We start from the raw sequence: 108576 nt of genomic DNA, 5'->3' as shown, positions 1-108576 counted from the left end.
AGCAATTTTGATTTAAACCTGAGCTGTATGAAGATCAATTAAGTGAAACCAGTAGTTAAACAGTTAAATAAATGCTCCAGTTACTTGTAATCCTCTAAGTATTTTGTGCATGGGCGTAGCCAGACACCCAATCTTGGGTGGGCCTGGGCCCAAGATGGGTGGGCAGAAGAACCTTGCCCCGTCCCACACGTGATTTGGTCTCTCCTTCTCTCGCCTGCATGCCATATTTATTTTTTTTTGTTACATTTGTACCCTGTGCTTTCCCACTCATGGCAGGCTCAATGCGGCTTACATGGGGCAATGGAGGGTTAAGTGACTTGCCCAGAGTCACAAGGAGCTGCCTGTGCCTGAAGTGGGAATCGAACTCAGTTCCTCAGGACCAAAGTCCACCACCCTAACCACTAGGTCTCTCAAACATCCCTCCCTCTCCCATATACCTTTTAAATAGTAGATTTTCACCAGCAGCGAGCAGCAACTAATACACACTGCTTATGTTGGCCCCACACCCTTCCCTCTGATGCAACTTCCTGTTTCCGCCTAGGCAGAAATACATCAGAGGGAAGGCTGTGGGGTTGGTGCAAGCGTTACCACACGCTAAGCCATTCTACCGTGGCTTTGTAAAAAGACCCCAAAATGAGATACAAATTCAAATTTTCTGGTATTGTTTTCTTTGTACAAAGGGAATCACTAATGGGTCCTTTTACTAAGGTGCACTAACGGATTTAGACGCGCTAAATGATAAGACGCTGATCATTAGTGCACCTACTACTACTTATAATTTCTATAGCGCTACAAGGCATACGCAGCTCTGCACACCATACACAAAAAAGACAGTCCCTGCTCAAAGAGCTTACAATCTAGATAAGACATGAGACAGACAGAACAATTAAGGGTAGGGGAATAAAGAGCACTTCTAAATGTGGTGTGTGTTACATTTTGATGTGTTTTTGGTCTCTTAGGTTTGTGTTATTGGTTTTAGTGCAGTGATCTAGCTGCAGAGAGCCACATCATCACCTGATTCAGCAGTGACTGTTGGGTCTGAAGCGCCTGTTTCTCCTCTTTCCCCCAGGAGCATACAGTTTTTCTTTGATTTTCTTAATTATTTTGGGGGTAATGTACATCTCTGACTCCTTGTCTGCTCCCTCCCTTCTGTTTTTGTCTTTCTTTGCTCTGTCTCCAGCCTTTTCCTCCTCTCCAAAGCAGACCAATGTTTGTTTTGAATAAAATAACAGCACTGCATACCCGTAGGACTACATTTCCCAGGATCCCCCCAGAGCTGCAGGCTCTCCCTCCCTGTGACATCACCTCCTTCTGGAAGGGGCGGTGCTTGTACTGTACCAAAGGAGGTTGGACTTGTACTGTACACTGTACAGTGTTGATATATCCGTCTGCAGAGACCCAGCAAACTGTGCAAGGAAGGAGGGAGCCAGGGCTGGAGCTGGTGCTCTGGAGAAGGGCAGGGAAATGGCTGCAGGACTTTCTGCTCAGCAGGTAGGAGGCTGGCAGGAGGTGGGCAGCAGGGGATGCAGTGCCAGGCAATGCCACTCAGCTTCTCAGATACACACATGTTGCATGGGGCAAGCAGAAGACGAAAGTTCTGCTCTTTATTCTCTTCAATCCCTCAGGCTCTTCTTCCTGATTCTCCTCCCGTCACACAGCAGCTGCTGCTCCTCCTCCTGCTTTATGATGCTCTCTGATTGCTTGCCCAGCAATTGTATTGTAGTGGGGATTTCTGGATTTGCTGTAGACAGTCTTCTTAAAAAATGCCAAGCTCAGATCAGGAACCTGAGCCTGAAGAAAGGCACTTTGGGGGACTCTACCAAGGAGGAGAAAGATCTGGAGTCCCACAAAGAGAGATTTTGGTGTCCCATGTTCTGTGTATAACTGGTTTCTAGTTATAATCCTGCTCTGTGACTGTGAATTATATACGCACAGATCTGTCTCTCTGCCATGTTGAACCCCAGCACTAGGAGGTCTCCTGAAATATAACCCTACTCTGAGTCTGGGACTATATGTTATGCAAGGGTGCAGGCAGAAGTCCATTTTTTGGAGGGGGGCTGGGATGGGCCGAGGGGGGGGGTAGACATATATTTCAACTGCTGCAGCACGCCATTGATTTATTTGCTGCGCAGGCATCTCCACCAGCCATTCCACAGATACCACAGTTTTGGAGGGAGCCTGAGCACAAAGTGAGGGGGCCTAGGCCCCCCGAAGACCCCTCGTGGCTACGTCACTGGTGTTATGGAATTATGAAATATGAACTGCAGCAAACCTTCCCCTGCCGCAATGAGCACCAGTGCTGGAAGTTCTCCTGATGGATGTGATGCAAAGATGCTGAGTGTGATTCTGGTTTGTATTTCAGATGCAGGTGAAATTCGAGGACATCGCTGTCTCTTTCTCCCAGGAGGAGTGGGAGTATTTAGATGAAGAGCAGAAGGAGCTCTACAGGGAGGTGATGAAAGAGAATTATCAGATTCTGATCTCACTGGGTAAGAGATCATTTTACATATTTATTGGGGTATCATTATAAAGACAGTTCTGGGTTTGACTTTCTGATTGTATGAATTGGTGAGAAAAGGAATAAGTGCTGCAGTGATCACTTTACATCCTCTCAGCAGTGCAAATGTTGGTGACAGTGAGCGGAGTTGAGAATGGGGTTCAGCTGATTCAGAGGTAATGAACACCAGTGATATGGGACTGAGCGCATAATGGATGGAGTGGAGATTCAGGATTACCCCCTCCTCTCATGACTTTCTAGTCGCTATTTCAACACAGCACTCTCTGTTTTGGTGTCAGAGGTATAACTGTCTCTCTAGAGATAATGCCTGCAGCATAACTCCCTCGTCCCTCATTCTCTCCCCCTCCACTCCTTCCCCTTTACTCCCACACTTCACTGCTTCCCCTGTATCCCCCTCTTTCCTCAGTGCTTTATGCCCTGCATCCTATTTTCTCTCCCCCTCTTTCTCTCCCCCTCCTCCTCCTCTCCCATCCAGTACCTGAAAGTATTGGCTGGTGGTTCTTCCAGGACAGATTTGGGAGCCACTGGTAAACCTTCAACCACGCAACATTCAAACCTTAGACTTTGCCTGCAAGATTTTGATAATTCAACTCAAATGTGTTCCAGGTATGACTCCTAAAGTTTTCCTCAGAAATATTTCCTTAATGATTACTTCGAAAGGAGTGAAGCCTGTGAAAACTGGGATTGCTTTAGTCAGTGGGATTTGAATTAGAGACTTGAGTATATGTATCGTTAAATAATTTCTGATCTTTGAAAGTGAATGCAGTGGCGTAGGAAGGGGGGGGGGGGGCGGTGGGGCGGTCCGCCCGGGTGCATGCCGCTGGGGGGATGTTGGCTCCGCCGGTTCCCTGCTCCCTCTGCTCCGGAACAGGTTACTTCCTGTTCTGGGGCAGAGACAGCAAGGAACCAATGGAGCCGACGCAGCTCCCAGCAACGTGCACTCGGGGACGGATCGGCCCTCTCGCCCGCCCCTTGCTTCCAAATCAAGTAAGAATGCGCTCCGGGGGGGGGGGGAGAGTGCGCTCCGGAGGGGGAAGGGTGCGTGCCGAGGGGGGGCGCCGTGCTGCACCTGGGGGGGTGCGCAGCGGCGACCCGCCCCGGGTGTCAGCCGCCCTCGCTACGGCACTGAGTGAATGTAATCAGATGTATTATTTCTAACTAAAACCTGGACAATAAGTATGTTCTCAATGAAATGAATTGACTATACACCGTATTTGGTCTTGAGGAAGCCAACCAGATGATCAATGTGGAATAATGAATTAGACGAGTAATATCTGGGGATAATCAGGTTAATACCACGTTTTCTTTTTTCTGTTTACTGTTTAATTGATCTCCTTGTCTTATTTCACTCTCCCTATTTTTCTTCACTTTGTGGTCTAAGAAAGAGAAAGATTGTATATAGTCCATATATCTAGTTGGGATTGTTTTCTTCTTATATCGTACTAATGTGCAGTCATCTCGGTATTACTGTTTGCAAGTGACCCTTGTAAAATGAAAAATTATAAATCAATGATTTAAATAAATAAATAAATAAATAAATAAAAAAACTGAAGTGTTCTGACCCCACCACCTCTCCTCCCAGAACAACAGAATTGAACATCATTATTCCACACTTTGATTACTGTAATAATTTACTTGTAGGACTGTCTAAAAGAATACTGAGATCTTTATCAATAGCACAAAATGTCGCAGTGCCTGTATTAAGTGGTTTATCGAGATTTGATCATATTCCTCCTATCATGATTCGATTACACTGGCTACCAGTTGAGTGTAGAATTCACTATAAGATTTTGTTATTAGTTTTTAAAATTTTGACTGACATTGTTTCAACAGTAATTTCCTCGAGCTTTGCGATCTGCTTCAGCAAATTTATTGGACGTCCCCTCTCTCCGTTTACTTCATCTTGAGAATATAGAGATTCTATTTTTTATGTAGTAGGACCAAAGCTGGAATTCATTGCCTTCCTCTTTAAGAGCTATGAAATGTTTAAAAAGGCTTTGAAAACTGTTTCAAGCACTTTTTTGGGGTAACCTTGATAACGTTTAAAGCTGTGTATCAGGTAACTGAATATTACTTGCAGTCTGTTATTGGTTTCTGTGGGAATTGTCATATCTGAATATGTGGCAACGTTATGTTGATATCCACCAAGGGTTATAGATTGCGTGGAATATAAATAAATAATACAATTTTTAGAAACATCTGTATGTGCAAATGGCACTATTTAAAGTCTGGAGCGACCCAACTATGTAAATGTCATTCTAATTAACTTTCGCAAATCTTTGAAGACAAACCTCTTCAACAAAGCCTACAAAGAGAACCCTTAACCACACAAAATCACCACACCAACCCACCCAGGTATCAAAATACACCTCGGACACTACCCTATCTAACACCTTATTCTCTAATTCCTCACCCAATCTCTGCTTATTACTGATTGTATCTAAGATCCTGTCATGACTATGTCATAACAACAATCTGTAAGCCACATTGAGCCTGCAAATAGGTGGGATAATGTGGGGTACAAATGCAATAAATAAATAAATAAAATATGTGAGGAAGGGAGTGTGGTTAGAGCAGGGATAGTGAGTGTCCCTGCCGGTACGGCAAAATAGTCTGCCACAAAATGCCTTTATATCGATGTCTGACCCCCTAGTGGTAATACTGCAGTATTACCCCTAAGATGTCAGCTTGGGGGAAGGGGGCGGAGAAATAAGCAGACAGCCAATCGGCTGGTGAAACATCATATGATGTAGGCGGGGGGACTTTCAGCAAGGAGGAGATTCCCAGGCAGGGGTCATGGGGGGAGCCTGGGGGAAGGTGGGTGGGCTGCGGGGGGGGGGGGGGGGGGGGGGGGGGGGTGGAGCCAGAATCAGAGCACTGCTTCTGAAAAATAAACCATTCGTTATCACAGTATATCCCCAGCCTTCTACTCAGCATCAAGGGATTCATGCTCTAGATAAAAAGGACCTCTGTTAACATATCCATTGGTTGCTATTCTCATTATATATCACACAGGATACCAATCTACCTTCTCTTCCTTAAACTTGTTCATCAAGCTTCTCTCACTGTTGGCAGTACCGTATTGGCAGTATAATTCAATCACTGAATTTCAAATAGTCAGATACATACATTAAATTCCACCCACACAGTAAACCTTAACAGGTTCTCAGTTCTTACCCTAAATCTACACATTAACTACCTGCCCCCTATATCCCATAGAACAGGAGTAGGAGAAATAACAGATAGGTTTTTTTTTGTTGTTACATTTGTACCCCGCGCTTTCCCACTCATGGCAGGCTCAATGCGGCTTACAGGGGGCAATGGAGGGTTAAGTGACTTGCCCAGAGTCACAAGGAGCTGCCTATGCCTGAAGCGGGAATCAAACTCAGTTCCTCAGGACCAAAGTCCACCACCCTAACCACTAGGCCACTCCTCCACTGTTGCAACTATTTGAGATTCTACATGGACTGTTGCTATTCCATGTGGAAGTCGGCCCTTACAGATCACCAATGTGGCCGCGCAGGCTTCTGCTTCTGTGAGTCTGACGTCCTGCACGTACGTCAGACTCACAGAAACAGAAGCCTGCGCAGCCTTCTACATGGAATGTTGCTACTATTTGAGATTCTACATGGAATGTTGCTAGTTGCTATTCCACTAGCAACATTCCATGTAGAAGTCGGCCCTTGCAGATCACCAGTGTGGCCGCGCAGGCTTCTGCTTCTGTGAGTCTGACATCCTGCACATACGTGCAGGACGTCAGACTCACAGAAACAGAAGCCTGTGCAGCCTTCTACATGGAATGTTGCCAGTGGAATAGCAGCATTCCAGGTAGAATCTCCAATAGTAGCAACATTCCATGTAGAAGTCGGCCCTTGCAGATCACCAATGTGGCCGTGCAGGCTTCTGCTTCTGTGAGTCTGATGTCCTGCTCGTACGTGCAGGACGTCAGACTCACAGAAGCCTGCGCAGCCTTGTACATGGAATGTTGCTAGTGGAATAGCAACATTCCATGCAGAATCTCCAATAGTAGCAACGTTCCATGTAGAATCTCCAGTAGTATCTATTTTTTTTTTTGTTACATTTGTACCCTGCGCTTTCCCACTCATGGCAGGCTCAATGCGGCTTACATGGGGCAATGGAGGGTTAAGTGACTTGCCCAGAGTCACAAGGAGCTGCCTGTGCCTGAAACGGGAATCAAACTCAGTTCCTCAGGACCAAAGTCCACCACCCTAATCACTAGGCCACTCCTCCACTGTTGCTACTATCTGAGATTCTACATGGACTGTTGCTATTCCATGTGGAAGTCGGCCCTTACAGATCACCAATGTGGCCGCACAGGCTTCTGCGAGTCTGACGTCCTGGACATCAGACTCACAGAAACAGAAGCCTGCGCAGCCTTCTATATGGAATGTTGCTAGTGGAATAGCAACATTCCATGCAGAATCTCCAATAGTAGCAACATTCCATGTAGAATCTCCAATAGTAGCAACATTCCATGTAGAAGTCGGCCCTTGCAGATCACCAATGTGGCCGCGCAGGCTTCTGCTTCTGTGAGTCTGACGTCCTGCACAGGATGTCAGACTCACAGAAACAGAAGCCTGCGCAGCCTTCTACTTGGAATGTTGCTAGTGGAATAGCAACATTCCATGTAGAATCTCCAATAGTAGCAACATTCCATGTAGAATCTCCAATAGTATCTATTTTATTTTTGTTACATTTGTACCCTGTGCTTTCCCACTCATGGCAGGCTCAATGCGGCTTACATGGGGCAATGGAGGGTTAAGTGACTTGCCCAGAGTCACAAGGAGCTGCCTGTGCCTGAAACGGGAGTCAAACTCAGTTCCTCAGGACCAAAGTCCACCACCCTAATCACTAGGCCACTCCTCCACTGTTGCTACTATCTGAGATTCTACATGGACTGTTTCTATTCCATGTAGAAGTCGGCCCTTGCAGATCACCAATGTGGCTGCGCAGGCTTCTGCTTCTGTGAGTCTGACGTCCTGCAGGACGTCAGACTCACAGAAACAGAAGCTTGCGCAGCCTTCTACATGGAATATTGCTAGTGGAATAGCAACATTCCATGTAGAATCTCCAATAGTAGCAACATTCCATGTAGAAGTCGGCCCTTGCAGATCACCAATGTGGCCGCGCAGGCTTCTACATGGAATGTTGCTAGTGGAATAGCAACATTCCATGTAGAATCTCCAATAGTAGCAACATTCCATGTAGAATCTCCAATAGTATCTATTTTATTTTTGTTACATTTGTACCCTGCGCTTTCCCACTCATGGGAGGCTCAATGCGGCTTACATGGGGCAATGGAGGGTTAAGTGACTTGCCCAGAGTCACAAGGAGCTGCCTGTGCCTGAAGTGGGAATCAAACTCAGTTCCTCAGTTCCAAAGTCCACCACCCTAACCACGTGGCCACTCCTCCTACATATTTTATTATCACAAGTACTACAGCCCCTACATTTGGAACTATGGTAAAGAAACAAAGAAACCCTAAAGCTACTGCTTTCGGTACAGCTTTTACCACTGTCGAGACCAAACCCTTGGACCAAGACAAGATTCTGGTTTCATGCGAAAAATGTACATACATTGAGTCCCTTGTGAAAAAAGTAGAAGAACTAAGAGAAGAAGTGGTAAGGCTAAGAAACATCTGGGACAACCAGAAATTTGACCCAGAGACAAAGGTCAAAATATTGAGGACTTCCAGCAAAGGGAGAGAAGATCTTGGGCAGACAGAGCACAGCTGGAAGCAGGTCACCAAGTCCCACAAGATCAATCCTCCAACTCCACCTTCTATTCAGCTAAAGAATCGGTTCACAGCCCTGGAGGTAGAACAGCTAGAAACATCTAAAAAAACAGGAGGAAACAGTGACCAAAAATGCCATCACAGCCGGACAATTGACCCAAAGAAAGCGAAAGGTAGTGGTAGTTGGAGATTCAGTTCTAAGGGGTACTGAAGCGCCCATCTGCCGGCCGGATATGTTGTCCAGAGAGGTGTGCTGTCTGCCGGGTGCCAAGATTCGCGATATTGTGGAAAGATTGCCTAGACTCATCAAGCCTACAGACCACGCTCCTATGCTACTCATCCATGTTGACACAAATGATACAGCTAAGTATCCTACTGAACGTATCGTACGAGACTTCATGGCTTTGGGTCAGAGGGTGAAGCATCTAGGTGTGCAGGCGGTGTTCTCATCGATCCTCCCTGTCGAAGGTAAAGGTCGAATGAGAGAAGCTCGCATCTTGGAGTGGTGGATGCTTGGAATGCCCTCCCGCGGGAGGTGGTGGAGAGGAAAACGGTAATGGAATTCAAACATGCGTGGGATAAACATAAAGGAATCCTGTTCAGAAGGAAGGGATCCCCAGAAGCTTAGCCGGTGGTGGGAGGCAGGGCTGGTGGTTGGGAGGCAGGGATAGTGCTGGGCAGACTTATACGGTCTGTGCCCTGAAAAACACAGGTACAAATCAAGGTAAGGTATACACAAAAAATGGCACATGTGAGTTTATCTTGTTGGGCAGACTGGGTGGACCGTGCAGGTCTTTTTCTGCTGTCATCTACTATGTTACTATGTTACTATGTAATACATGGCAGTGTGGTTGGTGCTGACGAGAGGGCTTTGTTTTCGTAGACCATGGGATGATTTTCCAAGAGGCACTGAGCAGTGATGGTGTCCATCTGTCAAGGAAGGGAAGGAGTGTCTTCAGCAACAGGCTGGCTAAAGTACTAAAGAGGGCTTTAAACTAAAATTGATGAGATGGGTATAACTACTACTACTACTACTTAACATTTCTAGAGCGCTACTAGGGTTACGCAGTGCTGTACAGTTTAACAAAGAAGGACAGTCCCTGCTCGAGGAGCTTACAATCTAAAGGACGAAATGTCAAGTTGGGCAGTCTAGATTTCCTGAGTAGAGGTATAGTGGTTAGGTGCCGAAGGCGACATTGACGAGGTGGGCTTTGAGCAAGGATTTGAAGATGGGCAGGGAGGGGGCCTGGCGAATGGGCTCAGGGAGTTTATTCCAAGCATGGGGTGAGGCGAGGCAGAAAGGGCGGAGCCTGGAGTTGATGGTGGTGGAGAAGGGTACTGAAAGGAGGGATTTGTCTTGAGAGCGGAGGTTGCGGGTAGGAACGTAAGGGGAGATGAAGGTGGAGAGGTAGGAAGGGGCTGCAGATCGAGTGCATTTGAAGGTCAGTAGGAGAAGCTTGAACTGTATGCGGTACCTGATCGGAAGCCAGTATAAAAGGCCGCGAAGCCATAATTAACTCCAAGGAAGGTAGGACATCTAATGCCTCTATAGAAGTGAATAAAAAGAGTAAAATCTGGAGAGCCTTGTATACCAATGCCCGTAGTATGGGAAACAAACGTCAAGAACTTGAGGCTATAATGATGGAAGCGGACTTGGATTTAGTGGTGGTCACAGAGACGTGGTTCACGGAGAACCATGACTGGGATGTTGCTATACCTGGCTATAATCTATTCAGGAAGGACAGAGTAGGAAAAAAGGGTGGAGGTGTGGCATTTTATGCTAAGAATGATATCCAAGTGACAGAACCGCAGGACATGTGGGGTAGGGAAGAAGCATTGTGGGTTAAACTGGAAAGAGGGAAAGGAAAATATATCTATATCGGAGTGATATACAGACCTCCCTCACAGTCGGAGGAACTGGACAGGGACTTAATTGAAGACATCCGCAAGATAGCTAGGAAAGGGGAAGTACTACTGATAGGTGACTTCAATATGCCGGATGTTGATTGGGGGTCCCGGCTGTGGGGTCATCTAGAAGCAAAGAGATCTTAGATTCCCTACAGGAAGAATTGTTCCGCCAGTGGGTGACGGAACCGACGTGGGATGGAGCTGTTCTGGACCTGGTGCTTACGAATCGAGAGTACGTTTCTGACGTCAAGGTGGCGGACCATTTGGTATCTAGTGATCATTGTATGGTATGGTTCAATATTAAAACAGAAGAGAGGGCTCACTCGAGATTGAAGGTCCTGGATTTCAAAGGAACTAACTTTGCCGAGATGGGGGAATTTCTCAAGGAACAGTTAGCGGGATGGGAACAGCTGAAGGATGTAGAACAGCAATGGACGAGACTGAAAGGAGCTATATTAAAGGCGACTAACCTTTAGGTTAGAAAAGTACATAAAATAAGAGGAAAAGAAGGCCTCTCTGGTACTCGAATGTAGTAGCTGAAAAGATAAGGGAAAGGAGGCTAGCCTTTGCATGTTATAAGAAAGATGAAGACAGGAGCGAATAAATAAGCGAAGAGAAGCTGGAAAAGCTATCAGGAAAGCATAGGCGTAGACTGGGGGGGGCGAGGGGGGGCAATGCCCCCCCAAACGACGATGAGGCGCCGCCGCGCCATTAGTTAAAAAAAAAAAAACACATGCACGCACGCGCTCCTCTCCATCCGCTTGGCTTTCCTGCTCTCTCTGTCTGCGTCCCGCCTTCCTCTGACGTCAGAGGAAGGCGGGACGCAGACAGAGAGGGCAGGGAAGCCAAGCGGACGGAGAGGAGCGTGTCCGTCTACCCCTCTCTCTTCCTCCCTCCCTCCCTCCGCCGCAGGCAGCAGTCTTTTCCAGTGTTCCTGGCAGCGGTAGTGATGTACACACTGCCTTTGGCTCTGCCCCGAAGCCTTCTCTTCAAGTTCCTGTTCCCGCATAGGTGGGAACAGGAACTTGAAGAGAAGGCTTCCGGGGCAGACCGAAGGCAGCGTGTACATCGCTACCGCTGCCAGGAACGCTGAAAAAGCTGAAGACTGTTGCCTGCGGCGGAGGGAGGGAGGGAGGAAGAGAGGGGGTAAACGGAGTTACCATCTTGGACCTCGCGGGGGGAGGGGGAGCAGAGGGAAGATGGATGGGACTGGGAGGGGTGGGGAGCAGAGGGAAGGAGCAGATGAATGGGACTGGGAGGGGTGGGAAGCAGAGGGAAGGAGCAGGAGATGAATGGGACTGGGAGGGGTGGGAAGCAGAGGGAAGGAGCAGGAGATGGATGGGACTGGGAGGGGTGGGAAGGAGCAGGAGATGGATGGGACTGGGTGGGGTGGGAAGCAGAGGGAAGGAGCAGGAGATGGATGGGACTGGGAGGGGTGGGAAGCAGAGGGAAGGAGCAGGAGATGGATGGGGGTGGGGTGGGAAGCAGAGGGAAGGAGCAAGAGATGGATGGGACTGCGAGGGGTGGGGAGCAGAGGGAAGGAGCAAGAGATGGATGGGACTGCGAGGGGTGGGGAGCAGAGGGAAGGAGCAAGAGATGGATGGGACTGCGAGGGGTGGGGAGCAGAGGGAAGGAGCAACAGATGGATGGGACTGGGAGGGGTGGGGAGCAGAAGGAAGGAGCAAGAGATGGATGGGACTGCGAGGGGTGGGGAGCAGAGGGAAGGAGCAACAGATGGATGGGACTGCGAGGGGTGGGGAGCAGAGGGAAGCCTACTGGAAAGAAGACACTGAATAAAACAGAAGACACTGGGACCAAAGCGAATAGAAAAACTAAATGATCAGACAACAAAGGTAGATAAAAGTATTTTATTCATAATTTATTAATTGAAATGTGTCAGCTTTTTGAAATGTGCATCTGTGATATTTTGCCTGTAAATTCAATTCCTTCCTCCACATTAGCATATTCATTTGCATATGTATATATGCAAATGATATGCTAATATGCTCCGCCCATTCTTTGCCCCCCCCAAATGAAACAGTCAAACTACGCCTATGCAGGAAAGCGAAGCGGCAAATGGAGGAAAAGATAGCTAATATGGTAAAATTGGGGGACAAGACCTTTTTCAGATATGTGACAAGAAGAAGTGCCATAATAGCATTGTGAGGCTCAAAACTGAGGAGAGAAATATGTGGAAGATGATAAGGATAAAGCTGAACTGCTTAACGATTATTTTAGCTCTGTGTTCACGAATGAAAGACCGGAGGTAGGGCTGCAGAAAACAAAGGCTAAAGGGGATGGATGGTAGACCAAGACCCGTTTACGGAGGACTGTGTTCGTGAGGAGCTTGCTAAACTAAAAATAGACAGAGCGATGGGGCCTGATGGGATACACCCGAGGGTGCTTAAGGAACTCGGAGAAGTTCTGTCGGCTCTGCTGACGGACCTCTTCAAATGCTTCCTTAGAAACTGGAGTGGTCCCGGTGGACTGGAGAAGGGCGGATGTGGAAGTAAGGAGGAGGTTGGGAATTACAGACCTGTCAGTCTGACCTCGGTGGTGAGTAAGCTAATGGAAACGCTTCTAAAGAAGAGGATTGTGACATTTCTTGAACTACATGGAATGTGGGACCCAAGGCAGCATGGCTTCACTAGTGGCAGTTCGTGTCAGACGAATCTGACTGTCTTCTTCGACTGGGTGGATGTGGGAGGGGTGCTTGATGTGGTATACTTGGATTTCAGCAAAGCCTTTGACACGGTTCCGCACAGGCGACTGATAAATAAATTGAGTGCCCTCGGTGTGGGACCTAGAGTAACTGATTGGGTAAAAAATTGGTTGAATGGTAGGAGACAGAGGGTGGTGGTAAATGGAGCTTGCTCTGAAGAAAAGGATGTCGTCAGTGGAGTACCGCAGGGATCGGTCCTAAGGCCGGCTCTTTTTAACGTCTTTGTGAGCGATATTGCGGAAGGGCTGTCTGGTAAGGTTTGTCTCTATGCGGGTGATACTAAACTCTGCAACAGGGTGGACACCCTGGAGGGAGTGAATGACATGAGGAAGGACCTAGCGAAGCTAGAGGAATGGACCAATATTTGGCAACTAAGGTTTAATCCCCAAAAATGGAGGGTCATGCACTTGGGTCGCAAAAATCCGAGGGAACAGTACAGTATAGGGGGTGTAGTGCTTCATTGTGTGAAGGAAGAGCGGGATTTGGGGGTGATTGTGTCAGACGACCTTAAAGCTTTCAAACAGGTAGAAAAAGCGACGACAAAAGCCAGAAGGATGCTTGGGTGCATAAAGAGAGGCATGACCAGCAGGAAAAAGGAGGTGATAGTGCCGTTGTATAAGTCTCTGGTGAGGCCTCATTTAGAGTACTGCATGCAGTTCTGGAGACCGCACCTACGGAAAGATATAAACAGGATGGAGTCGGTCCAGAGGGCGGCTATGAAATTAGTAAGCGGTCTTGAATGCAAAAGTTATAGGGACAGGCTTATGAACCTCAACATGTATACGCTGGAAGAGAGGAGGGAGAGAGGAGACATGATAGAGACGTTTAAATATCTCAAGGGCATTTATGTACAGGAAGGAGAGCTCTGGCATGAGGGGGCATATGACAAAGTTAAGAGGGAATAGGCTTAGGAGTAACCTAAGGAAGTATTATTTCACAGAATGGGTGGTGGAGGCGGTGGAGTTGAGGACTGTTCCAGAATTTAAAAAGGCATGGGATAAGCATGTGGGATCGCTTAGGAACAGGAAGAATTAGGGGTTACAGAGGATGGGCAGACTGGATGGGTCATATGGCCTTTATCTGCCGTCATGTTTCTATTCCACCAATGCCTAAGAGCCAACCTCATCAGTGATGTCACAATGGCTCAATTGTCCTATTCTTGGCTTACTTTCCCCCCCTTAGTGTGAAGAGTTTCAGTCTCTGGTAACCAGAGCTCATATTGTGATGTCATAATGGGAATAGGCTTAGGAATAACCTAAGGAAGTATTATTTCACAGAAAGACTGTTCCAGAATTTAAAAAGGCATGGGATAAGCATGTGGGATCGCTTAGGAACAGGAAGAATTAGGGATTACAGAGGATGGGCAGACTGGATGGGTCATATGGAGGGGCATAATCGAACGGCGGCGGCCATCTTTATGGCTGGCGCCGCCAAGAGCAGTCCCAAACCATATTATCGAAAAAGATGGACGGCCATCTTTTGCTTCGATAATACGGTTGGGGGCCGGGTTTGAGATGGGCGGCCTCGGTTTTTGCCGATAATGGAAACCGAAGTCAGCCATCTCAAACCCGGCCAAATCCAAGGCATTTGGCCGGGGGGGGAGGGGCCAGCCTAATGGTTAGTGCAGCGGGCTTTGATTCTGGAAACCCGGGTTCGATTCCCACTATAACTCCTTGTGACTTTGGGCAAGTCACTTAACCCTCCATTGCCCCAGGTACCAAAGCTTAGATTGTGAGCCCTCTAGGGACAGAGAAAGTACCTGCATATAATTTGTACAGCACTGTGTACGTCTAGTAGCGCTACAGAAATGATTAGCAGTAGTAGACAGTCTGACATCAGGGTCTCCCAGCTTTGCTGCAGACTCTTTGCAGAACGCAGATACCGCAGGTCACAGGCAGACGGGAACCCAGGACAAAGACACAGTAGAAAGCAGTATCGGTTTCTGTGTGTCTGACAAATGTGGCATCTGCAATATTTGAGGTAGGATCCAAGCTGCAAAAAGTATCAGGAAATAACCTAATTTAGAACTGGAAAGAAGTGTTTACTGCACTGGTTGAAGGAAATCTCTGAAATGCTAATTCTTTATACTTCCCTCTGGAGATGGAGGTGGGGAAAAATGATTTCGGCTTCCTGCCCTTTCTCTGAGCTCACATCAGTCTGAGCATGCTCGGTGTGCTTGTTCCATCTTATTCCAGATGTTCTGGATGTGATGAAGGAGACCTGCATGTTGTACAAGGGATAAAGAAGTTTGCACGTATTAAAATGAGGCTGATAACGTATTGCAGTATTTAGAGTGGAAACTAGACTATAAAGATGTGTAAAGGGGGTTTATGTTACTTTTATGAGATTTGCAGAGCTCCAAAATTGTCCCCCTCTAACTGAGGTTTAAATATTTTTGTTCAATGAAGTTGGTGAAACTGGTAATGCTGGAAATTTGTCTAATTCACAAATTTTGAGAAACCTAATGCAGTTTTCTTACCCCAGGAACAGGTTCTTCAACCTCCACCCCTAAGATTATATCCCAAATTGAACGAGGAGAAGAGCCGTACAGCAGGGATGAGCCAGGATCAGAGGAAAGAGAACCTGGGAAAAGCAGCTGCTCAGGTGAGTGCAGTAATAGGAGGGACTGGGGTACAAATGCATCCTATAGACACCTACTGTAGGGTAAGTGCTGGGTTTGCTGCCCCTTTATAGTCACTTGGTTTGTAAGTAAAGGCTGAACGTATGGGCTACACAATGTTAGCTCTGGAGAGGTGAAGGGGAAGGAAAGATCCAGGTTCCTTTCTGTTTATCTGTAACTTGACATGTCAGAAATCTTGAAGCTCAAAACTGTGTTGTGAGAAGGACGGCATGTTTTGTGGTGCCAGATCCTGGTCTGTGACTGTTGTGAGCTTTGCTGTGTACTGGGTTTGTGTGTAGAATCCTGGGGATACAGCAGGGTCTCTGTATAATGTCCTACTGACGTGCACAAACTTGTTCCAAATATATTTTCACACCCAGGGGGCATTTCTATAACTGGGACCAATGCAGCGTGCTGAGTCCCAATTCTATAACTGCATCTTGGTATCCTGTCTGACCAGGAGGGCAGGGCTCAGGGGGAGATCAGGAAGTCAAAAGCCCTCTGGCAGAACAGGATGGGAAGGCCCTGAGCAAGGATCCTCGCAGGGTGTGTTGGCTGAGCCGCAGTTCCTGTGGAGAGTCCCAGGGAAGAGAGGAGTAGCCCTAGCTCAGAGGTTTGCCAGAAGAATGCCAAGGGAAAAGGTTGTCTTTGTGAGGACCCTGGGCCTGGGTGTCCAAGCTGGATCCAGGCCTGGATTTTCATGTGAGCATTTTGAACTGTGTTGAAGATGCCTGACAAGACAGAACCGTTGTGAGAATTAAGTGTCAATGTGGTTGTTGCCCATGTTTGAGCCTGTGTGTGTTACAGGAACAGATTGTGCTTGATCAACAGTAATTTTTCCTTTTGATTTACACTACACCCTGACTGTGGGCTCTATGCGTGTCCACCACCCGCACTGCCACAATCATGAATGTCATAACATATTTGGCTTCATAGCTCTCGGTAATGAGATTTACACAGGGGCATGCAATGAAGCTACAAAGTAGTAAATTTAAAACGAATCAGAGAAAAATTTTCTTCACTCAACGTGTAATTAAACTCTGGAATTCGTTGCTAGAGAATGTGGTAAAGGTGGTTAGCTTAACAGGGTTTAAAAAAGGTCTGGACAGCTTCCTAAAGGAAAAGTCCATAGACCATTATTAAAATGAACTTGGGGAAAATCCACTGCTTATTTCTGGGATAAGCAGCATAAAATGTATTGAACTTTTGGGGGATCTTGCCAGGTATTTGTGACCTGGAATGGCCACTGTTGGAAACAGGATTCTGGGCTTGATGGACCTTTGGTCTGTCCCGGTGTGGCAATGTGCTTTGTGGCCCTATACGATTTGCAGCCAGGACTAGCTCTATACATATTGCACCTTTCTCCATTTTTGCAGCCGAGGCTAGAGCTATACATCTTATGCCATTATATGTTTTGTAGGCGGGATTATATGTTTTGCAAAGCTGCCACAGACGGCACAAGGTGTTTTGCCTTACATGCACTGATTGGACACCTCAGAAACTCTATCTGTCTGTCCTGTGGGGGCAGGACATGCTACTGTGGGCTCCTGTGGGCTCCTGTGGACCGTTTTCAGCAACCTGGGGTACACTTGTTTGGATGTCTTATAGTCACACATTTTGAGACATCACCATTGATGCACTGTACATGTGGATGGCTTTACTCAGGGGGCAGAGATATGTCAATTTTACAGTGGACTAAAACGTTCAGCCCTGCATTTCTAAAATATGTCACAGGCTCTAAGACATTTTTGATAAAATATCTATATTCTGACTTCCACGATGTTTGTAAAATGGAGCTCTACAGCTTTTCTTGTCCCATGAACTGTGTTTCCATATTAATGCCTCTAAAAGTTGAGTCTCCGAGGAGTAACAATTTGCTTTTCTGTGGCATTTTAATATTACCTGAGGTTTTTTTCCCCCCCTGCACTGGATGCGTTGGGACCCTGGATTGCAAAGCACAGGAATTGCAGGGAGGAAATTCTATGCGCAGACCCAGAATTGTGATACTTCTGTGTTCCATGTTACACACATACATTTTTGTGTGTGTCCTATGGCACTAATAACATGTGTTTTCAGGGGTAGAAATAGGCATATTTTGTAAGTGGATCATTGCTGACTTAGATGCCCATTTCTCAATTTAACTGACTTATACAAAGTTGCCCTTATTATGCCCCATAAGTATTTAAAGGTCAAAATTCAGCTCACAGCAGTGAATTTTTTTTTTAAATGTCTTCCGCCACTGGCATTTTAAAAAATGGATCTTCAGCAGAAGGCTGTATCCAGATATCGATGCTAATAATGCAGCAGCAGGCACTTAACCGAGTACTGGTGGTATTCAGAAGAGCACTCAGATAAAGTTAAGGTAGCCTTTTTGCTGTCCTCCCTTTAGCTACATAATTCACCGGTTAGCAGGCTGAATATTACTGTTAATCGAATATCTCCTGGCTCCACCCGGATTACCCTGGCAATACCTGGATACTACTACTACTACTACTTATCACTTCTATAGCGCTACAAGGCATACGCAGCGCTGTACACCATACATGAAAAGACAGTCCCTGCTCAAAGAGCTCACAATCTAAACAGGACAGGCAAACAGACAGAACAACTAAGAGGTAAGGGAATTAAAGAGGTGGGGATAAAAGGGTACAGGGCAAGTGAGTAGTGGTTAGGAGTCAAAAGCAGCGTTAAAGAGGTGGGCTTTGGCAGGGCAGATCCAAGATGGCGATCGGGTAGGATGCATGGATGGAACGCTCTCCTCTTATACTAACTAAATTACTTATTACCTGTTGAGATGCCTAAGAGAAAAGGTAAACCAAAGGGACCTCCCCTCCCAAGGCTACAACCTGTCTCTGCTGGTCAACCTTCCATCGCAGCGTATATGGTGTTCACACCGACGGGCGAATCCTTAGCCGCGACCGGGAAGAGTCCTGGCTTGGAGGGCGAGACTTCGCTCAGCCCATTAGGCCCAGCTACTCCCCCACCGCCACAACCCGACGGTGTCAGAGTTCCGAGTGCGGAAAGCAATAACTCGAAGGGGCGGCAGACCCCGTCGAGGGAAGTGGCGTCAGCTGCTATCGAAGAGGTGGGGGAAAGATCACCAATCGTGGCGGGAAGAGAAACATCAATGGAGGGGAGCCGGATTGCTGACTCCGGAGAGGAAACTTCATTGCAAGCCATGAAAATACAACCTTTGGTGAAACCCCAAGAGGTAACTCTGGAATCTATATGGTCAGCGCTTGAGGCAATGCATAAGGTTTGTACTGTATTTATTTCTGCCTCTTTGAACACTACAACGCAAGTAAAAGAAATAAAAGATAAATTTGAAATTATTTCCTCTAAACATATAACTTTGGAAGGAGATCTGGCCAAATAAAGGAGCAACAATCACAGATAGCAGGAGATCGAATGTTATATAATAGAAAAATTGAAAACTTGGAGAACTCAGTGAGGAATTTAAATATCCGGATGTTAAATTTTCCTCAGACAAATTATATGTCCGCTAGAGAAATCTTTAATAAATTCCTGAAAGATATATTTAAATATCCAGAACAATCTCTTCCCTGCTTCTCAGCCTGCCATTCTATCCATTAGACTCCTCCTCCCCCTCCATTAATTCCTGAAATGTAGTTTACTGACAGAAAACACCCAGACAGTATCATGCTAAAGAACAATGTCAAGGAGATGCTTACCTGTATGAGTCCTCCTGTGTGCCTTTAGATGGGAGCTTTTAGTGTAAACCTTGTTGCAACCATCATAATCACATCTGTGTATTCGGCGTTTCCTTTGTGTGTCTGGAGATTCCACAGGTAAAGGTCTTCTCCCAGGCTGGACTATGACTGAAGGATGATTCCTGTTTAATTGAAAGGGTATTGTTAAAGTGTTTGCGTCCTATCACAGATGCACTTTATATTCAATTTATATTACCAAGATCTTCCTGCAATCTTTCACAATCCAAATGTGTTTTGACAACTTTGAATAGTTTTGTGTCATCTGCAAATTAAATCACCTCACTCGTTGTTCAGTTTTCTAGATCATGTATAAATGTTAAATAGCACCGGTCCCAGTACAGATCCTTGTAGCACTCCACTATTCACCCTCCTCCATTAAGAAAAATGGCTATTTAGCCCTATCCTCTGTTTTCTGTCCAATAACCAATTTCTAATCCACAGAAGGACATTGCCTCCCATCCCATGACTTTTTAAATATTCTCAGGAGTTTCTCATGAGGAACATTATCAAAAGCTTTCTGAAAATCTAGATACACTACATCAATCGGCTCACTGTTATCCACATGTTTATTTACACCTTCAAAGAAATGAAGCAAATTTTAGTGGACTATTGATGCATTAAGTACTTATTTTCCTACTGTATTTAGTTTCATTATTTGTACTCTAGTTTAATATTGAATTTCTAGAAAAAAAAATTGATTCTACAAGGTTAAACACTGTAGGTCACCGTCTTCTTCTTAGAAGCTGAATTGTGGAGTGCCTCAGGGTTTCCCCTTGTCTTTACCCATTTTAAATGTATTTTTTTTACTTCATTGGGCAGTCTACTTTTGTCTCTAAATCTGCCATATATATGTGGAAGACGTTCAAATCATTCCCCCCCCCCCCCCCCCCGATAAAAAATGCTGTTACCTGAAGAAGTTGTCAATGTTACCTGGGAGATAAAAAGAAGTCACAGTTGACTTCTCCACGAGGAGTACTGGACCAACAGGAGGTTTCTTCTGAGACCTTGGACTTATCAGGTTTTTTAGAGCAAACCACAGAAGAAATTAAAACACGAGCAACTGTAATTGTTACATTTGTGTTTTTGCAAGATAAGGAAGCGATGCTCCATTTATACTTCAAAAATATTAAACCTGAATTTCTGGGAAGTAAAGTCCTAATCTTTCCTGATATTTCTCGTTGGACACAACATAGAAGGAAGAAATTTTTGGAAATGAGACAAAGAACTCTGTTGATTAGTGCTTCCTTTCAGCTGAGATTTCCCTGCAAGTGTTTGATTACCTTTAAAGAAAATAGATATATATTCTATGAGCCAGAACAGTTGTGTGCCTTTCTGGATATGCAAGACACCAAGAAAGACTGACCGATAGAATTAGCTGGACTATAAGATATAGGATAACCACCTACTCATATTTCCTTGTTATAATTTTGTTGTTAAAAATTCAACTTCCAGTGTTGAAACCTTGGATTTCTCATTTTTGTGGACTATAAAGACCCAATATTTTTTCTTGTATAAATATCATTTCTTTGTGTTTTAAAAAACATAGTAGGCTTTATGTAATATTGGTATATCAGTCAAAGATTTATGTCTTTGTAATTATGACAAATTAATAAAGAAATTAAATATAAAAAAAAATAAAGAGGTGGGCTTTTAGCCTGGATTTGAAAACGGCCAAAGACGGGGCTAGACGTACAAGCTCGGGAAGTCTATTCCAGGCGTGAGGTGCAGCGAGATAAAAGGAACGGAGTCTGGAATTAGCAGTAGAGGAGAAGGGGACAGATAGGAGAGATTTATCTACAGAACGGAGTACTCGAGGGGGGATGTAGGGAGAGACAAGAGTGGAGAGGTACTGGGGAGCGGTAGAGTGAACGCACTTATAGGTCAGTAAGAGAAGTTTGAATTGAATCCAGAAACGGATAGGGAGTCAGTGAAGTGACTTAAGGAGAGGGCTAATGTGAGCAAAGCGACTCTGGCGGAAAATGAGTTGCGCAGCAGAGTTTTGGACTGATTGAAGAGGAGAGAGATGGCTAAGTGGGAGGCCGGTGAGAAGCAGGTTGCAGTAGTCTAGGTGAGAGGTGATAAGAGTGTGGATGAGGGTTCTGACAGAGTGTTCAGAGATGAAGGGATGGATTTTGCTGATGTTATAGAGAAAGAAACGACAGGTTTTGGCAATCTGCTGAATGTGAGCAGAGAAGGAGAGAGAGAAGTCGAAGATGACCCCAAGGTTACGAGCTGATGAGACAGGAAGAATGAGGGTGCCATCCACAGAAATAGAGAAAGGGGGGAAAGGAGAGGTGGGTTTAGGGGGAAAGATGAGAAGCTCGGTTTTGGCCATGCTAAGTTTCAGATGACGTTGAGACATCCAGGCAGCGATATCAGATAGGCAGGCTGATACATTGGTCTGGATGCTGATTGAGATTTCAGGGGTAGAAAGGTAGATTTGGGAGTCATCAGTAGTCTGACAAAATTTTCAGTGGCACTATTTGGATAAGTGTTGCTGAAAATCAAGATATTTATTTATTTATTATTTATTGCATTTGTATCCCACATTTTCCCACCTATTTGCAGGCTCAATGTGGCTTACAGAGTTCTGTTATGACATTGTCATTCCAGGGTATCAGATACAATTAGTGATGTGAAAAGTATTAAGTAAGGAAGAGAAGAAAAGGCTTAGGCGAGTAGGTATAGAAAATATTAGGTAAGGGAAAGATGTGTAGGTTTAGGCGGATAGGTATAGAAAGTAGACTTTCATATCTGGCGAGGTGATTTATGACTCCATGAGCAGGACTTAGGGTGGAAGCCACTTCTGCCTGGGTAAGTAATGAATATTGGGTTTATATATACTAGTCCTTTATAAACAGCTCATCTTTAATTATGTTCAGACATCTCGGGGGGGGGGGGGTGCAATAAGGTAAAAAAGGGGGGGGTTCGGGGGGAACAGGTTATATAGTGGGGGTGGAGGGAATGAATAGTATGTAATGGAGGCAGACACAGGGATGTTTATGCTGTACTTAGTGCATTTGACATCACTCGGGTTGTGGATGTTTCTGTTCAATTTGTTTAAATAAATAAAAGGGGAGGATTCGATGGGGAGTTTGGGGGGGGGAAAGGGGGGGGGGATAATGTTTAAAAAGAGAAAATGGTTGACAGCAATTTCGACGTATATTTGTGGTCATGGCTGTCACCAATAAAAACTATTGAAACATAATTATGTTCAGACACATTAAACAGATTGTCTGCAAATGTTTCTGTCATATGTCTCCATGTTCCATTCATAAATTGTTCTTCCTTTTGGAAGTTATGATGGAGGCAAACGTGACCCAACAGTGGCCCTGTTTCAGTAGGAGTCTGGATCTGATGTTATTGTTTCATCACTGTTGAAGAAACTCCCTGATAAGCAGATTTTGCTATATTCTTATTCAGACCATTCTTAAAATCTGTTATGCCAATACATTATCGTTTCCAAGGGGCATCTGATTGTCTCACAAACTTGCAGTGTGTGGAGAGGCGTCAAGAAACAGTGTAAAAATAAGAAACTCATCAATGCTTAAGCTATGCTTAGAAAATCCCATAATATATCCTATCCTCCTCCTTATTATGTACAGGTAATATATTCGAAACCACCACTTTCTAACACATGATTAATACCTTCTGTTTATGTCCAACAGATCATCAGACTACACAAGAAAGGAAGATAGAAAAGAATCAAGGAAAACATCCTTTAAAAATGGAAGAAATTCAAAGACATTTAGAAAATGGGTGTGAGAATATTTCCCAGGGATCTAAGAGGACTAACAGAATTAATTGTGAGCAGGAATCAAAGGAGCAAAGAGATCCTGCAGAAGACTCAATGGACGGAGTCAGTAAGTGTGAGAGAAATGACAACGAGCTCAGTGAAATCCCTGAGCACCAGAGACATCAAGCAGATGACAGAAATGAGAAACTATTTATATGTACTGAGTGTAATAAAAGCTTCACTCGGTTGTCAAATCTAAAAGTTCACCATAAGATTCACATGGGAGAGAAACGATTTACGTGTAGCGAGTGTAATAAAAGCTTCACTCGTCTTTCATATATGAAAAACCACCAAATGATCCACACGGGAGATAAACCATTTGTATGTGTGCAGTGTAAGAAAAGCTTCACATGGCTTTCAAATCTAAAAAGGCACCAAAAGATCCACACGGGAGACAAACCATTTCCTTGTACTGAGTGTAATAAAAGCTTTACTCAGCTTTCAAATCTAAAAGCTCACCAAATGATCCATACGGGAAACAAACCATTTACGTGTACAGAGTGTAACAGAAGGTTCACTCAGCTTTCAAGTCTAAAATACCACCAAATGATTCATACAGGATACAAACCATTTACATGTACTGAGTGTAACAAAAACTTCACTCAGCTTTCACTTCTAAAAGTTCACCAAATGATCCACACGGGAAACAAACCATTTTCATGTATAGAGTGTAACAGAAGCTTCACTCAGCGTTCAAATCTAAAATCTCACCAAATGATCCATATAGGAAACAAACCTTTTCTGTGTACTGAATGTAATAAAAGATTCACTCAGCTTGCAGCTCTAAAAGCGCACCAAGTGATCCACACGAGAAACAAACCATTTCTGTGTACTGAATGTAGTAAAAGCTTCACTCGGCTTTCAACTCTAAGAGCTCACCAAGTAATCCACATGGGAAATAAACGATTTCCGTGTGCTGAGTGTAATAAAAGATTCAACTGGCTTTCAACTCTAAAAAAGCACCAAATAATCCACTTAGACAAACCACTTGCATGTATAAAAGCTTCTCTCACCGTTCAACTGTAAAATAATCACCAAATGATCCACACGGGAGACAAACCATTTCCATGTGCTGAGTGTAATAAAAGCTTCATCTGGCTTTCAAGGCTAAAAATTCACCTGCGGATAGAGGAGATAATATAACCTGCTTCTAAGAAGATGTGGCAGAAAAATATAGAAATATTTCCTATCATATTGTAGGGACACAACCTAATCAACTATTTTGTGTGCATATGAGGCCAGAACCACACCATCATGGATTACTACTACTACTTATAATTTCTAAAGCGCTACTAGACGTACGCAGCGCTGTATACTTGAACATGAAGAGACAGTCCCTGTTCGACAGAGCTTACAATCTAATTAGGACAGACAAACAGGACAAACAAGAAATACGGGAATATTAAAGTGAGGATTCTGCTGCAGAGCACTATGGGCCCCTGTGTACATGCTGCAAACTTTGTGCCAGGGACTTACTATGAAGTCCTTGAAGATGACACAAAATTGTTATTATTTACAGTCCTTGTACCACTGCCTCATCTTCCTTCTGTCTCTCCTCATTGAGGATGTGATTCATGCAGGGCTTTTTTTGAGGGGGTACTTGGGGGTACTGAGTACTGGCACCTTTTCCATTGTCTGCTAAAATTGACCCATGGACCCCAAGTTTGAATGAAAGAGCTCAGGCTCTGCACACCAATTCTGCCTTGTCATAGATTCTGTGACTGGTTGCAAGGGGCCTGGTTATTACGGGGATGGGTCCCTCAGTGATCACCTCACCCTTGAAGGGTGGCCTGGCATTTGAGTACCGGCACCTTTTTAGCTAGAAAAAAAACACACTGGCTTCATGTAAATGTCACCTGATTGCAAATGTCTGATTGGCTGTGCCAGTGTCAGGGGGATCCTACTCCTTCAATCAGAGAGGCAGTTTAAAGTGTGCAGAGATTTGCATACAGCACTGATAACACAGTGGAACTAATAACTGTAAGCATAGACAAAGGACTTGGCAAAAGCAAAAAAAAACAATCTTCACTTTCACATAAAGCCTGACCAAAATCGGAATTTTTGGTTTCTTCGGAAACTGAATCTGCAATTGAAATTGGCTGCTAGGTTTCAGCAGAAACCAAAATTTTAAATAAAAATGCCCCCCCCCTCACACACCCAACCCAAAAAGCCTACCTCACCAGCGATGGTCACCCCCCTCCGCAATTACACCCCGCACCTTGTGATTACCCTAGCCCTGGTGGAATCCTGCTCAGAAGGAAGGGATCCCCAGAAGCTTAGCCGGTGGTGGGAGGCAAGGCTGGTGGTTGGGTGGTTGGGAGGTGGGGATAGTGCTGGGCAGACTTATACAGTCTGTGCCAGAGCCGGTGGTGGGAGGCGGGGCTGGTGGTTGGGAGGCGGGGATAGTGTTGGGCAGACTTATACGGTCTGTGCCCTGAAAAAGCCAGGTACAAATCAAGGTAAGGTATACACAAAAAAAGGCACATGTGAGTTTATCTTGTTGGGCAGACTGGGTGGACCGTGCAGGTCTTTTTCTGCCGTCATCTACTATGTTACTATGTTACTATGTATAGTGATCTCTTACCTTGCGCTCTGCTCCAGTAGAAATGACTGCCGAGACTTCCCACTGCAGTCTCGGCAACACATTGCCACCTGAGCAACGCACAGGGCAGGAATGAGTGGAGTTTGTTCCTGCCCCTGACCACTAGACTGAGAAGGGACTACCGATGTCAGCCATGGGGAGGGGGACCAGGGTTGATCGTGGTGGGGGGGTGGAGAGTTTTGGTTTCAGCTAAACCGAAATTTGGTCGGCCTCTACTTCCACAGGTACTGAGGACCCTGTGGGCATTCTGTCACCATGCCACCCTTGAAGGCAACACCCAGAAGACTTATAAAGAGAAATCCTATAACTGGACATGTACCGTTACCCAGGCCTTGTTTGTATAAGGGCACAGAATAGCGCATTAATGTGCATAATTGCTATGGCTTGTAACTGCTATGGAGTATACACATGGATGGAGGTAAATATAGAGACCAATGAATTAATAAGATTATTCAGTGGATTAAGTGATAGACTGTAATGGCTGCATTTTGGTGCTATTCTTAGAAATAAAAGAAGCAAAATTGAAGGTAGAAAGAAAGGAATCTTTATTTCTTACTACAACAGGGGCTTGTATAACTGGCAGGCACTAAGAATCATACAAAACCGAGCAATTGCAAGAGAAATAGTAATTATATCTTATGTTGCAGAAAGAGGAAGAAGGGGTAGGAGCTTTTAGAGGATACCAATGACAGGAAATATCGTTAGCTGTGAGTTTGCAGAGAAGTTATAAAGGCGAATGAAAGAAAAGAAAAAGGGCGAAAAATATGAAAGAATACAAAGGATATAAAGTTCTCAGCTGCAAAAATATTAATTCTCACCAATACAATAATACAAAGAGAAGAAGGTGTCTTTCCTGGGAATTATTCCTGCTGAGCAAGGATATGAAGCTTCTCTTGCTAGCCAGGCTATTTCAGTCTCAAACCAATCACGGATGGGACGGGCGGCGAGCGGACAAGTCACTGACAAGTCTCTGCTCTCTCAGTCCGGTCGGCGATGGGGGCGTGCGCGCCGCTGACTCGGCATTTAATACAGCTGCTCAACCCGCCTCCGCGGGGCTTCTATTAGTCCATTTAGTCTGGTTACCGTGGTACCGCATGTGAAACTGGCCAATCAACAGCCGCACAAAAACCGCCCAATCGCGCACCACGGCCGCGCGAAAACAGCCCAATAAACCGCACCCCGCATCATTCAAAAATTTCCCGCATCCCTCGCTTTAAAACCACCCAATTGGGCGGGAAAACCGCCCACCTGGCAACACTGATTTCAGAGTCTCTTTGTCTGCTTAGTACTTTTATAGGACTGTAGTTCCCACCCACCTCTCTCTTGTCCTGCACCAATCAGAAGTCCCGCATGCTCACCTAAGGATTGTGATAGGTGTATTGGGGTCCTTGCCACACCTCTGCTCAGTAAATTATATTTCTAACAAAACAGTTGGGATCATGGTTGCCAGATGGGCGGTTTTCCCGCCCAATTGGGCGGTTTTCCATGACCCGCTGCGGGAAATTTCTGACCGCTGCAGGTTGCGTTTTTTTAGGCTATTCTTTTTTTGGCGGGGGTTTTTTTTCCTCCGCCGGCTGCGGTTTTTCGCGCCACGGGGGGCGTGGTTAGTGACGTCGGAGGGGTGGTTAGTGACATTGGGGGAGTGGTTAGTGACATCGGGGGTGGGGCTGGTGATGTCAGGGCGGGGCTGGTGACAGCAGGGGTGGAGCTGATGACGCCAGGGGCGGGGTTGATGGCGGCAGGGGTGGAGCTGATGACGGCGGGGGTGTGGTTGATGATGGCGGGGGCGGGGTTGATGACGGCGGGGGCGTGAACTTTTTGGGCGGGTTTGGGGACTGGGTAGTCGGCAACACTGGTTGGGATGTCATGGCAATGGGGGTCTTGTCAGTTTGTGGTCAGACAGAAATTCCCATCTTGCAACTGTCAGTGAAAACTCACAGGAACACAAACAGAAATAAGCTGACCCCCAAAAAAGGCCAGAACAATAAAAAAAAAAAAAGTCTCCCTGGAGTATTCCTTACTAGGCTGTCAATATGTATAGGTTGGAAGAAAGGGGTAGAGATTTTTGAAATACCTCTGTGGAATTAATGTACTGGAGGTGAGCTTCTTTCAAATGAAGGGAAACTCTGGAATGAGAGGGCATAGGATGAAGTTAAGAGGTTATAGGCGCAGGAGTAATCTAAGGAAATACTTTTTCACAGAAAGGGTGGTGGACACGTGGAATGGCCTCCCGGTGGAGGTGGTGGAGATGAGCACCGTGTCTGAATTTAAGAAAGCGTGGGACAGGCATATGGGATCTCTCAGGGAAAGGAGGACACGGTGGTGGCTGTGGATGTGTCACGGTTGTGCCCATGTTTCATGCTCTCAGTCACCTCGTCCCCCCAGTGGTTAGACCTGGTGGCTGCTATGGACTGACTGCTTGCTGTTTCCCATGTTCCAGAAGATATTCCGGTCCGATCTGGATCTTCCAGCCTTCCAGATTGTTTTGAAACTAAGCAGTACCCGTACCTGGTGAACTCCCTTGTATGTTGCCTTTATTAATCACCTGGGAAGCTTTCTAGTTTGCCTTGCAACAGAGGTCCTCAGAGGAGTTTCCTTTGGTGAGAGTTAGTTGCAGTGCTTCTGTGCTATTTCCGGTTGCGGCTTTGACCCTGCTTGTTTCCTGGCTTATTCTACTGTCTGCTGCCTGCCTAAGACCCGGCTTGTCCCCTGGTTTATTCTACTGTCTGCTGCCTGCCTTTGACCCTGTCTGGTTCCTGGAATATTTCTCTGCTTGCTGCTGTCTGGGACCCCGGTGTGGTTTCTGGAGTGACCTGCTGTTTCCTGGCCGGCTGCTGATCCCTGCAGCTCTGACTTCCTGCCCTGTCCAGTAAGTCCTGCCGGCCGCCTGCACCCAGGGGCTCAACTCCTGAGGAACGGCGGTCAAGTGCATGTGAAGTTTGGCTGATTTCCTGTCTTGCTTGCTCCAGCTTGCATTGCCTCGGCTGCAGTTGCCGTCTGGTAGTTCCAGTCCTGGGTTTGCTGGTACGTCTGTTCTGCCTTGTCTTGTGTTTGGGTGATTCTCCTGCCGCTGCCGCTCCTCGGCAGTGGTCCAAGGGCTCACTAACCCAGTGGTTCCACGAGAAACCTGAGAGGATGGACAGACTGGATGGGCCATTTGGCTCTTATCTGCCATCATATTTCTATGTTTCTAGGTCATTATGTTAGGAATTTTCTACACTTGAAGCCAATTTATTAACCAAGAATGTGGGCTGCTATCAAAGTTATTCAATGCAGTTCTGAGATTTCTTTTCTTTGCACTGGGCATGATGGCTTTATTCAGTACTAGTAAAAAAGGCCCGTTTCTGTCAGAAATGAAACGGGCGCTAGCAAGGTTTTCCTCGGAATGTATGTTTGAGAGAGAGTGTATGTGAGAGACAGAGAGTGAGTGAGTGTGTGCCCCTCCCCCCTCCCTTTATGGTCTGAGGCTCCCTTCCACCCCCACCTTTCTGGTTTCAGGACCCCCCTCACCCCCTCCCTCCAGCCACCCATGTCCAGCAACCCTCCTGCCCCCCTGCAGCCACCCATGTCTAGCGACCCTCCTGTCCTCCTGCCCCCCCCTACAGCCACCCATGTCCAGTGACCCTGCTCTCCCCTGCCCCCCTGCAGCCACCCATGTCCAGCGACCTCCTCTCCCCCTGCCCCCACCTGCAGCCACCCATGTCCAGCGACCCTCCTCTCCCCCTGCCCCCCCCTGTAGCCACCCATGTCCAGTGACCCTCCTCTCCCCCTGCCCCCCCTCCAGCCACCCATGTCCAACGACCCTGCTCTCTCACCTGCCCCACCTTCATCCACCCAGGTTGTGTAGCGAATTCTTTGGGGCAGACAGGAAAGATCCCCTGTCCTGCCTGCCTGCTGCTGGTGCTGGCGCTGATGCTCCCCCATTGCTGGATCGCTGTTCAAAATGGCCGCCAAGACTTTCAATCTGCCCAGCACTATCCCCGCCTCCCAACCACCAGCCTCGCCTCCCAACCACCGGCTCTGGCACAGACCGTATAAGTCTGCCCAGCACTATCTCCGCCTCCCAACCACCAGCCCCGCTTCCCACCACCGGCTCTGGCACAGACCGTATAAGTCTGCCCAGCACTATCCCTGCCTCCCACCACCGGCTCTGGCACAGACTGTATGTCTGCCCAGCACTATCCCTGCCTCCCAACCACAAGTCCCGCCTCCCACCACCGGCTCTGGCATAGACCATATAAGTCTGCCCAGCACTATTCCCGCCTCCCAACCACCAGCCCCGCCTCCCGATCTCGACTAAGCTCCTGAGGATCCATTCCTCCGGCACAGGATTCCTTTATGCTTATCCCATGCATGTTTGAATTCCGTTACCGTTTTCATTTCCACCACCTCCTGCGGGAGGGCATTCCAAGCATCCACTACTCTCTCTGTGAAAAAATACTTCCTGACATTTTTCTTGAGTCTGCCCCCCTTCAATCTTATTTCATGTCCTCTCGTTCTACTGCCTTCACGTAGTAAGAGTGGTTAGCATATCTGGGTTTAAAAAGTGATACAGGGTCAGACCAGTATCCTGTTTCCAACAGTGGCAAATCCAGGTCACAAGTATCTTGGAGAAACCCAAATCGTGGCAACACTCCATACTACAAATCCCAGAGCGAGCAGTTGCTTCCCATGTCTGTCAGACAATGGACTTTTCCTCCAGGAATTTGTCCAAACCTTTTTTAAATCCAGATACACTTAACCGCTGTTACGACATCCTCCGGCAAAGAGTTCCAGAGCTTAACTATTTGTTGAGTGAAAAAATATTTCCTCCTATTTGTTTTAAAAGCATTTCCTTGTAACTTCCTCGAGTAAAAAAAAATGATTTACTTCTACTCATTCTAAAGCACAGAAGAGCAGCTAATGTTGAATAAAGCCATCATGCCCAATGCTCAGTATAGCATTGACTGGCTTTGATAGCAGCCCACATTCTTGGTTTATAAATTGACTCCAAGTGTACAAAATAAACCTGGGTTGATCGATATATCAAGTTGACCATGAAAATCTAGCAGAGCACACTCATTCTGAAGTATGGTCCTCTGCCCCCGCTGACATCAACTTCGAGATCTGGGGGCAGAGGACCAGCAGAACTGACATTCCTAATATAAAGATCTAGTGAGGAATACTCCAGGGTAATGCTGTCTGATTCACTCAAAAATGTTTTGATTGGATTTGCTCATATGAATTGGTTTTTTGATTCGATTCAGCTTTATTTATTGCATTTGTATCCCACATTTCCCCACCTATTTGCAGACTCAATGTGGCTTACCTAGTTTTGTTATGACATTGTCATTACAGGGTATCAGAACAATTAGCGATGGGCAGAGATTAAGTAAGGGAAGAAAGAAGGAAGTGATAGGGTTAAGTATAGAAGATGGACTTCCATAGCTGGGTGTGTTGGTGAAGTGGATTAGTGAGGTTAGAGGTTCTCTTTGTAGGCCTTGTTGAAGAAATATGTCTTCAGAGATTTGCGGAAGTTGGTTATTTCGTCGATTGATTTCAGGTCTGTAGGTAGTGCGTTCCATAACTGCGTGCTCGTGTATGAGAAGGTAGTGGCATGCATCAGCTTGTATTTTAGTCCTTTACTGAAATATAAGGGCCCAAAGCCTCAGATCTATGCTAACATTATAACAGACTCTACTTCTCTGAAATGTCTACACTATCTCCACAATTGTTGTTCAGTATTAAAATTAAGTTCAAAACATACCCTACCACCACCATAAAAAAGGGCCATTAGGAAATGTAAAAGTAGTTCTGTCATGCAGTGCTGAAGCGAGGGCAGCTGACACTCTGGGCGGGTCACCGTGGCGCGTCCCCCCCCCGGGTGCAGCACGGCGCCCCCCCTCGGCGCGCACCCTCCCCCGGAGCGCGATCTTACTTAGTTTAGAGGTGAGGGGTGGGCGGGAGGGCCGATCCGCCCCCGAGTCCACGTCGCTGGGAGCTGCGTCGGCTCCATTGGTTCCTTGCTCTCTGTGCCCCGGAACAGGAAGTAACCTGTTCCGGGGCAGAGGAAGCAAGGAACCAACGGAGACGACACCCCCCCAGCGGCGTGCACCCGGGGCAGACCACCCCACCGCCCCCCTTTCTACACCACTGCTGTCGTGAAGATGCTTCCTTCACCCAAAAAGCAGACAAACAAGAAGAGATCAATGACATTTTTTTCTTAAAAAAATCATTAACACAGAAAAAAAAGGATGTAAGGACTGAATAAAGGAATTAAAACAAAGTTTAAAGCAATGCCCTTAATATGTAATACTTGGTAGCAATAATGAAACAGTGATGGAATATTCAAATAGCAGGTAGCCTGAACCAACAGATTTATTTTCCACTGAACATAATTAACTTTGTATGAACTTGGTGGCTAATAGGAGCAAGTTCCCACATGCCACCTTTTTCTTTTGATGTAGGCACAGGAAAAAATTATGTTAAATGCTCTCAGGTTTCAACCTAAGTAATGTTTTTATTTTTTAAATTGTACTTATAAATAGTAAGTCTGATTGTTAAGCACCTGATTCTTATAACATGTTGTCTGTTTTGGTGGCCCTTTACTAGGTGAAAACATCGCTGCACGAATACAGGGAATCCATATAACCAGCCCCTCCAAATGACACAATGAATTAAAATTTACAACTAAATTACTACTCTTACCAAATGAAACCAATACTTCCTCTGTGTACATCCGTATACTGCACAAGTCGGCATGTTTGAAAATATAAGTGAGATCATTTAAAATTGCTACCAACCCTAATGAGTGGAGGAATGGCCTAATGGTTAGAGCACTGGACTTGCAATCTAGAGGTGGCCGGTTCAAATCCCACTGCTGCTCCTTGTGATCTTGGGCAAGTCACTTAACCCTCCATTGCCTTAGGTACAAACTTAGATTGTGAGTCCTCCTGGGACAGAGAAATATCCAGAGTACCTGAATGTAACTCACCTAGAGCTACTACTGAAAAAGGTGTGAGCAAAATGGAAATACTACTACTATTTAACATTTCTAAAGCACTACCAGGGTTGCGCAGCACCGTACAATTAACAAAGAAGGACAGTCCCTGCTCAAAGGAACTTACAATCTAAAGGACAAAAAGTGCAGTCAATCAAGACTGAGGCAGTCTAGATTTAAAATAAAGCATGACAGCATGGATAAGATTTATAACAAATTACTACTGTGCCTATGAAAAGTTATTCCCTTATTATACTTCCTCTGTGTACATCCGTACACTGCACAAGCTGGCATGTTTGAAAATATAAGTGAGATTAAATAAAAATGCTACCAACAAAGAACGACAGCGTGAATTCAGCAACTCATAGGTTTGTTTGCTTTGTTTTGAGTGTACAGGGATGACAGCTGCATGGAGGAGGGGAAACAGAGATTAACCTAATTGGCTTCAGCTTTTTTACATCATCCCGTCTCCTGGGTTTGATGGACCTTTGGTCTGTCCCAGTGTGGCAATACTTATGTACTTATCAAACCTCCTTGCATTGGTGGCTTGGCGTGGCTGCTGCCCCCCCACCCCCCACCCCCGGTCAGTTCCTGTTCAAGGGCAGAGCCGGCAGTCTGCACCAATAGAGAGACCAATGGTGAGTTTATCTCCTTGTCGCTCCTTCTGCTGAGGCCGGAAGCAGTGGCTTGGGGGAGAGCAGGAGGGTGAAAAGCAGCAGCAGCAGCGGCTTGGGCAACAGCAGAAGGGAGGGAGGTGGGGAAATGCCAAATTAAGACTCCTGACTTTTTTCTGAAATGAATCAATTCGCCCAAAATAAATTGTTATGAATTGGACAGCACTGGTCCAAGGAGACTCCCTGTTGCCAGTTTTTTTAATTCACTGCACAATCTTATTAACTTGTTGGTCTCTATATTTAGCTCCACCCATGTGCTCACCCCCTAGCAGTTACAAACTATAGCACTTACGTACTAGCTTATAGAATAGCACACAGTGCAATTATGCACATAAATACAGTAATCTGTGCACTTATACAAACAAGGCATACATAACAGCACATGCCTAGTTATAGAATTGCTCTTTATAAGTTTTTTCAGTGTAGCCTTGGAGGGTAGCATGGTGACAAAATGCCCACAGGGTCCTGGGTACCTGTGGAAGTAGAGGTTTTGGCCTGTGCATTTTCAGATGAAACTGAAATTCTCTCCCCCTCCCCCCCCCCCCCCCCCCCCCCCACTATGATCACCCCCCTGACACTGGTAGACCCTTCCTGGTCTAGTGGTTTCTTCATGGGCAGGAATGAACTCCACTCATTTCTGCCCGGAGCACTGCTCCAATGGAAATGGCTGCTGAGACTGCTGCAGGAAGGGTCTACTGGTGTTGGGGGTGGGGAAGGGTAGGCTTTTTTTGGGTTGGGTATGGAGGGAGGGGCATTTTGATTTACAGTTTGGTTTTCTACTGAAACCGAGCGACCACTAGCAAACACTTTCTTATTTATTTATTTCACATAATGTACATTCCACATTATCTTCATAATTCTAGAAGGAAAACAATCGTAATTATATACACAATAGTAGCATCAAATAAGCCATAATACAAAAAAACAAAGCTAACAGAAAATAATACTTTACCAAAATAAACAAAATAAAACTATAAACAACATTAAAAAATAAAATCATATAAAACCAAAATATAAATTCATTTGTAACAGTAGCAGTTGTAAATTCAGCTTTGGCAGAAACCAAAAATTATGGGTTCTACAAATCTCTGCATTGGCGGAGTCAGATCCCACCGACATTGGCACAGCCAATCAGGAATTTGCAGTCAGGTACAGATGAATCATGTCCTCAATGAGGAGAGACAGAATGAAGATGAGGAATGCACTGGTACTTTGACTGTAAACAACAGCAACTTTGTGTCATCTTCAAGATTTTCACAGCTAAATTTAAAGCTAAGAAAGTTCCTGGTACTAATTTCACACAGTAGAAAACAAAGAACGTTGTCCATATTCATTCTTCGTATTCTGGCAGCATAACCTTGGCAATAGTAATAGGTGCATCGTGCTTTGTAGCAGAATCTACGATGGCGTGGTTCTGACCTCATATGCTCACAAAAAGATTGATTAGGTTGTGACTCTATAATATGATGGGAAATAATTCTGTATTTTTCTGCCCCATCTTCTTGGGCTCAGATTACATTATCTCCTCTATTTGCAGGGCTCCATTTAAATGTAGTTAATGTTTCCCCTGGGAGTCTTCTGGTGAATTTTTTTTATTTGAAATCCAAGTGAAGTGGTTTGTCTCCCATGTGGATCATTTGGTGCATTTTTAGATTTGAAAGATGAATGAAACTTTAATTACACTCAGCACACGGAAACGGTTTGTGTCCAGTGTGGATCAGTTGGTGCTTTTTCAGATTTGAAAGCTGATTGAAGCGTTTATCACACTCAGTACATACAAATGGTTTGTCTTCCATGTGGATCTTTTGGTGATATTTTAGACATGAAAGTAGAGTGAAGCTTTTATTGTCTCCCATGTGGATCTTCTGGTGAAGGTTTTCTTACACTCAGCACATGGAAACAGTTTATCTCCAGTATGGATCATTTGGTGCTTTTTCAGATTTGAAAACTGATTGAAACGTTTATTACACTCAGTACATGCAAATGGTTTGCCTCCCGTGTGCATCTTTTGGATAAGTTTTAGACATGAAAGCCAAGTGAAGCTTTTAATTTGTCTCCTGTGTGGATCTTTTTTTGGTGTGCTTTTAGATTTGAAAGCCAAGTGAAGCTTTTATTACACTCAGTACATACAAATGGTTTCTTTCCTGTGTGCATCATTTGGTGCAATTTTAGATTTGAAAGCCAAGTGAAGCTTTTATTACACTCAGCACATGTAAATGGTTTGGCTCCCGTGTGCATCATTTGGTGCACTTTTACGTTTGAAAGCCGACTGAAGCTTTTATTACACTCAGTACACGTAAACGGTTTATCTCCCGTGTGCATCATTTGGTGCACTTTTAGATTTGAAAGCCGGCTGAAGCTTTTATTACACTCGGTACATGCAAACGGTTTGTGCCCCGTGTGGATCATTTTGTGTCTTTTTAAATGTGCAAGTGAAGAGAAGCTTTGATTACACTCAGCACATGGAAATGGTTTATCTCCCGTGTGGATCATTTGGTGCACTTTTAGATTTGAAAGCCGAGTGAAGCTTTTATTACATTCAGTACATGTAAAGTGTTTGTCTCCTCTGTGGATCATTTGGTGTTTTTTTAGAGCTGAAAGATGAGTGAAGCTTTTATTACACTCACTAGATATAAATAGTTTCTCAGTTCTGCAATTTCTTTTGTGCATATGGAGCTCTGAAAACAAGGAAAAGCACTTATTACAGCCAGCAGAAATAAAACTGATGCTCCTATTATATATAGTACGTGTAAATTCTTTTTGGAGTGTTCTTCTTTTCCCCACTTCTTGGTGGAGTTTAGAAGTCACTTGATCACTATTATTAATTTGGAAGGGTCTCTCTGCTAGGTGTCTCTGGCGCTCAGGGATGTTACTCAGCTCACTGTCATTTCTCTCATACTTACTGACTCCATCCGTTGAGTCTCCTGAAGGGTCTCTTAGCTCCTTTGATTTCTGCTCACAGTTCCTTCTGTTAACCCTTTTGGATCCCAGGGAAATATTCTCGCATACATTTTCTGCATGCCTTTGAATTTCTTCCATTTCTGTAGGATGTTCTCCTTGATTCTTTTCTATTTTCCTTTCCTGTGTGATCTGATGATCTGCTGGACAGAAACAGAAGGTATTAATCATGCGTTAGAAGACAAGTGGTGGTTTCCAAGCTATTACCTGTGCACTATAAGGAGGAGGAGGATAGGATATATTGTGGGATTTTCTAAGAATGGCTTAAGCATTGGTGGGTTTCTTATTTGCACACCATTTTTTGAAGCCTTTGTCTCCACACACTGCAAGTCCGTGAGATGATGAGATGTCCCTTGGAAATATCAGTATGTACCAATAAGAGCTTTGAGGAGTGGCCTAGTGGTTAGGGTGGTGGACTTTGGTCCTGGGGAACTGAGGAACTGAGTTCGATTCCCACTTCAGGCACAGGCAGCTCCTTGTGACTCTGGGCAAGTCACTTAACCCTCCATTGCCCCATGAAAGCCGCATTGAGCCTGCCATGAGTGGGAAAGCGCGGGGTACAAATGTAACAAAAATAAAATAGATACTATTGGAGATTCTACATGGAATGTTGCTATTCCACTAGCAACATTCCATGTAGAAGGCTGCGCAGGCTTCTGTTTCTGTGAGTCTGATGTCCTGCACGTAAGTATCAATGTTTTTCATCTGATTATTTTTTTTGTTACATTTGTACCCCGCACTTTCCCACTCATGGCAGGCTCAATGCGGCTTACATGGGGCAATGGAGGGTTAAGTGACTTGTCCAGAGTCACAAGGAGCTGCCTGTGCCTGAAGTGGGAATCAAACTCAGTTCCTCAGTTCCCCAGGACCAAAGTCCACCACCCTAACCACTAGGCCACTCCTCCACTGTTGCTACTATTAGAGATTCTACATGGAATGTTGTTATTCCACTAGAAGTCGGCCCTTGCAGATCACCAATGTGGCCGCGCAGGCTTCTGCTTCTGTGAGTCTGACGTCCTGCACGTACGTACGTACAGGACGTCAGACTCACAGAAACAGAAGCCTGCGCAGCCTTCTACATGGAATGTTGCTAGTGGAATAGCAACATTCCATGTAGAATCTCCAACTTCCATATAGAATCTTCAACAGTAGCAACATTCCATGTAGAATCTTCAATAGTATCTACTTTATTTTTGTTACATTTGTACCCTGCGCTTTCCCACTCATGGCAGGCTCAATGCGGCTTACATGGGGCAATGGAGGGTTAAGTGACTTGCCCAGAGTCACAAGGAGCTGCCTGTGCCTGAAGTGGGAATCAAACTCAGTTCCCCAGGACCAAAGTCCACCACCCTAACCACTAGGCCACTCCTCCACTGTTGCTACTATTTCAGATTCTACATGGAATGTTGCTATTCCACTAGAAGTCGGCCCTTGCAGATGACCAATGTGGCCGTGCAGGCTTCTGCTTCTGTGAGTCTGACGTCCTGTCAGACTCACAGAAGCAGAAGCCTGCGCGGCCACATTGGTGATCTGCAAGGGCCGACTTCTACATGGAATTTTGCTACTATTGGAGATTCTACATGGAATGTTGCTATTCCACTAGCAACATTCCATGTAGAAGGCTGCGCAGGCTTCTGTTTCTGTGAGTCTGATGTGCAGGACGTCAGACTCACAGAAGCAGAAGCCTTCGCGGCCACATTGGTGATCTGCAAGGGCCGGCTTCTACATGGAATGTTGCTAGTGGAATAGCAACATTCCATGTAGAATCTCAAATAGTAGCAACAGTGGAGGAGTGGCCTAGTGGTTCGGGTGGTGGACTTTGGTCCTGAGGAACTGAGTTCGATTCCCACTTCAGGCACAGGCAGCTCCTTCTGACTCTGGGCAAGTCACTTAACCCCCATGTAAGCCGCATTGAGCCTGCCATGAGTGGGGAAGCGTGGGGTACAAATGTAACAAAAAAAAAAAGAACAATTTGAATAAGAATATATTATAACCTGTGCTTATTAGGAGTTTCTTCCGCAGTGTTAAAGTAATGAGCCTTAATCCAGATTCCTACTGAAACACGCCTACTGTCGGGTCAAGTTTGTCTTCCTTCTAACTTCCAAAAGGAAGAACAACTTCCGAACGAAACATGGAGATATATGACAGAAAAATATGTAGACAATCTGTTTAATTTAGTGTCCGAACATAATTAAAAATGAGCTGTTTCCAAAGGACTAGAATATAAGGGGCCAATATTCAGTGTACTGACCCAGGCAGAAGCAGCTCTTTCCTTAAGTCCTGCTCATTGAGTCATATCTGGATTTTCAGCAGCACTTATGCAGATAGTCTGCCAAGATTTTCAGTGCCACTGTCTCTCAATACAATCCAGGTATGACCAGGGCAGTTCAGATGGAGCCAGGAGTTATCCGATTAGGAGCAATATTCAGTCCGCTAACCAGGGAACTATGCAGATAAAGTCAGGACAGCAAAAAGGCTACCCTAACTTTATCTGGGTACATAAGATCATAAAATGATAGCGGGGATGGGATGACTTCCCTATGAAGAAAGACTAAGGAGGCTAGGGCTTTTCAGCTTGGAGAAGAGACGGCTGAGGGCAGACATGATAGAGGTATATAAAATAATGAGTGGAGTGGAACAGGTGGATGTGAAGCGTCTGTTCACGCTTTCCAAAAATACTAGGACTAGGGGGCATGCGATGAAACTACAGCGTAGAAAATTTAAAACAAATCAGAGAAAATATTTCTTCACCCAACGCGTAATTAAACTCTGGAATTCGTTGCCGGAGAACGTGGTGGAGACGGTTAGCTTGGCAGAGTTTAAAAAGGGGTTAGACGGTTTCCTAACGGACAAGTCTATAAACCGCTACTAAATGGACTTGGGAAAAACCCACAATTCCAGGAATAACATGTATAGAATGTTTGTACGTTTGGGAAGCTTGCCAGGTGCCCTTGGCCTGGATTGGCCGCTGTGGTGGACAGGATGCTGGGCTCGATGGACCCTTGGTCTTTCCCAGTGTGGCATTACTTATGTACTTATGTAAGAGTAGCCATATTGGGTCAGACCAATGGTCCATCTAGCCCAGTATCCTGTTTTCCAAACAGTGGCCAATCCAGGTCACATGTACCTGGCAAGATCCTATAACAGTACATTTTATGCTGCTTATCCTAGAAATAAGCAGTGGATTTTCCCAGGTCTATATTAACAATGACTTATGGACTTTTCTTTTAGGAAGTTATCCTACCCTGCTAAGCTAACTGCTTTTACCACATTCTCTGGCAACCAATTCCAGAGTTTAATTACACGTTGAGTGAAGAAATATTTTCTCTGATTTGTTTTAAATGTACTACTTTGTAGCTTCATTGCATGCCCCCTAGTCCTAGTATTTTTGGAAAGAGTAAACAAGCGATTCACGTCTACCCGTTCCACTCCACTCATACAACTCTATCATATCTCCCTTCAGCCGTCTTTTCTCCAACTTAAAGAGCCCTAGCCGCTTTAGCCTTTCCTCATAGAGAAGTCGTCCCATCCCCTTTAACATTTTCGTTGCCCTTCTCTGTACCTTTTCTAATTCCACTATATCTTTTTTGAGATGCGGTGACCAGAATTGCACACAGTATTTGAGGTGCGGTCGCACCATAGAGCGATACAAGAGCATTATAACATCCTCATTTTTGTTTTCCATTTGTTTCCTAATAATACCTAATAATATGCCGCCGCATACAGAGTAGAGGGTTTCAACATGTCGTCAACAATGACACCTAGATCCTTTTCTTGGTCGGTGACTCCTAACGTGGAACCTTGCATGACATACCTATAATTCGGGTTCCTCTTTCCCACATGCATCACATTGCACTTGTTCACATTAAACGTCATCTGCCATTTAGACGCCCAGGTCTCCCAATCTCGTAAGGTCCTCTTGCAACTTAACAACTTTGAATAACTTTGTGTCATCAGCAAATTTAATTACCTCACTAGTTACTCCCATCTCTAGATCATTTGTAAATATGTTAAAAAGTAGTGGTCCCAGTACAGACCCCTGCAGAACCCCACTACCCTTCTCCATTGAGAATACTGACCATTTAACCCTATTCTCTGTTTTCTATCTTTTAACCAGTTTTTAATCCACAATAGGACACTACCTCCTATCCCATGACTCTCCAGTTTCCTCTGGAATCTTTCATGAGGTACTTTGTCAAATGCCTTTTGAAAATCCTGGTACATAGTATCGACCAGCTCACCTTTGTCCACATGTTTTTTCACCACTTCAAAGAAATGTAGTAGATTGGTGAGGCAAGATTTCCCTTCACTAAATCCATGTTGACTTTGTCTCATTAATCCATGCTTTATATGTATGTGCTCATAATAGTCTCTACCATTTTGACCGGCACCGATGTCAGGCTCACCGGTCTGTAGTTTTCCGGATCACCTCTGGAACCCTTTTAAAAAATCGGCATTACATTGGCCACCCTCCAATCTTCCAGTACCTTGCTTGATTTTAAAGATAAATTACATATTGCTAACAATAGTTCTTCAAGTTCATTTTTCAAGTCTATCAATACTCTGGGATGTATACCATCCGGTCCAGGTGATTTGCTACTCTTTAATTTGTCAAATTGCCTCATTACATCTTCAAGGTTTACAGAGATTTGGTTCAGTTTTTTTGACTCATCAACACAGAATACCATTTCTGGCACCTGTATCTGTCCACATCTTCCTCAGTGAAGACCAAAGCAAAGAATTCATTTAATCTCTCCGCTATGGCCTTGTCTTCCCTAAATGCCCCCTTTTACCACTCGGTCATCTAGCGACCCAACTGATTCTTTTGCTAGTTTCTTGCTTTAATATACCTAAAAAAGGTTTTACTATGTGTTTTTGCCTCCAATGCAATCTTCTTTTCAAAGTCTCTCTTTGCCTTCCTTATCAGCGCTTTGCATTCCTTATGCTGTTTTCTATTATTTTCAGTCAGATCCTTCTACCATATTCTGAAGGATTTTCTTTTAGCTCTAATAGCTTCCTTCACATCACTTTTTAACCATGCCGGCTCTTGTTTTGTCTTCCTTCCTCCTTTTTTAATAGACAAAATATATTTGGCCTGGGCTTCCAGGATGGTATTTTTGAACAGCATCCACGCCTGGTATAAACTTTTGACCTTTGCAGCTCTAAGTTTTGTTTTTTTTCACCGTTCTCATTTTATCATAGTCTCCATTTTGAAAGTTAAATGCTCTTTTGATCAGAGACTGTCTCTTTATGTCTAGTGTACAGCGCTGCGTACGTCTAGTAGCGCTACAGAAATGATAAGTAGTAGTAGTAGTAAATGCTAATGTATTGGATTTCCTGTGTGTACTTACTCCAGAGCTTATATCAAATCTGATCGTGCTATAATGCGGCACCAGCACCATAGAAGGGATCTCCGAACCTTAGAAGAACGGTCGAGGGTCTGGCAGTTAAAATTTAATAGTACACACTTCCGGGAAATATATAGTCCTTTGGGTTTTCTACTCAACTTGGTGTACACAAACAAAACCCTTATAACATAAATTTATATGTGTGTTTCAACAGTGCAATAAACAAACAAAATTTCCACACCCTCTTTTTTTATATACTTTTTTGATTTGCATTCAAGTAGTGCTCAGTGACTGGACAACCACTACTAGACTGACTGGCAGCCATTAAAGGTGTTGTATCCGTTAACACATTTATTTATTTTTGTTACATTTGTACCCGCGCTTTCCCACATCCTAGCACTATATCTCCTACCTACCTATGATGTTACATTATAGCTGCTGTGGATAATGTGTGTGTTTCTTATCCACATTAGAAATCATTCGACAAACCACTTACCTTAGTGCTTAAAAGTAGATTCAGCTGAGACTAGTGGAGGTCCCAGTCGCTTTAAGAACGTGCAGTGAAACATGAATATTGTGGAGCTTTTAACCCAGTTCCTAGTTGTAATCTGTTCTGGGTGCCCTACATGCAAGCAGGTTTCGCCGTGCGTCGTCAGGGGAACACCATTCTTCAGGCAGGAACAGCCTAAACTCCTCTCACTCATTTGGCCAGAATGCTGGTACATGCGCATGTTTCACTGCACGTTCTTAAAGCGACTGGGCCGGAGAAGGTAGTGACGGCAGCTGGCCTTGCTGAGTTTAAAGGGGGTCTGGACAGATTCCTGAAGGAAAAGTCCATTGATCGTTATTAAATTTGGGGATTTTTCCAGGTTCTTGGGGCCTGGATTGGCCGCTGTTGGAGATGGAGTGCTGGGCTTGATGGACCTTTGGTCTTTTCCCAGCGTGGCAGTGCTTATGTACTTACGTAGGTGTCTATAGAATGCATTTGTACCCCAGTCCCTCCTATTACTGCACTCACCTGAGCAGCTGTTTTTCCCAGTTTCTCTTTCCTCTGATCCTGGCTCATCCCTGCTGTACGGCTCTTCCCCTCGTTCAATGTGGGATATAATCTTAGGGGTGGAGGTTGAAGAACCTATTCCTGGGGTAAGAAAACTGCATTAGGTTTCTCAAAATTTGTGTGTCTGATTCCCTCCAATTCAAGAGTTAGACAAATTTCCAGCGTAAACAATTTCACCAACGTCAATGAACAAAAATATTCAAACCTCAGTTAGAGGGGGACAATTCTGGACCTCTGCAAATCTCATAAAACTAACATAAACCCTCTTTATACATCTGTATAGTCTAAATACTGCAATACATTATCCGCCTTATTTCAATATTTGTGAACTTCTTCATCCCTTATACAAAATGTTGGTCTCCATCACATCCAGAACATCTGGAATAAGGGGAAACAAACACACTGAGCGTGCTCAGACTGATGTGAGCTTGGAGAAAGGGCAGGAAGGCAAAATCATTTCCCCACATCTCTCTCCAGAGAAAACTTTCCAGCAAACAATTAGCATTTCAGAAACTACCTTCAACGAATGCAGTAAAGATTTCTTTTCAGTTCTAAATTTTTTTTATTTATTGCATTTGTATCCCACATTATCCCACCTCTTTGCAGGCTCAATGTGGCTTACATTTCGTCATGGGTACTGGAAATAGAAGAGAATATACATGTGGTTTTACAGAGGGTTATGTGTTACATGGTGGTGAATACATGACAGTGTTAAAGCAAAAGACATTGTAAGACAATTCTGGAAGTTTTAAAGATTGTACAGTTACACATGGTTACGTTCCAGAGCTGCGTGCTCGTATAGGAAAAGGTAGATGCATGCATTGATTTGTATTTCAGACCCTTGCACTTGGGAGGATGAAGATTAAGGAATGTGCGAGAAGATTTTACATTATTTCTTGATATTATTTTGCAGCCTGTATCCTATCCAAAATATTGCAGATGACACATGTTTCAGACACACAGATACCAACGCTGCTGTCTGCCATATCTTTGCCCTGGGCTCCTGTCTGTCTATGTGATCTGCGAATGCTTCAGAGATCAATAGAGAAGTTATCTGTGATCTCCAAAGAGTCTGGAGTTAAGCTGGTAGAACCTGATGTCAGTCTATGGCTGAGTCTTCTGTTACTAAACAAGTAAGTTAGACTCGCAGGTCCGACGGCAACAAGGATTTGGTTGACCTCAAATAAAAAAAGGCAGTCTAGTTTTACATTGAAAAGTGGTCGTTTTGGAAAATCAATTTTAAGATCTAGGAACCTGCGGCCTCTTAACTTTTTCAAGACTAGGCTGCTTTCACCTATGAAGTTACTTGAGAAATATTTTCTTGAAATCTTAGGGTTTCCATATATTGAGTCTATCGCAATTAGCAAACTTTATTTATTGCCTTAAGATCCTAAGAGATACTGAGGGGAAGGTCGGGATGTTTTAGGAACTCCTGATAAACGGGACCCTTCTGCTTTCTTACAATCTTCATTACTACTACTACTTATCATTTCTATAGCGCTACTAGACGTACGCAGCGCTGTACACTTGAACATGAAGAGACAGTCCCTGCTCGACAGAGCTTACAATCTAATTAGGACAGACAAACAGGACAAACAAGAGATAAAGGAATATTAACCACAACCCATTGACTTAGCAGTAAGGTCTCATGTGTTAACCAGGTGATAATCGTCAGTGCACTGCCACAGTGGCGTACCGAGGGCGGGGCGGTGGGGGCGGTCCGCCCCGGGTTCACGCCACTGGAGGGGTGCAGAAAGCAGCCGCGCGGCTGTCGGCTCTGCTGGCTCCCTGCTCCCTCTGCCCCGGAACAGGTTACTTCCTGTTCCGGGGCATCTTCATCCAATAATATTCCCGAGTTATCTTACTGGTGATGTTTCTACTGGAAGGTGATGGGGAGAGTGTGTTGAAAGCCCATTTTCTGAAAGATACTAATCATTTTTGTGGCCAGTGTTGGCTCATTTTTCCTGATATACGTTGAGTTTTCCTGCAGGAGTGAAGAGGGAAACAAAGAGGGACGAGGACGTTATGCTGTAGGAATTGTCACTAGAGAGACAGTATACCTCTGACACCAAAACAGAGAGTGCTGTGTTGGAATAGCGACTAGAAAGTCATGAGAGGAGGGGGGTAATCCCGACTCTCCACTCCATCCATTATGCGCTCAGTCCCATATTACTGCTGTTCATTACCTCTGAATCAGCTGAACCCCATTCTCACCTCCGCTCACGACACCAACATGTGCACTGCAGCACTTACTCATTTTCTCACCAATTCATACAATCAGAAAATCAAACCCAGAATTATCTTTATAACTAGTAAAAAAGGCCCGTTTCTTAACGCAATGAAACGGGCGCTAGCAATGTAATGAGTTCCTGCCATTAATGTTTCCACGGTTGTATTCTGAATATATTTGTTGTTTACATGTGTAAGATTTCTTTATATACAATATTTTTTATGTAAACTGGGTTATAATGTGGTAAAAGTTTTCCTTGTTCAGGCCCTTCAATCAGTTTAACAATCACATCAGAAGAGCTCCTTACTCGTGAGAGACTGAGAGTGACAGTGTGTTTTACAGACAGTGTAAGAAAGAGATACACAGAAGGTAAAGGGGGGGGGGGGGGGATATCTCGCATCTACAGAGCTCTGTTACATAAGACCCAACCACTGGTCAAATGCCTTAAGAAATGGGAGACTTTACTAGGTACCACATATGACCCCATGGTTTGGAAAAGAACATTTAAACGTTTATTGGCATTCTCAGTAGCTACCCCCTCTGCTGGAAAATGGGTATAAAATGTTGTATCAATGGTATATGACCCCTAGTCGGCTTGCCCGCATTTTAAAAAACGGATCGGCAGCTTGCTGGCGCAAGTGCGGGGCTGAGGGTACATTTTGGCATATATGGTGGGACTGTCCAATGATACAGCAGTTCTGGCAGGACTTACAGACCAGACTGTAGAGCGGGATGGGGCTTGTGATAGGGTTTGATCCTGGCTTGTGTTTGCTGAACATAGTTTTAAGAGAGAGCCAAGGCTCCTGCTCTGCACTTTTACGGTATATTGTTACAGCAGCCAGGACTTTAATTGCAAAATATTGGAAACAACAAGTGCTACCCACTGTGGATCAAGTGCTCGCCAAGGTGGACTATTGCTGTTTAATGGATAAACTAACTGCCCTGCGACAAGGAGGAATGGTGAGATTTCTTAAAACCTGGTCTTCTTATGTAGAATGGCGGGGTCTTACAGGCTGATGTCTGTATTTGGTGATTTTTATAACCAGGACAATGTGTATTCTCTTGGCTATGATATCCTGAGATGGGGGGGAGGTTTTTGGGTTCTTTAATGCAAAAAGACTAGAGTATACTGTTAGCCTGAGTTAATGTTTGTATTGAAAAGCTGTTTATTAATAATAAAAAAAAAGATTAAAAAAAAAAAAGAGATACACAGAGTGATTGAGTGTGTGTGTGTAACAAAGTGATTATATTTCAACATTTTTATTGATGACAAAAGAAGAAAAAAACATCCACGATATTCATACACAGAGGTTCAAATAAGAAAAGATATACAATAAGGACCAAATGATACATTTCGTCATCAAACTTTTAACAATTTAACCCCACCCTGCCCCTCTATCTTATGTTCAGCATTTTTTCTTTTTATGTTTCAACAATTTTTTATGGATGATATAATAAAAATGACCATCAACCATTTCAATATATATCAATTGAGAAACAAGACAAACAGAATACCAACAGGGCGAAAATCGCATCATCAAAATATTAAACATTTCCCCCCCCCCCCCTTCCTCTCCAACTCCGCCCCCCACCCCACCCCCCCCAGATTATATGCCACACCATTGATGTACTTTTAAGCGTATTGCAAACAACTAAAACTCATCCTCCCCCTCTATTGCTGTAACCATCCTCATTCAAAAGAAGCGTAGAGAGCCTGGACTCTTATAGCTCCCCACCCTTTTATGGTTCAACAATTTATCTTAATAATTCAACATTTACATTGCAGTCTGCCAATTCCATTTGAACCTCTTTAGGTAACATGTCATAACCACACAATAGTAATGTTTACCGTTATCCTCCATAGTTCGTAATAAGTCCCCCCCTCCCCCCCCCAACAACACTGCTATACCCATCAGACTATTACTTGTCTACTCCCCCCCTCGCCCTCCATCCCCCTTCCCCCTAATTATAGGAAAAACCCATATCGATAAATCAGACCAATAAGGAAAATCCCCCCCTCCCCCCCTCTAAGGAGATACCCAAACTTTTGATCTATATCTGAAATGGATGACTCCCTATCAACTTATAACTTAAAGCGAATTGATCACCAAACTCCTCCCTTTAGGAGATAAGCTTTGGATATATGGCCCCCAAATGTCCAGAAACTGCCTCCTCCGCTTAGGGGAACGGCCCACCCCTCTCCTTTCAAATAGCATGAATTCATGCAATCTGTTCCGCCAGTGCCAGAAATCCGGGGAGGACTCCTCCATTCATTGACTCATTATAATCCGCTTACCAATCATACAGGCCTTGCGAATCAATTGTCGGGCCGCACCCCCCTGTAACAAGAAAAGCTCATGCTTATCTAGCAAGATCCCCATCGGGGAACACATGACTCTCGATCCCAAAAGAGTGCCCAAATACCGAACGATGGAGTCCCAAAAATGCCTCACCTTATAACACCCCCACAAATAATGAAAAAACGACCCCGGAGCCCTCCCACACTTCCCACAGAGAGGAGTGGACACCCCTCCCATCCTGAACACTTGAGACTTTGTTAGGTAGGCCCTGTGTAGAATACGATACTGGCATTCTCTAAGTCCTGCATTACCCGTCAAACCTGGAATCCTAGCTGTCAAAGCATTGAAATCCAAAGCCAAATGCGGCCTAGCCAAATCGTCCGCCCAGAGCTGTTGAATTTGCCCTCAGATCTTGGGCACCATATATCTTCCCAACGCCCTATGCAGCCCAGAGATTGAAAGACGTTCCCCCTGCATTGAATGAAAGAACTGCCGCAGAAAATGACAATGCCGAGAACCTAAAGCCCCCCTGTCCAATGAATCAACATAATGCTTCAAAGATACCTCCCATATCGTACCCGAGCCCCAATGCCCCCAGATTCAACATTACCCCCCTGCCTATCTAACACATGTTCTAACCTAGTGATACCTTGTCGCGCCCATTTCTGAAAAATCACATTCTCCAAACCTGGTCGGAACAACAAGTTGCCCCGAATAGGAAGAATATCCGAAATCCATCTACTCAAGCCAAACAGCTTCATCATATCTTTCCAAAGACTTCGCAGAGGGGTCAATAATATACTATTCCGTAACTCCACCGGAATCATCCTGCTGGGAGCTTGTAGTAAAAAATGAAAATTACACGGTGTATAATACTGGCTTTCCAATCGTCTCCATATGTAATCATCTCGCGCCAAAAACCAGTCCCCAATGTAACGCATGAGACAAGCCCAATTATAACGCCGCAAATCCGGCAGGCCCAAACCTCCCTCACCCCAGGACCCCTGCAGTAAACTCAACGGCAGCTTTGCCTTCCTTCCCCCCCAGCAAAAACGTCTGATCACCTTACCCAGCTGGTTGAGGTCTCTGGCTCGTAGATAAATGGGCAACATATGCAGCAGATATAGCCATCTGGGGAACTCCACCATTCTGAACAACTGGATCCGCCCAGAAAGCGACAAAGGCAAAGACATCCAAGCTTGCAACCTCTCCGATGTGGCCTTCAACAAACCAGAGACATTCAGATGGTACAACTCGGAAACCCTCATCGACAAACGTAGACCCAAATATTTAAAGGATCCCTGCGCCCACGAAGAGGAAACTCCTCACCCCACTCCCGCCGTATCTCCTCCGCTGAAGACAACGCCAATGATTTGGAATAATTAAGACGAAACCCAGCGAAGTCTCCAAATTCTCGAAAAAGTTCTAAGAGGGCAGGTAAAGAAGTGCTCGGCTCCGTAAGATGCACCAGCAGGTCATCCGCAAAGGCAGAAAGAAGAAATTCCGTTCGCCCAACTGGTACTCCCTGTATCTCTGGATGCTGTAGGATTTCCCGAATGAGAGGATCCAAAGAAAGAACAAACAAAAGAGGAGACAAGGGACAACCCTGTCTAGTCCCTCTATAGATCCTAAAAGACTCTGAGCGTTCCCCATTTACCCACACATACGCCCGCGGTTCCGAATACAAGACCTCAACAGCATCCAGAAAAAAAAACCCCAAAGCCGTAATGTCTCAACACCGCAAACATGTAGAACCAGTTCACCCGGTCGAACGCCTTCTCCGCATCAAAGCTAACTAAGAGCGATGGAAGGCGTCCCCGGGCCACAACTTCTAAAGATGTCAAGATAGATCGAACATTCTTCACTGCTGTCCTTCCCTTCACAAAACCCACCTGGGACTCATCAACCAATGACAGGAGGACCACCGCCAGTCTATTGGCCAAAACTTTAGCATATAACTTCGCATCAACGTTAATAAGAGAAATGGGCCTGTAAGATTCCGGTTCCACCTCATTTTTCACCTCCTTAGGGAGCACAACTATTTGAGCCTCCAGAAAAGTACCCGGGAGCGTGCGCTTAGCCACCATAGAGTTGAACAAGGACAACAACGGCATTTTGACCTTATCAAAAAACTGTTTGTAAAACTCTACCCTGTAACCATCTGGTCCAGGGGCCTTGTAAGTAGCACACTGCTGCAGAGCCAATATTAACTCCCCCTCCGTAAATGACCCATTCAGGCAGCCACGTTGACTGTCAGAAAGCCGAGGTAAGTTCAGGTTCTCCAAATACATATCACTGCCCATCACAGCATCCTGATCCACTGCATATAGTGCTTTATAAAACTGTCCAAAAACATCAGCAATTTCTCCATCTGCACTCGTCATCCTCCCGTCTTTTGCCTTCAACTGCAACACGCGGTTAACACCCCCCTTTTTATGAAGCATCCTAGCCAACAATCGCCCGGCCTTGTTCCCATATTGAAACAGACGATATTTATAATAGAATTGGGTCTTAACCGCCCTTTGATGCAGCAATTCGTTTAACTCTTTCTGCGCTCCCAACAATGCCCCCCTGCATTCAGAAGTAGGTGAGCGCCCATAGGCTCTCCGCAGCCTCTGAACCAAGGCCCCCAAACGAACAATCTCCCCATCCCTCAACTTCCGAGCCCTCGCCGAATAAGAGATAATGTCCCCTCGTAACACCGCCTTTGCTGTTTCCCAAAAAAGGGCCGGCTGATCTACATGCTCCCCATTGTGATATACATAGTCTTCCCATCTATCCATCAAATAAGCATCAAATCTCGAATCCTGCACCAGCTCCAAAGGGTATTTCCATGTCCGATTACACCCAGCCCGCGGTTTGTCCATCAGGGTCAACCAAACCAAAGCATGGTCCGAGACCGCGTATGGTCCAATCTCCGCTTTCTGCACCTGGGATAATAGAGAGCGAGAGACAAACAAATAATCGATACGGGATTGAGAGCCATGTGCTCGAGAAAGATGAGTAAAGTCTCTCTCAGACGGGTGTAGCACCCTCCAAACATCTACCAGCTCCAAAGCCTTACATAAGGAAGATAGTGCCCTACAGCCTCCCCCCGAACTCTGGCCACCTGAATTGGAACGATCCATTAAGGGATCAATCACTAAGTTATAGTCACCTCCTAATATCAGCTCCCCCCCCGCACGCGGAGCCAGTCTCTTAATCAAGGCTTGAAAAAACTTGCCATTGAACACATTGGGGGCATATACATTACAGAACACCAAATGGCGACCAGCTATCTCCACATCGGCCAAGACCCACCTGCCCTCCGGATCAGCCTGGGTCAAGTTGAGCCGAAGTGGGATACCCTTCCTGAATAGGATCATCACCCCTGCCTTCCTCCCCACTGCAGGAGCCTCCACCAAAGAACCAACCCAACCTCTTTTAAACTTAGCATGTTCTCCGGAGGACAGGTGCGTTTCCTGCAGAAAAGCTACATCCGCCCTCTGCCGCGCTTGTAACACCTTAGTGCGCTTAATAGGGGAGGAAACCCCCCCTACATTCCACGAGATTATTTTAAGTGATCCCAATAACCCAGTAGTCATGTATTCTCATAACAAACTAACTCCACTCAAAAACAAAGGAGGATGCCCCCCAGCCCATGGACACCTCCCCCACAGCCACCCATTCCAAAAACTTCTTCTCCATACTATCTCCAGATATCTCCTCAGCCCTCCCTCCCCACCCTTCCCTCCCATCCCAACCCCTACATCATCCTCCATAGCTCCTAAAAGTGCCGGACCACGCGAGCTCCCCCCTCACCCATCTCATCTACAGTTCCATAATCACGCATGTATGCCCCCTTTATACATCAAAATTATTATCTCCCACACCCACTCACTCCCCCCAGACATTATAAGATATCCATCCAAGCCTCATATATATAGCCCATTACTCTAGTACCCAGGGGCCCTTCCCATCATATACTTATAATACAGTGTCCCTTACAGATCCTCACTCAGCTATAACAGAAAATAGAACCGCATTCACTCACCACCTTCTCAAACAAATCAAACCTAACTGCATTATATATTTGTGATGCCTATCCCCACAGTTCCAAAAAAAAAAAAAAAAATCACTACAACGTGCTCACTATTACTCCTCACCATCTCACCAAGTATGTACCAGACCAGTCCCTTCATATGTCCATTCCATTCTCACTGGCTGTCAAATCCAGTCTCTTCATGCTGGCCCTTCAGCAGGTAGGTCTTGTTGAATAAACTTCATCGCTTCCTCCGCCACAGTAAAGAACTGCTGGGACTCCCGGTACCAAATTTTCAGTCGTGCGGGGTAGAGTAAAGCAAATTGTATTTTTCTGGAAAACAAAAGCTGGCACACTTCGCGAAACGCTTTTCGCTGCAATGACACTGCCGTGGAGAAATCCTGAAAGCAGCGCACCACTGAATTTTCATACTTGAGCTGTCCCAATTTCCTGAGTGCTTGTAAAATATCCTGTTTGTGTGCAAAGTTCAGCACCTTAAAAATCACAACTCTGGGACGCGAATCATCCTTTCGCACAGGCCCTAACCTGTGGGCCCGCTCCACTCTTAACGGGCCTGTTGTCAACTTGAGCTGAAGTGCTGTGGGGAGCCAGGATTCGAGGAAAGATCGCAAATCAGCCTCTCTAATAGCTTCCGGCAGCCCCACCATTCTGATGTTACTCCTCCGCGCCCGATTTTCAAGGTCCTCCAATTTTGCCTCAAGTCGCTCCACCTTCTGTTTCAGGGCTTTACTCGACGTCTCCTGCTGCTGCACCGAATCTTCTACATCCGACAGCCTTTGTTTATATTGGGTAAACTCCGTCTGGATACCGCCCAGCCTGTCATCTATCCCTTTCAGCTGATCCGCGATCCTTTGCAGTTTAAGGTCTACGGAGACCTCCAGCATAGCCGACACTTCTGCCGCTACCTCCGCGGCCCACGCGGAGCTCACTGTCGGCGGACTCCCGCTCTCCGTCTCCGCCATCTTGTTTTCGAGCAGCCGACTTCGCGCCCCTTCTTTCTTTCCAGATTTAGCTGCCATTCTCCACTCCTGCACCCTATCCGCGTCTACCAACAGCTGCCGCTACACTTCCCCTGCTCAGCAATATTCTCCGATTTAGTGGGAGTAGCGCGATGAAAGTTAGAAAGCTCAGTTAACTGCGGGTAAGGAGGGAGCTCTGCACAGCGACTGCCACTCTCTAGCCGTGCATCACGTGGTCTCTCGTAACAAAGTGATTAAATGTTTGTCTTCCCTTCCGTTCTGTGCACTTGCCTCCACTGATGTTCCTACCTCCCTGTATATGATTGTTTGTTAGAGATTCAATCCACTCCACCTTCCTCCTCCAAGTTCCGTTCTGTCTGATTGGTTCTTCGTTGACAGTGAGAGCCAATGAAACGCTGAACTACAGACTTACGAACCCTACACTGCCACAGTGCCACGGAGTCAGCTTCAGAATGTTGGAGGTGCTTTTTATTATATAGGATGATGCCCCAATACTGCTAATAAATATGTAAAATTATCTCTTACCCAGTGAGATCAGAATCTGATAATTCTCTTTCATCACCTCCCTGTAGAGCTCCTTCTGCTCTTCATCTAAATACTCCCACTCCTCCTGGGAGAAAGAGACAGCGACGTCCTCAAATTTCACCTGCATCTGAAATACAAACCAGAATCACACTCAGCATCTTTGCATCACATCCATCAGGAGATCTTCCAGCACTGGTGCTCATTGCGGCAGGGGAAGGTTTGCTGCAGTTCATATTTCATAATTCCATAACACCAGTGACGTAGCCACGAAGGGTCTTCGGGGGGCCTAGGCCCCCTCACTTTGTGCTCAGGCCCCCTTTGTGGCACTTTTGGAATGGCTGGCGGGGATAACTGAGCAGTAAACAAGTCAGTGGCATGCTTCACCTGACGACACTGACACTCCTCTTGTGCATGCTCAGTTTAGCAGCATGAATTGAGCATGCACAGGAGTGCCAGCATCAGCAGCTGAAGTACGCCACCAACTTCTTTGCTGTTCAGACAACATGGGAGGAGGCTCAGGCAGCAAACCACTTCAGTTGGCGGAGCTTGAGCATCCCAGCCAACAAAGGTAGGATTTAACACCAACTTGTTGGGGGTGGGGGGGTAGGGAGAAGAGATGAGATGAAATGTATGCCCCCCCCCCCCCCGAAGTCCACCCCCCAAAAATGGACTTCTGCTTGCACCCTTGCATAACATATAGTCCCAGAGCAGGGTTATATTTCAGGAGACCTCCTACTGCTGGGGTTCATAATGGCAGAGAGAGAGAGAGATCGGTGTGTATATAATTCACAGTAACAGAGCAGGATTATAACAACTAGAAACCAGTTATACACAGAACACGAGACACCAAAATCTCCCTTTGTGGGACTCCAGATCTCTCTCTCTCCCCTCAGTAGAGTCCTCCAAAGTGCCTTTCCTCAGGCCCAGGTCTGCTCAGGTTTCTGATCTGTGCTTAAGAAGACTATGTACAGCAAATCCAAACATCCCCACTGAAATACAATTGCAGGGCAAACAATCAGAGAGCATCATAAAGCAGGAGGAGCTGCTGTGAGGGGAGGAGAATCAGGAAGAAGAGCCTGAGGGATTGAAGAGAATAAAGAGCAGAACTTTCTTTTCTGGAGCCCCAGGAATGGATTGAGCAGAGCCAGACTCATTTCTTCTACTTGCCCCATGCAACGTGTGTGAGAGAGGCTGGATGGCATTGCCTGGCACTGCATCCCCTGGTGCCCATGTCCTGCCAGTCTCCTAAGTAGCCCGGGTCTCAGGGTCCCATCCAGCTCTACTCAGTCCGACCCGGGACAAAGGGAAAACCCCGCAAAATACACTACTCCGCTGATTTTATTATATTCCCTCAGAGCTCTATTCTTTCTCCCAGTGCTCCACATTGGGCACCAGTTTTGTGGAATTCGGGTCTCGCCACTGGCTAAGTCCTCGACTCAGGTCACAGGGAAAATTTATTTATTTTATTCAGAGCTCCATTCTTTCTCCACTCAGCTCCCCATTCAGACAGTCGCCAGATCCACCATTCGAGCTTGGGAGCAGTTCAGTGTTAAGGAATAGAAATCTGGGGTATTGGGAGCTTAGGAGGAATTCTGAGACGACGCTTCTCTCAGTCCGGGAGCACCCGCTCTCCTCTCTCACCAAATGACTACACGGTACTCTGACGGGTTATATCAAAACCAACACCAACTTTCCTGGAACTTCTGCAACTGGTAATCAATTTGTCAATCCTTTCAATATACATTTCCTGATTTCCATTCCAGATTTGTGGTGGAAATCTTGATCCCTCTGTACATATTTACATCTCCACCTGTCCTTTTACCCATCCCATTGTACCTGCAATAAATCCAAAGCTGCTTTGTTTCTGCTGACTCCAATCCGCTACTTTCAGGCACAGACCCTTCAGGCTGTCCTTCTTCCAGCAGTGCATCTCTCCCTGTCCTGCTTCCAGGCTGGACTCCCCTTGTCCACCTGAAGCTCTCACTCCATCTCAGTTGTCAGAGGGGCAGCAACTGTACCTTAAGCCTGCTTGTATTTATTTCTGCACTCCACGATCCCCCAACATTCCTAAGGGCCCTGGCGGGGGTACAGGCAACCAAATCTCCCCTGTACCTCCCCACCATAGGAGCCGACTCTGTGGGTGCTGTGGGTCAGTGGTGTTCCTAGGGGGGCTGACACCCGGGGTGGATCGCCGATTCGCCACGCCCCCCGGGTGCAGCGCCCCCCCCCCCCCAGTGCAGGCCACCCCCCACCCCGGCGAAAGAACCCCCTCCCTCGGGTGCACACCGCTGGGGGGGTGCCGCGCGCCGGTCAGCTTCGTTCATTTCCATGCTCCCTCTGCCCCGGAACAGATTACTTCCTGTTCCGGGGCAGAAGGAGCATAGAAATGAACGAAGCTGACCGGTGCGCGGCACCGCCCCCAGCGGCATGCACCCGGGGCGGACCGCCCCCACCCCTTGGTACGCCACTTCTGTGGGTGTTGAGCACCTCCAATATTGAGAAAATTCCTTGTATGTGTCTAGGGAGGGGTTATTTCCATTGGGCTTAGCACCCCCGATAATTTTGAAAAAGTGGCTCCTATGCTCCCCTGCACTCTCTTTTGTTGAACCCAAAACTCCACCCCTGCTGTCACCCTTTCTTTCTGCAACTTATTCCAATACCACTCCTCTTGGGCTGGGCTTCCTCCCACCCAGGGCCATCCTATACTCTCCAGCCCTCTGCCAGGGGGAGGGGGAGGGGGAGGGGGAGGGACCTCCCTCCCCCCCCCCCCACCCCCCATCCCCAGGGCATCTGGAAACTTCTAACATCATTTCTGTTTTAGTAATACCCATCCCATGGGGTATTACACCTACCTGCTGAGCACAAAGCCCTGCAGCCATTCTCCTGCCCTTCTGCAGAGCACCAGCTCCAGCCCTGGCTCCCTCCCTCCTTGCACAGCTTCCTGAGGCAGCTTTGAACTTTGCTGCTGGGTCTCTGGATATCAGACATGTACTGACAGCACAGTGCAACAATCCAGGAAGAGGTGATGTCACAGGGAGCTGTGGGGTGGATACTGGGAAATGTAGTCCTTCTGGTATGTAGTCCCCTAACTATACAGAGAAAGGAGCAACTTAAGACTACGTTACCCAGCATCCAATGCAGGGCAATCCTCCTCTCCTGGGATATCACTTCCTCTTGGCCAGAACAAAGAGCTGGGCTGAAAATCATCTAAGAACACCAGAAGCTGAGAGCCAGCACTGACCCTGCAAAGCTACCAGGGGACGGTGCAGGGAGGGAAGGAACCAGGGCTGGAGCTGGTGCTGTGGAGAAGGGCAGGAGAATGGCTGCAGGGCTTTGTGCTCAGCAGGTAGGAGACTGGCAGGAGGTGGGCAGCAGGGGATGCAGTGCCAGGCAATGTCATGCAACCTCTGATACACACATGGTGCATGGAAAGTTCTTCTTCCTGGTTCCCCTCCCTTCACAGGGCTGCTGCTCCTGAGCCAGCAAAGAGGGAGCCAGGGCAGGAGAATGGCTGCAGGGCTTTGTGCTCAGCAGGTAGGAGACTGGCAGGAGGTGGGCAGCAGGGGATGCAGTGCCAGGCAATGTCATGCAACCTCTGATACACACATGGTGCATGGAAAGTTCTTCTTCCTGGTTCCCCTCCCTTCACAGGGGCTGGAAATGGTGCTGTGGAGAAGGGCAGGAGAATGGCTGCAGGGCTTTGTGCTCAGCAGGTAGGAGACTGGCAGGAGGTGGGCAGCAGGGGATGCAGTGCCAGGCAATGTCATGCAACCTCTGATACACACATGGTGCATGGAGCAAGCAGACGAAAAAGAAAGTTCTTCTTCCTGGTTCCCCTCCCTTCACAGGGCTGCTGCTCCTGAGCCGGGGCTGCAAATGGTGCTGTGGAGAAGGGCAGGAGAATGGCTGCAGGGCTTTGTGCTCAGCAGGTAGGAGACTGGCAGGAGGTGGGCAGCAGGGGATGCAGTGCCAGGCAATGTCATGCAACCTCTGATACACACATGGTGCATGGAGCAAGCAGACGAAAAAGAAAGTTCTTCTTCCTGGTTCCCCTCCCTTCACAGGGCTGGAAATGGTGCTGTGGAGAAGGGCAGGAGAATGGCTGCAGGGCTTTGTGCTCAGCAGGTAGGAGACTGGCAGGAGGTGGGCGGCAGGGGATGCAGTGCCAGGCAATGTCATGCAACCTCTGATACACACATGGTGCATGGAGCAAGCAGACGAAAAAGAAAGTTCTTCTTCCTGGTTCCCCTCCCTTCACAGGGGCTGGAGCTGGTGCTGTGGAGAAGGGCAGGAGAATGGCTGCAGGGCTTTGTGCTCAGCAGGTAGGAGAGTGGCAGGAGGTGGGCAGCAGGGGATGCAGTGCCAGGCAATGTCATGCAACCTCTGATACACACATGGTGCATGGAGCAAGCAGACGAAAAAGAAAGTTCTTCCTGGTTCCCCTCCCTTCACAGGGGCTGGAAATGGTGCTGTGGAGAAGGGCAGGAGAAGGGCTGCAGGGCTTTGTGCTCAGCAGGTAGGAGAATGGCAGGAGGTGGGCAGCAGGGGATGTAGTGCCAGGCAATGCCAGGCAGCCTCTGATACACAAGCAGAAGAAGAAAAGAGCCTGGCACTGCTCAATCCATTCTTGGGGCTCCAGAAAAGGAAGTTATTTTTAATTGCCTGCAGCCCCAGGTCTTTTTCCTGGTTCTTCTCTAATCAAACAGCCAATCGTCCAACTTGATGAGGCTCTCATGTCCCAATACTCAAAAGTAATCTCAGGCACTAGGGGCTGTTAGTGCAGGATTAGCAACCGCAAGTACCAGTGCAGAATGTTCAGAGACCTGGAGCACGAGACGAACAGCGCAGGTAGCATGCAAATGTAGTCAAGCTGGTGTAAATCAGATCATTTTGTATTCCTCCTCAATGCTCAGAAAATAGCGCCCAAAAACAAAACTACCTTTCCACTGCAAAAAAATAACTCCAGGTCGGAGCAGTCATTAAGGTGTTTTGAAGAGAGGATTTTTCAGGATTCTTTCTTCAAAATCTGGCAGTTTTGCTTGCTTTTGGATGAAGAAGGAAGCTTGTGCAAGCCCTTAAGCACTGGTCGTGAGAAACAAATATGCACGAGTCACAGCAAACCCAAAAGTGAAAGCACATATTGGCACCTATATAAGCGTCCAAGCTAAAAAAAACTATGTAAAATGTATTTATTTATTTATTTATTTATTTATTGCATTTGTATCCCACATTTTCCCACCCATTTGCAGGCTCAATGTGGCTTACAGAGTTTTGTTATGACATTATCATTCCAGGATATCAGATACAACTAGTAAAAAAAAAGGCCCGTTTCTGACACAAATGAAACGGGCGCTAGCAAGGTTTTCCTTGGAGTGTGTATGTTTGAGAGAGTGTCTGTGAGAGTGACTGTGTGAGAGAGAGAGTGAATGTGTGTGTGTGAGAGAGAGAGAGAGAGAGAGAGAGAGAGTGAGTCTGGGTGCGAGTGTGTCTGTGAGAATGAGAGTGTGTGCAAGTGTGTATGTGAGACAGTGTGAGAGAGAGAGAGTGTGTTTCACACAGATACAGTGTGTGCGAGAGAGAGAGAGAGTGTGTGTGAGACACAGACTCTCTGTGAGACTGAGTGTATGAGACCAAGAGAGTGTGTGAGTGACTGTGTGACACATAGAGAGTGAATGTGATACAGTGTGAGACATAGAGTGTGTGAGAGACAGTGAGTGAGAGAGAGAAAGACATTGACTGAGAGAGAGAGAGAGAGTGTGTGTGTGTGTGACAGAGATACCTCCCCTCCCTCTGGTGTCAGGCTCCCCCTCCTTCCCTCTCTCTGGTGTCAGGCCCCCCCTCCCTCCCTCTCTCTGGTGTCTGAGCGTTAACTGTGCAGGACGCTGAGCTCTGGCTGTGCTTCAAGGAACTGACCAATCCTATTTAATAGAATGCACCTCCAACATTCTGAAGCCGAGAAACCTCGTGTGGTTGGTCACTTCTGCTTGTGAGGAACCCGGAAGTACGTGACGTCAATTCAGGAGATTGGTACAGAGAGCAGGAATGCCTCAGCCATGCAGTCAGCTTCAGAATGTTGGAGGTGCCTTTTATTATATAGGAAAGGAACTGACCAATCCTATTTAATAGAATGCACCTCCAACATTCTGAAGCCGAGAAACCTCGTGTGGTTGGTCACTTCTGCTTGTGACGAACCCGGAAGTACATGATGTCAATTCAGGAGATGGATACAGAGAGCAGGAATGCCTCAGCCATGCAGTCAGCTTCAGAATGTTGGAGGTGCCTTTTATTATATAGGAGGATTAAGTAGTGTGCAGAGATTGAGTAAGGGAAGAAAGAGGAAGTGATTAGGCGGGTGAGTATAGAGGTGGACTTTCGTAGCTGGGTGGGTTGGTAAATGCTTATAGTTAGGCCGCAGAAATCTGTGCTTCTAAGTTCAGATTTTGCCAGGCGCCTGCACACACGAGCCGATCTTACAGCGGTACTCCTCCGCGCATGCGCTATCCTCCCACTGAAACTCTTCTGTGCAGCATGTGCCATGCGCTATCCTGCCAAATCCCCTGAATGCTATGAACGCGCCTATATTTGCATCTCATCGCTGAGTATTAGAGAGTTGGTCTTCTGAGCAGTTCCAGCGATATTTTTACGAGGCTGTTCGGAACAGCGCCAGAATTTTAAGCGTCAGGGCCTCAGTTTCTCCTTCCCGTGATCTCTTTAGATGACCCCCAAGGAGGTTAGCTTGAGAATAGGAGACGGCAAGAGCCTATCTGGCCCGTTATGTGGGCTGAAGCCAGTAGGCGGAGCTTGCCACCATTTTAGTTCACCCAAAGCAGTAGCAATAGAGACTATTAGAAATAATGGCCTGCCTATGCTTGGTCCATCTGTAAAAAGACTAAAACTGTCCCAGTTGGATAGGTAGTGCCTTAAAAGGTGGAGGATAAATGATTTATATGTTTACGTATTTGACAGCTTTTTTTATTTATTTGAAAGCTTCCCATATCTAGATATATATCATGAAATAACATTGAATATCACTAAAACAGTTAAAAAAAATTATTGTAGCTGGTAGAAAAATGAGCAGTAATAACTATTTTGTGCTCATTTTTCTACACTGTTCTTTCTATAAGATACGGTAATGTACGGCCAAATTTAAGTGAGACTATCCTGTTTCCTGATAGGTTCATCTTAACTGTTGTTGTTATCTGCTTTGGGAAGCCTGGTGTTATAAAGATGGAATATATTGTAACTAGCCGTTGAGCCCGTAAAAACGGGCTAGTATAGGACGGGGGGGGGGGGGGGGTTTGAAAGGCCCTTCTCCTCGCCGCTGCAAGCCCCCCCCCCCCCGCCACCAAGCTCACCGCTGCCCCCCCCCCCCCCCGGAGTCACCGCCACCCCTCCACCCGGGCCGGGCCCTCGCTTCGCTATTGAAACAGCGCGGGAACGCAGCACACAGCTCAGATGAGCTGCTGTCGGCCCTCCTTCTTCTCTGCCTGTCGGGACACAGGCAGGGAAGGAAGGCCAACAGCAGCTCAGCTGAGCTGTGTGCTGCGTTGGCGCTGTTTCTATAGCGGAGCGAGAGCCCGGGTGGAGGGTGGGTGGCGGCGACCTTGGGGGGGGGGAGCGGTAGCGATGGCGGTTTCGTCCCTCCCCTTGCGCAGTAGAGACCCTCTCTGTCCTGCCCCGTCATCACGTATTGACGCGGGGGCAGGACAGAGAGGGTCTTTACTGCGCATTTGCGAGTGAGTTCGGTCACTCGCCGTTTATATGTTTGATTAAATGGAAGTAAAATTAAACTGCTTTCTTTGAGGCACATGGAATCACATCTTCATCTGTTTAGTAGAAGTTTACATTATAGATACACAAATGGATTATTTTGTTTTTGAGCACGTTTCAGGGACAAGTGGTTTTGTAAGTGAAAATAATCAAAATAAACTATTTTGTTTCATGCAGATTTCTCATTTGTTTAAACATAACTAAAATGGATTATAAGCCACTAGTTCAGTGCATTGGTTTTCTTATATTTTGTTCTTGTGATGACTTATACTGTTTCAAAACTGAAAAAATCTTCTCTCTTCTTTCTGGGGGATAATAAAAGGAACTCATTGTGAACGTTATCCACCCTAAAAGGTTGTTTTGTGGCTGTACATGAGGAAGTGTGATATTTTGGGGGTTTTTTTTGCTACATATGTACCCTGCGCTTTCCCACTCATGGCAGGCTCAATGCGGCTTACATGAGGCAATGGAGGGTTAAGTGACTTGCCCAGAGTCCCACTAGCAACATTCCATGTAGAAGTCGGCCCTTGCAGATCACCAATGTGGCCGCACAGGCTTCTGCTTCTGTGAGTGTACGTGCAGGACGTCAGACTCACAGAAACAGAAGCCTGCGCAGCCTTCTACATGGAATGTTGCTAGTGGAATAGCAACATTCCACGTAGAATCTCCAATAGTATCTATTTTATTTTTGTTACATTTGTACCCTGCGCTTTCCCAATCATGGCAGGCTCAATGCGGCTTACATGGGGGAATGGAGGGTTAAGTGACTTGTCCAGTCACAAGGAGCTGCCTGTGCCTGAAGTGGGAATCGAACTCACTTCCTCATTTTGAAAGGAGGAATTGTTTAATTGCTCTGTTACAGCAGCTGGAGTGGGTTGGGGGGGGTGGGCAGAGGACCAGGCTTATTTCTTTGGAATCCCTGCTCCAATTTGGCCCGTTTTCAAACCTGATATATCTTTTTACCAGGTTTACCTACAGCCAAACCTCGTCCTGTTCCATTAAGTTTTTTCTGCTTCAGAAGCTGAAACTCCTGCTCGTATAGAAATACATTGGACCTATTTTTTTTGAGGGGGGGGGGTTATTTCTGTAGAACCCCTGGTCCAGTTTTGCCTGTTTTTACTGGTTTTCACACTGCGACCAGTTTTATCCCATGCCTTTAAATGTTGGGAGAGTTATTTTACCCACAGACGGACAGATAATCTCAAACTTTTTTATGTTATAATTTTTACCAACTTCTAACCAGCCTTTCAGATATTTTTTAATCATATGGATATTAATATTGAAAAGATACAAAAATCTAGATATTGTCTTAATCCCCAGATAGAAAAAAGTCTTGATTACCAAACATTACTTAAAGTTTTGATTTATTTGATAAGCAGATACACCATTATATTTAAATAACGTCTTTATTACCCTTGGTGCCAGTTTCTCAAGGTTAGTCAAACAAGTCAGACGTTGACAGTGTATAATGGAGATTTCTGTGTAGTTTATTGACATTTTTCACCAAATATCAGCAGACGACAAATTCAAATCTATTCAAGTAAAGGTTCAATTGCTGAACTGAAGAATAACAGAGAAAGAGGACAGATCTGGTGTCCACAGTCAAAACTGAGTCTAGGGACAAACCCAGGGGAAGAAGTCTGACAGTTCCTGGCAACCCGTCTTCCATCCTTAAATGTTAAGAGAATGAAGCCAGCTGAAATCTAATGCTTTCGGAGCACCTCTGCCTGTCCCTGAGTGTGTTTCTGGTTTGTATTTCAGATGCGGGTGGCATTCGAGGACATCGCTGTCTCTTTCTCCCAGGAGGAGTGGGAGTATTTAGATGAAGGGCAGAAGGAGCTTTACAGGGAGGTGATGAAGGAGAATTATGAGACCCTGATCTCTCTGGGTAAGGACTGTATTTATCTGCATTTTCAGTAGACAGCATCTGATTTATGAAAAAGAATTTGATACATTTTTCTGTAGCTCCTCCACTCCAGAAACTTCTACGTATGATCAGGATCTGTCTGGGCTCTGCTTTCAATCTTAAGATGACAGTGCGAGGCCAGGACTGAGTGACCATAAGACTATCCAGTGTTCCCCATGTGATTCTTCCCCTTTGAATCAGATACAGATCCTTCTCTAGCTCTTGTAACAGGACTGAAATAAGGGGCAGAGCAGCTGAAATTCTGAAGCAGCCTTTGAGATCAATAAAAGATCTATCAATGTGTCTCTATCGACCTTTCCTTAGCTTATAATACTGTCTGGCACCGTGAGCTGCTGCTGAAGCTGCTGAATTGTCTCCAGGATTGATAAATGATAAGAGTGATACAAGAAATCATCACCCACTGCTGGTCCCATGTTCTAATTAGAGGGAAAGAGCAGATCAGGACCTTAAAAACTATGTCCTTCAAGAATCGGCCTTGGTTCCTGCTCTTTTAAACCGTGAAACTGCTGGTCTTTGGAGGATTTACAGCAGTCTCTAGAGAGAAATATTAAGGTCAGGGCTCCTGGTCTCCTCTGATACCCTGAGAAGGGCCAAAAAATCAGAACCTTTCCACTGAAACGGCCGGGGTGGAACCAAGCTCTTTCCCTCCTTTCTCCATGAATGATCCTCCTTCTCATCTCCCAGTACCAGAAAGACTCAAGCCGGCCAATATTGAAATCGCGGGAGGCAGCCCTTATAAGTGCTACGATCAGCGTTGACCCGGATATTCAATGCTGGGCCATTTCTGGTGAACGATATTGAATGTCCGGCTCAAACAATTTCAAATTATAAAAACTCTCCTAAATACTGATCCAGTAACTTCATCATCTTCAAACCGTCCTTCTGCTGACCAATTAGCTAAGTATTTCAACGACAAAATCATTAATCTTCGCAAGTCGATTTCCCAGTTTACTTCCACTGTAGACACCTTTCTTGATGAACTGGACCCTGGCTCAGTTGAAGTACCGGCTGACCGATATTGGACCACTTTCACCCTCCTTACTAATGAAGAAGTCTCCAAAACCATCTCTAAACTCTCCAGGTCTTATTGCCAAATTAACCCTTGTCCCAACTACCTTCTGAAAAGCACTCCAATGTGTTTCATCGCTGATCTCACCACTCACTTAAATTTCCTACTCCAACGAGGATCCTTTCCCACCAGTCATGGTAATATATTACTAACCAACTATCTAACAATAGGGAATGTATTCAAAACCAGAGTCAGTTTAAACAAATAGCTACATAAGACTCCAGAACATATCAAAAACCTTTTTTTATTGACAATTAATGTCAATCAACCATACAAAACAACATGAAATACACACTTACTTCACTCAAACACGTGCATACTCCAGCCACCCATCAGTATTCATGATAATAGTACACAGCGCTATACAAATCTCACAAGGTGCAGCAAATTATTGCCAACAAATACATTATAAACATGTCAACTTAAAACTTGTCGACTTGATCAAAGAGTCCACAGTCCACGCTAGTTCTATAAATTTGAACCTGCGTGTGCTCTATATCAGTTGTCCTGTAGTTGACTAAAACGAGCTTAATACAATGTTGCACCATATGCGTATACTGTATGAATATTCTTCAGGCTGCAATAATGTTCCAAATTGATGAAAAATATCGCTGAGAATACCCAAAACCCAAAATTGGGTTGGCTGGGGACATGCATCCGTAATTGTAAACATCAAACCGCCGGTTCCCCGATGCTGATTGGTATTTCGTTCTCCTTCCTCAGGAGGAACCAAAGCTGTAACAATATTATTACACATCAACCGCTACACTTTTATCTTTTATTTTAATCAAGCATTGTAAATCAACATATTAAAGTGTACTTACAGATAATCCTATATCAGGCTGCACGCCTACGTGGTAGTCGGCCGGGCTTCCGCCCGAGAATCGCACCACTGGAAACTATTGTACGCCAGCCCCATAATCTCATTATTTAAATACTAAGGGACCCTTGCGTAAAAGCATGCACGCAACATTACGGATACGTCACACCCACTCAACCTCCAAATTGAGGCCGTGCGGTGTTACCGTACCCCATGTATAAATATATCGCTACTCAAGTAAAAGTAAACGAGCGCTGATGTCCCCGCTTCTATTGGTAGGTGAAATCTAAGACAATACAACACACTGGAGCTGGTCAATAGTATGGTTGTATCGCTGCCAATGGGACACCAACGGATTCTCCCTTTTACCTAATCGTAAATTGCTAACATGCTCTGCCAACCGGTTCTTTAGCTGTCTGTTTGTGTGTCCTATGTAATATAATGCACATGGGCACCAAATGCAATAAACAACACATTCACTAATGCATGTAGTGTTATATCTTTAAAAAAATTGTCTATCACTATGTGGGATGTCAATCACACTGGTGTCCACAGAATGGCAGCAATATACACATTTACCACACGGGGAATGTCTACCCATGTTACTATACTGTTTAGAACGTTTGAGCAGCTCCCTTATGGGAAGAGGGGGGCTGTGAAGGGAGAGAAAGGGAGGGCTGAGGGGTAAGAGGGGGGGCTATGGAGGGAGAGAAAGGGAGGGCTGAGGGGAAGAGGGGGGGCTATGGAGGGAGAGAAAGGGAGGGCTGAGGGGAAGAGGGGGGGCTGTGGAGGGAGAGAAAGGGAGGGCTGAGGGGAAGAGGGGGGCTGTGGAGGGAGAGAAAGGGAGGGCTGAGGGGTAGAGAAAGGGAGGGCTGAGGGGGAAGAGGGGGGCTTTGTAGGGAGAGAAAGGGAGGGCTACGGGGGATAGGGGAGGGGTAGAGGAGGGAGAGGAAGGGAGGGGCGGCGGGGGATAGGGGAGGGGTAGAGGAGGGAGAGGAAGGGAGGGCTGCTGTGGAAGAGGGGGGCTGTGGAGGGAGAGAAAGGGAGGGCTGAGGGGGAAGAGGGGGGCTGTGGAGGGAGAGGAAGGGAGGGCCGAGAGGGAAGAGGGGGGGCTATGGAGGGAGAGAAAGGGAGGGCTGAGGGGAAGAGGGGGGCTGTGGAGGGAGAGAAAGGGAGGGCTGAGGGAGAAGAGGGGGGGCTATGGAGGGAGAGGAAGGGAGGGCTGAGGGGGAAGAGGGGGGCTATGGAGGGAGAGAAAGGGAGGGCTGAGGGGGAAGAGAAAGGGAGGGCTGAGGGGGAAGGGGGGCTGATGGGGGATAGGAAGGAGGGGGTAGAGGTGGAGTATGGGGTGGGGTTAATGCATCCGGGGTGCGCAGTGGCAGGGTGAGATCAGGACCAAAGGACACCTGACCTGCTGTTACCTGGCGTGCCAGGTCATCAGCTAAATTGCTGTTATTAGGGTATTGGATGAGTGATCTTTATAATATAGATCAAGCATAAAGGAGTCTAGAATTTGGGCATGAAAAAGTGCAGTGCATTTTAAAATATTCCTCTGTCCTGTAATTCAGCAGCTGTGAAACAGAAAATAGTTAATTTGTAGGCAGACGAATCTGCGCTTGCGAACAGAAAGACAGTTCATAAATCTTTACACACACAGTGACGTCGGAGAGAAAATGGAAGGGAAAGAATTTCCTTTAAAGTTCTCCGGTAGCAGAAAATACAAATATAAATCAAAAGAGAGTTGAACAGAAAGCAGTAAACGGTGGGAATTTATTAAAAATCAAAAGTGAGAAATAATGAGTTTTATCTTGTCAGCGGCATTGCTTATCTTTAAAAGTTTAAAGAAAACTGTTCAGTGCTACAGACAAGTATTATAGACAAGTAGCAGAAGAAAATACAGCTGTTAATCAAAAGAAAGTTAGTCAGAAGACAGTGAACAGTGAGACTTCATTATTCAGATGTGTGAAATAAAGGAAAAAATAAACAGAGGATCACATTTTTTCTTTTTTCCCTTTTTGTTTCCAGTCTGTGACTAACAAGGTAAGGAAAAAAGTAACAGAATAGATAACTCTATCTGTAAACCACTAGTTTGCGGGAGTTCATAGTGAATGTTTAAAGAACCAGGCTAGGGCTTCCGGTGGCTTTAGGGGGAAGCGCCGTAGAATTCTGTCTCAATCAAGTAATAAAGTTTTGGAAGTAGCAGCACTTCTGCTAGGGGAGGGGGAGGGAGAAGAGTACTCAGCATAACCTTGAAGTACAGAAAAATGAAACTGTCAGGCTTTCCCAGTGTGAGCGTTTACACACAAAAAAGCAGAGATGCAGCTTTAAGCATGAAGCACAGAAGAATGCATTTGTAGGTCTGAGTAACTCGGGCTCAAACCAGAGGGACACAAGACCATTCTGTTGTATTTTTTTCTCTAAGAATGAGTTGCACAATATATTTAAAAAGTTAGCCAAAAACAAATCTATTACAGGGGATTCTGGAGTTAAAAAGCCTGATGAACTGGGACCATTTTATTCCTAAGTAAATATCAGATAAAGTAATGGCATTAAAGCAGGGCATGTCAGCACAAGATAAGGTCAAAAAAACATATATGGATAATACAGTAATTCAAGACAGTGTAGGAAGTAACCACTATTTAGAATTAAGTCAGAAGAGACAGTAGGACTACTAAAACTAGAACATTACCAAACACACTCAGGATAACTTCTAATCTTTAATCTAATAGTTTAAGCATTGTTCTTCACAATAGTACAGTTGAGCAAAGTGATTATAGGGTCCAAATAATTTGCTCAGGTACGGTCCATGCCTAGTTATTGAGAATGGCTTTGGTCCAGGTTCCACAAAGGGAATGATTGCTGGACAGGGGGATTATTACGCCGGGCATGCTTATGAAAAGACTGTCGACATATGGCAGAAAAATGGCCCAACCTATGACAGCGCCCACACCTAATATGCTCGCCACAATCTAGGCTGACAACTCCTGGTTGTCGCAAGACATTGGGAGCTTTGTCTATTTTGTCAAGGGTAGACACAGAGTTAATTTGTAACTGACCTAGATTAGCATTGCCCGAAGTGATAGGGAGTGACAAGGGGTTCACTGGTGTAGATGGCTGTTTAAATTCTACTGTTTTAGAGGGTTGTTTAAAGGTGACAGATCTCGGGACTGAAGGGCGGGTCTGGAGCCGGGATTCTGGTCCAGAGCTAGAAGGGATTGCAGTAGTAGGGACACTTGGCAGGGGTAGAGGTTGAGGAAGAACGGATATAACAGCACCTGGGATGACAGGTTGAAGGATAATAGGGATAGCAGCACCTGCAACTGTGGTGGCGGCACCTGGAACAATGGTTGGAGGAATGGCAGGGATGGCAGCACCTGGATCAGTGGGCTGGGGGATGGCAGGGGCAACAGCACCTGGAATCATGGGTCCTGGACCGGAAGGAACAGGGACAGGTGACAGATCTACCGTACCGGAGATCTGTACAGATGTGGGCTTGTTCAGAGTGATGGGATGGGTGGGGGGAAGTGGAGGTGTGGGATTAAGAAGGTGGGGTGGTATGGGCGTATATCCAACGGCAGTGCCACAATTTAAAAGTTTGTTGGAAAGACCTGGCTCATATAGAGGCGGAGTCCCCTCATATGAAGGTACAGCCATGGGTGCAGTGTCATCCAAAGGTGGATGTGCTGGGCTTTGGGTGTTGAGCAGAGGATTAGAATTACCTTCTTGCTCCCCAATAAGAATAAATTTGTCTATGGCATTGAGATTTTTATCTCTGGACTTCACTTTTTTATGGGAGTTGTTGTAAGCAATTAAACCACGTAATTTGGCAGGTTCAAAAAAGCTGGACACGGGCCAATCAAGGGTCTTATCCTTGGCATTCCAAACTTTGAACCATTTCTTACAGATACAGGTGAGAGCCTTTGTTTCATTCTGGAAGAACTTTAGAATTGTGTCTAAGGGCTTGGGCTTGGTCATAGTCAGAAAAGTATATGGCACAAAGGGTGGTACAACTGGTGTTGTGTAATTATGTGCTTAACTTTATTACAGTGTGAAAGGGGTTTAATAGACTGACTAAATCTTCATTAGAAATTGATTCCAACAAAAATGAAGTGAATTTTATACTTACCTGTCTTCAGAACTTTCCAGTGTGCAGGGATACTTCACAAAAGGGAAGGAAACCTGTGAATAAGTCTAAGTAAAAAGAAAAGGTTGCCTAGGGCAATTTCATAAAGGTACAATTATAGCTCAACCGGTCAAAAACAAAAAAGAAAATTACAATGTGCACGCAAACAAAAAATCCTCAATATGTGTTTGTAATAGTCAAGGTACTTAGCAAAACCCCGCGGTCTAAACCTGGCCCATCAATTAGTGCGTCCACTTATTGAGAGTACACTCAGGATCCATTACAAGACACTTAAGACAGGGTGGCTAAAGGTTACCTGTATTACAAAAAAAACCGCGGTTCACCAGGAACCGGAAGAAAAAAAAAAAAAACCCTCAACCTCTGTCAGGAGATCGGACAAAAAAACAACAAACCCTCAGTTACTCTGAACTGGACAAACTCTCGGTCACGCTAGACCGTGGAAAAGAAGCAAACCCTCAGTTACTCTGAACTGGACAAACTCTCGGTCACGCTAGACCGGGGAAAAGAAGAACCCTCAGTTCCTCAGAACTGGACCCTCAGTGTCACTGGACTTGACCCTCAGTTTCACTGGACTGGACCCTCAGTCTCTCTGGACTGGACCCTCAGCCTCTCTGGACTGGACAAACTCTCGGTCACGGTAGACCGGGGAAAAGAAGAACCCTCAGTTCCACACCTAGAACTGGAATAACCCTCAGTCAATTTAGACTGGAATACAAAAATATCCCTCAGTATTAAACTGGAACTCTTGGTCACCTTGACCAATATAAAACCTCTCGGCAAACTGTAGACCGGTGAACATAAAAAAAACCTATTTAAAAAAAACGTAATGGTCAGCTAAAATTATAGTACCTGAATAAGGGCAACCCCAAAAAACCACTTGTTAGTATTCACAATAAAAAATTAATCTGGGGGACAATTTGGAAAGTACCCCATATAGAGGCACCTAGATAATCAATTCTATATATTCACAACGGGCTGGAACAGTAAGGATAAAACTACTTTTAAAATCAGCGTGGCTATGCTGCTTCAGCAGGACTGAATTGGTAAGCAAGCTAGGATTGGCAGCCTTCCCAGAAACAAGAAACCCTGAAAACAAAGTAATATCGGTGCCCAATATTAAAGATGCCCAGATTTAAAGGTGGCAGATTTAAAGAGAGACCCTAAGAGAAACCCACAGCTGTGCACAAGGACAGTAAAAAGTGTGTTTGAAATCAGCGTGTCTATCCTGCTTCAGTGAGTGTCTTTAGACAGCACAAGCAGGGCTGAATCGGTAAACAATGTATGGTTGGCCACTTGCCCAGAAACAAGACAAAGAAAATGTACTGTGCAATGGCCAGTCTCAAAAAATTGTCCTGCACAAAGCCCAAAACCCTCAAAAGTACCTTGGTAGAGGTTAGAAGGTGCTTCTTACTCCCTTTATTAGTACTGGGGAAAGCGCAGCAACCCACAGACTGTAAGAAGTCCGGAACCTGCACAAAGGGTGGGGTCAGTCTCCAGTAATTGGAAACGGCTAACTAAAAAAAATTAACCCAGCTAAAGGTGGTAATTTGGGACCGCAGCCAGGGGAAGGCTGTTTGTGTATCAGAAAGTGCTGCCGAAGGAGGCAGACTGAAAATCTAGAGATAGGGAATCATAAATCTCATCGGCGTTAAGGGAAGGACCCTTGCATAAGTCCACCGTCGAGAATATGTTGAAAAAAAAAAAGTTGTACCAGTTTTGAGAAATGAAACCGGAGTTGAAAGATATGAAAAAGATAAGAGAGGGAATTAGTTAGACGGATTTAGGAGCAATACAGTTGACAGAGGACAGACAGCGAGAGGTTAAAAAGAATACCTGTGTAAATGACTGTTTAACTTGTACCACTTCAGCATAGAACAGGGACAAAAAAACGAACGGAAAAGGGGGAAGAAAAAATCACTTTCTGAGCTTTTAAAAGTAAACTGTAGAGCCTCCTCTGCCGAAGCAGTGCTGGACTGATAAGGCAGCTAAAGTGGGCAAGCTTCCCAGATTCTCATGTCTTTGAGATAGTGAACTACAGCACTTGTTAGGGAAAACTTTTAAAAGCTACAGAAAGAAATGGCAGTTTCGGGAGCCTGGATAAGGATATTAAAAAATGTGAGAAAAAGTGTTTAGAACTTATAGCTCTTCGGGCAATTTTAAATAAATTTACAAAGGCAGATTCGAAGCCCAAGAGGGAGTAACCATCCTCTGCTACCAATATGTTTATTTTCTCCGAATCTGCCTTTGCTAATCCAGCAGCGGAAGCAGTGGCCCGTCTCATCTCTCTGGGCAAAGTTACATATGCCCTCCAAATATCTAGCTTTCCCAACTTTGAATCTGCTCATGACAGGCTTACACCGTCAGGCAGTATGGACTCTTGTAATTAGAAAGGAACCCAGTATGTAGTAGATATAATAAGATAGTTTATTACAATCTTACCAATGGTAATACAGGTAGGTTAAGCATTCACATAATGGAACCGCATATCATGGCACGTCCTCTCTCTCTAGCCTTCTGGAGTCTCCCTTCTTCTTCTCATCTCGTCTCGTCTCGCCTCGTCTCGTCTGCACTAATACTCCTCAAACTGCTGCTTATATACAATTTTGGCCCTATTCATTTCAATGGACCCCAGCTGTCTCAACAGGGCTCCTAGTCCTTATCAGTTGATCAGAATGACTTCATATGTTCCCAAACCTTCCTGTAGCCCCCCCTTTGGATATTCTCACCCGGGGTGCAGCTGACCCAGCACTATCTCTACGTAACCATAGCAACTCTTGCTTATGACGTCTTGCAGGTGCCAATCTCAGGATTGTTTATAGAGTAGATTGCCCCACCCTTGCCAGTTCAGCACTTGCCACAGTGAAATGTAACTGTGTCAAAGGTGATCTCTGATTTTTACAAGCTAGCTCTCTTTTGTATCAGAGATGATTCTGATTTTAAGAAGCCTAGCTCTTATTATGAGCCATTGGCCTGTATTTTACTGAGAGCAAGGGCTAGCATAACTCTTCAGCCTGCCGGGCGTACGCCACCTTCGGGTGTTCCCTGAACTCTGGATGGACCGACAGAACATGCCAGTATCTGTGGATGATTGAAGAGATGCCCACTGCTCTATATGAGAAAGGAATGACATATGCCACTGTGTTACTGGAGGAGACCTGGCCTGAATGAAAAAGCCAAGGACGATAGGCATATACTGCCCTCTTATACGCGCTCCATATGACCTGCTTCGGATATCCACGCTCTACAAATCTATCCATCATGTCACGAGCCTGAGCCTTGAACTCAATGACAGAAGAACATAAGCGACGTAACCTTAAAAATTGACCGACAGGAACACCCCTCTTCAGAGCCTTATGATGAAAGCTCTGATAATGGAGAAGGGTGTTCCTGTCGGTCAACTTACGATAAATGGTAGTAACAAACCCGCCATTCGATGTTCCAATAATCTTAATGTCCAAGAAATCAAGCTCGTGAGTATCCACTCTAGAGGTGAATTTAATATTAACATCAGCATCATTGAGGGACTCAACTAACACCAATACCAAAGAACTCCAAGAAACCTGCAAACGATATTACCAACTACCGTCCAATTGCCTCCATTCCCCTAATTACAAAACTGATAGAAAACAGAGTGACTTCGCAGCTCAATGAGTATATTCAAAAGTTCTCCATCCTGCATGAATCACAATCGGGCTTCCGTTCGGCCCATAGCACAGAAACAGTCCTTATTACCTTAATATCCAAATTCAAACAAGAAATAGCAATTGGTAACCATATCCTCCTTCTGCAATTCGACTTATCCAGCGCCTTTGACATGGTTGATCTTATCATCCTAACTAAACTTTTGGACAAACTTGAGATAGGTGGCAACATCATTAACTGGATAAAAAGCTTCATCACTACAAGATCGTACCAAGTCAAAGGGCCTACAAACGTGTCATCTCCATGGCTATCGGAATGTGGAGTGCCACAGGGATCTCCGCTTTCTCCGATACCCTTTAACCTTATGATGATTCCTCTGGCCAGATCACTAGCCAGATATGGCCTTAATCTCTTCATTTACACTGACGACGTCACCATATTCATCCCTTTTAAATCCAACCTATCTGAAATCTCCGATAAAATAAACACAGGTATGACCACTCTAACCTCTTGGGCTGATGCTTTTAAGATGAAATTAAATAAAGAGAAAACACAGTGTTTAGTCCTCCCATCTCAACACTCTCCACTCCTCCCAACTACTCTTAGAACCCCAGAGGTTAAACTTCCCATATCAGACAACTTGAAAATCCTTGGAGTAACGATTGATAGCCATTTATCATTTGAAAACCATGCTAAATTCATCAACAAAAAGATGTTCAACATAATGTGGATTTTGAAACGAATGAAATCATATCTTCCCTTGGACACCTTCCGGAACCTAGTACAATCCACTGTACTCACACACGCAGATTACTGCAACAGTGTTTTTCTAGGTTGTAAGTCCCTAATATTGAAAAAGCTCCAGACTACCCAAAACACGGCAGCCAGACTTATTTTCAGCAGGTCAAGATTTGATAGCACAACACTTCTTCGATAGAAACTTCACTGGTTCCCCATCAGAGAAAGAATTAATTTTAAAGTTCATACAATGATTTACAAGATATTGCACGGAGAAGCCCCTACCTACATGAATAACCTTATCGACCTCCCAACCAGAAACAGTTTGACGTCTTCCTGTACTTACGTTAATCTACACCTTCCCAACTGCAAAGGTATTAAGTACAAATCCTTCTACGCATCCAATTTTTCCTTTTTGGGTAGCCAACTTTGAAACGCTCTACCAAGCTCCATCCGAACAATCAATGGCCTTTTGCCCTTCAGAAAAGCATTGAAGACCCATCTCTTCAAGAAAGCCTACCCTAACGATTCAACTTAACTAAAGCCTGCCCACATGATTTTTACCGACGATTGTTATACATTGACCATGTTTCCCATTATCCTTATTGCTATCCTATATCTATTCCTCTCCATCTTCCTTCACCTACCTCCTAACGCTCATTTCCTTCTGCACCCAATTCCTCCTATGTTCAATCTACTTATCCGTTAACCCCATTAATATTACGTTTACTACAAATTGTATATTCTTCTTACAACTTTGTAATTCTTTATATTGTTACTATGTAAGCCGCATTGAGCCTGCCATGTGTGGTAAAGCGCGGGGTAATAAATAAATAAATAAAACTTAACTGGCTAAGACAATATTCAATGCTGGCCAGTTAAGTTTAATAGCGGCCAAAGATGGGACTGCGATTTCGGTGGTCCAGTTTGGCTGCTAAACTTAGCCGGTCAGTGTTTGAATATTCACAGATAGCTGGCTATATCGCGCAATATGACCAGTTACCCACCATCCCTGGGATTCTATATACCGCAACCGAAATTGCGTATTCTGTATTTGTGTACACAATTTAGCACTGATAATTGCCAATTAAGAGACTATAATTTATTTATTTGTTGCATTTGTATCCCACATTTTCCCACCTATTTGCAGGCTCAATGTGGCTTACAATTTTCCGCCATGACTTATGCCATTTCAGAATACAGATACAATTGGTAATGCATATAGAACATGGATAATATAATGAATACTAGTAAAAAAGCCCCGTTTCTGATGCAAATGAAACGGGGGCTAGCAAGGTTTTCTTCAGAGTGTGCATGTGGGAGTGTGTGTCCCTGCCCTCTCTCCCTCCCCCTCCCCCCTTGGAGTCCAGTCCTTCAGTGTTAAGTTTCCTGCTGTTCTGTGTTACAGAGAGAGTGAGGGCATCTCTCTCCCCTCCCCCCCTCTGAGTCCTTCACTGTTACAGAGAGAGGGATTTCGTGCTGTGCTGTTTTCCTTCACTCATGGGGAAACCGGATATCTCTGGCGCTTCACACTTCCGGCTGGAGGCTTCATAGAACGTTGGTCTTGCCTTTTATATATATAGAAGGTAATTGACACTAATTGGCTTTAATTGGAATTTATGCACATAGATTCCAATGCACGTTGTCAAAAAAGGCCATGGAATGGGCGTTCTGAAAAATTACGCATAGGGTTATAGAATACACCTGCTTGGAATAAGCAGTCACACCTAGAGTTAGGGGAAGTTTTATTCAGGCACCATATATAGACTCGGCTCCTATGCGCTAAGTGATAATATTGAACAGAGAAATTTATTTATTTAGATTTTGCTCACACCTTTTTCAGTAGTAGCTCAAGGTGAATTGCATTCAGGAACTGTGGATAGTTCTGTGTCCCAGGAGGGATCCCAATCTAAGTTTGTACCTGAGGCAATGGAGGGTTAAGTGACTTGCCCAAGATCACAAGGAGCAGCAGCAGGATTTGAGCCGGCCACCTCTGGATTGCAAGACCAGTGTTCTAACCACTAGGCCACTCCTCCACCCCAAAGAACCTTGTTACTCTTTGGGGTTCTACATGGAATGTTGCTACACTTTGAAATTCTGCATGGAATCTTGTTATTCTTTAGAATTCTAGAATCTTTATTTATTAGCTCAAGGTGAGTTACATTCAGGTACTGTGGATATTTCTGTGTCCCAGGAGGGCTCACAATCTTAGTTTGTAACTGAGGCAATGGAGGGTTAAGTGACTTGCCCAAGATCACAAGGAGCAGCAGCAGGATTTGAACCGGCCACCTCTGGATTGCAAGACCAGTGCTCTAACCAGTAGGCCACTCCTCCACTATAGCAACATTCCATGTAGAATGTCAAATAGTAGCAACATTCCATATATTTATTTATATTTTGCTCACACCTTTTTCAGTAGTAGCTCAAGGTGAGTTACATTCTGGTACTCTGGATATTTCTCTGTCCCAGGAGGGCTCACAATCCAAGTTTGTACCTGAGGCAATGGAGGGTTAAGTGACTTGCCCAAGATCACAAGGAGCAGCAGCAGGATTTGAAGCGGCCACCTCTGGATTGCAAGACCGGTGCTCTAACCACTAGGCCACTCCTCCACTCCGGCTGTCTTTCCCTGAATATTAGCACTTAGCCAGCTAAGTGATATTTAAATGTTTCTGGCCGGTTATATATCATTTTGTGCATTTTGCAAATGTGCGTATTTTGTTCAAAAATGGCCTAAAAAGATAAACGAAAAGAACATGCAAAATTCGACCTAGATGCCATATCAAAAATGCCCCTCCACGATATATAAGTTAGTGCCATTGAAAATGCTTGGTTGGCGCCCAAGCCAAAACTGGCTATTTTGGGGTGTTCCAGAGACAGTGGGCATGTAACCAGTTCATTTAGCTGCATAAATAGGACCCCATAAAAAGTAGCCCCGTCTTTTTGTGGGTTTTCACAGCCGGTTAAGTTCCGAATATCGCATTTAATCGGCTATGTGTTAGAACATTGCCCAGCAATGAATTTCCGGTATAATGCCAGTAGCAGTCAGTGAAACGCTGATTGCCGCCAGCTAAATATTGGGCATTAGATGTCTGTCTGAAGCAGGAGTTCACATACATTTCAGCTGGATAGACAAGTGAATTCTGGCCTTTGTATGATCAGCTGTTGGTGTCCTGTACCAGTTCATTGTTTGCTCATTTTCTTCAGCAGGAGCATAACAATACCATAAGTCCAACCCACCCTTTTGATAAGATAGTTCAGAAAGAACTGCAAACTGTTAATCAGAGCAGGTAGAGGTTTCATTAAATCAGACAATGCTATGAATGAACGGAGAAGTAACAACCCTGTGGCAGGTTGGGGCAGTTGCTGCCCATCTCCTTCACCCCTTCGTGCTGCCGTCTTCCATGTCAGTTGTGCCATTGAAATCATTTGTCAAGTGGACCTGGACATTTTAACACCTGTTGTACAGCTGGAATCTTTGTGCATCGTTACCACCTCCTCCCACCCTCCGAAATCCTTGAGAGCATTAATAGCGATCAGCTGAAGGTCTGAGTGTGTAGAAATATTGATCCAATTTAGTAGCTACTGGGTCAGCAGTGATCCTATAAGTTGACTCGCTAGGGCCCCCTGAATCGATTAATACTGAGGATCTCATAATATGCCAGATTGTTTAAAATACCAAAGAGTTGCAGCTTCCTCTTTCATATGTGAGAAAATTATTTATTATACAAATGTTTGACTAGTTCCAGTGCCAAAGTACTCAAAGTGAGGTATAATAACCCCCAGATCCCTCTGCTTTATGATGGTGGTAATAGTTCCTCCCTCCCCTCCCCCATCATAAGATGCTTCCTGGGTACTTTTCTGAGACTGTAAGGGAAACATAACTCAATTTTCCTTTTTTTTTTTTTTTCTGAAATCAGGTTACGAAAGTGTCAATCCTGACATATTATCGAGGATTAAACAAGAGGAAGGGCCATCAGAAGAGAAACAAGATTGTCACTCATACACAGGTGAGTAATAAGAAAAATACTGCAGAGAGTAATCCTATATAATAATTCTCACCTCCAACAGGATGTGCCTGGGACCGTGCCTGCCGGAAGTGGTCTGCTTTCGATTATACCGCGTTATTCGTTTTTGTGAGATAAACGTCCATCTCCCGATTTAGGTCGGAACTTGGGCGTTTTTCTCGTTCGATTATAAGCAGGATAGGTATTTAAACATGTTTATCGAATTTCCCCTCTCTTTCCTTTCTTCCAAATTATGAGATCTTTAAATCTGTTCCCACATGCTTTATACCGAAGACCTGCCAAGTCTCCCGCATTCCAAAGTACAAAACAGGGGAAATCCTTTATGACAACGAACCAAAGCAGATAAAAGCAGAGGCTGAACAAAAACGATTCAAAGCAGATAAAAGTAGAGGCATTCATCAGGTGACTCCTGCTTTGGCGAGTCATCTCCCGCACTGCCACCAAAGCAGGAAACTGTCCCACTGAGACACTTCCTGCCACCACTGTGCTGCTGCTGTGGCAAAACCACAAAAAATGGAAGAACGGAGCTGTGGCAGCAGCCTTCAAACATGCACTGCGTTGTTGGCTCTGTCAGTCCTCTGCCCCCGCCAGAACGGGAAGTTGATGTCAGCGGGGTCAGAGGACCGGCAGAGCTGACTGCGCAGCGTATGGGGGGAAGCAGCAGTGGCCAGGAAACAGATACTGGGGGAAAAGGGAAGGGGGGAAGGATGTGGAGATGGAGGCAGGAGGTGCTAAAAGAGAGCAGAGGGGAGAAAATGGTAGAAGAGTGGGGAGCTGGATGGAAGAGAGGTACAGAGAGATGAGTAGAAAGAGGGGACATGGAGCCAGGAGGGCAGGAGAGAGAGAAGCTGCTGGGGAGAAATGGGGAGACCCTGGCTAGGTGGATACAGAGAGAAAGATGGGAGAGAAAGAGGGAAGATGCTGGATGGAAGGGTAGGGGGAGAAAGAGGAGATATACACTGGAAGAAGAGAGAGAGGGGGACATGATGAATGGAGAAAAATAGGGAGAGAGAGGGGACATGTTGAATGGAAAAGGATAGAGAGAGACCGGATGGATGGATTGGGTGAGAGGATACATGCTGGATGGAAGGATGGGGAAAGAAAGAGGGAAGGGGCTGAATGGAAGGAGGCAGAGAGAAAGGGGAAGACACTGGAAAGATGGGGATGGATGAAAGGGTAGAGAGGGAAAGAGGGGAGCTGCTAGATGGAAAGGGGGAGAGGATAGAGTTAGTGAAAGACTGGAGAATTAGAGGAAGGGGCATGGGAGTAGAAGGGTGAGGAAAAGATGAAAAGCCACAGGTAGATGAAGTAAAAAGGAAGAAATTAAAGACTGGAAAAGCCATAGGTAGATGATGTAAAAAGAGAAATTAAAGACTGGATAGTGAGAATGAATTAAACCCAGAGGCAGAAAAATAAGTTGAAGAAAAATAAGAAAAAGGAGAGAGAAAAATGACAAATGGACAGGAAACGTTGGCAAGAGAGTTAAGAGAAGGAAAGCAGAATCAAGAGACTGGGACCAACACAATTAGAAAAAGTAAATGGCCAGACAACAAAGGAAATGAAAATAATTTTTATTTTGAATTTAGGATAAAGTAATGTGGTAGCTGTGGTAATAAAGGTTAATAAATGCAAATAAAACATAAAATAGAAAATAAGGTGATACCTTTAATTGGACTGGTTTTAGCCTTCACTGACCAACACTCAGAGAGGATACCATAACAGCAGTATACTGTCCTGACCTGACCTGAGGCAGGAGGTTTTGGCCTCTGAAAGCTAATTGAAAAAGGTTTTAGGCTAGTACAATAAAAAGGTATCATCTTATTTTCCATTTTCAAATGCCTGAACTGAGCATATGCGGGAGGGCCGGCATTGACAGTCGAATGCCGAGTGCTGCATTGCTCAAACAGCAAGGTAGGAGGCTCATATACCGAACCTCTTCAACCAGTGGGGTTTGGGCAGCTCCACCAGCGATTCAACCAGTGCCACAATTTTGGACTGGGCTTAATCTCAAAGTGGAGGGGCCGAGGCCCCCTCACGGTTATGTCCCTGGGGGAAAAAAGATGTTGGATAGGGGGGTTAATAGAGTGAACAGAAACACTCCCTCTTACTCATCCCTGCTGTCACTGGTGTAAATAAAATATTTTCTGGAATGGCCGTAGGATTGAGGTATGCCGGGGGCGGAGCCATGAGGTAGAGTGGGTGGATCTAAGGCAGAGTAGGCGGGGCTGGTGCATGTAGTAAAATCTCCCTCTCAAAAATTGGGACCTCTTGGCAGCTCTGTTATGATGAAGACCACTAGCCACCCCTGGACGACTTCACCCTGTTTGTACCGTTTTGGAAGGTGTGGTCCTCCAGAATTGTATACAATATTAAAAATGAAGTCTCACCAGAGTCTTATACCGAAGCATTAGCACCTCCAGTTTCCTACTGGCCAATCCTCTCCCAATGCACCCAACATCCTTCTATCTTTTGCCTTCATCTTTTCTACCTGTCTGGCCACATACGATCTCACCCAAGCAGGGCCAAGCATGTGCGCCTGAGAGGAAAAGCAGCCGCTCAGCAAAGGGCAGAAGAGCAGTGCTGGAGGAAGCTCCAGGTCCTCCCCAACCTCCAAGGGGGGGGCCCGACGCTGGAGTTTTCTTGCTTCTGCTCATGTCGGGATGCGATCACCTGGGTCACGGGAGCAGGAGAAAGACAGAGACCCAGGCGCCTGGCTCCCCTTGGAGGCCCGGAGAATTCCCCCCCACCCCCACCTTGGCGGCACTGCACCCAAGTCCCTCTCCTCTTTTGGACGCAAATGTTCTTCACCCCCTAAACTGTACCATTCCCTTGTTTTTGCAGCCCAGATTCATGACCGTACGTTTTTTTAGCATTAAATCTTGGCTGTCAAATTCCGGACCAAGCTTCTCTAGGTCACTCCCTAAACCATCAGAGGTGTCTAGACTATTAATCATCCACAAGGAGGCAAACGTTACCAGACAACTCTTTAGCAATACCGCTAAGAAAAATGTTAAGAACATAAGAATAGCCAGACAGGATCAGACGTGCGTGGCCTGAGGGGAAGGGCAGCCGCTTGGCAGGCAATGTGATGGAGTGGGGAGCGGCACTGGAGGAGGACCCCTTCTGCTGGTGGGGCCAGGGGGGGACCTCTGCCAGCCAGACCAGAGGCCTTGGCCCGAAGCCCTGCTGTATCTTCTCCTCCCCGGCCTCCAGTTTGTTGATGTAGATATGAAGTTTGGATTATTCTGCCTGTTGCAGTTTCTGTTGCAGTTTTTAGTAACGTTCAAGTTTTGCAGAAAACATAATCCTTGGAGTGGAGAGTGATTTTGTTTCAGAGGTTGCTTGCAGCAAGCAGTGATTCACAATGCATTGCTTATGCCGACATCAGAGCTTTCTGTCTGACACTTCCTGTCTAAGTGAAAACAGGAAGTTACGTCAGACAGAAGGCTGTGATGTCAGCACGAGCAGCACATTGAGAATCGCTGCTTGCTGCCAGCACCTCTAAAACAGAAGACAGCTTTGAAAAGGTATACCGGGGAGAGGGGGAGAGAGATGCCATTGCGAATTAGAGAAGGGGAAACAGGGAAAGGAGCTGGATTGTGGGGGGGAGGAGGCAGTCATGGGTGGTGGCATCATTTCCTCAGCTCAAAGAAATGCTGGAACAACATTACTCCACTCCGTTCGGGCACAAATTAAGCCTTGGTTATACTTTCATCACCCTGGGCCAGCCAGAGCAAATCAGAACATGCACACAGAAAAGGAATGCTTCTCACTCCCCAGTTCCTAACTGAAAAGGAAGGTGAAGGCCCTTAGTAAAACTGTTTTAGAAATCTGTGCTAGAGGGATTGAATTCTTTTTTTTTAATTATTTTATTTATTCAGTTATCATTACATTTATATCTCAAACGTAATACAGAATTAAAGAAATATACAAAATTGAACTAAACAATCAGGCAAAATATAAATTTGTTAGTCCACATTTAGATGATCCAAGAAAAAGGAACTCAAACAAAAATAGTATATTTTCAATCTACAGAAAACATTTTGCAAGCAGGAAGGGCAAGAAATCAAGTCAGGGCAGCCGATAATGCGTACAATCCAAACAAACAGTAAATCACTCTTTACTGACAATGAATTCTAAAAGTTTATCTGGATCAAAGAAAATATAATTAGTAGATTCCAACGAAATATAGCATTTACAAGGAAATTTAAGTATAAAGGTCCCACCTAATTGTAGGACCCTTACTTTCAATAATAGAAAAGCTTTCCTTCTTCTTTACGTCTCTCGAGAGAGATCAGGAAATACTTGAATTTTTGAACCAAGAAAAGGTGTGGAGATGTGGCGAAAGAATAATCTAAATATGTTATTACGGTCCAATTCTAAAGCAAATGACACCAACAGTGTTGTCCTCTCCGTAATAACTTCCATAGAGCTTTCCAAAAACTGTGTCAAGTTCAAATCAGATTAAGGAGGTTGTAAATTTCCAATTCCAGCCCCAGAGATGTATAGCACTCTAGTTAAAGGAGGAAAAGCTTCCGGGGGGAGCCCTAGAATTTCAATAAAGTATTTTTTCAGCATTTCTTTGGCTGGAATCAAAGGGGATTTAGGAAAATTCAGAAACCTGAGATTATTCCTCCTTAACTGATTCTCCATATAGTCTATCTTCTTCCTTTGAACAGTATTATCCTTAATAACTGCCAAAATAGAGTTTTTAATGGAATTTACCTCGGTTTCAAAAAGATCCATCCTATTCGTCTGTTCAGTAACCTTACCCGAAAGCTCTAAATGAGCCTGAGACAGCTTCCCCACATCTCCTCGCAAAGTTCCTGCCACTTGGAGTAACGTACTGTTTAATCCTTGGATCGCTTCCCAAATGGAATCCATTGAGATAACGGGTGGTCTCACAAGTTCCCGGAGACTAACGGAGGGCTCGCTCAGTTGCCGCTCGGGCAGAGAAGCTTGCAGCTTCAAGCCCGCTTGCGGAGTTGTTTCCAACGGAGACGAGGTCGCTATGGGGTCTCCACTGCTATCCGCAGGGACTCCACTTCCGGAAGCCCCCGTCGGTTGCCTCTCCATAGCCAACAACTCCCCTCCGGGTCTCTGGGGCGTTATCATCAGAGGGGGGGGATTGAATTCTACAACTGTGTAAATAAGGGCATGTCAGATAAGAAAAAAAAGACAAAATATGTGAGACCAAAGGTAAAAGGATTAAATGAAGACTTTGGATACCTAGGTTTTCCAAAGGTCTTGAAGGATCCTTAATTTCCAGTAAAGAAGCAGGTTAGTTTCATTCTGCATCACTTCACCTCTTGGAAATTGGGGTGACAGCTGGGTCCATATTGTGCACCTAATAAGCAGACATCTCACAAGTAGAATAATAAGGCCTAGGACAATATGCCTGTCAGGATGTGAGATAGGCCTTTGCCTAGGAGCCCAGAAAAGGATCACCTAAAGTGGCTCTAGCGTCATTGATTATCATATTTTATGAACATAAACAGTTGCTCTAGTTGAGGCAACATCAAAATGAATAACAGTTTTATCCTTTACCTAGATAGTGTTAAAACAGTCTGTCCAGATTTTCAGCAGCACTGTCTGGGTGAATGCTCATTGAGTCATCTGTATAAGGAGCGTCTCCTGCCTGGATCATTGCTGCTGAATCTCAGGCCCTTTATGTTTTTTATTTTTTTGTTACATTTGTACCCCGCACTTTCCCACTCATGGCAGGCTCAATGCGGCTTACATGGGGCAATGAAGGGTTAAGTGACTTGCCCAGAGTCACAAGGAGCTGCCTGTGCCTGAAGTGGGAATTGAACTCAGTTCCCCAGGACCAAAGTCCACCACCCTAAGCACTAGGCCACTCCTCCACTGTTGCTACTATTTGAGATTCTACATGGAATGTTGCTATTCCACTAGAAGTCGGCCCTTGCAGATCACCAATGTGGCCGCTCAGGCTTCTTCTTCTGTGAGTCTGACGTCCTGCACGTACGTACGTGCAGGACGTCAGACTCACAGAAACAGAAGCCTGCGCAGCCTTCTACATGGAATGTTGCTAGTGGAATAGCAACATTCCATGTAGAATCTCCAATAGTAGCAACATTCCATGTAGAATCTCCAATAGTATCTATTTTATTTTTGTTACATTTGTACCCCGCGCTTTCCCACTCATGGCAGGCTTACATGGGGCAATGGAGGGTTAAGTGACTTGCCCAGAGTCAGAAGGAGCTGCCTGTGCCTGAAGTGGGAATCGAACTCAGTTCCTCAGTTCCCCGGGACCAAAGTCCACCACCCTAACCACTAGGCCACTCCTCCAGTAGTCCTTTAGAAACAGCTCTTTAATTATTTTCACACACATATAATAGGTTGACAATAAACATTTCTGTCATATGTCTCCATATCAGTCCAAGGGTGGAAGACGACAAATGTCAAGATGGCCAAATGTTTATAAAAAGGTTCCTTTAATGGGTAAAAAAAACATATAGATACAAGTCCCAGACTGAGAAACTCAACACAGCAGCCCAAACTAAAATATCAGCTTCGGTACACAAACTGACAGTTCCGGTTTGGATCTGCTGGTCCGCAGTAGGCTCATGTTATGCAGCTTTATTCCATTGTGCGTCAGACATTTTATGTTGATCTTATGCACCCTCACGGGCAGTTTAATCCATCCAGTGTTTGATATTTTTAGTAGGATTAAATTCTGTTTGTTGGAGTCTCGACAGATTCTCCTGACGAAGGCTGTTCAGCCGAAACACAGCCTTGTTGAGTTTCTCTGTTTCGGACTTGTATCTATATTTCTCCGAGGACAAGCAGGCTGATTGTTCTCACTGTTGGATCGGCGTCCACGGCGGCCCAGGAACAGCAATTTTTCATAGCAAAAACAAACAAAGTTTGCCAGAGCCTTCCAGCGCGCGGGGCGCACACCGCACGTGTGCGGCCATCTTCCCACCCCACTCAGTTTTTTCTTTTCCGCGGTGGAGAGTGGCTGTTTTGTCGGTCTCTCTCCTCAGGCCCAGAGAAAGAGCCTTCGTTTTTTTGGGGAGTTTTTCTCCCCTCTTTTGTCTTTCTTTTCTCTTTATTTTATCCTGTCTATAAAACAAACAAAAAAAAAAATCCCTTATTTCTTAGTTTGGTCCTTTAAGTTTCCTTTTGTCTTCGTCGTGGCCCTCTTAGGCCGCGCCTATGCGCTTTCTCATTTTTGTGCCTTTCTAATCGGCACAATCGCGAATTTTGACTTCGCTGCCGCAGTTTTTCCGTCCACATCATCGAGGACTCCCAGCGACTTCAAGAAGTGTACTCGGTGCAACCGGTCGATCTCAGGTACCAATCCCCACGCGTGGTGTCTTCAGTGCCTTGGCCCCGACCATCGCCCAGACGCATGTAAGTTATGTCTCCGCCTTAAGAAGCGGACACAGGCGTCGAGAAAAGCTCTTCAGGACCGTCTTTTCGGAGCTTCGACCGGTTCTTCAGCGTCGACATCGGTACCGAGGTTGGTGGCATCGATATCGGCACCGAAGATGGCATCGACTTCAGGAGCGCAGGTAATGGCTGTCTGGAGACCACCACACGCTGGGAGCAGTGAGCCATCGAGTGGGTCTCCACCTGCCTCGAAGTCTCCTGCTATGCAGGCCCCACGGGACCGAACACTCTCGGACCCGACCCCGAGGAGGCGTGTGGATTTCATGTCCTCCTCATTGGTACCAAGGAGTATCGATGACATGCATCGAGCGAAGGCGAAAGAAGCATCGTCATCGGTCTCCTTCCAAGCACGGTACCGGGAGCTCCGGGGTGTCGAAGGATTCGGCACCATTGACGCCGGGACGATCACTCTGACCCCGCAGCCTTGCTTGACAGCGACTCTAGACAAGCGCATCCGAGCCATTTTTCCAGGTCTCCTGGAGGGGTTGCTGCATCAGTCTGCTCCGGTACCAGGGGTGCTTGCGCTCTCCGTACCGTTGATGGAAGCGGCAGCTGGCTCTATGCCTGTGGTGAGGTCGCCGGTGCCGCCTGCGGCATTGGCATCGGTTGCCACCCAGGTCGACTCCCCGTCAACATCGATGGAGGGAGCGTCATCGTCGCCGGCATGGGAGTCGACCTCTCGACATTGCCGTCGAGGACTTGGTTCCTCGGCGTCAAGACGGGCCTGGTTTCGGACTGCAGTTAAGGAACTCTTGTCCGATACCGATGAGGATGCCTCGTCGGATGAAGGGGAGGATCCCAGCTATTTCTCTTCTGAGGAGTCTTGTGGTCTTTCCTCTGATCCTACTCCTTCACCAGAAAGAAAGCTTTCTCCCCTGGAGAGTCTTTCTTTCTCTTCATTTGTCTGGGAAATGTCTGTGGCTATTCCTTTCCCTGCTTTTTGCCACGTAAAGCAGCCCCAAAGCAGCTTACAATGAACTAATGAAAACAATTACAATGACAGATGCTCGATGTCCTTGACTATCCTTCGCCACCTAAGGAGTCGTCCACCGTTCCTTTGCATAATGTGCTCAAGAAGACACTTATGCAGAACTGGATGAAATCACTAAGTAATCCTACCATCCCTAAGAAAGCTGAGTCCCAATATCGGATTCACGGAGAACCTGAGCTGATGAAGTCGCAGTTACCTCGTGACTCTATAGTTGTGGACTCCGCTCTCAAGAGAGCCAGGAGTTCTAGAGACTTTGCCTTGGTGCCCCCGGGAAGAGAATCTAGAACCCTAGACTCTTTTGGGAGGAAGTCGTACCAGGCCTCTATGCTCGCTGCCAAAATTCAATCTTACCAGCCCTACACGAGCATCCACTTGAGGAACACGGTGAAGCAACTGGCGGATTTGGTCGATAAGCTCCCTCCGGAGCAGGCCAGGCCTTTTCAGGAGGTGGTCAGGCAGCTGAAGGTGTGTCGTAAATTCCTGTCCAGGGGTGCTTACGATACTTTTGATGTTGCATCCAGAATCGCTGCCCAAGGTATAGTGATGCGCGGACTCTCATGGCTGCGTGCCTCTGACCTGGACAATTGAGTCTGGCAGCAGATTGCGGATGTCCCTTGCCGGGGGTATAATATTTTTGGTGAGAAAGTCGAGCAAGTGGTTGATCAGATCACACAGTGGAAAACCGCTATGGACAATCTCTCCCGCCGGGCACCTTCTGCTACTACCTCATCAGGTAGACGATTTTTCTGGGGAAGGAAGAATTCTCCCTATGCTTATAACAAGCGTAGGTACAATCTTCCTTCTCGACAGCCTTCTCAGGCTCATCCCCAGCGCGCTCATTCTCGTCAACAGCGTGTGCCAAGGCAGGCCCCTGTGGCTCCCCAGCAAAAGCAAGGTACGGGCTTTTGACTGGCTCCAGCTGAGCATAGCTGCTATAAAGGTGTCTGTGCCGGACGACTTGCCGGTCGGGGGGAGGTTAAAATTTTTTTCACCAAAGGTGGCCTTTCATAACCTCTGATCGGTGGGTTCTTCATATAGTCTGGTTTGGATACTCCCTCAATTTGATCTCCAGAACTCCAAATTGCCCACCGGGAGCTCAGTCCTTCAGCTTCCAGCACAGGCAGGTACTTGCAGAGGAACTCTCTGCCCTTCTCAAGGCCAATGCGGTCGAGCCCGTTCCACCAGGGCAAGAAGGGCTGGGATTCTATTCCAGGTACTTCCTTGTACAAAAGAAAACGGGGGGATGCGTCCCATCCTAGACCTAAGGCCCTGAACAAATTCCTAGTCCGAGAAAAGTTCAGGATGGTTTCGTTGGGCACCCTTCTTCCCATGATCCAGGAAAACGATTGGCTATTCTCTCTGGACTTAAAGGATGCTTATACACACATCCCGATACTTCCAGCTCACAGGAGGTCTCTTTGTTTCCATCTGGGAGCGCAGCACTTCCAGTATTGTGTGCTGCCCTTTGGTCTGGCATCTGCGCCCAGGGTCTTTACAAAATGCCTGGCAGTAGTTGCAGCGTCGCTATGCAGACTGGGAGTGCATGTGTTCCCTTATCTTGACGATTGCCTGGTGAAGAACACCTCAGAGGCAGGAACTCTACAGTCCATGCAGATGACTATTCAATTGCTGGAGCTACTCGGGTTTGTTATAAATTACCCCAAGTCCCATCTTTTTCCTGCAGATCAATATAACATCAGAAAGATGTTATATTGATCTGCTGGCTTCTTTTTCCATATTGGATTTTGCAGATCGCTTGCCTTGTTGTTTTTTGGGACCATCTTTTTCCTGTTCAGCAACTGGAATTCATAGGAGCTCTGCTGAACTCACAGACGTCTCGTGCCTATCTTCCCGAGGCGAGAGCAGACAATCTTCTGTCTCTAGTTTCCATGGCCAGAGCGTCTCAGCAGATCACAGCTCGGCAGATGTTGAGACTTCTAGGCCATCTGGCCTCCGCAGTCCATGTGACACCCATGGCCCGTCTTCACATGAGATAAGCTCAATGGACCCTAGCTTCCCAGTGGTATCATGCTGCAGGGGATCTAGAGGATGCAATCCAGCTGTCCACTGATTTTCACTTCAGTGGTGGACAATTTGATCCAATTTGACCTTGGGACACCCTTTTCAAATTCCTCAGCCACACAAAGTGCTGATCACGGATGCATCCCTCCTGGGGTGGGGAGCTCATGTCGAAGGGCTTCACACTCAAGGAGTTTGGTCCCTCCAGAAAAAAGGTCTTCAGATCAATCTCCTGGAGTTTCGAGTGGTCTGGAATGCTCTAAAGGCTTTCAGAGATTGGCTGTCCAATCAAATTATTCAAATTCAGACAGACAATCAGGTTGCCATATACTACATCAACAAGCAGGGGGCACCAGATCTCGCCCCCCAGTGTCGGGAAGCCGTCCAGATGTGGCTTTGGGCTCGCCATCGTGGCATGTTTATCCAAGCCACGTATCTGGCAGGTGTAAACAACAGTCTGGCCGACAGGTTGAGCAGGATAATGCAGCCTCAAGAGTGGTCGTTCAACATGGGCGTTGTACGCAAGATCTTCCGAGAGTGGGCACCCCCTCGGTGGATCTTTTTGCCACTCAGCTCAATCACTGACTGCAGGCCCACGACAGACTAGCGTCAGATGCCTTTCTCCTTCATTGGGGGACGGGCCTTCTGTATGCATATCCTCCCATACCTCTGGTGGGGAAGACTTTGCTGAAACTCAAGCAAGACCGAGGAACCATGATTCTGATTGCTGCCTTTTGGCCGCGTCAGATTTAGTTCCCTCTTCTTCTGGAGTTGTCCTCCGAAGAACCGTGGAGATTGGAGTGTTTTCCAACCCTCATAACTCAGAACGAGGGGGCGCTTCTGCATCCCAACCTCCGGTCTCTGGCTCTCATGGCCTGGATGTTGAGAGCGTAGAATTCGCTTCCTTGGGTCTTTCTGAGGGTGTCTCCTGGGTTTTGCTTGCTTCCAGGAAAGATTCCATGAAGAGGTGTTACTTTTTCAAATGTTGTGATAGCAAGGCCCTAGATCCTCACTCTTGTCCTACACAGACCCTGCTTGAATACCTTCTACACTTGTCAGAGTCTGGTCTCAAGACCAACTCCATAAGAGTTCATCTTAGCGCAATTAGTGCTTATCATCAACATACAGAGGGTAAACCTATCTCTGGACAGCCTTTAGTTGTTCGTCTCATGAGAGCTTTGCTTTTCTCAAAGCCTCCTGTCAAACCTCCACCAGTGGCATGGGATCTCAACGTCGTTCTCACCCAGTTGATGAATCCTCCTTTTGAGCCACTGAATTCCTGCCATCTGAAGTACTTGACCTGGAAGGTAATTTTCTTGGTGGCTGTTACTTCAGCTCGTAGAGTCAGTGAGCTTCAAGCCTTGGTAGTGCATGCTCCTTATCTCAAGTTTCATCATAACAGAGTAGTCCTCCGCACGCACCCTAAGTTCTTGTCGAAGGTGGTGTTGGAGTTCTATCTGATTCAGTCAGTTGTCTTGCCAAAATTTTTTCCCCATCCTCATACCCGCCCTGCTGAACGTCAGTTGCACACCTTGGACTACAAGAGAGCATTAGCCTTTTATGTGGAGCGGACAAGCCCCTTCAGACAGTCCACCCAAATGTTTGTTTCTTTTGATCCCAACAGAAGGGGAGTCGCAGTCGGGGAACGCACCATTTCCAATTGGCTAGCAGATTGCATTTCCTTCACTTATGCCCAAGGTGGGCTGACTCTTGAGGGTCATGTCACGGCTCATAGTGTTAGAGCCATGGCAGCGTCGGTGGCTCACTTGAAGTCAGCCACTATAGAAGAGATTTGCAAGGCTGTGACGTGGTCATCAATCCACACATTCACATCTCACTACTGCCTTCAGTAAGATACCCAACGTGACAGTCGGTTTGGGCAGTCGGTGCTGCAGAATGTGTTCGGGGTTTAGAATCCAACTCCACCCCCCTAGGCCCATTTTTTTTTTTTCCATTTCAAGAAGTCTTTATTGAATATTAAACTCAACACAGAAAGCAACACACCATTCCATCATTACAAGATGTTATCAAAAGATTAAGATAATACAGTTCCTTTCTGCACTATACGTGAAACTAACATTTTGCATACAACAATAGTGAACAATTAAACTTCAACATTTTTAGGGTTTTTGAGAGATATTAATTCCCCCTACCTCCCCCCTCCCCCCACCCCCCTCAAAGGTATGGCTCAGCATACACCTGTCCACTGGGTCTAGATATCCTTCACCTTTCATTATGGGAACTGTTCTAAGAAGGTACCCCCCCCTAGGCCCATTTTTATTGTTTCAGGCTGCACTCTAAGTTAGATGTTTCTGTTTTAGGTCAATCTCTGTTATGTCCTCGCCGTTGCGAGGCCCAATTGGCCTTCTTTGTTGTTTTGAGTGAGCCTGGGTGCTAGGGATACCCCATCAGTGAGAACAAGCAGCCTGCTTGTCCTCGGAGAAAGCGAAGATACACACCTGTAGCAGGTATTCTCCGAACACAGCAGGCTGATTGTTTTCACAAACCCGCCCACCTCCCCTTTGGAATTGTTTTCTTTCTATGGCTTTTTGATCTGAGCGGGGCTCTTGCGCGACGGGCGGGAAGATGGCCGCACATGCACAGTGTGCGCACCCCTTGCGCTGGAAGGCTCTGGCAAACTTAGTTTATTTTTGCTATGAAAAATTGCCGTTCCTGGGCCAACATGGACACTGACCCATCAGTGAGAACAATCAGCCTGCTGTCCTCAGAGAATACCTGCTACAGGTATGTATCTTTGCTTTATTTATTTATTTAATACATTTATACCCCACATTTTCCCACTAGTTGTAGGCTCAATGTGGCTTATACATAACCATAGGAAAGGCTACGGTTCAGAAAATATAATTAAACATTGTAGTAGTAGGTTATTAGCACACTAGTAAAAAAGGCCCGTTTCTGACACAAATGAAACGGGTGCTAGCAAGGTTTTCCTCGGAGTGTGTATGTTTGAGAGAGTGTATGTGAGAGTGACTGTGTGTGAGAGAGAGAGTGAATGTGCGAGTGTGTGTGTGAGAGAGAGAGAGTGAGTGAGTCTGGGTGAGAGTGTGTGTGTGAGAATGAGTGTGGTGCAAGTGCGTATGTGAGACACAGTGTGAGAGAGAGAGAGTGTGTTTCACACAGATACAGTGTGTGCGAGAGAGCGAGTGTGTGTGAGACACAGACTCTGTGTGAGACTGAGTGTATGAGACCAAGAGAGTGTGTGAGTGACTGTGTGACACAGAGAGTGAATGTGATACAGTGTGAGACATAGAGTGTGTGACAGACAGTGAGTGAGAGAGAGAAAGACATTGACTGTGAGAGAGAGAGTGCGTGTGTGACAGAGATACCTCCCCCCCCCTCTGGTGTCAGGCCCCCCCCTCCCTCCCTCTCTCTGGTGTCTGAGCGTTACTGTGCAGGACGCTGAGCTCTGGCTGTGCTTTCAAGGAACTGACCAATCCTATTTAATAGAATGCCACCTCCAACATTCTGAAGCCGAGAAACCTCGTGTGGTTGGTCACTTCTGCTTGTGACGAACCCGGAAGTACGTGATGTCAATTCAGGAGATGGATACAGAGAGCAGGAATGCCTCAGCCATGCAGTCAGCTTCAGAATGTTGGAGGTGCGTTTTATTATATAGGATTGGTAACATTTGAAACAACAACAAATAACAAAAGATAGTGAAGAATTATGCAATATAACTAGCCATTAAGCCTGTTAAAATGGGCGAGATTTCCAGCTACCCTCCTCGCTGCCGCTCCCTCCCCCCTCTGTGCTGGGCCCCCTGCACTGACCTGACAGTGCCTCTCACCTCTGTGTGAAAGCGCTGCAGGCAGCAGCAGATCGCTCTTCTGCTGCCTGCAGCGCTTCCACACGGAAGTGAGAGGCACTGTCAGGTCAGTGCAGGGGAACCGATACGGAGGGGAGTGGCGGCGGGGATGGGGGGGGGAGGGTGGAGGTTGGTGTGCTCGATGTTTGTTTCCAGGCAGTCTGACTCCGTTTCCCTCTCTGTTCCGCCCTCTGACGTCATCACGTCTTTACGCGAGGGCGGGATAGAGAGGGAAGTCTCTACTGCGCATTTGCAGGTGAGTCGGTCACTTGCCATTTATATGTTTGATAAAGTCCATGGATTATGTTGAAAACAGGTGAAAGTACATTAGGTTGAGTCTGTAGGATATGCCTTCTTGAATATGGTGGTCTTCAATAGTTTTCTGAAATTTAGATAGTTCTGGGTTGATTTTATGGTCCTAGGCAGTGCATTCCACAGTTGTGTGCCTATGAAGGAGAAGTTGGATGCGTAGGTAGATTTGTACTTAAGGCCACTGCAATCTGGATAATGTAAATTTAGGAAGGATCGGGAGGTATTGGAACTGTTTCTGGGTGGTAAATCCACCAGATCTAGCATATATTCATTTTTTTACCCATTAAAGGAACTTTTTTTTATAAACATTTGGCCATCTTGACACTTATCTTCCACCCTTGGATTGGTTTGCTTGCAATTTCGTGTGGAAGTTTTTTGGTTCTTTCTCGTCTTTGGACTTCAAGACCTGATATATCACCGTACTCCATTCATAAACTGTTCTTTCTGTAAGTTAGAGTGAAGACAAACTTGTTATTTATTTATTGCATTTGTATCCCACATTTTCCCACCTATTTGCAGGCTCAATGTGGCTTACATAATGCCGTAATGGCAATTGCCATTTCCGGATTGAGAAATACAAAATGGTTCTTAAGTGACAGAGTAGATTAAGCAATCAAGTGTAGCGAGATCATTTCTGGCATGAGAAATAGTAGTATGGCTATAGAGTTCATGAGTGACAGGGAAAGTTAAGCAATCAAGTGTAGAGAGTTCGTTTCTGGGATGAGAAGTAGAGTGGTATAACGATAAAGTTCATTAGTACAGTTAAGCAATCCAGTGTCGAGAGTTCGGTTTTGTCCTGTTCTGGTATGGGTTTAGTTGTCTGGTATTTAGGATGGATCATTGTGGTATGCCTTTTCGAACAAGTTGGTTTTTAATAACTTTTGGAAGTTTGTTAGGTCGTGTATTGTTTTGATGGCAGTCGGCAGGGCATTCCATAGTTGCGCACTTATGTAGGAGAAGCTGGATGCATATGTTGATTTATATTTTAGTCCTTTGCAGCTAGGGTAGTGAAGATTCAGGAACGTGCGTGCTGATCTTTTTGCGTTTCTGGTTGGTAAGTCTACGAGGTTTGTCATGTATACCGGGGCCTCGCCATGAATAATTTTATGAACCAGGGTACAGATTTTGAACGCAATACATTCTTTAAGTGGGAGCCAGTGTAGCTTTTCTCTTAGGGGTTCGGCGCTTTTTGTATTTCGTTTTTCCAAATATGAGTCTGGCTGCTGTGTTTTGGGCAGTTTGGAGTTTCTTAATGATTTGTTCTTTGCATCCGGCATAGATTGCATTGCAGTAGTCTAGGTGGCTTAGCACCATTGATTGTATCAGGCAGCGGAATATTTCCCTTGGAAAGAAAGGTTTTACTCTTTTGAGTTTCCACATTGAGTGGAACATTTTCTTTGTTGTATTTTACCTGTATTGTATTGTTACCTGACACTGGCCATGTTTCAGTAGGAGTCTGGATCTGGGGTCGTTACTTCTTCACTGTCAAAACTTCCTGATAACCACAGATTATAATGTTCTCAATCAGACCATTCTTCAAGGCTCTTATGTCTCCACACTACCCTTTCCAAGGGACATCTCATGTTCTCATAAACTTGTGGTGTGTGAAGACAAACATTTCAAGAACTGGTTTGCAAATAAGAAACATTCCACTTCTGAAGCCACACACAGGTTTTCGTGTACTGGGTTCTATCATTCCTCTTATTATGCACAGAAATATTTTCAAAACTACCCCGTCTTCTAACACTTGATTAATACCTTTTATTTATATCCACTAGGTCAGCCAATCACACAAGAAAGAAAGAGAGAAAAGAATCAAGGAGCAGATCCTGTAAAAACAGAACAAATTCAAAGGCAATCAGAAAATACCTCTGAGAATATTTCCCAGGGACGTAAGAGGAAAAACACAAGGAGTGATCACAAGGAATCAGAAGAGAAAAGAGACCCTGCAGGGTACTCACTGGATGGAGTCACGAAGGGTGAGAGAAGTTACAGAGAGCTCACTAACAGTAATGGGCACCAGAGATACTTAGCAGAGAAACCCTTCCAAAATCATAATAGTGGTTACCTGACTTCTTACCTTGACAAGGGAGAGGAGAAAAGAAAAAAAGGCCAGCAAGAATTTGCATGTACTACATCTAACAGCAGCATCTATTTTATACATCTTCATGGTCCAAAGAGCTTGCCCTCATTTTCAAACCTCCAACTGCAGAAAAGCAGTCGCACAAAAGACAAAACAGAGAAGTCATTAACATATACGGAGTGTAATAAAAGCTTTGCTGGGAGTTCAAGTCTAAAATGCCACCAAATGAACCATATGGAAAAGAAACCATTTAAATGTACAGAGTGTAAGAAAAGCTTCACTGGGCTGTCAAAACTAAAAAGGCACCAAATTATCCACACTGGAGCAAAACCATTCACATGTACTGAGTGTAACAAATGTTACGCTCAACTTTATTTGCTAAAAAGTCACCAAATAATTCACAAGGCAGAGAAACAACTTACATGTAGCGAGTGTAATAAAATGTTCAATAGGTTTTCAGAACTAAAAAGACACCACATGATTCACACTGGAGAAAAGCCATTTAAATGTACTGAATGTAATAAAAAGTTCACGCTGCTTTCAAATCTAAAAAGCCATGAAATGATCCACAAGGGTGAGAAACCATTTATCTGTACTGAGTGTAATAAAAGGTTCACGCTTCTTTCAAATCTAAAATGCCACCAAATGATCCACAAGGGTGAGAAGCCATTTACATGTACTGAGTGTTATAAAAGGTTCACACATCTATCAAATCTGAAAAGCCACAAAATGATCCACACAGGAGAGAAACCATTTACATGTACTGAATGTAATAAAAGTTTCACTCAGCTTTCAGGATTAAAAAGCCACAAAATGATCCACACTGGAGAGAAGCCATTTATATGTACTGAGTGTAATAAAGGGTTTGCACAGCTTCCACGTCTAAAAAGACACCAAAAGATCCATGTGGGAGAGAAACTATTTACATGTACTGAGTGTAATAAAAAGTTCACACAGATTTCAAATTTAAAAAGCCACCAAATGATCCACACAGGTGAGAAACCATTTACATGTACTGAATGTAATAAAACATTCACTCAACTTTCAAATCTAAAAAGCCACCAAATGATCCACACTGGAGAGAAGCCATTTACATGTACTGAATGTATGAAAGGTTTTCCACAGCTTTCACGTCTAAAAAGACACCAAATGAGCCACAGTGGAGAAAAACCATTTAAATGTACTGAGTGTAATAAAAACTTTAAGCAGCTTTCAAGTTTAAAAATCCACCAAAGGATCCACAAAGGGGAGAAACCATTTATATGTTCTGAGTGTAATAAAAGTTTCACTCAGCTTTCAGAACTAAAAACCCACCAAATGCTCCATACTGGAGAGAAACCATTTACATGTACTGAGTGTAATAAAGGGTTCGCACAGATTTCACGTCTGAAAAGACATCAAATGAGCCATACAGGAGAGAAACCATTTACATGTACCGAGTGTAACAAAAGTTTTGCTCAACTTTGCACGCTAAAAAGCCACCAAATGATTCACAAGGCAGAAAAAATATTTTCATGTACTGAGTGTAATAAAAGGTTCAATCAGCTTTCAGAACTGAAAAGACACCAAATGATTCACACTGGAGAAAAACCATTTACATGTTCTGAGTGTAATAAAAAGTTCACACAGCTTTCAAATTTAAAAAGCCACCAAATGGTCCACAAAGGTGATAAACCATTTACTTGTGCTGAATGTAATAAAAAGTTCACGTATCTTTCAAATCTGAAAAGCCACCAAATGATCCACACAAGAGAGAAACCATTTATGCCTACTGAGTGTAATAAGAAATTCACATAACTTTCACATCTCAAAAAACAGCAAATGAGACACAAGGGTGAGAGGCCATTTATATGTACTCAATGTAATAAAAGGTTCAATCAGTTTTCAGATCTAATAAATCACCAACAGATCCACTGTAAATCTGAGAGATTGAGATCATACTCTCTGTAACCTGGCTTAGGAATGGGGTTCATTACTGTCATGGTATGCACAAAACCATACCGGATAAATTGCCACAGAGAGAAATTATTTATATGTCCTGATTGTAATAAAAGCTTCACTTGGCTTTCAAATGTAAAATTAAAAAACAAAATAAGAACATGAGTCTTGCTGAGTACTTTTATGTGAAGGTTCTATTGTATAACATCTTCAGCAAACCTCAGCAGGATTATGCTTCAATTGAAGTATTACTTGAAAGAAAAGGAAGACTGCATACTGGCCAGATGTTGACCAAGATAAAAGCTGCACTTTGACTAACGATGGTGGTAGCAATAGTGCAGATGAATCTTCAGTGGACTTGTTCATGGACCCAGAAGAGCAGGAGATCAGCCACAGCAGTTAATGAAAAAGTTGAGAAGATTAACTACAATTGTGTGGACACCCTATATTTGGGCCAAGAGGATATACCGAGAGAACGTGCCAAAAACTGCAGGAAAGAGGAATATTGTCATGGGAAAAGTTTCAAAAAGTGACCGATATGAATTTAAGGCCATAGAATGTTATTAAATGGACGTGGGAATAATCCACTATTTCTGGGATGGGCGGGACAAATGGTTTGTTCTTTTGGCCGCTGTCGGAGACAGGGTGCTGGGCTCGATGGACCCTTGGTCTGTCCCAGCATGGCGATGCTTATGTACTTATCCCTAATTTTAAATAACATACAGAAGAGTTAGTGAGAGCATCTTAACTCAATTGAAGGCTTTTATAAAAAAAAAGAAATGGAAAGAGAAGGAGGGTCCTTGTTGGGAGCATTAGAGCTAAAGTATCTGCTGAAAAAGAAGTTGGGGGGGGGGGGGTCTTAGAAGGAAACAACAGAAGAAAGTTGGTATAATAAGAGAAATGATTTGAAAAAGATAATAACCAAAAGAAAGGCTGATGCATAGGGAAGGGAAGGGGATCCAGAAGAGTGCAAATAAAATAGCTGATGGGGGGTGGGGGGGGGGAGAGGTAGAGAGAGAGAGAGAAAGCAATGTCAGGAACAGAGTACCAACATCACCAATAAGGTGATGATAGAGAGAAAAAATCTAAAATTATATGAGCATGAAATAAATGAAAGGCAAGCTAAGTTGTTAACTGAAGGGGAAGACAAAAGTTGGGAGAAAAACCTAGAGATGGAGAAATTAATAACTGAGCTCTTAGCCTCTGAAAATACCTGTATCACAAATTAATCAAATCCAATATTCTGCAGCAGAAATGGTTACTGGCAGAATTCTACCAGCAAGGATACAGGGTCAGGAAAAGATGAGAAAAAGGACAGCTCATTCTTGGAAAATGTGTATTGAGGCAAAAATAAAATCATTATAAGCAGAGGTGTCCCTGGTAGATGAGTATCTCACAGGATTAACATCAGTAAAGATAATAAGAAAGATCCAAAACATTAAATTGAGGTCTGCTACATTGACAGAGTAAGACCTTAAATTTCTATGCTTCAATAATAAATTAGAATTAGCAGTAGAAGTACAAAAACTGCAACGATATGAAGAGAACAAAGAGAGATCTCAAATTGTTCGGAAAGAACCAAAAACAGTTCTACAGGGAATTGGGAAAGAAGTTAAGTACAGTGGCTCGCTGTGAAGTTCCAACCTTTTGAATTATTAGTCTCCTAGGATTTTGCGCTACTATCTTCCAAGTATTAAGGAAAATTGACTCGATGATGTTCAGAGAGCAATTAAAAGCATATCTGTTTTCTAAGGCCCCCTTTTATTAAGTTGTGTTAGTGTCGGCCATGCGGTAATGCTAATGGAGCTCATTCGTATGAACAGGCTTTGTTGGCATTATCGCACTGGCAGATGCTAGCGTGGCTGAGTAAAAGCGGGCCTAGGTTATTTGGTGAAATGTACAGTCTAAGAAACAATAGTTAAGCTTAACAATACTACTACTACTACTACTTAACATTTCTAAAGCGCTACTAGGGTTACGCAGCGCTGTACAATTTAACATAGAGGGACGGTCCCTGCTCAAAGAGCTTACAATCTAAGAGACAAGTGAACAGTCAGTCCAAAAGGGGCAGTCAAAAACAATAACAATAGCTAAGCTTACCTTTTTATGGTCTGTGATTTTTTTTTATGCTAGTGATTTTTTTTAATTGAACTCATTGAATTTTTACTTTGTATTGTCAGTATTGTTTTTCTGGGTCTATATATATATATATATATATATATATATATATATATATATATATATATAAATATTGTGCATGTTGATTTCTGATCTGACTAGATTTTAGGATTGTGTGGAATAATTTTGTTTTAATAAATAAAATATATAGAAAGGCACTGCAATGTGGCACATTTCTTCCATTGGAAAAACATCCTGTAACTTCTTATCATGGACTCATAAGTGTTTTGCAAAATCATGAACCATGTCGGTTTCATGAAAGATTTTGGGCATAGGCTGTGAGCCCACTAGGGACAGAAAAAGTAATTGCACATAATATATACAAACCGCTTTGGTTGTATCCGTAGAATGGCGGTATAACAAATCATTGACCCTTGGTAACAGACTTTTTTTTATTGAAAAGACATGACTTGATTAAAATGATTGCCTGAAGATTTTTAAAGTCTTAGCTAAGGATTTACATGAACAACTGTGACAGAACAGTGGAGGTTTAAGCCTGTAAAACTGTCTTGATTAATTCTTGAAGTGTATTTCTCTAGCTTGGCCAACAGGTGGTGCATGTTTGTGTTTGAAGCTGTTACAGAGAAAAGGCCTGCAGTGATGTGACCAGTTTTTTGTTTTTTCTTTGGAACTTGTTCTGGGCTTTGATTGGCCCAGGAGTTCAATTTTATTTGGCTTTTGCCCCAGTCTTAGCCAGGAAAAGAGAGACAGATCTCTTTGCTGAGACTCAGTGAACTATTATATACCCTGATCTTCCCAGGTACTTTTTAGAAAGTAAACAAATGTTTTTAGATAGTTTTATAATTGATCCATATTTCAGTTACCTGTTATTGTTTGCCGATTGCACTTTTTTTGTTCATTATTCAATATTTTTAAGACAATAAACACTATTCAGTTTATTGCCCCTGCTGTCTGGACTTATTAAGAATCCTAGTGGTTTGTGTGTTGGGTCTGTGAGTGCATTTTGGGAACTGTGAAACCACTGGGAGTGTGACCCCAGTAACCTAGAAATCACTGGGGATAATTTGAGAGCGGGATATTTTCCTAGAGGCGGTTGTGACCCAGTTGGTGCGAGAAGAGTGCTGAGATACAGAAAATAAAAAAATCAACTTGTATATATATTTTTTTTAAAAACACAAGTTTTTAACTGTTTTCTAAAGATCAAATAATCCTTCAATGACCTAATCATAGTAGGAAGAGAGTTCCTGACCGAGGCGGCCTTATATGATAAACATGAAGTCAACTGTCTCTTAAGCTTAACTGAGACCATAGAAGGAAACCTCAAAACTACCTGACCATTATCTAATTGTCTATCATACAAAAGTTCTTTACCACAGGTTGCTGACTCTCGTGGTAAAGGATTTGTGTATGAATGGTTTAAATGACCAAAGTAAACAAGAAATCCTTTAAACTTTCAACAAAATTAGAGATCAGGCCACACAGAATCTGTATCTGCAAGGAATGGCAACAAAGTTAGTTGTCGAGCAAGCGAGATCACGTGACAAGATGGCGGCACGTTAGATCGTGGCTTGTAAACTCCCGAACTTTGTTTGCCAAAAAGAAACTCTTACCTTGCTGAAATGCCTCATACCAAACGGAAAGGGTTGGTCAGGAGTGCTGCCTCGACGCCCAGACCCCCGTTGGGCAACAAACAATGGAGAGATACGCCACAATCTCATCTACTCCGACATCCGGGGGTACTCCCGCTGCTTCTCTTGGAGGAGACCAAGAGAGCCTGGGACTCGATGTTACTCTATCTCCACCGGAACTCGAGCCACCACCCCAGCCCGAAGGACGCTGCTTTCAAGGGGGTTCCCTGGGACCGGAATTGGTTGTGCAAGGGCCCTTGAATCGAGGCGTGGAAGCGGTGAAGACCGACGGAGAGAAGGGAGTTTTTTCTCCTCTTGAACTGAGAGTTCAGGGCATCAAACCTGGGGAGGTGACGCTGGAGAGTATTTGGGAAACTCTCCAGTGTTTGGACTTATCAGTAGCCAATTCCACAAAAGAAGTTTCAACTCTTGTAAGTAAAATGGATGTACTAACTAGTAGCGTGGAAAATATAAAACAAGACTTTCAACAGCAAGTAACGGAGTTAAAACAAGAAGTGAAAACTTTGCAAGAATTTAAGTTAACAACAGTTAAAGATAGGTTATTTACCCACCGAAAAATAGAACAGATTGAAAATTTTCACCGTAGATTAACATTGTGTTTCTTAAATTTCCCAAAGTCCGCGGAGGTTAGTCCACTTGACGCATTTAAGAAATATTTATCTGAAATTTTGCATTATACTTCAGAAATGTTTCTTCCAATAGCCAAGATTTACTATATACAGCCAAAGAAATCAGACAATTTACAATCTGCTTCTGAGATAACTACATTACCAACTCAAAACAAAGATATTCTTAATTTGACTGATCTTCTAGAGACTTCTATGACTGCAGACTCGGAAAGATGGACTTTATTAGTATCCTTTGTGTTTGAGCAGGACTTGGAAGCGCTTAAACGATTATATTTTAGAAACGCAAATGTACTTTTCCTAGGCAAGAAGGTATGGATGTTCCCAGATGTAACTAAATCTACACAAGAGAGAAGGAAAGCATTTCTCTCTCTTAGGGCTGAAACTTTAGCCTTGGGGGCATTCTTTTACCTTAATTATCCTTGTAAGTGTGTGGTTAAGTACCTAGGGATAAAATATGTATTTTTCCAACCTGAACAACTTAGTGAATTTGTTAAAATTAAGAAATTGACTGCTGGTTAGTATCAATGCTGAGATAATATTTAGAATGGATTGATGTGTGCTAAGCTATATAGTGCTTTGTTTTTGTTTTTCCTGTTAAAGACCTCTCCTGTTAAATTTCCTTTTTACGTGATCTTAGTTATTGTGGTCTAACAAGGATAATATAATTATTTTGAAGTTATTCTATTGTATAAAAATATGGATCCGAATTACTTGCACAAGTTTGTATATGGTTTGTAAATAATTTTAAAAGCATAAAAAAAAAAAAAAAAAAAAGTTAGTTGTCAAACAGTGTTGACTCCAAAATGAAAATAGAAAACCAATAATCTGCAGCTGGCTGTTTAAGGTGAGTGGACTTAAGAGGTTCTTGCACAATGAGTTGTGCAATGTACAAACCCTTCTGATGTGCAATAAAACATGACATGGATATGAAATTTTTAACATTTTTATACAATGTGATGTAATATAAAATAACAACATAACATTTCTAGAGCATATAACGAGTCTTAACATTTTACGGGTGTTTGGCCAAATTCACAGACTCTACCATCAGATTGTAGCTAAAGGATCAGCAGATAAAATGGATCCCTAATCCTGTTAGCTTTTCCTCATATGGGAGGAGTTCCATCCCCTTTATCATTTTGGTTGCTCTTCTTTTAACCTTTTCTAGTTCACCTATATCTTTTTCGAAATACAGTGAACAGAACTGAATGCAATACTCGAGGTGAGGTCGCACCATAATTCCATTAGCTTGCTTGCTTTTTTGAGCATGCTGCACACTGGGCAGAAGACGTCAGCGTATTGTTTACAATGACACCTAGATCTTTTTCTTGACTGCTAAATCCTAAGGTGGACCCTAGCATCAGGTAACATACATATATAAGTATTGCCACACTGGGCCAGACCAAAGTCCATCAAGCCTAGCATCCTGTTTCCAACAGTGTCCAATCCAGGTCACAAATACCTGGCAAGATCCCGAAAATGTTCAATATATTTTATGCTGCTTCAATAAGAGAAGCCCCTTGAAGGTGTGCTGTTGTTGCTGCCCTTAGCACACAGTTTGTGGGCTCTGACTCGTGGTGGAGACTGTACATGAAGAGAAAGAGATGCAGTGTAGCAAAATTGAATACAGTTTGCCACCCATAAGGATAGTGTTCTCTTAGTAAGAGGGCCAGGATTATTTACCCTCAAAGAGAGAAATAACTAAGAAGGGTGATTGGGAGCCTGGGTACACCTGATATAGTTGGTCAGGGTCCTGACACGTTCCAAAGTATGGAGAATTTGCAGAGGAGGTGTTCGGTGAGGAGGCAGGTAGAAGGTTGGTAATACAATAGACTGCTTGAGATGAAAAGGTGAAACCACCTTTGGTAAAAAAAAATTTGGATGTGTTCGTAAGATAACTTTATCATGCAAAAGTTGGGTATATGGTGAGTAATGAACCAATGATTGAATCTCTGCAATGTGTCTGGCCGAAGTCAGTGTGACAAGAAAGACAGTCTTCCATGATAGAAACTTTAATTCCGTATACTCTAAAGGCTCAAAAAGCTGGTCCCAAGCAGCTGGTGGAGAGTGAACTGCAGGGTGTAGGTTCCATAAGCCTTTCATGAAGCGTTTTAATATAGGTTGTTTGAACAAAGTGATATCATCCACTGGATCATGAAAAACACACAATGAAGCTAACTGTACAGCACTGCGTAACCCTAGTAGCGCTCTAGAAATGTCAAGTAGTAGTAAGTGAACTAAGGGCACAAAGGAAAGGAGGTCCAAGTCTTCCACAAACAAGCCAAAAGCAGCAAAATACACAGGGGTGGAAGAAAACCAAGTCCAAAAGACCAGTCCTGAAACCATGGTGGTAAAAGCACCAAAATCACAGTTTATTGGGATACTACACAGTCCGTGTTTTGGCTATAAAGCCTTCTTCAGGGGTCTAAAAACATAAAATGCAAAATGTAACCATAAAATGTAAAAACATAATAAAAGAGTATATATATAATATAAGAAAACAATATAAATATAAAACACTGAAAGTACAACAAAAGCATGGATCATAAGACATGACAAGTAAAAATATATAAAACATAATGAGAATATACATGGAAAAATCCAATTGTATATACATATATATGGCAAGAGCAATAGACTTCTATAACAATCAGAGAAAATTAAAAATATATATAAATGGAAAAAATTATATATATATATATATATATATATATATATATATATATATATATACACACAGTGCAATCTGCTTAAGTGCAAGGGTCTGGGACCAAAGAAATGCATGCAGTTAACCAGAGCGTGCACTTAACCGTTGTGACCCAAAGAAGCTTGACATCTGATAAACTTATGTACAGTACTGTTTATTATTATACATACAGTCTCCGTTAACTGACATTAGGCTTACTTGAAGTAATCAGTTATAGTCCTCTGTACAATCTTGGGTCTGTGAGTTCCATAGACTACGTCTGCCAGATGGTAAAAACTGTCATAGCACTGACATCCAGTGGTCTCCAGATAGGTGTTGAGACTCTCCAGCGCCCTTGCAAAAGTGACAGGAGGAGGTTGTTGAATTTTGTCAGCATGTGCCTCGCTGCTCATTTCTTCATCTGTTCCATCATAAGCCATTGTTGCCTGCGTGTAGGCGCGTATCTCAAAATCAGTGCTGTCTTCAGCTGTTTGTAGATCGTGATCAACAGCTACGTAGCGATGGAACGCCTCTTAAGTAACACCAGCTGGAATGTCAATAACCTCTTCATCTGACGTGTTTGCAACAGCTGTATCTGTTTCGACCCTCTCTACATCCTTAACAAAGCTTGCCCGCTTGTAGCAGTTCACAATGGTTGCCTGTGTAACATGATTCCAGGCTTCTTTCTGCATATGTAGGGAATCCAGCAGTGATAGATTACGAGCCAATTCAACAGCACATTTATCCTTGCCAGTCTGATCATCCATAACGCTCATCAGATGACGTAGCACAAGAGCCCGATAATGTTGTTTGAAATTGGCTATTATGCCCTGATCCTGTTAATTTATTAGGTCTGCCTCCTCTGTTTGGGCAGCAGCAGAGCCATGGGCTTTCCACTATCCTGGAAGGAATTGCATACCCCCTCTAGGTACTTAATCACCCCAACCTTGTATCTGCTCATGACAGTTCTACACCGTCTTAGGCAGTGGCAACCTCCCCAATTAGAAAGGAGCCCAGTATTCAGTTGATATAGTAATATAATTTATTAGCATTGATAACTCACCCAAAGACAGTACAAGCAGTCCAGTCATTCATATGGTTGAGCAGCAGTTCACGACATGTCTGTCACCCACCTTCTCTTGTAGCCTTCCTTCTGATTTAATACCCTTCAGACTGCTTCTTTTATACTATTTTAACTCCACTGATTCCAATGGACCCTAGCTTTCTCACCGAGGTCTTGGCCTTTATCAGTTGATAAGAATAATTTCACATGTTCTCAAGCTCTAAGTATAAACAAGATATGTCCAGAGCGCATCTTGTGAGATGACTTCAAAGGTCATCTTGCTCTATTCGGCTCCTCCCTCCCCTTGGGTATTCTCATCCTATGTGTCTCATGACTTCTCACAGGTGCCAGTCCCATGGATTGTTTACAAGAGCAAATGCCCCCTCCCTTGCCAGTTCTCTGGGAACTAATTTTCAGCTTGGGCTGCAGTGAAATATATTTTATGTCAGAGATTATTTTTGATTTTAAGAGGCCTAGCTCTTAGCCTGAGCCATTGGCCTTTAGAGGCCTTGCTCTTTAACCTGAGCCATTGGCCTGCATTTCACTGAGAGCAAGGGCTAGTATATTTCTACATTCCCCTCTTGCCGGGCCCCCCCAGGGGGGCCGGCACACATGACTATGAGTGGGTGTGGCCATCATTTCCAGAGGGCTGTTAGAGTCCTGTGGGGGGAAGGTATAGCCTCGGGGTGACAGGGGTGTTCTGTCATGATGTGGGACTTTGGCCTCAGTGAGAATCAATCTTTAAGCACATAGACATATACTACGTGAAATTCTCTATTCTATGTTCCCCATTGAAGGTAAACCACCCAAAAAAACCTTAACTATGTATCCTATGGCTACCCCTCTGGATCAGTGTGAGACTTGGAAACATGAAAAGCCAATTAAGTCTAGGTGTCATGTAATGGAATCAATAGATTTAAGTGTATACAGGTATATGATTGAAATAAAGCAATATATATCATTGCTACAAAATTATTTAGCAGTCAAACTTTGATTATGTAAATATTGCTTAAATGGATATTAATAAAGCAGCCATGTTTCATTTAACATTAATCGGAGGGTTAATACTAGTTACATAAGAAAAAGAAATGTACTAATCTGAATAACTACTGCAAATCCATGAGCATTACAATTGTGAGTATTACAATGACTTAACTCTAACAGGCCTAAAATATATAGGAAGGCCAGGCTAACTTCTAATTTCTTGGAAAATACATAGAAGCGTATTCTCCTTCTTCTGTTCCAGCAACAAGCTCAATATCAGTCATAAGGCGTTCATACAGGACATAATGACCTGCAGGTTCTTTCTTGCTTATAACAGCAGTAACTACACGTACCACTAATTCCCTAATACATGGGATGATACAGCATCCTACAACTATGAAAATAGCAATGCAAACAACAATAGCAATTGCAGCTGAAACAAAAAGATTCTTCCATTTTCCAAAGGTTTTATCCAGCCATCCGGTCCAAGAGGTGTCAATACCAGAGTTGCGAGTCAGTTCCTCTGAAAGTGAGGTGAGGCCTTTCAGAGCTCTGGAGATTGACCCGTCTAGAGCAGTGTTATTGGGGATAAAAGTACAGCATTGAGTAACTAGTTTGACACACACCCCAACATCTGATGCTGTCATCATATCAAGAATCATCCGATTCTCCATTATCATTCTACTGGTGGCATCTAATAGGGCAGCTAATCCTTGAATGGCACCTCTGCTATAATTAACAAATCTTTGCTGATTGTAATAGATGTAATTAATCCAATCTACATTTTTGTTAATTGTAGCCCAAAGAAAGAAAAATGACTCAAAACCTGAAGCAATTTGATTGCAGGCCTTGAATTCATCAGGTACCCCTCTGGGAACTCCAATTGAGTCTATATAGAGATGATCATCGAATGAGCCTGGTACAGGGGCCTCTCTCTTCAACCGGTGTGAGGAGGGTGAATGGGGTGAATGGGGTGAACCTTGTTACCAATTTAACAAGGGCACAAGTTCCCTTCCAACTTTTGTGTAGGGTTTGGTAAAGGGCATTGGTCCCACAATACCACCATACATCAGTGTGGGTTTGAGAAAAGGCAGTAAAATTTACCTGTTCAATACTGTAATGGGTAGTTTTACAGGAAGTCAGATTACCTACAAACCTCGAGTTTCGGGTTGGGTACCTGGCCAGACAAATCTGGAACATTGTAGTGGGATCAGGTCTTATGAAGGTGGGGGGAATTCTCTGTCGTAGGAGCAATGCAGGATAACTCTCTGCTAGGGCTTGACAGGACTGATTAGTAGGCTTTAATGCCTGGAGTAACTGTAACATGCACAGGAAACCTTCTGGATGGTGGGAAAGGTCAAAAGGAAAGGGGACTGCTGAGGGATCTGCATGGGCATGAGCGCAGAAGTAGCAATTGGAGACATTCAAACTGGCTGTGGTGAAGTGGGCCCATTCTAGCCAAAGGTTCCGTTCACCAAATCCAGTTTCCAGAACGACCCAATCCTTAGCATTCCCAATTCTGCGAACCTGATATGGAATCTTCATTGCAGGGGCTAAGGTGGGCATCAATGGGTTTTTCTCTACTCGAGGGGTGATAGTTGGTGGTATTTGTGTCTTTATTGGGAATATCAATTCCGAATAAAGACCTGGCAGGAGGAAAAACACAGATTGTAGCAATTGGGTCTCTGCCTGCAGCATCTATTCCTAGGGAGTAGGTCTGATAAGTATCTGCTGTTACACCTGTAAAGGTGATGGCAACAGGGTTACAATGGCCTATCTGTCAATGCTGGACACCTGCTTTTAACCTGAGAATGGTAATACTCTTTCTTAAGGGATTAATACCGTTGCCAACTTAAATCCCCACAGTTAACATAAGTACAAACATCAAGGGTAACTACTAAGGTGTCATTGGTGGGAGATAAGATGATAGGATGGTCAGGCCCTGACACTACCTGAGGTACAACGGGTGTGGGAATGGTGAACAGGAAACAGGTTAGGAAGAAAATAGCAGTCATGATTGTCTTGGTTTAGAGGGCTGAAACAAGAAGACAGTGTATAGAGGTTAACCCTGGGGTTTCTGCTGAAAGGGAAGAAATCTCAGGAAAAATGACAAAGTCAACTGTTAAGGTACCTGGGGTAGATCCTTATTGCTCCAAGTTGTTGTTCTCCAACAGGGCAAAGGGAATAAATCTCAAGACCTTGATTCCCTCTTGTCCTAATGTAGAACCAAGGTTGCCAAAAGTCAAACAATTCTCTTGTCTCAGGCCTGGTTAGGGGGGTTTCTGGTCATTCAACTCTTACAACCCCACATCCTTCAAATATGTCAAAAACGTCTACTGCTTCTCTATCAGGGCCTATGGTTCAGGTGTCAAACAGTATCTGATACCTGGTAAGGGGATCCCAGGTAGGATCATCATCTGGGGCGGAGTCCCAGGGTAAGGCCCAAGAGAGGGGTTGTGGGTAGTGGCCTGGGTCATGCAGTGGGAAGTACCTCCTTTAAGCAGGAGGATGAAATAGCAAAAAAAACAGCAGTTAGGTAACAGGGGGAAGGATAGGGAGGGTAAACAGAAGTATAGGGACAACAAAGAATTCAAGAGCAATCCCCTGACAGTCTAGGTACAGGTGATAGTAACCTTAATGTCTATATTAGAGAAACTCATGAAGTTTTTCAAATACATAAACAATCAGTCCAACCTCACAGTTATAAGGATTATAAGAACAACATTCTCCAGTGCAAGCTTCGGTGTGCAAAATTTAATGTCCTCTGGTGCGTTGCTCTGAGCTTCAGACAAACAGGGTGGACTTGCGTCACACTGTTCCGGTGGAAGAATAGCAGATGCAGGCTCAGCAACAGGTTTGATGGGGGTCAAATCAACAAGGGTGGGCTCTTGGTGATGGGCAATGTTCCGTGCAGGTACAGGTGGTGCTTCCTGGTAGGTATTGTCTGTGGTGGTCAGATACTCGGTCATAGGACAGGACGTTTTAACGTGAAAGGAGAGAGGAAACAGCAGTAAATGAAGGCAGGGGCTTAGCCACGGGTGGGCCTGGACGGGCCCACGCCCACCCATTTTCCCTCCAGGCCCGCCCATCCTTCGCACGCTGTCGCTTCCCTTTTGTCCCGCGGAGGCAGCGTTCAGCGTTTCCATCCTGCCCTGTCTTTTCCCCAAGCTCCGCTGCATCGTCCCTGCAAGTGGAATCCTTTTCATTTTCGGCCGTCGCGCTGCGCTGCCATACACACAGGCAGCTTCGCTCCTCCCCCGCCACGTCCATTCTGGCCCTCTCTGATGCACTTCCTGTTAGGGCCGGATGAATGCGGTGGGGGAGGAGCGAAGCTGCCTCTGCTGATGGGGGCAGCCATCTTGAATCAGCTGCACATGCTTGAGCCTAATTCCTCCACTACTTAAGGCCCTGCCTTCAGTCCTTCGTTGCTTCGGCCTCAATTGTCTCAGAGGTCCTCGCTGGAGTTCTGTTCACCGGCTTTCCTCAGTTCCTGTATTCCTGTGTACCAGACCTCGGCTTGTTTTCCTGACCACGATTGTTTTCTGCCTGCCTAGACCTTGGACTGGTTTGACTATTCTTTGCCCTATGGATTACTTGGCTATTGGACTGTGTCTGCTTGCCCGTCAGCCTGGTCAGCGGCTGTGCAACCCCACCGGTTCCAAAAGTCCTGGTGGCCACCTGCAGCTGGGAGCTCAATTCTCGGTGAACGGTGGTCGCTTCCCAGGTGAAGCTAGGGGTTGTCTGGCTGCCTGACCGAGTGCGGCGTCACTCCATCTCTGCCGTGCTCAGTCGGGGCACAGGGGCTCACTATTACCGGGTCATAACACCCTATCACCACTTTTGTGAAGAAGGACCACATCCGCCAATCTCCAATTCCATGGAACCTCTCCCGTCTCCAAGGATTTATTACACAAATCTTTAAGAGGACTCGCCAGAACTTTTCTGAGTTCCCTCAATATCC

The 108576-nt window shown here is 44.9% G+C and overlaps 3 protein-coding genes across 3 annotated transcripts; 2 read left to right on the top strand and 1 right to left on the bottom strand.

Annotated features, from left to right (window-relative positions):
• Positions 1-1374: 1374 nt before the first annotated feature.
• LOC115463616 (gastrula zinc finger protein XlCGF26.1-like) lies at positions 1375-24309 on the top strand. The gene is made up of 4 exons (XM_030194304.1): positions 1375-1491; positions 2363-2489; positions 15388-15507; positions 22923-24309. The coding sequence occupies exons 1-4, from the start codon at positions 1465-1467 to the stop codon at positions 24074-24076; spliced, it is 1428 nt and encodes a 475-aa protein (XP_030050164.1). The 5' UTR covers positions 1375-1464; the 3' UTR covers positions 24077-24309.
• Positions 24310-34021: 9712 nt separating this feature from the next.
• LOC115463721 (gastrula zinc finger protein xLCGF3.1-like) lies at positions 34022-55755 on the bottom strand. Its single transcript, XM_030194453.1, has 5 exons — positions 55598-55755; positions 52746-52872; positions 42630-42749; positions 36209-36406; positions 34022-35983 (listed from the first exon to the last, which is right to left on the bottom strand). Exons 1-5 carry the CDS (start codon positions 55622-55624, stop codon positions 35325-35327), a joined length of 1131 nt encoding a protein of 376 aa, XP_030050313.1. The 5' UTR covers positions 55625-55755; the 3' UTR covers positions 34022-35324.
• A 223-nt stretch (positions 55756-55978) lies between these two features.
• LOC115463327 (oocyte zinc finger protein XlCOF6-like) lies at positions 55979-96057 on the top strand. The gene is made up of 4 exons (XM_030193735.1): positions 55979-56091; positions 62277-62403; positions 76773-76862; positions 93223-96057. Exons 1-4 carry the CDS (start codon positions 56065-56067, stop codon positions 95322-95324), a joined length of 2346 nt encoding a protein of 781 aa, XP_030049595.1. The 5' UTR covers positions 55979-56064; the 3' UTR covers positions 95325-96057.
• The last annotated feature ends 12519 nt before the right edge of the window (positions 96058-108576 follow it).

Source organism: Microcaecilia unicolor, chromosome 1 (genome assembly GCF_901765095.1).
Source record: "Microcaecilia unicolor chromosome 1, aMicUni1.1, whole genome shotgun sequence".
NCBI classification, from domain to species: domain Eukaryota; kingdom Metazoa; phylum Chordata; class Amphibia; order Gymnophiona; family Siphonopidae; genus Microcaecilia; species Microcaecilia unicolor.
This window is presented reverse-complemented; position numbering and strand designations above follow the sequence as displayed.

Bases quoted from the DNA above. Each gene is read 5' to 3' on its own strand.
- LOC115463327 (XM_030193735.1), top strand. From the start codon at position 56,065: ATGGCTGCAGGGCTTTGTGCTCAGCAG. The intron at 62,404-76,772 runs GTAAGGACTGTA...TTCTGAAATCAG, and splicing joins TGAGACCCTGATCTCTCTGG to GTTACGAAAGTGTCAATCCT. The intron at 76,863-93,222 runs GTGAGTAATAAG...TATATCCACTAG, and splicing joins AGATTGTCACTCATACACAG to GTCAGCCAATCACACAAGAA.
- LOC115463721 (XM_030194453.1), bottom strand. From the start codon at position 55,624: ATGGCTGCAGGGCTTTGTGCTCAGCAG. The intron at 42,750-52,745 runs GTAAGAGATAAT...TTCTTACCCCAG, and splicing joins TCAGATTCTGATCTCACTGG to GAATAGGTTCTTCAACCTCC. The intron at 35,984-36,208 runs GTAAGTATGAGA...CCTTGTTTTCAG, and splicing joins AGACTCAACGGATGGAGTCA to AGCTCCATATGCACAAAAGA.
- LOC115463616 (XM_030194304.1), top strand. From the start codon at position 1,465: ATGGCTGCAGGACTTTCTGCTCAGCAG. The intron at 1,492-2,362 runs GTAGGAGGCTGG...TTTGTATTTCAG, and splicing joins CAGGACTTTCTGCTCAGCAG to ATGCAGGTGAAATTCGAGGA. The intron at 15,508-22,922 runs GTGAGTGCAGTA...TATGTCCAACAG, and splicing joins TGGGAAAAGCAGCTGCTCAG to ATCATCAGACTACACAAGAA.